The sequence below is a fragment of the Cotesia typhae genome, unplaced genomic scaffold (genome assembly GCF_013202065.1).
Source record: "Cotesia typhae breed Kobodo isofemale line unplaced genomic scaffold, CoteBio_Ctyphae contig_4, whole genome shotgun sequence".
NCBI lineage: Eukaryota > Metazoa > Arthropoda > Insecta > Hymenoptera > Braconidae > Cotesia > Cotesia typhae.
The window spans coordinates 395,770-539,948 of NW_027423748.1; the positions used below are offsets into that span (position 1 = coordinate 395,770).

A 144,179-nucleotide genomic window follows, 5' to 3' on the forward strand; every position below is an offset into this window, starting at 1 on the left:
CAAGTTGAGAAATAAATTGGATAATATTCAAAAATTCCGGAGTAAAAAAGAAGTAAAAAAAAAACTATAATTTTCATTAAATTTGTGAATAACGATCATTTTTTTAAAACGATTACTCTTTATTAATAATTAAATTTTTAACTTTTTAAATTTTTGTTAATATAATTTTAAAATTAATTATAGATTTTTTTTCAAACTTCGCTAGTCTTTGCATTGAGTTTTAAAAAGATTTTTATCATAAAATATATTCTTTTGACATTTGATGAAATAGTATAATTTTCAAGTTCACTTTATTATTCTAAAATCAGCAATTAATAAAATGTACTCAACAACAATTTGTTATCTAATTTTTTGAGTATCGTGAAATAAAGACGGAGATTAAAAATTGTTGACAAGTTATGATAAATAATTTACACTACAAGTCTTTCGGTCAATTTGCTTATAACTTTCCGTAGAAAGTTGATGACAAATTGATTTAAATATTTTGCAGAGTAAGACTTACCAATAACTTGCCTTCAATTGGCGGCAGTAGATTTCCATCAATTTACTATGCATCCTTCGCGTATATTTTGAGCAACATTGGACATGGCGAGACTTTCCGTCAACTTGACAGTAACTATACTGAAATTACTACACTGTAAGTAGTTGTACAGTAAGCCGTGGCTATCAGGGCAATCACATGATTATATGAAGTTCTAAATGATATCGGTAGTATTTTTTTTATATTACTAGACTTTGGCGTATAAACGAGTTTTTTTATTAAATGTGCCAATACAGGGACTGTTTTATTAAAAATAATACTAGCATTGCTGACACCCATTCCAAACTGTTCACTTAATCTTTCCAAAGTATCTTGGCGTCGTATTTTCATCAACGATACTTTTATATTAGTAATATCAATATTAGATATTACACTAATACGTTCTATCACCACATTCCATTCTTGACGAACACCAGTATACGCTTTTAAATGATCGTTAATTAAGTAATTTGTGACTTTCAAAATTTCAAATTATTTTACAGGAGATTGAAGGCTGCTAGAATCCATAGTACTTGAACCGGTATTTTCAGAAGGTTCATAAATATCTTTTGAACTATTTGAATTTGTAAAACTACTAGATGACAAACTTTTCTGAGTATCTTCCAATAAATTTGGATGTAATTTTTGACGCAATGGTTTTATTGGAGATGTTGCAGTACTTATGCTACCAGTTTTAATTGGTGAGCAGGATTCATCGATTCCGATTGATAAAATTTTACATTGAACTGATACGCTACGATACTTAGGACGACTATTTACTTGTACAGCAACAGTACGGTGGTTAATATTAGTTTGTGTTTCAACAGTGACCTTTTGGCCAGGTGTTACATTTGAAGGATCAAAGTCGATTCCAATGTTTTCAACAGTACTGGCTGATACGGCATCAATGTTTGGTTCTGGAGGATTACCAATTTCCATATTTTCTGAAGATTCATTTAAAATTTCTTGAATGATTTTTTGTCTCCGTCATTTTTCTGCAGCTGGTCTAAGAACCGTTGTAGCGCCTTGTCTTTTACGATTAGGTTGACAATCAAACCTGTGTGGTACCACATCAATTTTAATCTTTGCTTGACCATCGTTGTATAATAAATGTAATTTTCCATGTCATCTTTCAACTAAAAAAAAAAAAAAAAAAACAGAAATTAAAATAAGAATTATTTACATGTTATTATAACAACAGAAAAACCACCATAACATAAAATTTAAAAAATTTCATACTATAGTCAAATACATAACCTCGAACGTTATAAAATTATAAATATATCAAATTGAATCCCAATCATTAGATAAAGATACATAAATTTATTATTTAAGCACTTTAATATATCAATAAAAAATTTTTTTAATACTATGATTTTAAAGGTTATGATTTGGAGTCTAGTTAAAAAAATTTATTTACTAAACTTTACTTAAATATATAATAATTATTTGATTTGTATACTTAGATAAATAATAATTAATAAAAATGGTATTAAGAAATACTTACATCGAAATGATCTTCACAACAAAATAAATTCGATCTAATTTTACTAATATATAATCTTTCCATTTATCTAAAAAAAAATTTTTTTTCAAAAACCTAATTGGTTTTCCTTTTTGTCGTGTGTGTTGACGACGTTTCTTGTGTTAGCAATTTCTGCTGAGGTTGCAGGCTCCAGTTCTACGATGACGGGGTGTTCTGTTTCGCTGGGCTCTTCGCTTCTTCCCGTATCTTCTGGGCTGATTTCGCTGCTTGATCCTTCTTCGGGGTCATCGCTATTGTCTCTAAGAAACTCGTCGACATTAATTTCAGGTGTTGTGTCATCTAAGGAATCTTCTTCACTTCGCCAGAGTGGAGGCATTTTACTTAGTGATTGGCGGATATTTTTCGCAGTTTCGGAACTAGTTCTTTTCATTATTGCTAACTCTTGAGGGGTGTAATTAAATATTGCTTCTTCTAGACACATTTTCTCTAGAGCTTTTTCTTTGTAAGAATTTTCCGGTGGGGGTTGTCTTTTAATGATTTCGTCGAACATTTTGATTAGTTCCTGGGTTTTTCGTCTTTGTTTTTGAGGGATGATGTTTTCTTTATTTCCTTTGATCATATCGTCGTTTTCAGCTTCATCGTCCCCCTCTTGTCCCATATCTGGTTTATTAATCGTGGAGGGTCCAGGAGTTGAGGCTGGCAAGAAGACTTCATCGTCCCCCTGATCTTCGATTCCGGTTTTCTGCGACTCGGGATCTTCTATGGTTAAATCAAGGATGCTATTTTGAAGGTAATTTATTTTGGGTGGGACTCGTGTTTTTCTCATTTCCCTTTTTCTGAGACGAGAGGCGATTGTTTCTCTGATTTCGGGGGCGCTGCTGATTCTTGGTCTATTTTTGGATCCGAGAGGGCGACCAGGGCGCTTGACCGATTGAATCGCTTCTTCATCTGAGAGTATTTTATGAGGTTTTTTTGTTTTAGTATTATCCGTGATGGGTAGCGCTAAAAAGTTATTTTCGGTAATATTATTTAATACGTTTTCTAAGGGCTCGGGACGACCTTCGGGGTTGTATAAGAGTCCTTCAGCGTATTGTTCGGTGATTTTGTGACGGTCTACGACATTAAATTTATCTGTACTCAATTTAGACCGCCATTTTGCTTGCCTTTCGGTGATAGTCGTGCTGTCCCTTAGCCAGGTGACACAAGGGCTACTGGTTATTAAGGTAAAATGTTTTTAGAGATACGGTCGAAATTGTTGGATAGCGTAAACTACTGCAAGTCATTGTTTTTCAATGTCGGTGTATCGAGTTTCGGTGTCATGAAAGACGCGTGAGACACGACACTATTTTCTCTCCGTCTCTTTCTAAGTCATCGTCCCCTTCTGTTGTCTGCTGACTGAGAATTCCGGATATTCCTGAGTCTGACGCACTGACAGCTAGGATGAAGGGTTTATTTAAAATCTGGGTATTTAAGAAATGACTCTTCGCAGAGGGCATTTTTGATATAGTCGAATGCCCTTTGCGCTTCTTCTGTCCATATGAAGGGCTTAGTTTTTCGTGTAAGGTCTGTTATGGGTTTAGCCCTTTCAGCGAAATTTTGGATAAATCTTCGATAGTAATTTGCAAGTCCCATAAATTTCCTAGCTTCCCTATGATTTCTAGGTCTCGAGGCATTTTTAAGTGATGAAATCTTTTTCGGGTCTGGTTTTACGCCTTCTTTCGTTATTACGTGACCTAAATACTCTACTTCAGGACAGAGAAATTTACATTTTTCAGGTTGGAGGATGAGACCAGCTTCTCTCAGTCTATTGAATAGTCTTTGAACTCTCACCCCATGTTCTTGTAGGGTTTTACCATAGCTGACTAAATCATCGATATAAATAAATAATTCTGTCCCTTTTAATCCGCTTAAGGTGGAATCCATCATTCGTTGGAAGATAGATGGAGCGCATTCTAATCCAAAAGGCATGCAACAATATTCCCTGTGCCCATCTGGGGTAGAAAATGTCGTTTTTGGTGCGTCTGCGGGGTGCATTGGGATCTGGTGGAAATCCATGGCAAGATCAAAGACGCTGAAGAAATTAGCATTGCCTAATTAGTCTAAAATATCGATAATTAGGGGTAAAGGATAGGCATCCCCTCGAGTGATTTTATTTAGTTGCCTAAAGTGGATAACCATTCTATATTTTTTATAGAAGGGTCATTAGATTCTTTTGGTACAATCCACAAAGGTGAATTGTATGGAGAGTTAGATTTCCTAATTATCCCTTGTTTTTCGAGATTTTCGACCTGCCTGGCGATTTCTTCCCAATGTTCTGGGGGAAATCGATATTGTTTTATTCTCACCGGTTCGTTGGTGGTGGTTTCTATCCGGCAGGTGAAACTTTTAGAACGACCTAACTTATCTCCGGGGAGGTGAAAGACATCGTGATTGTTTTTAATGCGAGTATGAACTTGTTCTTTTTCCTCCTGATTGAGGTGATCTACTGGTATTTTCTGGAGTAGAATCTTTATACGTTCTTGTTTATCTATTATACAGTTGGGGTTTTCTGTAGAAGGGGCGTCGAATTCGTCCCCCTCTGAACTAGGATCATCAAATTCAAAATCCTCGAGTGTTTGAGGTCCTATGTCTATGTCTATCGGGTTTGAATTTAGGTTAATGATCATGCACATGGCGTACCCGTCGTCTACCTTGACAACTGCTTCTCCTCCGAGTACCCCTTTCGGAAGGTTCATTCGGGGGAGGTATCCCTCAACTTTTTCGAACTCTTAGATTGGTACTGATACTGATACTCTCATCCGAGGTGGCAAGGTGTAGCTGGAAGAAGGCTTTGTTTCGAGGCTAAATGGTGTCAGTTTCGAGGGGCAGGATAATAAAACTAGGGTTTGATTATCATAAGAAATTTCCGCTTTTTCAGCTTCGAAAAAGTTGTTTCACAAAATTCCCACTCCAGGGAATGGTAAATCTTTTAAACAAACTTGAAATTCTACGTCAATATTGAGGATTTTTAAGGTGGTTGTTCCTAACGTTTTGAAAGTGCTATCACTGAGTCCTCGGAATCTCCTAGCTTTTCCGGTGTCGATAGTTATTTCGGGTTTTAAAACGGATGCATTGATGAGGCATACATCCCCCCCGGTATCGATGAGGAAGCGCTGATAATTGCCTAGGAGTGAGTTACACGACACGTATATTTTTGGCCCAGTTCCTAGGGCGAGGACTTTTTGCTCTGGGAACTTTCTTGGGTTAATTATAGGGATGGGTTGTATTGGTTTATTTTTCGTTACTAAGGTGTTCCAGTAAAACGAGATGGTTACGCGTTCTTGAATAAAGAATTCATTTCCGAGAATGGCCTTATAACCTCCGGGTGGTTCCGGTACGAGATGGAAAGTAATTTTGACTCCGAATATTTTTAGATTTATGAAACCGGTTATGGGCATTGAGCTAGTAGCGATGCCTCCCACAACTCCTGTATTTTCAATGTTACACAGGACTTCGTCGCATAGTTCTTCGATGCAGAGTAAGTTGAGGTCGGAGCTCGGTCAGTGTCCAGGAGTGCGTTTACCCCTCCGTTACGAAGTGCTGGGCTTCGTATATGGACCGTGGGGTCTTTTTCGGTTGTTAGACATTTTGGTTCGTCCTTCCCCGGGCTCGTAATTCTCCTGCCGTCATTAATGGCGGGTTCTGCTGAGCTGATAGCGGTATTCCGTTGTTCTGATCGGGTTGTTGTTCCGATCTCGGGAGGGTTATCGTTTCGTTCGTAGTCGGTTGGTGTTCTAGGTCTTGCCTCTGGGTATTTTGGAGGATTGATCGGGGGTATTGATTTTGGAAACCCCGATATGGGCCCCTTTGGTACTGTTGGTAATTGTAGGGGTTCCTCGATGGTATAGTCGGAGACGGGACGGGCATACTCGCCATTGCCTCCGGATGACGAGCGCCCATCCCGTTTAAAGGATCGTAGGCGTCTCGACGTTCTCCCTTTGGGCAAAACGGACACTTGCAGACTATCGAAGGGTTCTTTTTGTGCCGTAATTTAGCTTCTTCGGAATCTTCGTCGTCTTCGATGCGAACCGCTCTCTTAGTGGGACCGTTTACTCCAGAATGATAACGATTTTGGTTAAAATTTTGAAAAGTTCGGGGTTGATAATAATTTTCATATCTAGGTGGATATTAGGGAGTTCGTTCGGTTCCGAACGCGAAAGTGGAACTTAACATCTGTTGTTCCCTCTGATAATTCGGAGCATAGTAATTTTCTTCGTAAGTGTCGGGATATGGGTCTTCGTAATAGTCAGTCGGGCGTATTGGTCCAGGAGTGATTGTCTCTGGGGCCTGTCTGTATTCTTGGTATGATAAAGTGCGAGGCAATTCACGATAATTACCTCGGTCGTCGTAGTCACAAGAAAATCTCGGCATCTATGGGTAATGTCTGTTACCGTCTTATTCAGTTCGTCTATGGTATTCTACCGAGGGTGGTAGAGATTCACCTGGTATAAGTCCGTCGTCTCTCATTGCACGTCTACGGTCTGGTCTTCTGTATGCGTCATTTTCAATGGCCTTGTACATGTCGTCTAAGGTTTCGGCTCTTCTTATTTTGCATAGGCATCGTAAAAAGTCGGGTAAGTATTCATATAAAGTAGTGGCCGCTGTTTTTTCAAAAGTTCGTTTTACTACGGCCCTATCATCTGCGGGAGCATTAAGTTCGATACGCCGGACCATTTCGCTTAACCGATAATAGAAATCTTCAATATTCTCGGATTCTTTCGGAGCCACAGCAGCTAGATTTTTCTGCCACGTGATATAGGGGTCACCCCTTTTTAATTTTCGCCCTGAGACTAGTAAAATATCCTCTACGGAAGCTAGTTCTACATGTTCGATTAATCTTTTGGCTCGTCCATATAATTTTTGGGCTATACGGCGAGCGAAAAAGCCCTGGTTATCAGCTGGGATGCTGGGTAACCAGTTTCTTACTATTCCATCGAATAATTCAAAGTCTCTTTCTGCGTTTGGACCTTCTCCGTTAAAATACGGGAGCGCGTCATGTAATTCTTTCGCAAGGGTCTGAATTTGAGTGTTGAGATTCTCCTCGTTTATAGAGGTATCAACGCGGAAGGTTCTTCTTTCCATGGCTCCAAACAGGAAACCGTTAGAGCAAGGCACTAAAAACGTTCCGGACCCGTCCTCGAACAGTTCCACGATTATTGTATGGTTAAATCGGCCTAAATTTAACTATTCTGTATAAGGTATGTTTTGAAGGAAGGGTTACAAGGGAGCTTTTGTTCACGGAATTCAAAAAGAGCAAAAGAAAAATTTCGATTTTTTTTTTTTTTTTTTTAAATCGCGATTTATTTTTATTCGGTCACTAGGTAAGTAGGTCAATAGCTGTAGAGTACAATAACACGAGAGAAAGATTAGTTATCGCGGGTGTATTGTGTTACGGAATGTCGCGTACGGTAGTGTAAGCAAGGAAGAGTCGGTAGGTGAATTTATAGTAAACAATTTCACGGTTGAAATAAGAGACGATTTAAATGCCTTTAATCAAACAGCAAAAATTATAACCGATTAAAATAATAAAAAAAAACTTTCTTTTATTATTAAATTTTATCGTGAATCACGTGTTACTCTGACTACTCAATGTTAGATAAAATTTTTGCTTAGTTAGCAGAGTAATTTAAGAAAGTCAAGAAAGAGTTTAAATGGAATTAATAGTAGCAGAATAATTTAAAAAAAAAAATTTTTTTTTTTATAAGGGTTTCCTTGAACTTTTACTTTGGTGTAATTCAGGAAGGTATTAAAGGTAGAAGGGATAAAGTTTAGATTTTTATTCTCTTTTTCAGGTAAATCTATTTGCAATGGGGGTTTAGAGTCGGTCGGATGGGTTTAAATGAGCCTTAATAGGGGTTTGGGTTTGTCGAAATTTCAGTATTCTTTCGTAAAGTTCCGGGATTGTTTTGACATTTTCCAGGACTTTCGGACCGCTAGCCTTATTGTCGACTACCTTATTCGCGGGTTCCCTATCTTCCTCCCAATATCTATCTTCGATAAGGGGGCGGTGGTATACTCTGCCGTTAATGAAATCTGAATGTATCTTTTTCAGATGGTATCGATAGCCCGACCGTCTACTTTTTCCCATCGGCCTTCTAGAATCTCAAGAAAAAAATTTATCTCGGTTTTAACTCAAAATAGTAGATTTATTTGAAAACTATGAATCGCGAAACTATAATTCGGTTGATCGACGATAGAGGGTTACAGTTTTCTTATATTTAATGTGAGTTAGTAATACAAATATACAAATATAAAAATTGTTTTATACCCCTGTGAATGTGTGGCCAAGAGAAGGTGCTAGATTCAAAGCACCCTTCCCAAGAGTTTGTGAGAGCTTCTTTCGTAAAAGAAAGTGCTAATTAAAGTACCTATCCAGAACTAGGAAACTTCTGTAAGAGTTTTGTCAGAGGAGGTGCTAGATTCACAGCACACTTCTCGTAAAATGTAGTGTAAATGTAAGAGATAAAAAAATTTTTTCAAAATTTCGAAATAATTAAAATTTAATGTTAATATTGCTCAGTTAGCGAGAAAAAAAATTTTGTATTTCTCAATACCGAGTTAAAATAAATTTTGCTGACAGGAGTTGAGATTGCAAATTCCGTTTGGTGTTAACCAACTCGGATATAGACGCGTCAGCGAATTCTTTTTGCGATATTTGATTATCTAAAGAGTGTACGCTAAGGTCAAAAACCGATTGCGAAACAATATTATTGGAGTTCTATAACCTTTTGAAAAAGAATTCCAGGCAAAGGAAATTTTTTGCAAAATATAAAATTTAAATGATGTCGAAATATAAGAGAAAATTTTCGTAAGACTCGAAATTCTTTCTCCAATAAAATTGAAATTATGTCAAGATTGAACAAAATTATAGCTTCAATTTACACAGTAAATTTACTTTACTTTACTTGATTAAAAAAATGAATAACGAACGAAAATTGTTAGATTTTTTTTTAATTTTTCTCAAACGGAAGTTAAATAATTTCGTACTCGAATCCCACCGCTGCCACCAGTGTTCTTTATGTTATGTCCAAGGGCGTTTTTAGAGTGGTAGCGTAAATGGTGGAGGATTGGACTAACGAATTAAAGAATACGCAACGGAGGTCTTAATTCCGTTGTTTTAATTATTTATGTGGGACGTTTTCGAGATACGAACTTACCACGCCTTCGTTTGAGACTGACGGATTTTTATGAGAGTAGATGTACTTACTGTTACAGGAACTTTATTGATGGTCAGATCCGTGGTTTCAGGGCAGCTGTTAGCGCCGGTTCCTTGATTGGGCTCTTTAGTTGTTTCTCGCAGCGGTTGGAGTTGGATGGATTTGGGCTGCTTATTTTAAGGGCTTCTTATCTTATGAAATTAACGAACTAAAATGGAATTTCACTTCTTTTTAGGATTTATTTTTATAAACATTAAAACTTACACTTTCACAAATTGATTTTTAATCGAAATTATATTAATGAATTTTATTTGGTTGAGCTAACGTCCTCCAGTCCCCCGAAGGGTAAAGTGCGAAAATTTAGCTTTTAAAGATATTTTATTTAAATTTATTGCCCGGATTCTCGCCTAAGTGCAGAGCAAATTAGAACTTTGAGATTCCGGTTCTCTAGGAATGTGTTTAATAGCTAATACGTGGCCTGCCGGTTGACCCGAGTCTGAACTCGTCTTAAGTGCAGCGCAAATTAAGATAAGAGACTTTTACAAGGCACGGGCCCGTCAACTAAACGCGGAAGTCGAATTAATTGAGCAAAGACAAGGCAATGGCTGTTGATCGCCTTTTTAAATACTCGCAGTGCTGAGATTGCAGAAGTCCCCGCTAGTCAACCAGCAGTCGCGTAGTTTATATTTTATTGTGGCTTTCGCGCATGGGGAAGTCTTCCATCTGCGCGAGTGATTTAAAGTTAAAGAAAAATTTTGGGGTGGACATAACACTATTTATCTCCAGGCTATCGATAAGGTTACGATTGAGTGCTTCACGGACGTCATTCTCCGTAGAGATTCCGTCCAAGTCAAGGATCTCGATCATTGTTTTGTTGCAAGCGTTTCAACTGTACCGATGTTAGTGTTTGCTGTTTTTATCGTAGCCGTGAAAGCAGCAGTGTCTTCAGTCTTGCGACCCATTTCTAAGGAACGCCCCGAGCTTCGCTTATTTGTTAGACTTTATGTCTATTCCAGTCTCTGTCGAGTTAACCTTGGCCCTGCTTTCCTGATGGAGATCAGCGTAAGTTCACCGTTCAGTTGGTTGGAGAAGAACAGCCTTTTCTTTTGTATTTTCCCTTCTCGGTATCTTTGAGCCACTCTTACTCGGCTGGTTTTGAACTTCAGTAGATCGTGCTACTGGCTCCTGTTTTCTTTCCTTCTTTTTCATTTGCCATGTCACTTTGATTCATGTGTCTTTTCGGGTAGTCTTCTTCTGTGCTGCATTGTTTACTGGTGACACGACAAAATCTCCCCGACAAAATCTCTCCGACAAAACAGCAACACGATTGTCCGCGTTTGTGTTGGTCTAATGTCGAATAACCACACACAAAAATCTTGTTAAAAGGGCGCAACACGAGTATCCGCATTTTTGTTGGTCTAATATCGAATAAACACACACAAAAATCTTGTTAAAAGGGCGCAACACGAGTATCCGCGTTTTTGTTGGTCTAATGTCGAATAAACCGACACAAAAACCAATTTAAAAGGGCGCAACACGGTCTCAAGCAAAGGTAATAAAATAATAATAAAGGATTTAAATTATACTAACTTTTTAAAATTAATTAAGAGAGATTTTCTCAGTGAGATTTTGTCTTGGGGAGATTTTGTCTTGGAGAGATTTTGTCGTGGGGAGATTATGTCGGGGAGATTTCGTGGTGGAACCATTGTCACTTCCTGAGGAAGGGCTGGGCGTGAAGAGCTGATTCTTCTTGTTGATGTGCTTCCTTTGCAGTGGCAGTTTCTCAGGAGTGACCAAAAGTGGCTGTGGTTTTGTAGTCATCCACAGAGATATCTGAGTGGTTGTCGCTGTCGTCGTTGGTGATTTGTTGGTCGTCCTATATGCCGTATCAATAGATGTCACCAATATTCTGACCTCATGATCGAGATTTTTCTTGTCTTTTATGAAGCCGGTTGATTTTCCGATCTTGCTACCAAGCCTCTCTATTAACGACTGTTAGCCGGTGGCGCTCGGTGCAAAATTAAGCCTTCTTCGGTAGGTTTGAATCGTGACGGGAGCAAAAGGTCCTCCACTTTTTGGAGGAACTATCATTGGCTGTCCATAATTCATAGCCTTATTCGTCATTAAAGATAAATTTGAGAACTGTGGGAATAAAGGATAAAGGGAGAGGAGTGACCTTACTCAGTAGAAATTTTTGGTAACCGAAAAAATAATTCGGAAAGTCTAGACCGGGACTCGAACCCAGATCGTTTGGTTACGTGCCAAAGGCTTGTTCCATCTTGTTTCATCTAGGCTGTGTTCGAGCTTCCTGTAGCATTCTAAGATAGCGGAGCCATGGGGTCCACCCCACTGTCCGAATAACGGTCGCTGGATAATGACAAATTTAGGCCCGTTTGCACGCCTTCTCTCGCTGGCACTGAGGTATCCATCCCCTGTATCGTAAACGATGTTTGGAATACTGACATTTCCATATTATCTTTTGCTAGGTTTTGGTTCACCCCGAATATTTTATTTCCTCGATATCTTACGCATCTGGCACGGAGACATGTCGGCCATTCCCCTAGCCGCTACCTGGGGAGGCGCCCGATGCGGGACCCAGCAAGTCCAACACGGTGTGGGTGTATGTGTGTGGGTGTATGTACGTATGTGTGTGTGTGTGTTTATGTGTTTGTGTTTGTAAGCCTCTCCTTACTTCTCAACGGCATAACTGATCCGAGCACAGTTGGTGTGATTCGAAAGAGTTTGATTGAACTTAGATTTAAATACAAGTTGGACGAATTCAGACCGATAGAAATTAAGAAATCTTAGAAAAACTGAGAAAAAAAATTTTTTTCAAACAGTGTTTTTTGGAATAACTTTTAAAGGGCTCGACTAATCAATTCCAAAAACTATCCGGCTATCAACATTACGAAACCACGTCGATTACTATCAAGGTGGTCAAATTCAGTTGATTCGTTCGTGAGTAGGCGTTGACGAAATAAATCGAATAGAAGGGTTTTTTTCGAATGACACTAAAATTTCTGGTCTGATCGATTTGTGTTTAGCATTATATTATAGAATTTGATTCTGAATTATAAAAACTGCGTCGAACGCCGCCAACAGCGTAGAAATCGGTTCATTCATTCAAAAGTCATTGCAGTTCGAAATTTCAAAAATGAGTGTTTCATTAAACTTCTATCAGACTTTTCAGCTGCGAGAGCTCAAGACTTGATGAAAATTATATTCTTGAGCTCGGAAAGCTCAAAAACGTCATAAGTGCAATTTTGAGCACTTTATGACGAAATTAGTGGGATGTTGCAGAAATGGTTTTCAGAGTCAACCGTTTTCCTAATATTTTTTTTCGTCCATTGTTAAATTTTTAATTTACTTTCACATACAAATAGGAAAATCAGTGAAATTGAATATATTGTAAATATCATAGTTTGATTTAGAGAATTGTCTTATCAAGCTACGGTACAAATTTATACTACAATATATTGGGGTGTTGAAATCGAAACTATTGTGTTTAAAGATTTAGAGTGACTTAAGATATCGTTTTACTTTCTAAATTCTTAATAAATGAGTTATGGCGATCTGGTCACAGACAGCTTACATCGTTTTTTTCACTGCTGCAGCGTGACAAATCGTCGGGTCCAGTAACCATCACAGGTATTGGTGTTGGTGGCGTCGATAAGGTCATATGCAACCCACTTATAGACGATTCTTCACTAGATGCGAGCGAGCTTGTGAACGAACTGTTCGAGTTTCTTGAAAAAAGTGGATTAGCAAATTGCCCATTATTGTATTCTGAAATGATGTCAAAAAGAATTTCGATTACGATTGATTACCTTTGCAACATGGGAGTACATTCAATTTAATTTAAGATAGAGAATAAAAATTAGTAGTAGAGAATAAAAATTATGTAAACTTTCAGGCCATCCATTGGGACATAGCAGTAGACAAGAGCGAGCGGGACAGTGAGACAGTAGAGAATTCAGGCTTAGGCCCGTGAGGCCCGGGCCTAGGGCGCCAAAATTTTTAATATGACTAGAATTAGAAATTGATAGAGTTATCTGTAAACTCTAAGATGAAATTTGAAAGTTTATTTTATTGCGCTCTTACTATCAAAACATAGTCCCATTTTAAGTGTAGAATTTCTTTGTTAAAATTATTTATCAGGCAAGTACTAAAATTTGGATTATCTAACAAAAAGATGAAAAACTTTTTTTTTAATGCTAGCATATTATTTATTTACGAATTTAGAATTTTTCCATATTTTTCAATCAAAATTGTAACATTTGTTTGTGTTTCATTAATTCATGATGATAAATTATACAAGTGTCTGTGGACTCGTAAAATATTTTTTTTTTTCAATTTTTTTTGTAAAAATTTTATAGTTTTTTAGTTTTACGTAATGAAATTCCTCTAATGATAAGCATAATTGATCATTTAAAATATCGCTGCATGAATTTGAAAAGTTACAAAATTGAATAGGAATATAATACTGTTACGTTCTCGTAAATTTTAAATTTATTTAAAGTTTTATAAATCTATTTTAAAAATTATTACATAATTATTTAAATCATTTAATTATTATACGAGATATTTCGTAACGGAAATACCTCGAGATAACACATTTATAGAACGTCAACGCAGCCTAGTAGACTAATCAGTCTACGTTGTGGGTTTTGGACTGCGTTGATGTTCTCATAGGGTAACCTGAGATGCAACGTTGCTTAAATTCATTATAAAACTCATTGTAATTATTATTGTATGATGCATTCTGTCTCCAGGCTTCCTCTGGAACAGTCAGTCCGAGGACTTAGCAGAGGAGGAATCTCTGCTGGTCCGATGCTGAACCTGCCAATTCCTTATTAATAAATACTTCTTTTTTAATTGTCAATCGATTAAGGGGTTATATCCACTTGTGATTATCAAAAAATCGATTTTTTTTTCCTTTTTTGAATGTACATATATTCAAGAATATTCTCTGAAAATTTCAAATCGATCCGACAATTAGTTTCAGAGATATGAGCGTATTAGTAAGAACGTCTCCGAGCGTTCGAAAGTAGGCGGAGCACGAGCCGGAGTAGTAGCTGTTTCTGGTAGCTTCTATCCTTTTGTTCTCGATTTATAGTGTTTGAGACACTAATATAATAATACAAAAGATCTACTTTATACCTGAAACTTATTTTGAGGAGTTTTAGGTTAAAAATATGTGAACTCATCAGTTAGAAGTGATCTTTCATGTGGACAAGTTGTGTTTTTGTTCAGTTTATATATTTCTCAGTGTGTATAGTTTAATTAATTAAAGTCAAAAATGCCTCGTAAAATTAGCAGAAAAACTCGTAGAAATTCCAATGAAATTTTGTCTTGAAGAAAGAAACGGAAGAACGTTTTTAATCCGAAAACCGTGGAATATGATGAGAGCAGTTTCAGCGCCTCAGCAAAAAAATTTAAAGCGCAAGAGGAAATATGTGTAACTCGCGATATGTCAGTTGAATATAGAATTTTAAATTTTATAACTGTGTTTACGGCTATTAGTGAATATGTATTGTGTAAAACTTGCCATGAGCCAGTAAAATTCGACTTAGTTTTAAAATTGTTATCTTAGGTGATAAATGTAGTCCTCGTAGTATAAACTCTTGTAACTTTGTCAAACACTCGTATGAAATAAATCGACGCTTTATATTTGTGATGAGAACCCTTGGGTTAGGTTTGAAAGGTGCTACTCAATTTTGTGGGCTAATGTACATGCCAGCTTTTTTGCTCCAAACTTCATATGATATGATCGTTAAAAATATCCACGAATGTGTGTCACACGAAATTTTCACACGACTTACTCAGATATATTTTTCAGGTAATGATCGAAGGAATAAGGTTTTGGACAATAATTTCGATTTTTTAAGCCACTTTTAAGTGAAAAATTTGCATGAAAAACTGAATTTTTTTTTGAACGGCCGCCATTTTGTCAAAAATCAAAATTTTGCCTAGACTTTCGATCATTACCTGTACTTATTTATTACAAAACTAAATATTTTTGGTTTTTGGTTTTCAGATAATTTGGACCAGAGAGATCTTGTTCACCGCCAAGCACCTTTTTTTGGAGGTCTCTCCGCAGATCATCTACAGGAGCTAGGGGATCCAATATTTTATTAAATAAACCACTGATTGTTAAAATACATTAAATTTTATTGAAGTACATTTTTTCCATTAATGTATAAAATAAAATGCCTCTTTGGAAAAAATTCACAAAAAAACGCGTTTTTTCTGCCTCGCAAGTGGATATAACCCCTTAAAATGGGTACTTATTAAAACCTACAACCAGGGTTGAGAGCGCTTATCAGCGTTCCACCCTGGTTCCTTTACCTCGAGCGCTAGCCAGCGTTCGGGTATCCTATCCAAAAATATCCTAACTATTAACTCCAGGGTAAGAGCGCTTATTAGCTGTTCTCACTCTGGTAAAATCGCCCAGAGCGCTAGTCAGCGTTCAGGCACTCTATCCATTATCTACCTGTAGGCAGGTAAAACAAAAGTAAAATATTAAAATATATTTTATTTATAAATTAAAAATCTGAATTATCAAAACTTATATGTAAAAAGTACTTCGCGGATATATCAGTTACATGACACACCTGGAGTCTATCAACTTCCTAACGAGGTCAAAATCTGGACATTTACATAAATTATTTGAATTTAAAAATAAATTAGACCCAAAATTTGGGAACGTAACAGTGGTGCTGTGATCAGGATGTCACGGTGAATTGGCGAAGTGACTGTTAAAAATTGACAAAAGTGACTTTCAATATAAATTTATTGAATTTTTCAAATTTCATGTTAATTAAAAAGTGTTGCTACGGACCATTATTCTGTAAAAATTAAATTGTTTCGCGTAATATCGTGTTTCAGTGATGTCATCGATGTTTGTGAACTTAAGTTTAACTTAATATAATAAAAACAGTGATGATACTACTTAAAAATATTTTCATTCTAAACTTCTAATAAATTACTGTGAATTATTAAATCAAAATAATTCAAACAAAGAGTTGCTACGGAATATTTTATTATTTCATATAATTAAATTGTGATTTTCATACTGCAGTTGATAAATTACTTCAATGAAGTTTTTGGAGTTAATTTAAACAGTAATGAAAATTTAAAAATTATCAGTATGTTGCTTAGGGTGGGTCAAAAAAATCAACTATTTTTTTTTACAATTAATACGGAAAAATGGGTTACTAGGCACCTTAAAAAAATTCTCACCAAATATGAACTCTTAATTTTAATAGGAAGATCCTCCGCGTCGCAGTTTTTCATTTTTTTCTCAGTCCAATAGAAAAAAATTCATTCCTCATCATTGGTCGTACAGAAAAAATTTTTTTAAGAATTTTGTAGGAAATTTAATGCTCTACAAAAAAGGTATCTTATGTTTTTTCCGTAAACCTCACCATTTCACTAATATTGAAGATTTAAGATTGATTATTTTAAGTCAAATGTCACTTTTGTTTATGAATTTTATAACTTGATAAGAAATGGCTATTATTGAATGGGCAATAGAAATTTTTGTAGCAAATTAACTGCTCTATAAAAATGGTATCTTATGTTTTGGCGATTAAATTAATCGTTCAAAAGATATTCATCATCAAACTTTCATGTATATCGATTTTAAGAGTTTTTGATTAAATAATCGAAAAATTTCAATTTAATCTATCAGTTTTGAGAAAATTTCATTTTTTGTCTTTAATGTAAGTATTATTTGAATTTTGTTTTCAAAATTTTTATTCAATAATTCCAAACTTTTTATTTTTCATCATTAGAAATCACGATCATGTTGTTTGTTTATAACATCTTCAAAACGTCTTAAAAATTTTTCCACTACAGCTGTATAATGTCCTTGGGAAAATTTTTTCTGTAGAGAATTTTTGTTTTGTATTCTATTTACTCTGTTTCCCTAGTGAACTAGCGCCACCTACATTTTTCTTTATAGTTATATTGTTTTTATTTGTTTACATTTTCTACAGCATTTATAGTGTTTCCACAAGTTATGATCTTGTATATGTGATAAAACGATTAAATATTTACAAATTTTGCGGTCACTACATAAATTTATATATTTATCGAAAATATGGATAAGGAAATTCATTTGATCGGAAAACCCATGCAAAAAATTTCAGGACGTAAGTTGCCAACACTGAAAGAGGTTATGAGTGTTTTTTTTTATCAGCTCAAAGTGTTAAAATGTTCTATCAAACAAAGTGCTAAAAATGCAACTGATCAAGTTATTGAACTATGGAAAAACAACCAGATTCCGACTAGTGGATCAACTAATGTAATACAAAAATTCTTCGCTATCATAACCGATGGTTGAAATTGCAAAAATCTTTTGTGCGAAAAAATCATCAGCCCAAAACAAAAATGTAATAATATTTCAGAATGAAATCAAAGCATTATTTGATATTGTAGATCATAAATCAATAAAACTGCTTGATAATGATATTCGTGAACTATATTCAAATCAAAAAAGTGATACCCGGAAAGAAATTCTTTCAAATAACCCAAATAAATTAAACAGTACTATGAATACGATGGAAATAGATGAAAGTCGTGAGTATTTACAACATTTAATTATTATAAATTTTAATCAGAATTGAAAATAAATTAAATTGATTATAAATTATGAATAATAAAGTATATTATTGTTTTTCTAATTAATTATATCATAAATGTCAATATGTTCGTAGATGATAAATAAAAAACTCTTTGTGTTCCTTATTTGATGTCAAAATGAATGAGTTCCATATTTTTGCTTCCATTAATTAAATAACAACGCTTATTTTAGATTTGAATCAACCCTCAACCAGCCATGAGATTGTTCGAAGTGAGGAATCAGAGTCATCTTCAACCCTTACATTAAGTCAAGCTACAAATTTCGGTTCCGATTTAGAGTATGTGCCTCAAATACCGACAACACGAGCAAAAATAAATATTCTAACTCCAGAGCTTATTTCAGCACTCGACAGAGCTAATGTTAGTAGTAGAAATGCGATGATCATTATTGCTCCGTTCTATCAAGTGTTGGTGTTAATGTAGAAGATACAACTCTTAGTTATCGAACAATTCAACGAACTCGCATGCTCTTACGAAAAGACATTGCTATAGGACTAAAAGATAACTTCAAAGCTCATGATAAATATGTCGTGCATTGGGATGGGAAAATACTGAATGACATTTCTGAATTGAAATTTGTGGATCGATTACCGATTATTTTGACTGCTTTTGGTACTGAGCAGTTACTTGGAGTTCCAAAAATGAATAGTGGATCGGCAGAAAATCGAACAGCAACCATCTTGTCAACGTTAAATCAATGGGGTATTAATGGTTACATCAAGGCGATGTGTTTTGACACGACTGCGGTTAATACGGGTAACTAATCAATGATAAAATATTTAAAAGAAAATTTTATTTTCATCGTTCTAGTTGAATTGTTTTCATACATTAATTAAATTTTCGACACGTGCCCATTAGTTATAATTCTTTATTTATTTATAGATTTTAAATATGCGTTACAATTTTTATTAAATACAGAACTTAAAGTGTAATTATCTATTTTTACTATACAGCAATCCATCATGGTACATGTAAAGAAATTGAAAAGGCCTTAGGAAAAGAATTAATTTGGTTACCATGTCGCCATCATATTTATGAGATCATTTTAAGGAGTGCATTCGAAGTCTATTGGCCAGTATCATCCGGACCAAATGTTCCAATATTTGGCAGATTCAAAAAATTTTGGGACACATTCGATAAAACGAAGTATAAATCTGGTGTTGAAGATAGTATTGTTGCTAATATTATTACGAATGACAAAATTAATCTATCTTCATTTATTAAGCGATACTTACAGGTATTATTTAAATACAATTTTAAGTGTAGAGGATAATTTTTGATTTTTACGAATAATTGATTACTTTTGGTAGTTATCGCAACCCCGAGATGACTATAAAGAAATATTGGAATTGTCATTAATTTTTCTGGGAGAAATGCCACGAGAGCAAGTTTTCTTCAAGCGTCCTGGTGCAGTTCATCATGCAAGATGGATGGCAAAGGCAATTTATTGCCTAAAAATGTTTATTTTTAGAGATGAATTTGACCTTTCTAAGAAAGAATTGGATGGTCTTCGACAATTTTGTATTTTCATAGTTATGGTGTATGTAAAAGCTTGGTTTTCATCAACTTCTGCGACTTCTGCTGCTAATCACGACTTAGAGTTTATGAAAAATTTAATTGAGTACAGTAAAATTAATTCTTTAATTTCCTTGGCTACATGTGAAAAAATGATTTCACATTTATGGTACTTAAGTGATGAACTTGCTATTTTATCACTTTTTGATGATACCGTTCCATTAAACATAAAGAAGAATATTGTCGAAGCTGTTAAGACTCGCGAAGGTACAGATTCTAAAGCAAGAATATTTATTATTGATAGAAAAAATTTACATTTAATTCTGCAAAAAAATATAAGTGACTTTGTTTCTAAGAAGTCATTAAAACTTTTTGAGATCTTTGATCTACCGTATGATTTTCTTGACAAAAATATTGATTTATGGTCTACTGATAAGAGTTATAATGAAAATAAAGAATTTTTCGCACAATTGAAAGTTGTTAATGATGTGGCTGAGCGAGGTGTCGCATTAGTAAGTGAATATAACCAATGCTTAACGAAAGACGAAGAGCAATTTCAATTTTTATTGCAAGTTGTGAAAGAGCATCGAAAAAACTACCCTACTTGCAACAAAAAATTGTTTGAAAATAAATAGCTCAGTTGAAAATTGAAATAAAAAAACTTTCTTATAACTAATTGGACATTTTTTTCTCTAAAACTGAAATCATAATATATTTATAATGAACACTTTGCTTTTTTTATTGATAAATGATTAACTGAGCGATAAATAATGTACAATTTATTTTTTTAAATGTAGATAAAAATACTTACACATAAAAAAAAGCTTGAAAAACATTTTGAAGTTTCTCAGTTGATGAAAAAAAATTTTTTTTCGTGTGAATTTTCTCAAAACTGATAGATTAAATTGAAATTTTTCGATTATTTAATCAAAAACTCTTAAAATCGATATACATGAAAGTTTGATGATGAATATCTTTTGAACGATTAATTTAATCGCCAAAACATAAGATACCATTTTTATAGAGCAGTTAATTTGCTACAAAAATTTCTATTGCCCATTCAATAATAGCCATTTCTTGTCGAGTTATAAAATTCATAAACAAAAGTGACTTTTGACTTAAAATAATCAATCTTAAATCTTCAATATTAGTGAAATGGTGAGGTTTACGGAAAAAACATAAGATACCTTTTTTGTAGAGCATTAAATTTCCTACAAAATTCTTAAAAAAATTTTTTCTGTACGACCAATTAATGATGAGGAATGAATTTTTGTCTATTGGACTGAGAAAAAAATGAAAAACTGCGACGCGGAGGATCTTCCTATTAAAATTAAGAGTTCATATTTAGTGAGAATTTTTTTAAGGTGCCTAGTAACCCATTTTTCCGTATTAATTGTAAAAAAAAAAAATAGTTGATTTTTTTGACCCACCCTAATGTTGCTACGGACTATCCACAGATTCGGTAGAATCTGGCGCCAAGTTCCGTTAAAAAATTCCGTTGTAAACGGAGCGCCAGACTACCGACTGTGTTTACTGTAATGTTATGTCCAGCGAGGTCACTAGATTGCTCGTAACGCCTCTTCTGGACTGAAGTGTGAGTTGTACAACCACTAGAGTGCAGTGGAATTATTTCTACATAAACTGTAGATTCAACGGGATAGCTCACTGAAGTTAGAATCCCAAATTTTTTTCTTTTAATCTTTGATTTTTTTTTCTATTACGTTTACAGCTTTTCGTTTGTTCTTTATTATTCACTCTCAACATTTGATCGTTCTCCATTTATTTTAAAAAGAATTTATTAATAATGTACCTTTAAGTTAGCCCCCCTGTCGCATTTTTTAATATTTTGGTAGCAATTTATTCCTACTTCACATTTTTTATTTGTTGTTTAATTAACATTTTTAATTAGCTGTATGTATGCATTCTAAATATTTGCACTGCGCATGCGTCAACTTTACGTATATAGACTTTTAGCGCGGTCTTTTGAAAATTATAGTGACAAGTACATCTCATGTGTGAAAAATTAAAAAATTTACGGGTGTAATTTTTTAGGAATTACTATTTAATTAATTCAAATAATTAAAAAAAAATTGTTAGACGTCAGCCAATATCAATGTCATTAAGTAAATAAATAAAAAACTAATAAATATTCAATTCATTCTAAATTTCTTAAAAAATATCGAGAGAATTGTTAATAAATGCATGTACATTTTTTTTTTATTTTCATGAATACTACGAACTATTTAAAAAAAAAAAAAAAAAGAAATCCATAACAATTAACAAAAAATTTCAATACTTAAAATAAAACTTATTATAAAATTATTAAAAACTACATGTTGCCCTTTTGTCCTGTGACCTCTATAATTGAAATTACAAGAAAAATACACTTACTCTATTCACTGTGCTGGTCAATATAATTTTCAAAAGTCCACGCTGAAAGTCTAAACGTAAAGTTGACGCATGCGCAGCGCAAATATTTAGAATACAAATATTCAGCTTATTAAAAATGTTAATTAAACAAGAAATAAACAATTTGAAGTTGGAACAAAGGTTTTTTGTACATGAACAATCATAAACAGAGGTTATTCCCATTGGATAGTGTACCATTCTATGATTTTGTGGTCGTTGCCGATAGGTTGCATTGTTATCCAATCAAGTGGATTTCAAATAATTTTAATCTTTAGGTGAAAAGTCTTACAATTATGCGCATGGTGTATTGTGTCATTTACTTACAACAATATCATAATAACAATAACACTAATAATAAAAATTATGAGACTGAAATTAATTATATCGGTAATACCAAATTGAGGTTAAAAATAGCATTATCATTATTATTACTGAATGAATTATTGTTATTATTAAATTAATGTGTATTAGAGTATTAAATCCAAATCCACAACATTTTTAATTCAAAAAAATGTTAAAATTTTTAGTGTATATAAATAAAAATGTAAAATCCCTATTAATAAGATAGTTAATCGCTTTTAACCGCGGAGTTTACGCGGATCAGTCACGTTAAGTTTTTTAATGCTACTAGCTACTATGAGAGAAACAGAATTTCAATTTTTTTATTAGGATTTGATTATCAAAATTAACGAATAAACAAGCTATCATATCAGAATAGCTTTGCCTGCATTAATTTATTCATTTATGAATTTTCAATTTTGCGCGGGAAAAATTTAATTTTGAAATTAAGAATGTTAAAATACTTTATAAATACAAAATTTCTAGAACAAACTATCAAACAACTTCATATATGGATGGTTTTCAAACCTATTCTTTCTATTGAATTTCGATTTCATATGTGGATAGTTTTCAAACCTAATCTTTCAATTGAATTTCGATTATTAACTAGACTAAATACACAACAGGCTAAAGATTGTTTGAATTTTACATTCTTCCTTCAGGCCAGCAGTTCAAGATTTAGGCAATTCTCATTGGATAGTGTACACATTCTACGACTTTGCAGTCGTTACCTGTAGGTGGCATTGTTATTCAATCGAGCGGATTTCAAATAATTGTAATTTTTAGGCCATAGGTATTACAATTATGCGTATGATGCATTGTCCCCTTTATTAACAATAATGTCATTGTAACAATAACAATAATAATCATTATAAAAATGAAATTTATTATATCGGTAATGATAAATTGATGTTAAAAGTATCATTATCATTGTTTATCATTACCAAAATAATTATTGTTATTGTTAAATTAATGTGTAGTAGAGTAGAGCATTAAATCTAGATTAACAACTTTTTTAATTCAAATAAATGTTAAACTTTAACTATATATACATAAAAAATTTTAAATTCCCATTGATAAGCTAGTTAATTGATTGAAACCGAAGAGTTTACACGGGTCAGTCACGTTAAGTTTTTTAATGCTACTAGCTACTATGAGAGAAACAGAATTTTAATTTTTTTGTTAGGATTTGATTTTCAAAATTAATGAACTAATAACCTTTTATATGACAATAGCTTTACCTGCATTAATTAATTTATTTACATATTTCTAATTTTGCGCGGGAAAAGTTCAATTTTAAAATTAAGAATGTATTAAGAGGTGTGCAAAAAATTACACTTAACAAAAAGATACGAAATCCGAACAAAAACAGTTTCACTGTTAAAAATTGCGCCAAGTCCACGTTCATAAAACTCATCTCAATAACATCTGCACTTTGCAAAAAAAATAAGACTCGTTACAATAATTTTCATTCTATACAAAAAAAAAGTTAAATACAAAAAAGTACCAAGAAACCGTCATAATGTTGAAAAAATTGAAAAAAATTTGTGGAAAATTTTAAAATTAAGAAAAAATTTTTTTATCGTACTTGGCGCGCGTCATTGCGTACCCCAAATTTTTTCGGACGAATTTCAACCCGAGAAAAAACGATTTCGCTTGAATTTATGTAATGTAAATATGTATAATTATATATATATATATATATAATATCTTATCAGCTCTAATTATATATGATTTCATACATTGTTATGTTTATAGATTCACATCAGTGAAGTATACTCAACGAATTAAAAACACTGCTTACTGGATTAATATCAGTTTCAGTAAAAAAATCCGTTTCGAAAATTTTTTTCAGATTTTTAGTGAAAATAACTGTCAATATGGTAGTCTGGTGAAGATATCTGAAATAACACAAAATTTTTTAATTCAATTTTTTTCAGTTCCGTCATTAAGCTTTCATGAAGAAACTTGATCATGCTTCGTTTAATTGTAATTAAAACATTTTGATTGGCAATCACACCGCATTTTCTCAATTTAGTCGGCCATACGTTTTATTTTTTAGTCAACTCAATTTTCGCAGTGATTCCACTACAGAGTCAACGTATGCAGGCGTATTCACTTGTAAGCAAATTGCATAACCAAACAGGAGAGGGCGTTTTATTGAAATCATAAACGATGTGCGGAGAATTTAAAAATTTCAAATACGTATGCCATGTTGATTTTACCTAACTTTTGTTAAACGTATCATATAATAATATTTCATTAATTAGATTTATGGATTTTATAGGTTGACTTACTTATAAATGTTGAAACATTAAAAGGTTGTTCATGTATCCTGAAAAAATTTGGGGTACTCAATGTCGCGCGCCAAGTACGATAAAAAAATTTTTTCTTAATTTTTAAATTTTCAACAAATTTTTTTCAATTTTTTCAACATTATGACGGTTTCTTGGTATTTTTTTTGTATTTAACTTTTTTTTGTATAGAATGAAAATTATTGTAACGAGTCTTATTTTTTTTGCAAAGTGCAGATGTTATTGAGATGAGTTTTATGAACATGGACTTGTCGCAATTTTTAACAGTGAAACTGTTTTTGTTCGGATTGATTTTACATAAATCAAGTTTTTTGTTTGATGTATGATACAGTGATGTTAATCAAATGTTTTTTTCTTGTGGAGTGATCATCATTATTATCCACCAAATCTACGTGCATATCGCCTCAAAAAAACTGGGAACTCACTGGACACAAATTAAAGTAAGATTATTCTAATTATATTTTCACGGAAGTAATTTTCTTAATGTCGGAAGATGGAGGTCCATTTTCGAAGATTGATTCCGGCAACGAACTTGAAAACTCTATCAATGAGAATCGTTACTACGAATTAAAAAAAAAAATTTTTTTAATCACGATTTTTCGTGTAATTTCGCGATTTTATGTGACATGAGAGTTTTAATTTTAATGTATAATTACTCCAAAATATTATAAAAATTATGTCATATTTCATGACAAATAATATTAAAATTATTGCTACGGATAATTATCACGCGGATTGTAAATCTTTAGTATGATATTATTTTGTCTGAATTGTAAATTATTAAATATTAATTATTAATATTTTTAATAGTTTAAATCGTTCAAAATAATTTTGAATTAGATTTTCTTAAATTAATCTTAACAGTAAATTCTTATAGAAATTATACTGTGATATAAAAATTTTAAATTTATTGAGTAATAAGTAAATAATTTGACTTAATTAATTTTCTGTTTTGATTCGTCGAATTATTATTTAACATGGAGAAAAATATTGTTCATAAATTGTTCATTGCACGTAAATCAGCGATGAAATTCTCTTACATTATAAAATTGTTACTTAAATTTCAAGTATCTAATTCAGTTTTTTTAAATTAATTTATAACGAATTATTTGCTTAAATAATTTCTAAACGTATAATCGATATCCTAGAATAGTCATTGTTATTAATAATGATCAGGAAACATGTTTGAATTCAGTGCTGATTGGAAAAACCTGTCTCAGTAGAATAATTCTTATGTGGCTAATCGGTAGAGGTTTGATATCCTAGAATAGCTATTAATACTTATAATAGTCAGGATACAAGCCTCAAATTCATTGTAAATCGATAAAAATATCTATCTCAATAAGATTAAAATTTTGAGACCCTAGAATAGTCATTATTATTGTTAATGATCAGGATCCATGTCTCATTTACATTGTAGGTGGCAAAAAGTGCCTATCTCAATAGATTAATCGAGTCAATAAAAGTTTATATTAAATTAAAAAAAAAAAAAATTTATAATTCAATTACGCCAGTATAATTATAAAATTTTACTGTTCCGAATATTTATTCTATAACTAATTAGTTGTGATTTTATACTTTTCAAAATTTTCTAATTATCTTTAATGTAATTGTTAATTTAAATTTGTTTTCATCAACATCATTTCGAAATTTTATAAAAGAAAAGGTAATTGAAAATTCAATGTTTAATTTAATAATGAAATTATTCTAACGTCAAGTTTAGAATCTCATAATATTTTCGAGTTAAGTACTTTCTGATAAAATAATCTATCAGAAATGAAATTTTGGGTTCAAAGTTCCCAATTTGAAATTTGGCGTTCATATTAACTAAAAATAATTAAAGTTTTTCAAATTTGTTCTAAATCTAATAAAAATTGAGTTACGTAATTTTGAATTGAAATATGATAAACAATAACAACTGTCAAGATTTCTTTAATAAATCTTAAAAATGTTTCACATTACTGGCTTAATCTGGTTGTTTTATAATTTAATCTGCGATTTTATTTTGTTTGCAATTGATTTTCTCAGGTGAGTAACTATTAAAGTTACTCATCCTGGAGAACTTAAATATTAAATTTTTGAGGAAGACTTTTGCCATTTTTCGAGATGGTTGTGACATCGACCTCAAATTTTTGGGCTACAACATCGAGTACGGTAGGTCCGGGCCACCATCTGCATAGATCCTCCCCTTCGAGGACAGCAGTAATGGGAAAATTATGTAATATTTTCACGGTTGAAATGGAAAGTCGTATTGCATCCATTTCATCGGCTACTCGTATGTCTCTAATTGTTGTACGTCTCTTATAATTTGAGGAAGATTCCAGCTATCGAGAAAAATGGCTAGAAGATCAACTTCAGTAACAAGCTGCAGTGCCCGTATTTGAGGTAGGATTGGACCACCATCTGCATAGATCCTCCCCTTCGAGGACAACAATAATGGTAAAATTAATCACCTCCTTGGGTGATAATTTTCAAGGTCGAAATGGAAAGTCGTTATGCATTCATTTCATCAGCTACCCAAATCGGTTTTTGCAAAATGTGTATGTTCATTTTTATTATTCTATTGCGGAAACGATAAATTGTTTACCGACGAAATAACACCAAATTCAGCCAGTAGAACATTACTAATTAAAATCATTTAATTTTTATAATTTGAAAATTTTATAAACGACTTAAGTCGGGAGGGCGTCAAATGTCAAATCAAAATTGTTTAATTTTAAGAGGCATTCTTAAGGACCTCTCATTTTTGTATTAATTATAAAAAATTTTATGTTAGCGTTACATCTCAGGTTTAGGATAAGTAATTTGTTGATTTAAAATTTACTATTTCTTTTGGTTTGTATCGAATCATTTTTTGGAGTCGTACCGCTTTGTGTAGCGCTGCGACTCACTTAAATCGGGAGGTGTTACGTTCTCGTAAATTTTAAATTTATTTAAAATTTTATAAATCTATTTTAAAAATCATTAAATAATTATTTAAATCATTTAATTACATAAATGTATTATCCGAGGTATTTTGTAACGGAAATACCTCGAGATAACAGATTTATAGAACGTCAACGCAGTCTAGTAGACTAAACAGTCTACGTTGTGGGTTTTGGACTGCGTTGATGTTCTCATAGGGTAACCTGAGATGCAACGTTGCTTAAATTCATTATAACACTCATTGTAATTATTATTGTATGATACATTCTGTCTCCAGACTTTCTCTGGAACAGTCAGTCCGAGGACTTAGCAGAGGAGGAATCTGCTTGTCCGAGGCTGAACCTGCCAATTCCTTATTAATAAATACTTCTTTTTTAATTGTCAATCGATTAAAATGGGTACTTATTGAAACCTTCACCCAGGGTTGAGAGCGCTTATCAGCGTTCCACCCTGGTTCCTTTACCTCGAGCGCTAGCCAGCGTTCGGGTATCCTGTCCAAAAATATCCTAACTATTACCCCCAGGGTAAGAGCGCTTATTAGCTGTCCTCACGCTGGTGAAATCGCCCAGAGCGCTAGCCAGCGTTCAGGCACTCCACCGATTACCTACCTATAGGCAGGTACAACAAAAGTAAAATATTAAAATATATTTTATTTATAAATTAAAAATCTGAATTATCAAAACTTATATGTAAAAAGTACTTCGCGGATAAATCAGTGACATGACCCCCACCTGGAGTCAATCGACTTCCTAACGAGGTTGTAACGGGTAAAATTGGGGTTATTTTTAAATAGAAAATTAAATAACTCTCAATCGGCGACCCCCCCTACTCAGATTTGTCACTCGCCGGAGTCCAGGATGAAAAGGGGTGGTCAGAACGTGTTTTTGGCACAATAAAATAATCACTCAACTATAATCAACTAATAAAACCTAAGAAATAATTAAATCAAGTGTCCAGATCAAAATGATTCAAACCAGGTTATGTGAGGAAACAAAATTAATAGTTTATTCATTAAATAAATTAGTAAATCAAAGAAAATAAATCCCAAGTGGGAAAATCCAAATACACAATAAGTCAAAATACCCGTCTTACAGCTTTAGGTTATGTTAGAACTATATCGACAAATGGTGTCGACCCAAAAAAAACACAAGATACAACAAGGTACAATTTACTAACTCAACAATGTCCATACGTCGGTACAATCTACGCTTATCTTTCGAAGATCACGAGGATCCGGTCAAAATTGGTCTTTACAATATATTATCACTCATACAACTCCCTTACGCTGTGAGTTCCCCCCAAGGCAAAACCACGAACTAAATTTTCAAAAACTAAATCCCACCTCCCGGGTAACTAGACGTTAGCCCGGGTCCTGAATCTCTACCCTGAGAGCGAATGGAGAGTATCCTTTTCGCCCCCACCTACACGGCGTTGGATCACCTACTGAATTTTGGCAGAAGGCCAAAATCCAGGGAGAATTGGAGTATTCGGAGGTGCCCCAAAAAGGTACTTACCACTGCTCCAGCCGAACCGAGGTAGGTCACTTCCGATAGTTGTAGATGGAAGAATTTTCCCAATACAAACTACACTTCCGAAGACTTCAATTTTCTGATCGCCAATTTTCGCTTTTAACAGTTTTTCAAAAAGTCACTTACAGCGAACCAGAATAATCGTTTTTGCCCTCTACACGTTGTTTACAAACTATCAATTTAATTGGCAATTCCCTCATTATCTATCCCTTCGCTGTGTCAAATTCTAAGTTTTAGTTTTCGATAGAAATTTGATTTATTATTTTAATCGGTCTTCTTTCATTCTCTAACCATTCCTTGCTTTTCCATACTAAAAATCACTCGGGACTTAAAATATTTTCGTTCACTTAAATTATTTCTTACATTACAAATTTTCTTCAACCTAAGTAATATTAAAATTATAAACAACGCAGTAACAATTTTAGTGGGCATAAGCTTTACCTTATAATAAAGAAAAATATTTTATCACAACCATAGAGTTAAGTACATCAGTCATGGAAAAATTATAAACCAAATAAACAAAATATAACAAAATTAAATAATAATATTCCAATAATTACTAATTATGGTCTGAGATCTCTTGGTTAAATAATATGAATTAAGTCCAATAACATATAATAATAATTCGATAAATAATAAACAAAATAATACTCGTTCGTAATAATAATAGTATAAATAATAATAGTTATAGTACTGAACGTGTAAATACTAATAAGATAAAGAAAAAAAGAATTATTAACACAATAAATTCCGCAAATTCGACCGGCCAACGTATTAAGAAACTATAACATTTGAAGAGTAGGTAGTCGCCGTCCTCTCCCTCCTCTTTCCGTCAGTCCCTTTGCTCTACTCCCGTCCCTCTTCCCTTTATTTGGAGTCACAAGGTCAAAATCTGGACATTTAAATAAATTATTTAAATTTAAAAATTAATTACACCCAAAATTTGGGAACGTAACAAATACAAATTACAAAAATATTTTCACTTTTGTAGTAGTGAGAACAAAACTAAGAGCAAAAATAATCTAATTTTTTTATATTTTTAAGATTTTTGAATTCTCTAGCATGAACTAAAAATTTTCCAGTCATCGTGTTTTTCAAAGAACAGGTTCAAAACGCACAAAATTCATGCGAGATTAAAGAGAAATGATCAATTTTTCATTTTTACCCTTACATATTGATCTTACCATATAAAAATATAAAGTTATTTTTTTTTATTGTGTTCAATAAATTTTGAGAATTTGATAATGCAAAAAAATTTTAAGCTCAAATTTATGAAAACTGATTAAATAAAACAAATGTTATAATTGTTCGTAATAACATTAAGAACAATCGTAACAACATTGCTCAAAATATTCTTAAATAACTTTTAGAATTTAATTATTTAATGAAGAAGTAGCAAAAAAAATTATTCCAAACCAATCAGTCACGTAATAGAAAGATGGATTTATGTATTCGTTTTAAAGGTAAATAAAGACTGTATAGTATTGTGTTAATTCTGTTAGCATCATTCTCTCCGTGTTAATCTCCATAGCTTGAGTTAGTTACGAGCATCATGTTTTATATAAATTTCTCAATTTTCAAGTTCATATAGTCCTATTGTTTATATGTTTATTTTTTGGAGGATACCGGACATCAAAACTCGAGACTAGAGCACAACAGCTCTCGTTTACAGGCATCGACTTGTTCAAGCAACGATGTGTTGTGTAATGTCTTCATTTAACGTTTTATTTATTGTTTTTTTTTTTTTTTACCGAATATTGAGCTACGATATTCTTCGTCTTTTTGACGTTCGTAGTGAGTGCAAATCTTGAAATAATATTGTGTTCTTTAATTTTATTCTATGCTATCCTTTTATTTAATTCTTATTGTCTTATTGAGAAAAAAGGAAAAAAACATCTTTTCGAAAAAAATCGAGTGGTGCTGAAAATCGTAAAAAAAAAGCAAAAGTATCAGCAGAAAGATATTATTCTCTGAAGAACATTTCCGAAATATCTACTTTCATGACTACTTCCTCTTAAAATATATCAAATTCTAATGAAAACGAAGTACAATTGCATGTTTGTCTGTAGTAAGGATCAAAAATCATTTCATGATAATTAACATCTTGGTATAAAAAAATTCTTAATTGCTCAATTATGTCCTAGCGTAATTTTAATTATTACTTAATTTCAATTCAGGTTTCATACATGTAGAATATAGATTTTTGAATTATATTTATTAAAAGAAATTACAGCACGAGGCAATATTTTTTAAAAGTATAATAATAGATTTATTGATAAGGGAAAATAATATACAACTGCTCATTAGCCTGGGTGGTATTAGACTAACTTACAAAACTATCCTTTAAAATTACTTGGGCCTCTTGGTCCCTTTTCACCCCCCATCTCTAAACAGCATACTTACATACTTTATACACTCCTGCTCATTCTCTTACTCGCACTCGAGCTACAATATGTTTAACCATCTTACAGAGTAACTATATTTTGACATCTGGCGACAGCATGTTAGAAATACTAGTTACTCATCTAATCCTTAAATTTACAACCACTTATCCTTGCAACTAAAAATAAAAAAACTTAAACCGAATACTTTTACTGAAGTAGAAGCATAGAAAATATTTACAACAAAATATTTTTCCTCCTCCTACATACAAAACCTCTAAATTGGGATCAGGAGGAGTTTGATTGGTTTTAATTAGTAAAATGAAAGGATGATAATTGAATTTCAGTACATATATTATAAATGTCAAACTTTACATAAATTGTTTACAGTCAATTACAATCGGATTTTAATTTAAGAGATGCGATACGCGACGAAACCATTAAACACTTTGAGATGGTACAAACAAAAAGTAAATACATAATACCTGGTTTTGTTTCGTTGCGTAATTTCGCTTGGATTTTATCTCAACTGAGAAAATGATTTTTCTTTATTGTATAATTTCACTTGAACTGATTTTAACTGAAAAATGACTTTATTTTATTATAAAATTTCTTTCGAGCTGATTTTAACTGAGAGTTGATTTTATTTTATTGTATAGTTTCAATTGAACTTATTTTAAATTTTGGAATTTTTGAATTCTACTACGCGGAGTGGGAAGGCCTGCACTAGCGGTGAGATGAAAATTACTTGACTAGATGAGTCGATGACTCATCAGACGATACTGCTGAGTCGGGCTCAGGACGAAAATTAAAAAATTAAAAAGTTGTAACTTTTAAAAGAACAAGTAGCTAAGAAGTGTCCAGTTCCATTTTGGGGGTCCTATGCCAGGGCCTTGAGAGAGGAGAAAAATTGTTGCCCAATCGGAAAAGGGCTTTTCGTTTCTAGATCTCTTCTCTCAGTGGAAATTTCTAGGGCCCGCCCTCATGTAACCAGAATGGGTATGCGCACCTACACATCCGCTTACATGCACAGCTGTTTGTTTAAAAATTTATTATTTAATTATTTATTAGGAATATTTCTTTATGTAAAATTTTTACTTTTGCGCGTTGATATTATGATAGATTTCACTTTTGTTAATTTGTGTCTTAGAAATTTTGTTGAGTAATATTGTTTAAGATTTTAAAATTTATTCCTAATAAATTAATCAAATAATATTTTCTTTATAAATTTGTCACACGAATTTTATTCTTGTGTGCGTCCATCTCTGCACCTAGTGTTGGCAACAGATCCACACTCAGTGTGTCTCTAGAGTTTGACTATCTTGTATTATTTTGACTAATTTATTTATTGTATTTAACTCTTTATCATTTATATTTCAGAATTTACATATTATTGTTATTAGTTCTTAAGTATTGATTTGACTTTTGTTTCAAAAAATTGTACTGAACTATTTGTAGTTTTATTATTTCATTATTTGTATATTTATTGCCGTAAATCTTTGCCATAATGTATTTAATCATATTATAAGCTTGTTTCAGCATTTAAGACCAAGGTCCAACGATGGGTATCGGGACAGGTAATAAAGAAAATGCAAAAGCATAATATTGATTATTGGTAATAGATCATAACCCTTACTCGCATGGGTAATGCCCTACAATATTGGTCGCGAGTAGAGGGACTTGTAAATTTTCAGTAAATTGCTGGAGAGGCCCTCGTGATCGGACACGAGGCCTCATAGTTTTTCGTAAATATAAAATTGGCAGACACGCGGGAGCCTGCATAGTGTGAGGAGTGTGGATCTAGCGCCTTGATTTTAGTCCCTTTTCTTTTTGGTGAGTACTCACAAGTTGAGCTAATTTATTATCCGTACATCGTGTTGTCTCCTGGCTCAAATAATTTGTATTAAAAGTTATTATTAATTGTCGAGTCGATCCCGTCGATAGTAAGGGGGTTTGTAGTCGAATACCTGTCTCCAAAACCACGCGTTTGGGTCCTCGTATCGGCCAGTACTAATTTAGAATTTATAATTGTATTTTTGAGATAACCTGACTGAAGAGTTCGGGTGTATCGTAGTTCAAGATTATTGCGTAGATAAAATTTCTATTGTATAGTTAACGCCGTCGTAAAATAACCAAATAGTCTATCGAGAATCTAGACAAATTATTAATAATTATACGTGACATTGTCATTATTATTTTGATTATGCAATCCATCCGGCTATGGAATTCGGTTCTGGACTTAATTTTAAGTAATTTGTTTGAATAAATATCTGTTTATATTATTGTTGATTTTTCGTAATATACAAAATTATTGTTTCTCCTTTTTCCTAACACCTTATATTATTTATTTCCCTGGAATACCTGCAGATCGGCCCTGGATATACAGGGTTTGTTATTTTTCCCTGTTAAAAAAAAAGAATAACTGGCGTCCAAACGTGCACTAACCCAGCTTGGGTGGCTGCTGCGGTGTTGCTTAGGAGGTGAAGAGCATCTCCTAAGCTTCCTATTCGGTTCTGTTTATTTTATTTGGGCGACCTGGACAAAATTTCTACTTTACTCGACGTATCCACCGTCAAGTGGTGTATAGAAATAGTAAAATTTTGTTACAAATTTTATTGTTACTACTTGAAATTATTTTATTTTATGCTATTGGCTAGACTGCTTATTTGAAAATTATTCTCTTTTTTTTTTGTTCGATTACTTATTTAAGGTTACTTTACTATTTGAAATTATATAAGTTATTTCATGCGAAATTATTATTAATATTTATCATTCAAGGTAACTATTTTATGTTACTTATTTTTCTGTTTAAAATTTATTTAGTTTGTCTTATTCTTTAAAATTATTTTATCTTATTTGTTTCGTTGTTGAATAGTTCTACTATATTATTTAAAAATTATCTTAATCCTAGTCGTAAATCATTTTTCTGTTTCCAGAAAAATACTTGAAATTTTATTATAGGCTCTTAAAAGAAGTTTCTCCTTAAGCCCCTATGCCGAATTTTTACTTAGTCTAAGTAAACTCGAAGTACACGTGCAGTCAAGGATATTTTTCCGTTTTCTCTATTTGTTTAGGCCTTCAGGGCCCATTACCCAGGTTTTTATGGTTCTGTTTTAAACTACTAAAAATTTTTAATTTTATCTTCTAAATATATTTCAGGAAAAATATTCTCTGCATGACTATACTCTATCGACTCAGGCGTCATTGAGGCAAGACGAGTGTACAATTTTTTTATTATCCCATTCTATAATTCACATGGACAATATCCAAAAATATATCACACAAACTATTCATAAGCTGATTGGTTGAAATTGAACTATAGTATACAAACGACAGAAAAATATACACAAAACGACACGATAATATGTTATCCGAACAAAAACAGTTTCACTGTAAAAAAACGCGCCAAGTTATTATAAGAATGTAAACAGTATACTATGCCGTGGAATTACGCAGTAGAGACTTCTTAATTTTTTTTTCGTTAATAATTATCTAACTCCACTTATATAGGGACTTTATACACTTGTATAGTCTTCCTATACCCATTATTTTGCTACACCCAATTTACATCTTCGCATGCTACCGGCGTTCTTTCCCTACTGGACTTTAAACCAAGGAGACGTCAATTATTATTTTGTTGCAACCTAATGTTGAAAATATTAAAATTAAAATGGCTGTCCGTAGACAAGCTTTAGTCGACTCATTTACGTTTGATGAAGAGATTGATAACTGGGTTCCAAATGACCATACTGTGTAATTATTTCCTAATAAATATTTAATTAAATAACAATAATTTTTTAATCATTTAGCTAAATGGATGGTTATAAGCGAATTGCATTTACAATTTTTTTTCCTTTGCTACATGTGCAAAATGTTTTAAGAATTCGTTTATAACTATTCAATTATCAAAACGATTTGAAAAAAATTATCATTCTTCGGCTAAATATTTTTTTGATAAAACATGTATTAATAATTGAATTAATCCATGTATTATACAATTACTTCGTCATTTTTCATTTATATGTACTGATTTCAGAGAATTAATTGGATTTGTCGAAAAAATTGAGGGCACTAAAAGAGTGCCGGCATCAAAAAGCAGTATAGTACCAAAAGTAACAAGACCGTTGTACAAAGTTATCATCAGTAGCGGCAGTTCTAGCAAAGCGCGCATGAGTCAAAAAAATAAAAATTATTATTAAAGAAAAATTACAAACATTATTAAAAAAAAAAAAATTACAATGATATTGAAAAAACAATGAAAATTATTCAAGAAAAAAAATTAAAACTATGATTAGGGAAAAAAAATTAAAATTATTATTGAGAAAAAAAAATTTTAATTAAAAATAAAAATTAACATTATTATTGAAAAGATTAAATTAAAATGACTATGAGAAAAAAAATTAAAATTAGTATAAAAAAAAAAAATTACAAATATTATAGAGAAAAAAAAATAATGTAGGTTTCAGTTATGATTTTCAATCAAAAAACCTTTTCAACAATCTATAAACTCACTGGCTATAGTTCCATGTACATATACATTTTTAATTGCTCCTATATGCATATGATTTCTTGACATTACAGATCATTAAAATTGTCCGTGGAAAAACAAATACACGTAATAACACTTTCAACAACCCGTTTAAATCTATTAGACCCTTAGAACTATCTGTGAATGATTCATCTATTATTAAAATGGGAGATATATTCGTTGAAATTGTCGACGATGGTGAGGTCGAAACAGTATCTCTTATAAATACACCGAATCACAAGAAGAAGATGTGTCAGTTTTTACTTGATTGATGTTATGATTCTATCATTTCTATGAATGTTAGTAATTTCATTCTCTTTATGTTTTTTTATTTGTCTTTGGATGGCTTAAACTTTCATCTCGCCCGATTATGTTATACGGCAGTATATAAGGTAGCGGCGTTATAATCAGTGGAAATAATAGGCTGAGAGTCCAAGTCGCAAATTATGTAGAGGATCCATTGCTGGTCAAAGGAACTTACATCAGAGTACTGTGTGAAAGCTTTGTTGATTCAAGTGTTTATTAATTATTTTATATAATTTTTTTTCTGATTACAAATTCTGATGAAAAAAAATTGAAAGTATTGTTAAAAAAAATTATTATTAAAAAAAAAGTTGAATTATTATAAAAAAAATAACATTAAAATTATTGTTATTAAAAAATTAAAATTATTATTGGAAAAAAACTGACACGTATTGTGAAAAGAAATTATTATTGAAAAAAAATTAATGTTATAAAAAAAATTACATTATTATGATTATTAATGAATTAAAATTATTATTAAAAAAAAAAAATTAAAATTATTATAAAAAAAAATTAAAAAAAAAAAGAGTTAAAATTATTATAAAAAAATTAGGAAAACGGTTGACCCTGACGGCCATCCCTGCAACTTCCCGCTGTATTCGTAATTAAACGGTCGATATAGCACTTATTGAGTTTTTGAGCTCTTCGAGCTCAAAAATCGAATTTTCGTGTAGTATTCAGCTCTCCGAGCTCAAAAGTTTGATAGGAGTTTATTAAATCAATATTTTTGGAATTTTCAAATCATGATAACTTTCGAATGGATCAACCGATTTCCACGCGGTTGGCGGCATTCGACGCAGTTTCATCATCCTCATGAGTAATTTCCACGTTTAAGTTGATCGAACCGAAAATTTCAGAGTAACCCCAAAAAACACCTTTTTTCGGTTTTCTTTCGTTCACGATAACTCACGAACGAACCAATCAATTTTGACCGGACTGGCAGCAATCGACGTGGTTTTTTAGTGTTAAAAGCTGATGAGTTTTTGGAATTGATTAGTAGAGCCGTTTTAAAGTTATTCCAAAAAAACCACTATTAAAAAAATTTTTTTTTGTAGTTTTTTTTTAATTTCTCAAAATCTACTTTTGAGTCCGAATCGGTTCAAATTTTCAGAAGATGTAATTTTGGTCAAGCCCTTTTGAATAGCACCAACTGCGATAATATCGGTCAAGCCGATCAAAAGTTATAAAAGGGTTACACACACACACACACACACCCGCGCGCGCGCACGCACGCACGCACGCACGCACGCCATATAGACACCATCGCGGAAATAGTCGGGGAAGCTTCCTAGGACCTCAAAACGTCAAGATCTGATGAGAACTCGATTTTCGAAAAACGGGGTGAAACCAATAACTTCCCGATTATTAAAAATTCTCAATTTTCTTAGCGGGAAGTTAAAAATTACATTAAAATTAGAATTAGTCAAGAAAAAAAAATTTAACTATTATTATGGAAAAACAAATCCAAATTATTATTTAGAAAAAAAAAATTTATCAAACAAAAAAATTGAAATTATCACCTTCCTGCTAAGAAAATCGAAGATTTTCAAAAATCGGGAAGTTATTGGTTTTACCCCGTTTTGAAAAAATCGCGTTTTCATCAGATATCGACGTTTTGAGGTCCTAGGATGCTTCCCTGACTACTCCCGCGATGTTGTCACTGTGTGTGTGTGTGTGTGTTTAACTTTCGAACGACTAAACCGATCGGAACGAGCTAAACAGCGTTCTGACGACTTTTCTCAAACTTAGATTTCCTGAGAATTTGAACCGATTCGGACCGATAGATTTTTAAAAATCTTGAAAAATCTCAAAAAAAATAAGAAAAAAATAATTTTGGAAAGTGGTTTTTTTGGAATATCTTTTAAACGGCTTTATCGATCAACTTTAAAAACTAATCCGCCCTTGAGTTTAAAAAAACAACGCCAATCGTCGCTTATCCGATCAAAATCGGTTGATTCGTTCAAGAGATATCGCGAACGAAAGAAAACCGAAAAAAGTGTTTTTTTTGACATAACTTCGTCATTTCTTCTCGGATCGTTTTTGATGATGTAGAATAATTTCATAGCTTAAGAAACCACGGCGATCGCCGCTAAAAACGTGGAAATTGGTTGATTTGTTCGAGAGATATTCTCGATAAAATATTTGGAAACAAGTGTTTTTTTTTTACATAACTCCGACATTTTTTGGAATAACTTTTAAACGGCTGCACTGATTGATTTTAAAAACTAATCAGCTATTAGCATGAAAAAATTACGTCGATCGCCGTCAAGCCAGTCAAAATTGGATAATTCGTTCAAGAAATATCATGAACAAAAAATAACCAAAAAAAGTGTTTTTTTGGAATTACTCCAAATTTCTTAGTTTTATCAAGTTCAAACTTAAAGATTCATCATGAAACTAAAAAAATTGCGTCAAATACTGCCAACCGCGTGAAAATCAGTTGATTTACTTAAAAGTTAGTGCGGTTTGAAAATTTAAAGAATATTGTTCTATGATACTTCTATAAGACTTTTAACCTCGAAGAGCTGAAAATAACACATAAATTGTATTCTTGAGCTCGAAGAGCTTAAAAACATCAGTGCAGTTTTATACACCTAGGTATGGAATTAACGGGAAGTCGCACGGATGGCCTTCAGGGTCTACCGTATTACTAATTATTATCAAAAAAATTGAAGTGAAATTATTATTAAAACAAAATTACAAATATTATTAAGAAAAAAAAATTCGAATTATTATTGAAAAAATTAAATCAAAATTATTATTGAAACATAATTAAACTATTGTTATGTAAAAATTATTTAATTCATGATAATTAATTAATTTTACATTTGAAGTGATTAACAGTATTTGGTCCTAGCGTGTTAGTCTAATAGACCGGGAAATTCCGAGTTTTAATTTATTGAGAATGATAGGTTTGATTGAATAAATAGTTCGTTAGGTAAATTTAATAAGTATATTATTTAAATTAAAAATTGGTTAAATTATAAATTCATTACAAATAATACAAAAAGGTGAAATCTAATATTTTCTTTCATACAATGCGGTTTCAAAATGTTAAAATTTACAAATTAATAATTTTAAATTTTACCTGGTACAATTGGTGAATCTTGTTCTTTTACTTTTCGTTAATTTAATTCACTTCACTACTTTACTTTATTTTACAATTGGTTGTATAAAAAAAACAGAATTAGTCGTAATCTATTGATGATGTTAACACTAGATAGGTCAAAACACGAAGAGAGCGAACACCCAGCAGCTTCCCGGGTCCGAGATTTTCACGGGCCCTCCGTTGTCAATTGGAGGGAGAATTGAATACCTTCTCTTCGGATGTGTCAGAAAAATGCTGCGGTGGCGGTTTCCCCGTATTTTGATGTACAAGTATAGATCACAAGTTATCTATTATACTTGTATGCTTTTACCTCCTACACATTGTACAACGATACTCTTACTGGTACACTTATGTTAATGTATAGGCGCATCTATACACACACAAATGCACACGGAGATCTTAATGTTACTTGTTGTTTAACATATGAAAATTTTTGAATATTAACATTTCTTAAATTAATTTAATATTTAAACAATTTCTTCGAACGATTTTATCAATAATCGGATGATTTCTTTTTTGTGATCGATAAAAATTTTAATAAACAATTAGTCAATTCTTTTTAATAATTAATTTGTAACTTTTAATTTATTTGCTTTTAGTTTTTAACATTTACTAATTGTTCAATTTGAAATTCTTATTTATTATTTTTACCTTAAATTATTTATTATTCTCAAGACATTATCTAACTAAATTTATTGTAAAAGATTGTTTAAGAAATTTTGTTTATTATCATAAAATTATTATTTCTTTTGACTCATACTATATTATCTTCTATGCCTAAGATAGGACAGTAATGAGAGTATAATGATAAACATTTCCCAGTCTGAGTTCGAGTGCCGCAATGTATTTAAGAAATACCTTTGGACTCTGTGGATATTTTTTCTAATGTTTAAACTCCATTTATTTGTTTGTTCCGGTTTTGTAATCTTAAATGCATTGAGGTCTCAGACTGAGCATCTAAATAAGGGACATGAACTCTAGTTATTTTCTTATCTGGTCTACGAACAACGAAAAATTATGACGGTCTTCAATATTATATAGAAAAGATAAACGTCATAAAAAAAATGTTTTACATAACACTATTATTAAGGAAAAACAAATTAAAATTATTATTAAAAAAAATTAATTAAAAAATAAAATTGAAATTATTATTATAAAATCATTAAATTAAAATTATTATTAAAAAAAAAATTACAAATATTATTAAGAAAAAAAAATTGAATTGAAATTATTAAAAAAATTAAATTAAAATTATTATTGAAAAAAAAAAAAAATGAAAAGTATTGTTGAAAATAACGAATTTGTTTTTTTTTCTAATTACAGAAGGAATATCTTTTCTAATGTCCTGCTACAGCAGTGATGTAACTGTCGAACCAGGTACAGTTACCACGATTGATGCCGATCCTCGACGAGCTGGATTTGTTACACCCAAAAGAAGCTCGTAAGATGAACTAGAAAGAGTCGAAAAACGAATGTTTCTACCTTTCCAGTAATACATAATTTGAGTTTGTATGTTTCATTTACCTGTCTTAAAAATGAAACTTAAGTCATACATATGATCTATAATTATATTAATTGGTAGGCTGCGAAGCAAATTCTATCCTTTCTTAATTTTTATTACCTATTTTAATTTTCTATTGGTGGGTTAAATCTCAATATCTTACTCATTACAAACATTTGCGTTTTTCACGTTTTTTAATTATGCATGCTGCACTTAAAGTGTCGTGTTTCATTGTTATGTTTCATATTCTTTATAATAATTCTATAAGATTTTTCATTAATGATCAGACTTGCCAATTTTCTTAAAATCCAAGTTTCTAAAATCTTCTATTCATCACAACAAAAACTCTTAAAATCTATTTAATTTATGTAAAGGTGATATATAAGTGTAACTAAGAAGTTTTGACTAATTATAAATGTTCAAAGTTCCTAAGCATTGGACCCCTCAGAAGGCGCGGACCATAAAGAGAGCACCTGACAGGGGCATGAATTCGCGCGGACCCTAGCGAGCGACTGTTTCATAAGGCTCACTACAGCGACTGCGCGAGAGCCGCTAGTCCAGAGTAGTGGGGCGAAGTTTAAGCCTTCTCATTGGTTCGCAGCGTGGATACCCCCTCTAGGTGACTGAAAGTTTTCGAAACACAGACGAAGCATATATAAAGAGCTGCTCTCAAGCTGACGGCATTCAGTTTTTCTTAAACTTTGGCATAATTAAGAAGTCTTTTGAAAGAGAACGTTTAAGCAGCTACAGTCTTTTTCAAAGCGTCTAATCTCAGCCTTTTTCAAGGCTCCATACGTAATCTTAACAGTATTTATCAAGACTAAATCGCCTTTTTCAAGGCTCCGTATGAAACTTTAACAGTCTTTCTTAAGACTAATATTACAGACTAGCCTTTTTCAAAGCTAACATCGTCAAGTTCTTCATCCCATCGTCGTCTCAAGTCACCATCAGTCAACTTCAAGATTCGCTCAAGTCAATTTGGTCATCTCAGTCTACAGCCAGCTCTACATTACCAAATTTTTTTTAAGATCATCGACTACCAAGCCATCTCAACAGCGTCTCTTAACTATTGAAGTCATTGTAGCCTAGCAAGAACCCACTTTACAAGTGGGTTTGTCATTCCGGTACGCTGAAGGCCCATATAAGTCGCCATCTCCGTTAACATTGATCCCTCGAGCCGGATCCTCGGTGGATACGATTGGTCAAGGTAGAGTCTTGACGGCTTGTACTTTTGCGCATTGCTGAGCACCTGGGACGTGGTGCTGCGGAATCGTATTTGTTCTGATAGACCTCTCTTTGCATCAATCTCAAAATGGCAGCTGGGCGCATCTCTTTACAACTGAGTCGATTTAACTACACCATGTCGGTAGCCAACGAGGTCGACGAAGACTCACTAGCTATCGCTAACGTTCACACAGCCAAAACCAAGCTAGATACGCTACAAGGTAATTGGACCAAATTCGAGGCAGATCACCAAAAATTAAGTTCTTCGAAGTCCGATGTGTCACCAGATCACGACTACTTCAAGAAGAAATGTTATGAGCAGTCAATGCAGGCATACGTTGAAGCCCTCCAAGAGGACAAGACTTAGCGGATCGCAGTTTTCAGGGAGAACATTCTCTTCGAACAGCCTTGCCGGATATCTTACTTCCAGAGTTTTCGGGAAAGTTTTCGGAATGGAGACACTTTCAAGATCTTTTTGTCTCACTGGTTGGTACAAATCCAAATGTTACCGCCGAAGAAAAGATACACTACTTGTGCTCCAGTCTGGAAGGAGATGCAGCCAAACTTATTTCCAATTTGAAGATTTCTGCAGACTCATTTTCATCAGCCTGGGACATACTAACAGATTTAAGAATAAGAGACTACTCAAGACTGCTCACCTTCACAAGCTAAGATCAATCAAGATGTTTGAACGACGCAGTGCTAAGGAGCTTAATCGTCTGCTAGTCACTTCATCCGAGTGCTTAAATGCCCTTAAGTCTCTCGGCTCCCCAGTTGAGCATTGGGATGAGATTCTGGTTCACGGCATGGTTCAGGTACTAGATCCTAAAACTCGGGAGAATTGGGAGATTCATCTTGGGGCATCAACAGAGTACTCTACCTATGAAAAGCTCAGAGAATTTCTACTTGGAAGCGCTCGAGCCTTAGAAAGTATTGAAGAACAAGAATCATCTCCGCCAAAGACAAGTCCTCCTACATCAAACTACAAGTCATTTATCAAGCCAGCTAGATCCCTACTAGCAACGTCTACTCCCATAAATCTACTATCGGGAAATCAGCCTACTCTTCGTAATCTCCACAATTATTGCTGTTACTGCAAGAAAGATCACTACTTCGTCTTTTGTTCAGACTTCAGAGAACTTGATCCAAAAGACCACTTCAAAGTCATAGTAGATGAACGACTGTGTTACAATTGTTTGGGAAGGCACAACCTGCGCAATTGTAAATTAACTCAAGGATGCAAAAAATGTCAAGGTCGACATCATACTTTACTTCATGACGTAGCAGAACAACTGTTGGAGCACTCAAGGTCTTTAACCTTCTCTCAGCCTTCTGACACCAAACAGCTTGACCAGGATGCATCATCAACTGATCCTCCTCCAGGTACATCATCGGCATAGCAATTACGGCGGCTCAGATCCGCGTTGCGCTGTTTCCAGCATAAGACATCTCAACAACCAGAAAGACTTCTCAAATCATCAATAACCAGAGCTTGGTCAAGACATCTCTCAAGGCTTCTCAACAAGTTCAGATTCAGGCTTTTCATTCAACTAATCGACACCCGGTCTTAATAGCTACTCTTCAGAATCCCGTTCTACTTGCTACAGTAAGCGCAGTCATCACTGACAAAGGGGTTTCTCAAAAAGTACGAGCACTAATAGACCCAGGATCAGAAGTCTCACTCATCGCGTATAATAAGGTCAAAGCATGCAGTCTCATACCGTCAGTTGAAGCTATCCCAATTTAAGGAATTGGACAAGCAAGCCCTGAGCATACACTTGGTAGAGTGTCCGTCACATTGCGGTCAGCTCACTCAGTTGCAAACATAGACCTCTCAGCTTATGTGCTTCCCATAATTTTGGCAACTGTGCCATCAGCCGTAACTCCGGATCCAGGATGGTCACACTTTGAAGGCTTAGCCTTGGCAGATCCCAACTACTTATAGTCCATTGAAAAGTTACATTTGGGGTTGCATTTTTTAGAGGACGTAATTTTATTTTTTTTATGTGTAGGGGGGGGGGGGTCAGTGTAAAGCTAAAACCAAGTTTTTGGGGTTGCCACCCTTGTCCCACGGCCGCCATCTTGAAAATAGGGGTTGGAATGGTTTTTACGATATATCTCTTAAACTATTTATTTGATAAAAAAATTTGTTCACATTTCTTGTTGCAAATTGAATTTTCTACAACTTTAGTCCAGTAACTTTTTGTCGTAGAACTATAAAAAAAAAAGTAATAAGCGAAAATATTCAGAAATTCGAGAAAAAAAATTCTATTTTTTGAAATAACTTTTTTTTTATCATTTTTTGTTATGAATTCAGGATAACTGGTGATAATAAACCTTACATCATACCAGGCCTTGGCCGACTGCTTTAGTCCATAAATACTTTTGTACAGTCTGCATTCAAATTCTTCGAATCCCTTTTTCACGAATCCAGGTGGTTGTTTCATATATATTACTTCCTTAATTTTTCCGTTAAGAAAAGCGGTTTTAACATCTAAATGTTTGACATAATATTTTTGTTTTCCTGCAACAGATAATACAGTTCGAATGAAGGTGGATTTGGCAACTGGAGCAAAAACTTCGCAATAGTCGACACCAAATTTTTGTGAAAAACCTTGGGCAACCAGCCTGGCTTTGAATCTATCGATAGTATCATCTGCGGTTGTTTTAATTTTAAAAACCCATTTGCAACCAATTGCTGTTTTATTTCTCGGTATTGGTTCAAGGTCTCAGGTTTCATTCCGCTCTAATGATTCGAGTTCCTCCGCCATTGCTTTATTCCATTGCTCAGCGTAGGGTCCCCTCAGAGCTTCCTCAACTGACTTTGGTTCTTTGTCATCGTAAATATTTTCCATTGGTGCAGGGTTATCATCAGGATCTATCAGTGGATCTTGGAGTTGGTTCATTGGAACAGGTAGTCGTTGTATCAAAGGTACATTTTCGGCATCATCTGAAGTTGGTTCTTCTCGAGCTTCCCCTAACTGGCACGGTACTTTGTTAAATGAATGTTCATCCAGAATATCAGTGGGGATGTATACAATTTCTGCTAGCTTCTCTGGTGTCAGTGTTTTATGTTCTAAACAAAATTCAGTCTCAACTACATCCTTTTCTTCAGTACGGGAATTTTCAATAAATTTAACGTCTCGACTGACGATAATTTTGCCCGATGATTTCTCTAGTAATCTATAGCCTTTTTGATTCTGAGGATAACCTATAAAAATACAGTCTTTAGCTTTAGTGCTTAGTTTATTTCTTAATTTCTTTGGAATGTGTACCAAAGCTCGGCAACCAAATTCCTTGAGGTGTTGTACGTCAGGCTTTTTCCGAAAAAATAATTCATACGGTGTTATGAGTTTCTGTCCTGTTAACGTGCGATTTTGTAAATATACTGCAGTGGCTGCCGCTTCTCCCCAATATTTGTTTGGTAATCGTGCATCAATTAGCATTGTTCTAATAGCTTCTACGATGTATCGATTTTTGCGCTCAGCTGTGCCATTTTGCTCAAGTGTGTACGGCATAGTATGCTGAATTTCAATTCCATTTTGCTGGAGATAATTTTTTTAAATCGGAGTTGACATATTCTCTACCAAGGTCGGATCTGAATGCCTTTGGTTTGCTGTTAAATTGAGTGAGACAGAATTGTATAAAATCTTTTAGTACTTGAGTTACTTGAGATTTTTGCCTGAACAAGAATATATATGTATAATGGCTGTAATCATCTATTAAAGTCATTAAATACCTTCTTCCTCCTGGAGTTTCGGTTGGCATCGGCCCACAAAGATCAGTGTGAAAAAGTTCTAACGGTTGAATGGTGCTCGCTGCTGATTGCTTTGAAAAGGGTTTTCTGGTTAGCTTCCCCTTGATACAGGACTCGCAAACCTCTTTGACTGGACAGTTTTCAATTTTTAAACCATTTACGGAATTGCTATTAAACATTTTTGAGATTATTTTTGGGTCTCGATGGCCGAATCGAGAGTGCCAATGGTGAATACAATTTTCAGAGTGATGTGAAGTAACAGCAAATGCAAATTCAGGTATCCGTAATTTATAAACTTGGCCTAAACTATCACCAATTGCTACTTCTGCATTGTTGTTGTTAAAGATTAACATGCGATTATTTTTGATTTGTAATATAAATCCTAATTTGTCAAGCGCGCCGATAGAGATTAGATTACAATCGAAGTCCGGTATGAATAATACATTATACAGTGTTAGTGTATTGCATTCTCCTACGTTTGTGAGGCATTTAATTTTTCCTTTTCCTATGCCATAAACTTTGCACGAATTGCCATTTGCTACACGTCGACTAGATGAGTATGATCTGTCGATAGCGTCGAAAAAATTCAGATCATTAGTTATATGGCTACTTGCTGCAAAATCCAGGAACCAACTTGTTTTGGTGTGTTTTTTAGTTGCAATGTAAGCTTGATCAAGAACTGTTTCCGTACTGCTAAGAACATCATCATTTTCACTGTCTGAACTGTCTTGTAACACCGCTCTGGCTTTCTCTCTCTTCTTTTCTTCTTTTTGTTTCCTTTTTAATTTCATTTTCCAGTCAAGATACTTAGGACATTCTTGCTTTACGTGCCCGTATTCATGACAGAAGAAACATTCAATGTATGTGTTGTTGTTTCTTTTATTTGGAATTACTTTTAATGCAGTATTAAAATCTTCAGTATTTGATAAACATTTTCATCTTTTATACTCACTGATTAGTGTGGCTTTCACTACATCCATAGTGAGTTCATCTTCAGATCTACAAGCTATCACTGAAATGAGGGTGTGGTAAGACGCCGGCATACTGTGTAGAAGAATCCATGGGCCAAACTCTACAGCACTTTTATTTCCGAGTGACGCCAAATTATCTGATAATTCCTGGGCTTTAGCAATATGTTTTTCAAGGTCATCATCCTCTTGGCATCTCAGTTGTAAAAGCTCAACAATCAGGGTAAACTTATTAATCCCACTGGCCTTTTCATGGTAACTTTTTAGAGCGTCCCACGCACCTTTTGCCGTGGCCTTGTCTCTCATATGAGAGATTTGGGCATCTTCAACGAGAAAACAAATTGTTCCCAAAGCTTTATCGTTGTTTGTATCCCAAGCATCGATTTCAGTTTCGTTTGCAGTAGGCCTAGCTTTTGAAATCGCTCGCCATGTTCCTTCCCGTTTCAATAATCGCTCGACCTTGAATTTCCAAACTTGATAATTGTTGTTATTTAATTTACTTATGCCAAAAGCCGTCGTGCTGCTTTCAGCCATCTTTAACACTCGTCAAAAAAAACTTTACTTAATTAACTTAACTTTACTTCGCTAACTTCACTTTCGACTTAACGTTAAACTTTACTTTAAACCTTATATTATTTATCATCAGTTCCTGGGCCCATAACCTGTTAGGAATTCAGGATAACTGGTGATAATAAACCTTACGCAGAGTTATAATGACACGTCCGAATGAATCGGTTTATTGTACATAACTAAATAGGAAAATAGAGAGTAAGTATATTTAATAGAAATTATATGTGATATTGTATATAAGAACTATAGAGTAATACGACAATGAGTCATTGACTTCAACATTTTTCGAAAAAATTATCTCCGATCATTTTTGTAGATCGTTTCTTAAGGAACAACTTTTATAGGCAACATTTTTTCATTAAGGCAATAGCTAAGGTTTTACAGCGCTCCGAAGTGAGTAATATTTTTCAGTACTTTTAACTATACCTATATTATACAATGTTTTTCAATGATTCGTACCGGTCAAGAATTTTCCGGAAAATGAAAACATTAAAATTTGGGCAACTCTAAATAAAGAAATCACTAAATAAAAAATTTGGATAAATAATATATTGGAAATAATAAAAAAAATTATTTGTTTAAGAAAAAGATAATTTAAAATTTCGATAATAAAAGACGTAGTAATGTAAAAATTCAGTTACCAAAAGAAATGAAATTATTTCAAAAAAGATAAGCATAAAATTAGAAAATTTAAAAACAAGATATCCGTGTAATTAGACAAACCATAAAACAAACACGTAAAATGACAAAGATTTAAAAAAATGCAAAATAATAAATTTAAACAAGTCAATAAAAAGTCAATTGAAAAATTTAGAAATTTAGAAAAATAGACAGTTCTAATTATTTGTAAACTTAATGAAATGGACATCTCTAAACATAGACAAGTAAATTTAGATATCTTTACTTTTGGACATCTCTAAATATTTACAAATATAAATTCTTACAATTTATAACAATGATGATTAAAAACGTAGTAATCATATGAAATAAGCGCTAAGAAATTTGAAATACAAAAGATAACTAAAAATTAGTTAATTTTCTTGTAACTGCTGCTCGCAGAAGCTTACAGTTATTTTTGATCGATTGTCTTTTAATTATAAAAACACACCAAGATTTTGCTTTTAATCGTGGTAAAAAATATTTTTGTAGACCAGGAACTACCAACAGCTTCTGTGACCGCTGCTCCGGGAAGTTGTATCGTTATTTTTGACCAATTGTCCTGTAAAATATATACCTAGATTGAAAGCAAAATTTCTGTAGGTTTTTGAAATGAAAGGACAATCGATCGCAAAGAATTGTACAACTTCCTGGAGCAGTGGTCGCAAGAGCTGTTGGTAGTTCCGGGTCTTCGAAAATATTTTTTATCAAGATTAAATCAAAATTTCTGTGGGTTTTTAAAATTAAAGGACAATCGATTAAAATAACTGCACATCTTTATGGAGCAGCGGTTACAGGATCTGTTAGCAGTTCTGGGTGCTTGAAAATATTTTTTACCAAAATTAAAAGCAAAACCTTGGTGTGTTTTTAAAATTAAAAGACAATCGATCAAAAATAACTGTACAACTTCCTGGAGCAGCGGTCATAGGAAAATTAATTAATTTTTAGTTATCTTTTGTATTTTAAATTTCTTAGCACTTATTTTGTATGATTACTACATTTTTAATCGTCTTTGTTCTAAGTTGTAAGAATTTATATTTGTAAATATTAAGAGATGTCTAAAATCAATGATATCTTATTTTACTGGTCTATGTTTAGAGATGTCTTTAGTGATTTCTTAACTGAAAGTTTCCCAAATTGTAATGTTTCTATTTTTCGTGAGTTTCTTGATCAGTACAAATCATTGAAAAGCATTGTACGTATGTACCAATAATGTGTCATCAGTTATTGTTTTTTTTTTTTTTTTTAATTTTGTTATTATAATTTTTTAATTATAAATTTAATAATATTGCAAAATTTATAATTAAAAAAATTATAATAACAAAATAAAAAAAAAAAGAACAATAACTGATGACACATTATTAGTTCACACGTATAACATAGGTATAGTTAAGAGCACTGAAAAGTAGTACTCACTACGGAGCGCTGTAAAACCTTAGCTATTGCCTTAATAAAAAAATGTTGCTTATAAAAGTTGTTCCTCAAGAAACGATCTACAAAAATGGTCTGATTTAATTTTTTCGAAAAATGATAAAAAAAATGTTATTTCGAAAAATATAAATTTTTTGTCGAATTTTTGAATATTTTCACTTATAACTTTGTTATTTATAGTTCTACGACAAAAAGTTACGAAAACAAAGTTGTAGAGAATTTAATTTGCAACAAAAAATGTAAACAAATTTTTTTCATTAAATAAATAGTTTAAAAGATATATCGTAAAAACCATTTCAACCCCTATTTTCAAGATGGCGGCCGTGGGACAAGGGTGGCGACCCCACAAACTTGGTTTTAGCTTTACATTGACCCCCCCTACATATCAAAAAAATAAAATTGCGTCCTCTAAAAAATGCAAGGTTAGGCCTAAAAAATGTAACATTTCAATGGACTATTAAAACCAGGCAAAATCGACGTTCTCATAGGAGCCGATAATTTCACGAAAATATTATCTTCAACTAACCTAATCAAAGGAGACCAATCATCACCACTAGCAATTCACACTGTATTTGGATTGGCAATACTCGGAAATACTTTAGCCACTCCGTCTGAGAGTTGTGCACAATCGTTCTGTGTCACAAACTCTCATGAACTTCTCACCAAATTCTGGGTATAAGAAGACTTGCCTACTGATGAACATGCAACATTTAGTCAGGTCGACATTAAATGTGAAGACCATTTCAAGTCCACTCACATGCGAGATGAATCAGGTCCATACATCGTCAGACTACCATTCAAGTCAGACTTGTCAACACTAGGAGAATCCAAGTCCACGGCTCATCGGTCTTTTCAACGTCTGATCAAGCGGCTTTCTCAAAATCCCGCTCTTAAAGAAAATTATTTTTAATTTATAAAAGATTACGAAGACTTGGGTCATATGCAACTAGGACCTGAAGAAGCCTCAGAGCCAAAAGACGTGTAATACTTGCATCACCATAGAGTTTAGCGCGAACAAAGTACGTCTACGAAGCCGAGAGTCGTTTTCGATGGATCTAGTAAATCTTGAACACAGATCTCCTCCAACGATGTTCTCCACACTAGACCTAAACCTCAAGCAGACATTTTAGATGTACTTCTCTGGATTCGACGACACAAATACGTCTTCATCACAGATATTGTAAAGATGTTTAGACAAATCGTAGTACATCCTGATGACTGGGATAAGCAAAGAATTTTGCGTATTAATATGCAAGAGCATATCAGAGCATTTCAACTAAAAACAGTTACTTATGGTATCAGGCCGGCTCCTTATCTAGCTTGTAAAGTCCTTCTTCAACTAGTCGAGGATGAAGGAACGAAATTCCCTCTTGCTGTTGACCCTATTCTCAAAGGATATGTGGATGATATCTCTGGTGGAGCTGAGACTTTAAATGAGCTTGTAGAAGTCGCTAATCAACTTCAATCACTTTGCTCATCAGCTGGTCTGCCTTTAGACAAATGGAAGAGCAATCATCCTGACTTCCACCTTCAAGACTTATCATCAACCAGTGATGACACGTCGCATACATTCGAGAAAGCTTTAACAAAAGTCTTATGCGTTTCCTGGTATTGTCAACAAGATGTCTTCTCGTTCCAAGTCGCAGCCAGGTTCAATGAGAAAGTGACTAAAAGATCAATTTTGTCAGAAATTGCTAAACTTTTCGACCCTCTGGGATTCATTTCTCCAGTAGTAGTTAAAGCCCAGATCCTGATGCAACTACTTTGGTTAGAGAAACTCGGCTGGGATGAACCACTCACGCCTGAATTTGTTTAAACTCGGTCAGACTTCAGATCAGATCTTTCTCAACTGACTACTCTGAGGATTCCAAGGTGGCTTCACCTCAGCTCCGCTGCAGAGACCATTCAAATTCATGGATTCTCTGACGCTTCACAACAGGCAATGTCTGCCGTAATCTACCTTCGAGTTTTCACCCTATCCTCAAAGTCAGATGTGACACTTGTCTGCTCTTAATCTAAGGTAGCTCCTCTCAAAAGGATGACCATTCCAAGACTAGAACTTTCAGCAGCCGTATTCTTAGCAAAATTAGTCAAACATATACAAGATACACTGAATCTATCAACAATACCAACTTTTCTCTGGACGGACTCGTTAGTCACGCTCGTATGGGTCAAAAGCAATCCGATGCGTTGGAAGAAATTTGTAGGAAATCGAGTATCAGTTATTCAGGAGAATGTTCCGCACGCTCAATCGAGATTCACTTCAGGAAAACTTAACCCAGCTGACTGTGCTTCTCGAGGTCTCAGCTCAGCACAGTTAATCAATCACGAACTCTGGTGGACTGGTCCACCTAGGCTATCTTAATCTCCAGAATGCTGGCTAAGTTCTGCACCCTTGTACGGGGGAAAAGATTTAGAAGAGCGGTCAAAGGTTTCACTAGTAACTACAACCCCTCAGCCAGAAATTTGGGACCTCATCAACTTGCCACAAGTCAATACACTTCACAAGGGTCTATCAAAGTTGCTTAGAATCACTGCCATTTGCAAACAAGCCATCTCTTGCTTCTTATTTTACTTCAGAAATTACTACTGTTCAATCTGGTAAAAGTCTCCATAAATCACACGCCTTGAGCAAGCTGACTGCTATAGTGGACCATGCTGATATTCTCAGAGTCGGAGGTCAACTCCAAAACGCTCAACTCTGCATATCTAATTTAAATAATTTAAAGTCACAAAGTATTGATGACATTGTGCAAAATATCGCAACACCTGAAAATACATGCAATTCCTTAAATTCTACTGCTTACGATATTTTAAACAATATTTTGAAAGTTCCATCAACATTAGGAGGTGCATCAACATCCAGAATCACAGAATTTGAAAGTTGTAATCCTCACTATATGTCTTCTTCTGTTTTACTTTCGGTTTCTTCCGTCACTGAAGCTTCTTCTACAATAACTAATTCCTTAATATCATTACACTCCGATCATAATTATTGTTATTCATCATCTCCAGACTGTTTTACGACTGATAGTTATTTTCAAAGTGATGATGCATCATCTTTTAGGTTTTCGGAATCTCAAAATCGATCTATTGACCGTGATTATTGTCGTTCAGTGTTTATAGAATCCACGATCCCGCAACATCATTTTGAACATGAAAATTCGAGAACAAACAATGGAAATCTTTCCAGTAATTTATCAGATGACGAGAATTTTAATCATAACGTACCTGCAGATCGAATAAATGTGCATGACGTTGACAACATAAATATAGTTCCAGAACATTCCAAAGGTGAAATGATTGTGAAATGTAGGCATTGTTTTGCAAAACATTTTACTGATGAAAACGTCGCTAATAAATATAATTCTTTCAATGACTGTTGTCGACATGGTGAAGTTAACTTAGGCCCTCAACAAGATCTTTCCGAATTATTAAAATCTTTATTTTACGGAACGCATGAGAAATCTAAAAATTTTTTTGAATGTGTTACGTTCTCGTAAATTTTAAATTTATTTAAAGTTTTATAAATCTGTTTTAAAAATCATTAAATAATTATTTAAATCATTTAATTATTATCCGAGGTATTTCGTAACGGAAATACCTCGAGATAACAGATTTATAGAACGTCAACGCAGTCTAGTAGACTAAACAGTCTACGTTGTGGGTTTTGGACTGCGTTGATGTTCTCATAGGGTAACCTGAGATGCAACGTTGCTTAAATTCATTATAAAACTCATTGTAATTATTATTGTATGATACATTCTGTCTCCAGACTTCCTCTGGAACAGTCAGTCCGAGGACTTAGCAGAGGAGGAATCTCTGCTGGTCCGAGGCTGAACCTGCCAATTCCTTATTAATAAATACTTCTTTTTTAATTGTCAATCGATTAAAATGGGTACTTATTAAAACCTTCAACCAGGGTTGAGAGCGCTTATCAGCGTTTCACCCTGGTTCCTTTACCTCGAGCGCTAGCCAGCGTTCGGGTATCCTATCCAAAAATATCCTAACTATTACCCCCAGGGTAAGAGCGCTTATTAGCTGTTCTCACCCTGGTGAAATTGCCCAGAGCGCTAGCCAGCGTTCAGGCACTCTACCCATTCCCCTTCATTATCTACCTGTAGGCAGGTAAAACAAAAGTAAAATATTAAAATATATTTTATTTATAAATTAAAAATGAGAATTATTAAATTATGTATATTTAAAAAGTACTTCGCGGATAAATCAGTGACATGACCCACCTGGAGTCTATCGACTTCCTAACGAGGTCAAAATCTGGACATTTAAATAAATTATTTAAATTTAAAAATTAATTACACCCAAAATTTGGGAACGTAACAGAATGCATTCGAAATTTTAATAGTTGGTACTCTTTTGCTATATTTAATGCTAATTTAACTAATCTGTCATCTCAAATACTTGGTCCGTACTGTGATCCTACGATCTCAGAATATTAATGATGATGCAAATTCAAATGTCGGGAAAATCATTATTTTGTCAAGTTTTCATGGATCACCACAAAATATGATACAACATTATCAAGATGCAATGTCAATTGTTCGTCAGTTTGGAAAACCTGATGTATTTGTTACTATGACATGCAATCCAAAGTGGCGTGAAATTACAGAAAATTCAATATCAGGACAAACAGCATCCAATAGACCAGATTTAGTTGCACGTATTTTCAATATTAAAAAAGATGTTTTGATTAATATGATTGTAAAACAGCATATTTTTGGTCAAGTAGCTGCTCACAATTGGATCATAGAATTTAAAAAACGTGGTTTGCCACATTTGCATATGTTAATAACACTAAAATGTAAGTCTAAAATAACAACAACTGAACAAGTTGATAGATTAATCTCTGCAGAAATTCCTAATCTTATTGGTGATCCAATTTTATTTGATATAGTTACAAAAAGTATGCTACATGGTCCTTATGGAGATTGGTGTTTAATCAATAATATTTGTTCAAAGAAAGTTTCCAAATATTTTCGAAATGAAACGACGATGGATAATAATGGATATTATTATTACCGTCGTCGAAATGAAGGAATTATGTTTTCACGAAACAATTTCGTTTTTGATAATCAGTATGTTGTACCATACAATACTACCTTATTAAAAACTTTCTATTGCCATATTAATGTAGAAGTTGTATCCTCAATCGGGGCTGTTAAATATTTATACAAGTACGTTTACAAAAACCATGATAAAGCAGGAATAACAATAAATGGAAGTATACCGAATACTAGAGTCCAATCAAGAGAAGAGGAAATTCATGCATCCCCTAATTCTCATGATGATTCTAATAATTTGGGCAACACTCATGATCATGACGAAGTACGTAATTTCGTTGATGCTCACTATGTTGGTCCAGTAGAAGCTGTCTGGCGCATTTTATCAAAAAATCTACAGAATAAAAGTCATGCCATAATCCGCTTATCAGTACATTTACCAAATGAACAGAAATTCACTATTAATGATGATTGTACCAATGACGAACTCCAAGAAGCCTTACAAAAAGGATCTAAGTTGATAGATTATTTTAAATTAAATGAACGCGATTCAAATGCTTGCCAATTTACTTACAGTGATATACCATATCATTATGTCTTCAAACGAAATGAAGTGACTAAAATTATGAGTTGGCAACCATGAAAAAAAAAAAAAAGGTGTGTGTGCGATTCACACACGATAGAAGTAAACTTTAGTAAATCGACAAAAGAATGAGATGAATATTTATAACAAGAGTAGAATAATTACAAAGTTAAATTCTAAAAAAAATAAAAGTATTTTGATTAATTTTAACACGTGGTAACATGTGTTGCGCAATAAAATATCTTCAACTATGTTATAATTCTCAACTATTACACTTGATAATTGTTCATCTTCAACACGTGGTGATATTAAATCTAACTAAAACTAAAATTGATCACAAACGGAACACTTATGACCAAACATATTGTTTAAAACTTGTGGTTAAATTCTTTATGAGCAAACTTATCTCGACGAAACCGTGAGTATGGAATTTCTGGCTGTACATCTACTGGAAAGTTATCTGAAAAAAAAAAACAATTCAAAGTATGTAACGAGTTATCTATCGATTGTTTATTGAGAATCAATTCCTTAAAAAACAAAAATTTTTTACATCGTAAATTCGAAAAATGTATATAAAATTAATTTTAAAAACTTAGCTTAAGATGATGACTATTTTTAAATATAGTTTTTGAATTATATGTACAATTTAAAAATTATCTACCGTTTAAATTAAAATTAGATTATTACTTTTTTTTAATATCATTTTAATTTTGAATTTTTAGACAATTTATTTTACAATTCAAAAATATTCATCCGTCTTAAAATTGTTTTTTGTTTTTTCCTATAAATCTAAATATTAAATCATTTTGTTAATGTAAAAATTATTAAATCTAAATTTAAATTGAATTAAACTTTTTTTAATATTTTGAATCATGAATTGTAAATTAAGTATATGTTTTTAAATTTAATTTTCAAGTTTTTTCATTTAAATTATTATTAAATTGAAAAATTTCTTTAAATTATTTAAAATTAAATGATGCAAGTTAGTATTAATTATTGGTACTTACAGTTATTATTCACTCAATTATATCCCGTTGGGACACTATTTTGTTGCTGAGAGTGGTCTAAAACGAAAAAAAATAAATAAGGTTATACACGTGGTATATTGAGGTAATATATATATATATATATATATATATATATATATATATATATATATATATATATAATCCATGATCAGTATAAAATAAAAATCAAATTTATTGATCGAAAAACATTGAAATATTAGTTTATACTTAAAACAGACTAAAAAATATTTACTCTTACCATTTATTATATCAGTCACATTAACACTTGTATTTTAACATCTATTTTGATTGTTCAATAATTGTTTTTTACGTGCACGGAACTCGCGACTACGTTCTCTTGAACTTTTTCCTAGATTTTTTTTCATTTTAATTTTATTTTCATTTTTTTTGCGTCGACATCGACGACTCATTTTGGCATTAGTTTTCGGCATCTTATAAAATTTATTATTTCGCACAACAAGATATAAAAATACTCACAAACACACAGTCAAATCATAACACACCACGCTGACATCTTACTAAAAAGTTGTAATACGCACCCGCATACAGTGTACAGTAGCTCACGTAGTTTTCACATGCACTAAGGCGCGTTAAATGCTCAAATACATGCACGTATTAAACAGTGTGCAATATACATGCACACCGAGATCTGCTCTCTCGCTCTGGCTCACATATTACAGGCGACTATGTTTAGGAGACGGGAGTGGGGACACTACGAAGTATGGGACAAAGAGGAGAGACCGATAATATAAAATAGTATGGATATTTCTGTCTCATTTTTTTCTGACTTCTTCCTACACATTTTCGTATTTGCGTCTCTTACCTGTCGTTTTTTCCGTTGCATCCGGTTTGAAATCACAACGATTCTAATGAAGTTTCACTTCAAAAATCTTAACGTTATAGACCGTATGTATTCAATAAGTCCTGCTCAAGTTGAATTATTTCATCTTAGATTATTATTAGTTTACATAAAAGGTGCTAAAACTTTTGATGATCTCAAAACAATAAATCAAATATTTTGTGATACTTTCACATCTGCGTGTTTAGCAGCAGGGCTCATAGAAGACAATCAAGAATGGAGAAAAACTTTAAATGAAGCAATAATATAGATGATGCCACGACAATTACGTTGTTTATTTGTTCTTATGTTAATTCATTGTCAACTACCACGACCAGAAGAGTTATGGAATGAATTTAAAGGATCTATGTCGGAAGATTATACCATGCGTTACGGAGTAAAGGTCGGGGAACAAAAAGCATACATATACATTAATTCTATGCTTATTCGTGAATGTTATAGTCTATCTGAATTTCCCAGTATGATTCAAATTACTGAAATTGATGAAAGATTACCAGATAACGTTTTATTGCAAACCAACGACCAGCATGATCTACGAACGCTTTATGATAAACTTAATGTCCGTCAAAAAGAAATAGTTGATTTGATTCTAAATTCTATTAATGGCGAAAGTCTTTCTAATCATCTAATTGCATATACATAGACGGACCCGGTGGATCTCGAAAAACTTTTATCTATACAACGCTTTGTCAAATTTTAAGAGGAGAAAAAAAATCGTATGTACAATGGCTTACACAGACATTACAACAACTCTGTTACCTAACGGAAAAACTGTTCATAAAACATTTGGGTTGCCTGTACCAATCTTCGCCGATTCTTCTTCACGTACTAAACCAAATTCTAAACATGGAGAATATTTAAAAAGTTTCAACGTTTTTATCTTAGATGAAGCTCCAATGGCGCCTAGACAAGCTTTAGAAATAATAGACCGTACCTTACGTCACATTATAAACAACGAAATTCCATCTGGAGGAAAATTAATGATTTTAGGCGGTGATTTTCGCCAATTACTTCCAGTTCAACCAAATGTGATTTGAAGTGAAACTGTTAATCTCTCTATTAAATTTAGTTCATCATGAAATAATTTCTGTCAATTTTCATTGACACAGAATATGCGAGCATTACCGGAAGATATTGGAGTTGTGAACTTCTTGCTAAATATCGGTGATGGAACCATTAATAATTTGAATAATGAAATAAGTCTTCCTGACTCGTGTATTATAACACATAATAATGATATTGTTGAAAATGTATATGGCACGATAATCAGAGACAAGCGTTATAATCAACTTACTTGGACTGTCATTCTATCAGCCAGAAATTTAGATGTAGATGAAATCAATAAAAGAGTGGTTGAAATCTTGGATCCATCTACTGAGAAAACTTTTACAGCTGTTGATAGCACAGAGAATTGTGACAACGGGAACATGGATGACGCAGTTTTACCAGAATACTTAAATATTTTAAACCCACCTTATTTTCCTTCATATGCACTTCAATTACGACAATACTCTATAGTAATGTTAATTAGGAATTTGAACTTAAGCGAAGGACTCTGCGATGCAACAAGATTAATGATTTTGGAATTGGGAGTTAATGTCTTAAGGTGTAAAATTTTAACAGGTGACAAATCTGGAGAGATTGTTTTTATAAATCGATTGACATTATATTGCGAATATACATATCCTTTTACTTTTAAAAGATGGCAATTTCGTGTTAAAATAGCATTTTGCATGACCATTTACAAGGCCCAAGGTCAAGCTTTTGAGAAAATCGGAGTTGACCTTATTAAAGATGTTTTTAATCATGGACAGCTTTACGTTGCTTTTTCAAGAGTACGGCCTTGGTCAGCATTACAAGTCTCTTTAGCTCATGATAAAAACCATACAGTAGTCAAAAACATAGTTCATAAATAAATTTTCTCATAAGCTTAAATTCTCGTGAATTTTACAGCAACATTACACGTATTACTCAATAACGTCTCTTGCACGATTTAATGATAGTGTTAAAAATGAGAAAAAAAATTATATACGTTGATGCCAAAAAACTACAATAATCGTCTTATTGAAGACATTTTAATACAAAATTACTACTATTTATACTGTCACTAAGACTAAAAATTTTAATTACATGTTATTCGCGCGAAATCTTAACTTAACCGATGAAATCCGCACATTCAAAACCCATGTTAAAATCGCCCTGTTGTATTTTTGCGATTGTTGTGCCCCGCTTATTTTTAAAGTGATGTTCAAATAATTTTATGAATGTACATAAACTTTAAAAAATGGATCAACTTCGAATTAAAATCATCACAATACTAATCGTATAATATTCCAAGCAATTCGTATTTAATTCAATGAATTGATGCTTTATAATGCTTAACAAAGTTTTATAAATTTGAATTGAATCTATATTTTTTAGAAAGTTAACTCTTTCTCCGAATACTTAATTTTTTTTTTCATTCTTACTAAATAGATTTTATTTGAAAGTGTCAATACACTTGCCAAAATCCATGAATAATAGTTATTAAACTCTGATTTTTATTCATAATAATATACTTTTGATAATACTTTATATTTTCATACTCATTTTATTTATCCTAGACGATTTAAATGTACAATCGAGCGATTCAAGAAAAAAATGAAAAATTAATTTTGCGTTAATGAATGCAGATCTATAAAGCTATAAACCAAAAAACATCATATTTAATTATTGTATAACGTTATGGGTAATTCGGAAAGGTTCAACATCACGCGCGCGCCACATAATCTAGTTATGTGATGTATTTTTAATCACCACATGAAAAAAACTATGTACATTTATCGATGACTTGCATTTCCTGAGTATAACGAATTTACTTATTAAATTGATCGCGACGTAATAGCTCAATGAAGTATAATTCAGCTAATAATCATTTTTATACTTATCAAATGAATTATTTTTAGTTAATAGTTAAATTATTTTGTCATTACTATGCATTTCTAGTTAATAATTGAAATTTTAAATTTTAAATTTTAAATGTAAGTAATATTTATATGTATATGTAGACACATGTTATTGATTTTGACAGGTATTAGAAGAGACTGTACAACAAGATACTCAAGCAATTCAATCTGATTCCCCATCAACAAATTAATTAAGTAGCGACTTAACTAGATCTAAAAATAATACAATAAGCACAGATCCATATTAATGGGAACTAAGTGAAGTAACACGACATTTTATAGCTGTTAATGGTACCCCAAAAGAAATTAATGCTAATTTTATGAATTCAAGGAATATTCATCTCGATAAAACACGGATTTTTTCAATGAAATTATCTAAACGGATTATGAACAAAGGTTAAGTTCAACCTCGCGGGGTAATAATTTATTCAGAACCTAAAGGATCGGTATTTTGTGCTCCGTGTCTTTTATTTGGCGATAATAATGAGACAAATGCTTTCACTGGTGAAGGTTTTCGTGATTACGAAAATTCAAAAGCCCGCGTTAAAGGTCATGAAAATTTTAGTTTTCATAAAACTTGTGTGAGTCAATTAAAAACTTAAGAGGAACAGAGTACGAGTCGATTTGTTGCACAACAACTCAATGAAAAAATTTTGTATTGGAAACAAATTTTACACTGGGTAGTTGCGATCGTCAAATCGCTTCCAATGAGAAGACTGCCACTCCGAGGACAGTTGGAACAATTGGGAAATCCTTATAATGGCAATTTTTTAGGAACAGTGGAGCTTCTGGCTGAAGTTGATCCATTTCTAGCTCATCACCTGAAATCATTTGGGCATCGAGGAAGAGGTAATACATCTTATTTATCAAATTCAATCTACGAAGAAATTATATTGTTGACACATCATCAAGTATTGAAACAAATTTCTACTGAAGTGCGAAATAATGAATACTTTGGAATTATTGTAGATTCTACGCCTGACATCACCCACAACGATCAGCTTATAATTATTTTTAGATATGTACTTAACAATGGTGAAATAGTAGAGCGATCTTTAGGATTTGTACTAAATGCAGGTCATAAAACTTAAGATATTGAGTATGATATCTTAAATGTTTTGTCGCAGAACTATATCGACGTAATAAACTGTCGGAAGGAAGTTAGATTTTGTTATTGGTCTAAAAATGCAAATTTGGCAAAACGTGGACAGAACGCGGACAGTGTGCTCATTTCTTAATCGAGGTGTTGTCAGAGTGATTGTCGAAATTTATAAAGTGCAAGCGCTGTTCTTTCCGTCGAGAAAGAGAAACCCTGTGTGTTATATGAGGCAACGCCGGATATAACAGAATACACGTTCTGAAGCTAGTGGGCTGCAAAAAAAATTAAGACGTTCAGAAACAGCGATTCTAGTCATTGTTTGGAATACGATTTTAGAACGTTTTAATGCTTTTAATAAGAAACTCCAACGACCGCAAATTGATTTATCAACCTTTGTCGAGCTTCATGATTCACTTGCTTCGTTTTTTTAAGATAAGAGAAATAAACAATTTTCTGACTATGAAGAAAGAGCAAAATTGCTTTTAGGAGTTGAAACTTACTATGCACATGATACGCGACGTAAAAAGAATTCGAAAGCTCCAATCAGACGATTCAAGAGTAAATGGAAGAGAACCTTACTCTGGCTATGAAAATTTTCGCACCAATATTTATTATCGCATTCTTGATATTTTAAGTGTAGAACTAACTAAGCGTAAAGGAGCATACAAACAGCTTCACGGTAATTTCAGTTTCTTCGATAATTTACCTGATGTTACGTTTTCAGAATTTTGCCTAAAATTATTTTTTTTATTATTTTATGAATATTATATTTTAAATAAATATATTTAATTGAATTCTCCGAATGCACATTAAGAGATAGCCGTTGCTTAGTTCGTGGTTTTATCAGCAACTGAGTAACGGAAATCTCGCGATACGGCATCAGCGGGGAGTCGCCGTGGCCGCGGATAGTCCAAACACCTTACGTCAGCATGGGACCCGGGCCTCGATGACCTTCTCAGGGAGTAACCTGAGCTGCAAACATGGCTGAAAAACTGTTTGTAAAAACTAATCTGGAGCTAATTCAAGTCAGTAGATCTTGAGACTCTCTAGTGCAGAGTGCTCCGTCTCCCGATTTGAATCTCTCCAGATCCTATACACAAATAAATCCAACGATACTGAAATATCGGCCCTTAACTTTGATTATAGGTGCGAGCGCTTAACAGCCGTTCTATTCACAAAAACCCGTTAGCGAGAGCGCTAGCCAGCGTTCAGCCAGCCTAACCTTCCTTCAGGGCGAGCGCTTTACAGCGTTCCCCAGGTTCCTAATTCTTCGGCGAGAGCACTAGCCAGTGTACCGCCAAAAGTAAATTACTTCTATCGATTCATGTCTCGAGGACGATGTTCACGCCGATCAGGTCGTTTGGTCCAAAAGGGCCGCCGTCGCTTAGCTCAACCTGTTAATATATTCGTAGAATCACGGGCAGAAGTAGTGCGGGCGACCAAACCGTCATTACACGACGAAATTCTTATTGAACCTCGAGTGACGGTAGTGCGGGTGGCTAAACCGCCGGTGCGCGTTGTCGACGACGAAATCCTCCTTGAATCACGGGTGCGAGTAGTGAGGAACACCGAGAGGGACTCTCCTAAATCACCTTCCACGTCGTACCAGAGTCCAGAGAGTCAGTCCATCATCGTAAATAACAACCGGCCTGCCTACTGGACGGATAGTACCCGGAGCTGGACGGTAGTCCCAGTAGAGGTTCCTGAGGTTCAACCTCCTGGAGGCTTCATCCCGATCAACGACCCCAGATACGGTGATTACTCCGAGGAGTATTTTCGTAAGACGGGGTACGATACCTACCCGCCCTTTGAAGCAAAACAGCTAGAAGCCAGTGGGGTTATCTCGGCCGATTTATGGGGCCCATATTGGTGAGTCGATAAACCCAATTAAAAATAAAGTAATCTCATCTGTGACCGGCACGCCGGAAGTCAGTAGATCACCAAATGATGACAAACCTGAATTTATCTCAATTCTTAATGGTTATTCCGCCACTGATAATTCAAGGGCGTATTAAAATTAACTTCCAAAAATCGAGAACGTAACAGTGGTGCTGTAGCCAGGATCAAAGATAAGCTTACTTACTTTTATAAGGAAACTGTGAAGTGACTAAAAGTGTTGGCAGTGTTGCATTAGTGGAAATTTCAACTGAAATATGGGCAATTTTAGTGAAGTGATTCGTGAATCATTGAGTTTTTTCTCTTTAATTTTTATCCAGGTGTTCATGGGATCAGAAAGGAAATTTTATTCTATCCACGATCAGTTTGCATGGCTTACAATTTTAAAAAATTCATTTTTTTTGTATTATGATGATTCGCCAATATTTTTATGACGAATTAAAATTCACATATTTTTAAATGAAGATGGGTGCTACATAAAAAAAAACTTATACATTTTATGCAAAATCTTTGAATTTATACATTTAATAAAAAACTTTTCTATAAAAAATTGAATTTATATCCGAAATATTTTGTTATAAAATGGATTTATGTATTTTTTATACGAAATTTTTTGTTGTAAAGGACAATTTATATTTCTTATACGGAATATTTTGTTTTATACGGAATACTTTGTTTTATACGAAATATTTTGTTATAATATATATATATATATATATATATATATATATATATATATATATATATATACAGGGTGTCTCTGAAGTGGCGGGAGTAATTGTTGGGGTCGATAGAGAAAAAAATACTGAATCGAAAGTTCCTGAGCCAAAAATTTTTTTGGGCCATAGAATTTGAGTTATGAATTAAAAACGATAGCCAATCAGAAGCGCGCTATTCGAGAAATGAAAATGAGCGGGGAAGTAGAGGAGACGCGAGAGTGAGATGCTGCAATAGCAGCTTACTCGCTCACACAAAGCCGAGCATGAGAGGGGATTGTGACGCTATGAGCCGAGTACGTAAGTGTGAATGAGTGGATGTATGAGGTCGCAAGCGGACGGCTTAATGTATGAGTGTGTGTCCGTGTATCGCAGCATTATTGGAGGCGTTGTAACGCTGAATTAAAGCTAACCGGGTACTCTAAGACAGAGGAAAAAATTTTAATTTTTATTTTTATTCGAAAAAAATTTAAAAAAAAAATAAAAAGGCCCAAGATTTAACCAGACCCACAGAAACGGAGAGTAAATTTTTAATTCTCATTTATTTTGCTGGGGATTATTTTCAAATACAAAAAAAAAAAAGGCTAAGATTCAACTGGAATCCAAAAAGAGATGGATGAAAAAATTTTATTTTTTATTTTTAATCAGCAAAATTATTTTTCTTTAAAAAAGAGCCCAATCTCGACTGGAGCAAGAAAAAATGATTGAAAAATTTTATTATTAATTTTCAATCAACAAAATTATTATAAAAAAATAAATGGGCCCAAGTCTCAACCGGACCCAAACAAACGGATAAAAATTTTTATTACTTACTTAATTTGGTGGAAATTATTTTTAAAAACGAAGAAAATTCCCAAGACTCGATCGGACCCAAAAAAATAATTAAAAGAATTTTTCCTTATTTTCAATCACCAAAATCATGTTTCTTCAAAAAAAGGCCCAATCTCAACCGGACTAGAAGAAACTGATTGAAAAATTTTATTTTTTATTATTAATCGAGAAAATTATTTTGAAAAAAAAAATAGGGCCCAGAATCAACCGGACAAACAATGGACTTGAGTTCAATTTTTTTCTTAATTTATAATTTGACATTCTACCTGTTAATTCACCGATAGATAATTCTAATAAAAATATCAAAATTATTCGGACTTGAGTTCAATTTTTTCTTAATTTATAATTTGACACTCTACCTGTTAATTCACTGATAGATAATTCTAATAAAAATATCAAAATTATTCGGACTTGAGTTCAATTTTTTCTTAATTTATAATTTGACATTCTACCTGTTAATTCACTGATAGATAATTCTATTAAAAATATCAAAATTATTCGGACTTGAGTTCAATTTTTTTTTAATTTATCATTTGACATTTCGCTTGTTGATTAAGTGATTAATAATTTTAATAATAATATCAAAATTATCAGGACTCGAGAGCGATTTTTTTAGTATATTTTTTTACATTTTACCTGTCAATTAACTGATAAATAATTTCAATTAAAATATCAAAATTATTGGTACTTGAGTTCAATGTTTGTTTTAATTTATTTTTTGACATTTTACCTGACGATTAATTGAAAAATTATTTTACAGAATAATTCCCAGCAAAATAAATGAGAAATGAAAGTTTTCCATCCGTTTGGTTGGGTCCGGTTGAGTCTTGGGCAATTCCTTCTGTTTTCAAAAATTATTCCGAGCATAAGAAATAAGTAATAAAAATTTTCTATCTGTTCGTTTTGGTCCGGTTGAGTCTGGGGCCTATTTTCTTTTTTGAAATAATTTTGTCAATTAATAATTGATAATAAATTTTTTCAATCAGTTTTTTATCGTCTTGTCAAGATTAGGCTGATTTTTGTTCAATAAATTTTTGTTTGTTATTGAAAAGAGAAAATAAATTTTTTTGCATTCTTCTATTCTTGGCTCTGGTCGAGTCTTGGGCATTTTTTCGTTTTTAAAAATAATTCCTAGCAAAATGAATGGGAAATAAAAGTTTTCGATCCGTTTGTTTGGGTCCGATTGAGTCTGGGGCCTATTAATTTTTTTTTAAGAATAATGTTGTTAATTAATAATTGATAATAAAATTTTTCAATCAGTTATTCGAAGTCTGTTTGAGATTGGGCCTTTCTTTTCAAGGAAAATTAATCTTGGTGATCAAGTAATAAAAAATTTCTATCCGTTTATTTGGGTCCTGCTGCGTCTTGGGTCTATTTTTTTTTCTTAATAATTTAGTTAATTAATATTTAGAAATAAAATTTTTCGATTTATCTTTTTCGGGTCCGGTCGAGTCTTGGGCAATTTTTTTGTTTCGAAAAATAATTCCCAACAAAAAAACAGGAATAAAAGTTTTCTTTCCGTTTGTTTGGGTCCAGTTAAGTCTGGGGCCTATTTTCTTTTTTTTAAAAAATTTTGTTGATTAAAAATTCATTATAAAACTTTTCAATTATTTTTTCTTGCTCCAGTCGAGATCAGGCCCTTTTTCAAAGGAAAATAATTTTGCTGATTAAAAATAGAAAAACAAAGATTTTCAATTTATTTTATTTCGGGTCTGGTCGAGTCTAGGGCATTTTTATCGTTTTCAAAAATAATTTCCTGCAAAATAAATAAGTAATAAAAATTATTTATCCGTTTGTTTGGGTCCAGTTGAGTCTAGGGCCTCATTTGTTTTTTTAATTAGTTTTGATGATCAACAATAAAAAATAAAATTTTTGGATCATTTTTTCTGGGTCCAGCAAATTTCCAGCAAATTAAGTAAGTAATAAAAATTTTCTATCCGTTTGTTTAAGTCCGGTTAAGTCTGTGGCTTATTTTCTTTTTTTAAATAATATTTGATTAATAATAAAAAATAAAATTTTTTAATTAGTTTCTCTTAGTCTGTTTGAGATTGGGCCTTGTTTCGAAAAGAAATTAATTTGGCTGATTGAAAATGAAAACAAAATTTTTCAATTTATTTTTTTTTTTTGGGTCCGGTCGAGTCTTGGGCGATTTTCTTCGTTTTTTAAAATAATTCCCATCAAAATAAATAAGTAATTAAAACTATCTATCTGTTTGTTTGGGTCCGGTTGAGTCTGCGGACTATTTTTTTTTTTAAATAATTTTGTTGATTGAAAATTAATAATAAAATTTTTAATCATTTTTTTGCTCCAGTCGAGATTGGGCCTTTTTTAAAAGAAACAATTTTGCTGATTGAAAATAAGGAAAAAATTTTTGTACTGTTATTTTTTTGGATCCGATCGAGTCTTGGGCATTTTTTCGTTTTTAAAGATAATTTCCAGCAAATTAAGTAAGTAATAAAAATTTTTATCCGTTTGTTTGGGTCCGGTTGAGACTTGGGCCCATTTATTTTTTTATAATAATTTTGTTGATTGAAAATTAATAATAAAATTTTTCAATCATTTTTTCTTGCTCCAGTCGAGATTGGGCTCTTTTTTAAAGAAAAATAATTTTGCTGATTAAAAATAAAAATAAAAATTTTTTCATCCATCTCTTTTTGGATTCCAGTTGAATCTTAGCCTTTTTTTTTTTTTTGTATTTGAAAATAATCCCCAGCAAAATAAATGAGAATTAAAAATTTACTCTCCGTTTCTGTGGGTCTGGTTAAATCTTGGGCCTTTTTATTTTTTTATTAAATTTTTTCGAATAAAAATAAAAATTAAAATTTTTCCTCTGTCTTAGAGTACCCGGTTAGCTTTAATTCAGCGTTACAACGCCTCCAATAATGCTGCGATACACGGACACACACTCATACATTAAGCCGTCCGCTTGCGACCTCATACATCCACTCATTCACACTTACGTACTCGGCTCATAGCGTCACAATCCCCTCTCATGCTCGGCTTTGTGTGAGCGAGTAAGCTGCTATTGCAGCATCTCACTCTCGCGTCTCCTCTACTTCCCCGCTCATTTTCATTTCTCGAATAGCGCGCTTCTGATTGGCTATCGTTTTTAATTCATAACTCAAATTCTATGGCCCAAAAAAATTTTTGGCTCAGGAACTTTCGATTCAGTATTTTTTTCTCTATCGACCCCAACAATTACTCCCGCCACTTCAGAGACACCCTGTATATATATATATATATATATATATATATATATATATATATATATATATATATTATGATGGCTTTTTCACGGCACTGGCGTCGACAGCGCCGAAGAGGTCCACCTAAAGTTTAGCTTACCTGGTTCGTAGATTGTTGGGCGCCAGGAACTTCCGTTCCACGGTTCGGTGGTTCACGTTCGATCGTCGTTGGGCGGCGGGTCGACGCCGAAGAGATTCAAAAGTTTATACGGAGCGAGCAAGGAAATTGGTTCGGAATAATAATTAAATAAAATAAAAATAAAGAGAGAGAAAAAAAAATGCGCACGGACGATTACGAGTCACTTTATTTATTTAATAATTAAAGAGGTCGAATAACAATCGCAAGTTCAATTTAAAAAAAATAACAAAAAGAACGAATAAGATCAATACGAAAAAAAAAAATCTTTATAAATAATTCATTGTTGAATAATTTCGTGAAATCGCCAAAATAACAAAGCCAATCGGAATTGGGACCGCAGTCAATCGCAAACAAGGAAGCAAAAATTAATTTTCTTGCACGCCAGACAATAAACCAAATCGACAATAGTTTGGCAGACAAAGAAATAAAAAAAATTCCTTAGTGAAAAGCAACAACAAAAATTATGTTTATCCGTTCTTCTCTTAACAACAAATTTGCGTAGGTCTCTAAAAAAATTTTAATCGTTCGCCCTTCTTGTCTTAACAACAATTCGTGAATTTATTAACAAAACAAAATAAAAATAAAAAAAAATAATTGTTTCGCTTGTCTTGTCGTAGCTACAAATTAGAGGTTTATTAATAATAATAAAGGAATTATTTGTTCGCCTTATTCGTATTAACAACAATTTACAAATTTATCAATAATAAAAAAATTATTTTTTTCGCCGTGTTCGTCTTAACAACAAATCATGAATTTCTTATCCACAATGATAACAAAACGAATAGTACCAAATGAATTTATCAATGGGATCGCTCTGCAATAAATCGATTATCGATCGTACAATGTCCCTCAGTTACCCTTCGCGGCGGATAACAGGACCGTCGGTAACAGTTGTTACCCGTCGGGCAATACGCGGGAACAAAGCTCGAGGTATAGTGCCTAGTGTCGCTCTCAGATGGCCATCTCGTCGAGCTAATTTTTTTTTTACGGCAGGTAATCTCATACTTTACCACACAAATCGACAACGGTACACAATATTCATTAACAACGTATTACAAAAAAAGATTTGGCACCGGGCACCTGGTTGACGTCACCTCGAAACCGGAATTCAACAGCAATCGTTGTGTGAGAGGGAAAACTGAACTTCCCATGGTCGTTATCGACCACTTTATTGACGCCACGATAAATGAGGGTTTTCCCTTACGGTACGATTTTTGACAAGTAGTTCAGACTTGTCACCGGGCGTGCAAATCGAAAGTCCCCACTGCTGTTCCCAAAAACAAAGCGGGGTTGACAATAGGAAAGTTCGAGAACTCGGAGTCAAGGGTTATAAAAGATCCGACAAAAGAAACATCGAGGCTTTTTGAGTCAGGCCCTGGAGCAAGTAACGCTTTTTGAGCCAGCCCTTGGAACAAGTAACACCTTTTGAGCCAGGCTTTTGAGCCAGTGACGCTTTGAGACAGTGAGGCTTTTGGCAAAACAGTAAGTGTAGTGCTGTGTAATAAATTCTGTCATTGAGATTCAGGACCATCAAGAAGGAAGTCAATCTACGATCCGGAATTGGGAACCCATTACTTGGAGCCGGAAAGTTTATTCGAGACGAGAGAGAGACCAACCAGCCGCTGATTTCGCCCGTTTCCACCAGGACTTCACTCAACGTTTGGAGAGTTGTAAAAGTTAAGTCAGGTATTATTATTACGATTATTTCAGGCCAAGCTTGAATTTGAAAATTGAGAGGCCGAATTAACTGTAATAAAATTTGTCAATTAATGATCGCTATTGTCTCAGATGTCACTTTTAATTTAGTAGATTCTTTTATAAGTAAATTATTCATAATTGTCAATTAATTAGTTTGTTACAAGCCTTTCGGTTATGAGAAATTATTTAGTTAAAATTATTTGATTAAGTTGAAATAGTAGAAGCATTTGTGTAATTTAGATAGTCAAGGTCACTTTGGAATATATGTAATTTGAATATTTAATGAGGCTTGTTAAATTTGTAGAATTTGAAATTTGAAATTTTGTAAAATTAATTCTAGGCCGTTGGGCTAAATTTAATTAATTTAGTAAATCTAGTAAATTAGTTTATTGAGAAAATAGTTTATGAATTTAATTGAATAATTTTGATTGATAAAATTTGGTAATGAATTAAATTAGTGAATTTGGTATTTTGTATTAAAGAAATGTTAAGCGTAAAATTTCAGGAATTTAGAGAATTAGTAATTCGGATCAAGTGTGTATTGAGTTAGAGTCCGGTGGACGATTTTGTATGGAATTAGGGAGTTATTTAGAAACGTTGTATAGACGCCCGAGTCGGGGGTACAACGGATTAAGTTAGGAAACCGCTGCGTAGACGCCCGAGTCGGGGGCGCAGTCGGGAATAGGTTTTAACTGGTATTCCGTCAGGTTGACGAGGTAATTAATTGGTATTTTATGGTATTCCGTCAGGTTGACGAGGGAAAATTTAGGTTTTAAGGTATTCCGTCGGAGTGACGAGGTTTGAATAAATTGGCAAGGGCCAACGTAGGTGAGAGGTTCTCACAATTAAGTTAGTTATAATAAAATTGTTAAGTTTGTAAATTGATTGAATAAATCACTTTGATTGTTATAAATAATTTTTTTCTCAGTTTTAGTTACAGCCTTTCTCGGACTTCTCACGACCCTGTCTTTTCCCTCTCATGCTTCCCCGGTTTCTGGGACACCGTGTCTAAAATCCCAGTGGCGCCCTTTCTAAAGAGGAAAGGGGTAGCTAACTGGACCTGAGCAAAACCCCACGGTTAAAGTTGAATGTCGGTACACAGTTAACTTCGAACTTAATTCCGAATCGTAATTAATTACTAATTCAACAACAAAAAAAAATTACGTTAGCACTTATCGCTTAGAATTCGGATTAATCGCGGATCGCGGTGAAGTCACCCAGGTACACTAACAAACTGCGACCGCACTTACCCCGTTCAGTCGACTTCTCCGCACGGTGTGAAAAAATCTAGGAAGTCGGTATCGGCTGTGCTGACGGCGGCAAAGGTCCTCGGCGATGGCGTTCCCCACGGAATTGGCGTTGTCGGAAGACCAAAAAAAAAACAACTTTTGATGTCGTCCTTGACTGTCTGGTGTACGGCAATGACACAATACAATTAACTTCGGCGGGATCGATACTCTCACTTTACAAAAATAATTAAATTTAACAACAAAGCGGCTTAATTTGCAATGTAATGAGTATATCCAGATTTCGATTAGCAACAAAAATTTTTTTCAGCGTATCAAAGGGGCTTGAACGAGATCCAGATCAGAATTACATTCCTTTCTCTTTCGTTTTCCAGCAACATGTGGTTTTTCTCTAGCGCAGCAAAAAAATAACTGCGCGTCCAATCAGCCGTTGTCGGATAAATTTCCATGGTCGATGGTTGGTCGATTTCCCACTTTAGTCCTTCCTTCGGCGTTCAGGTGGATTCTCGATGTGCTCCCGTCACTTCAACGTCCAGTCGTTCGTAAATTCCGATTCCGGGTTTCCCTCGTTGATCACTATCAGTCCCAGATGTCTCCCTGGACGTTGATTGCGAACTGAACTGCGGGCTCACCCGGTCGCTTTTCTCATTCATTCTCTCTCTCTCTCTCACACTATTAAATATATCGTAAATTCTTTCGGACGCATCCATCCATACTTAGTATAATTCATTTGGCGCGGTTCGGCTTAATTTTTACCTTGAGCTTCGCATTCTGATCGGAAACCACTTGGGGCGACACAGGCGCGTCGAATCTCAGCATTCCATCAGCTTAGCCAACACTCAAGACTAAATAATACTCAAAAAAAAAAATAATCTCTATTTTGAAATCTAGATGGGAAATTTTCCCATGTCACAATATATATATGTATATATATATATATATTAGACTGGTTCGAAAAAAGAGACTACTTTGTTTTTTTCGAAACAATTCCATTTATATCTTCGAGGAGGTGTAGAAAGATGCCTGTTGAAAGAAGAGCTCTTAATATTAATATTTAGAGGTCGCTCATTGAGATTTCTATTTTCCTTTGAAATAACATTGGAAAAAAAATTTTTGAACTTTGGAATTTTATATTTCGGTCTAGAAGCAAAGTGTCGGATGATCGATACATACTTTCATACAAAATTAGTTGCTCTACAAAAAACGTGTCTTATCATTTTTCAAGAATCTCACTCCTTCAAAAGTTATTTAAGGTTAAAGTTAAATTTAGAGTAAATTTAAGTTTTTTTAATTGATTTTTGACAAAATGTTAAAATTTATCACTTGAAATCATACAATCATTCATGAAAATTTTATTCATGTTCTCAAATGTAACGTCTACGTTTTCTCATTTAAATAAACTAATTAAGCCCCCAGCTCGAAATTCGTTCGCCGGAGTCCAGGGTCATTAACGGGGATTGCATCAAAAATAACAAAATATATAAAAAACGCTTTAATCATGTCAAACAACAATCTAAACAATATAAGCAAATTAGACAGTTTAAGGAATACATTAGAACACTCTGTTTACACATATATCCGCTATTTAAAATCAATAAATGATATCAACAATACAATTACTATAGCTAATACAATAGAACATTCTATCCGAACAAACACGAATGTATTCGTGGCTTAAATTTCAAAAACACGGTCTACAAAACACAAACTAGTTTCCCAATACTACGGTCCCTCAGGGCGACTAGCCGTCAACCCTGAGGATCCTAAACTCTACCCCGAGAACGAGTATAGAAACTCCTTCTCACTCCCACCTATACGGCTTATGATCACCTACCGTACCTCAGCTGAGGGTCTCAGTACGGGGAGTCGCACTTTCATTTGTTCAAGCAACGATACTTACCTGGGCCTTGGTCAGACTCCAGGTAGAGTATCATCCTCTTATGATTTCTTGGTGAAGATTAGTCAACCGAGTTATGCTCCTGACAAAGAATTGTGTTGAAAAAACCCTCAAGATCTTTATTCGGTACTAACAATCGCACGGACCATGAATAGAGAGCTAGTCATGGTACTAACAATCGCAAGGACCATGACTAGAGAGCTAGTCATGGTCAAGATCTTCATTCGGTACTAACAATCGTACTGATCATGACTAGAGAGCCAATCATAGTTAAGATCTTCATCAGGTACTAACAAACGCACGGACCATGACGAGAGAGCCAGTCATAGTGGGAAAGTATTCCAAGTTGTAATTGAGCCGCTACCTTCGATACCCCCACTCAGTCCATCGGAGCTAGCGAGCCAATGCATTCATACAATTCAATCCCCTCTCAAATCACCAGACCGTTTAAAAGAGGCAGCGAGGAGAGCTACTAACACAGTCCACTTTTATCCATCGAACTGCGAGGATTAAGAAAAGGAAGAATTTAAGCAGTCTACAGCAAGCGAGCAAGGCTTGCATATAAGAAGAAGTAAATTCATCAAAGTCAAGCGAGCAAGGCTTACCTTGTAGTGTATCGTTACAATATTTCGTATCCGAGTTACCACAATTCATCAAGGTCAAGCGACCAAGGCTTACCTTTTATTGTATCTTCTCAATAGTTCTAATCCGAGTTACCTCCAAAGAGCTCTTTTCTGAGCTCTTATCATCACGGTCAAGTGTGCAAGGTTAACTTGCATTGTTTCATCTCAATAGCTCTTTTCAGAGCTCACAACTCAAGAAAACGGTCTTTTTCAAGGCCACCAACTAATATCATTAGTAAGAAAACCTACCCAAGTTTGAGGGAAAGTACCGGCATTTATACCAAAACAAATTGCTTCATCTAAATTGAATTTTAAAATGGAACTTAGTATATTTTTAAACTATTACTACGAACGAGAAATCTTCTTTCTCTGTCCAGGCTCGCGCAAGCTCATCGATCGTCGAAAATCTCTAAATTTTTATTTTCAACAAAATAATTTCGTCCAAACACTGATATTTATTTTCTATTTTAATCTCCATTCTTCCATTTTCTACCATTTTTGTCAGCCCTATCGTAAATATTTATTCTTTAAAATTAATTTTTTTCAAAATTATTTCTTCTTCATACTTAACAGAAAAATATTACGCTTCCTGACATCCGTTGGCAATCAACGATATTACGTTTTTGAATTGGGAGCAACTAACTGCTTTAACGACACTGTTATGTCCAAGGGCGTTTTTAGAGTGGTAGCGTAAATGGTGGAGGTCTGGACTAACGAATTGAAGAATACGCAACGGAGGTTTTAATTCCGTTGTTTTAATTATTTATGTAGAAAGTGTTCGAGGTACGAACTTACCACGCCTTCGTTTGAGACTGACGGATTTTTATGTAGATAGATGTACTTACTACTTGTATTAGTACTAATCGCTGGATCCGTGATTCCAGGGGCTGCTCTCAGCGCCGTCCCTTTTGATTCGGCCCTTCGGTCGTTCCTTGCAGCGGATCAAGTAGGATGGATTGGGCCGCTTATCTTAAGGGCTTCTTATTTTATAAATGAAAGTAGTTGCTTTTTCGCTTCGTTTTTTTGTTTATTTGTTATCACTAAAACTTACATTTTCACAATTGTAATTTCAATATTAATTTATATGAATGGATTTTTGTAATTTGAGCTAACGTCCTCCAGTCCCCCGTAGGGTAAAGTGCGCAAATTTAGCTTTTAGAGATATTTTAATCAAACTTATTGGCCGGATTCTCGCCTAAGTGCAGAACAAATTAGAACCTTGAGAATACGACTTACTATGGTTATTTTTATAAGTAATACATGGCCTGCCGGTAGAACCGAGTCTGAACTCGTCTTAAGTGCAGCGTAAATTAAGATAAAGGACTTTCACAAGGCACGGGCCCGTCAACTAAACGCGGAAGTAGAATTAATTAACAACGACAAGGCGTTGGCTCATGCTTGCCTTTTTGAAGTTTCGCGGTGCTGAGATTGTAGAAGTCCCCGCTAGTCATCCAGTAGTCGCGTATTTTATATTTTATTGTGGCTCTCGCACATGGAGAAGTCTTCCATCTGTGCAAGTGATTTGAGTTTAAGCAAAGAAATTTTTGGTCGGACATGACAACACAATAACACTAAAGCTATTCCAGCAAATGGCGTTGTTGAGCAACCCGAAGCCAATGAGTGTTTGCTTTAAGGTTAGACCAAGAAAATGAATTAATTATTTAAATTATTTGTTTCCTTTTTTACTCACATTGTAACGGGTTGATTCCGGCTCTTGGTCACCCCGTTATTCAAGTTTGAAATTTACGGGCGCCACTGGAATTTTTATCATGGTTTCCAGAACCGGTCCAAGAAAGAGAGATATCACAGGGCCGAGAGAAATTATCAGAAGATTGACACAAATAACAACAATTAAATTTAACATGAATAATAAATTTATTCTCTTAATCTTTACAACAATTTAATCTTACTTTAATCACTCACACACACTCACATACCATACAAAAGTTCACTTATTACTAACAGTACCCTCTGAAGGAGCGTCTATACTGTAGTTTCTATCAAAGTTTCCCTATTCCTAACAATACCTTTATATGGAGCGTCTATATTTTAGTTTCTATCAAAGTTGCCTATACCTAACAATACCCTCATATGGAGCGTCTATATTGTAGTTTCTAATTAAGTCGCGCTGTCCACAGGAACCTCACGATCTAAGACTCTAGATTTGACCCTGGGTAGTGTTAGGACCTACGTAACTTCCCTCTGATATTACTTAATATCAACGTAATTTGCACAAGAAAATTGCCAAAAGGTTAAATGAAATTACGATAAATAGTATTTCGAAAAAGTATAGCAAGTCGACTGTCAATTGTCGACCTTATTCCTCTCATTCTAGCAGCGTCAGGAATTGAGGCCAAGTAAACTTATTTCTAACAAGTGAGAGTGAGACAGATGATTACTACAGGAATAATCTAACTATAGTCTTATGCACAGAACATGCGTACCCGCATGAGACTCCCTGTCGTTTTACTACTACACTTGCGACCATAACTTAAAACGAAAAGAGGCTCGTGCGATATAACTTACACCCTCGTTAGAAGTTATTTTCTGTTCTATTAACCTTCAACATATTTTTCTGATTTTTTTTACTCCTCTGTACGCTGGAAAATAACAATTTTTAGAATATCTCGAAGTATTGAAGTATCCCAGATTTAACCGACAAATAAAAAAGAATGTAACGACATCGTAAATTATATAAAAAAAGACGGCAAAACAGCACCAACCTCCTTAAAAAAGGAATGTCTGACATCGGAGTCATAAAATTATTGAAGCGCATGTAGAGAGTTCTAATTTCGAAAAAGGGATAATCCCTCAATAAAATATCTATTTAATTAGTATTTCAAATCTCCCTGAATTAAGGGGTTATATCCACTTGCGAGGCAGAAAAAACGCGTTTTTTTGTAAATTTTTTCCAAAGAGGCATTTTATTTTATACATTAATGGAAAAAATGTACTTCAATAAAATTTAATGTATTTTAACAATCAGTGGTTTATTTAAAAAAATATTGGATCCCCTAGCTCTTGTAGATGATCTGCGGAGAGACCTCCAAAAAAAGGTGCTTGGCGGTGAACAAGATATCTCTGGTCCAAATTATCTGAAAACCAAAAACCAAAAATATTTAGTTTTGTAATAAATAAGTACAGGTAATGATCGAAAGTCTAGTCAAAATTTTGATTTTTGACAAAATGGCGGCCGTTCAAAAAAAAAATTCAGTTTTTCATGCAAATTTTTCACTTAAAAGTGGCTTAAAATATCGAAATTATTGTCCAAAACCTTATTTCTTCGATCATTACCTGAAAAATATATCTGAGTAAGTCGTGTGAAAATTTCAAACCGATCGGTTTAGCGGTTTCGGAGAAATTTTGTTCACCGACTCTGAAAACACGGTTTTGAGATAAACCCGTTTAAAGTTTCGGGAACGATTTACACTAAATTAAAAATTTTTTTTTTCAACTTACATCGTGTCATCTATTCCAGCACCATAAGAGGAACCCTCTGCTTCATCGTTTGCCTCCAAAATGTTTAACTGTTGTGTCTACGAGCCATTCTTCCCTCGCGCGTCGACCCTTGCGCTCTTGCGTCCGAAATTGAGATGCGCTCTGCGTCCTCTTTACTCACGTAGGAATGAGCATTGGGTCCAAGTGATAATCCCATAGCACTCATATAATAAAGCAGAGATGTTTTACCTTCATTAAAGACCCCGGCTGCAATGTTTGCAGCTATTTCCACAATTTTAGAGCCAGCTGGAATAATTTTTGGAGTTATTTTCCATATCAGCTGATTATAACTTTCATTATTGTTCTGGGTAAAACCACCAACGCATCGTTCCAATAATTTTTTGTTACTTAGATCTTCGTAAGTTGGAAAAATAGCTGTTGCAACATCAGGTGGTAAGGCCTCATAATTATGTTTATAGCTGAGCAAAGTTCCCGAGGCTCGCGCTTTTTGCCACGAACACCACGAGTTTTCTCCTATAGGACAATTATCATCCTGAGGGTTTTCATCTGTAGAGCAGTTATGGAAATAAGATGCCCAAATGGCTTTATACATATTGTCAACAGAATCACAGTGTCTTCTAATCGCTAAACCATAGTAAACAGTTAATTTATCAATAACTTTCCCAGTCAATTTACCTTTGCCACCAAGTAACTTTTTTTTTTTTTCCATTCTTATCTTTCATTTCTTCTACTGTATTATTAACTATGTCTCTTAGCCGTTTGCCCATTCTTTTTTGAACATGCCCAATACATTCTTTCTTCGTTACTTCTGTCTCACCATAAGGAGCAGCCTTCACAATCCCCGAATAGGTTTTAGAGTCACCATCATCGATGTAGTTTCTAAAACGAATTTGATACTTTTCCAATGAACGTTTGAACATGGTAATTACAGCATCAACTTCCATTTTTCCTGATGACCCATCGTGGTTAGCTGAGCATACGTCTTTGTGCTCTGCCCACCATTTCTGATATTCAGCAGTATCCTTGTGAGATTTCCAAGGCTCGCATTGCTTACAGTAAGAGCTTTTAACTAAAAGATCAATTATTTTTCCACTGTAGTATCCAATTAGAGATGTAACTCCAAATAGAGAAGAAAATCCATTTTTTTTCCAAGTCCCATCTCCCGAGACTGTTAAATCACTCTTATGTTCATCACCCTGCTGTTCAGACGTGGCATCCATTTCCTCAACACAAGCTTTTTTTAAAAGTTTATCTGTAACTACTGACACACATTCGTGGATATTTTTAACGATCATATCATATGAAGTTTGGAGCAAAAAAGCTGGCATGTACATTAGCCCACAAAATTGAGTAGCACCTTTCAAACCTAACCCAAGGGTTCTCATCACAAATATAAAGCGTCGATTTATTTCATACGAGTGTTTGACAAAGTTACAAGAGTTTATACTACGAGGACTACATTTATCACCTAAGATAACAATTTTAAAACTAAGTCGAATTTTACTGGCTCATGGCAAGTTTTACACAATACATATTCACTAATAGCCGTAAACACAGTTATAAAATTTAAAATTCTATATTCAACTGACGTATCGCGAGTTACACATATTTCCTCTTGCGCTTTAAATTTTTTTGCTGAGGCGCTGAAACTGCTTTCATCATATTCCACGGTTTTCGGATTAAAAACGTTCTTCCGTTTCTTTCTTCAAGACAAAATTTCATTGGAATTTCTACGAGTTTTTCTGCTAATTTTACGAGGCATTTTTGACTTTAATTAATTAAACTATACACACTGAGAAATATATAAACTGAACACAAACACAACTTGTCCACGTGAAAGATCACTTCCAACTGATGAGTTCACATATTTTTAACCTAAAATTCCTCAACATAAGTTTCAGGTATAAAGTAGATCTTTTGTATTATTATATTAGTGTCTCAAACACAATATAAATCGAGAACAAAAGGATAGAAGCTACCAGAAACAGCTGCTACTCCGGCTCGTGCTCCACCTACTTTCGAACGCTCGGAGACGTTCTTACTAATACGCTCATATCTCCGAAACTAATTGTCGGATCGATTTGAAATTTTCAGAGAATATTCTTGAATATATGTACATTCAAAAAATTAAAAAAATCGATTTTTTTAAAATCACAAGTGGATATAACCCCTTAAGTATTAATTTAATTACCCAGGAAGTTATTAAATTCCTTGTAAATTTTATTTTTATTTCACGAGTTAAACCTTCGAAGCAATCCACTCATCCTTAGCGACCTTCAACTTCTTTAGTAAAACTGTGATGTACGTGCACGTTTATACCACTACTCACAAGCAGTTCCCCTCATTGCCATTTTGGTTGCGCAAGCAGGTCGCTTAATCCCCTACACTATGTGCTCCTACTGTCCGCTGATGATCTCATCAGCCGTCACCCGGGTAACGCAATGAAGATCCCGCAACTCCTTGTGAGGTGCTCCTTGTTACTCTCACATAATTTCATCCGTCACCACTCCAGTAGAACAAGCGAAGTATGTGATCCTTTCCGCGATACTCCTTTTGTAAAAGGAGAGGTACAGACTTGCATTTCAACTTGAAGATTCCTCTTATTAGCTATTCTGGTTCCTCACGCGCTGTGCTTTACGACCCCCCAGATAATACTTTTTTCCAAAAAAGGAGCATACATGTGTGCCCTAGTTATGCGGGACAAAGGATTTGTGCGATATAAAAGGCGTGAACTTGCTACTGTAAGCGGGTTCTTTCTAACATCCTAGCTTTCGGTACGGACGTGTCATGTTCATTTCACGATTAAATTAACCGGAATAGTTTTACTTAATTCGCGAGTATCACGTAATTAAACAAAAACTTCGGGAGTAAAATTTAGTTGTCATTATTATTATTTACGAATCACGGCAGTACGAATTGTTAAATTCTATTTTTCTCATAAATTACCTTCGGTAATACCTCTCTCAGGTAGAAGAAATTACGAGAATAAAAACCAAATACGACCATTCAAATAAACTAAATAATTCTGAATAAGTATAAATTCAGCTCTGCGGGTTTAAATAAATATTAAGTTAATAGAACGCACAAGTAAATAACATTAATCTTGCGATTGAAATAAATTAATTCTAAAATTAAAAAAATATTACAATGAATATAAACTCAAATCCATTTTATAGAGATATTTACGAAAACATCGCGAACCATCATTTATCCCGCGAAAGGTGCTGTAATTCGATCTATCAAAATTAATTTCTTTATTAAATTATTTTTAAGACATTCTTTTTAGTAAAAGAAAAATTAATAAATAATTATTAAATAAATCTATATCGTACGGAATAAAAATTGTCGATCCAGGCTATTCACGACCACGCCTAAATTTTATAAATATATCCCACCGAACGTATATTTCAAAAACAGTTGTAAAAATCTCGAATTCCAATAAAGATTGTCAACGCGTGCAGAAAGACAGGTCATTGTGAATTATTGCGATAATTAACTTCTCAGGTAAAGAAAATTTAGTGAACGTAATCTCAATGAGTAAAAATAAATTCAGTCAGTTGAAATAACTCATTATTTTCTTGTAACATTACAAATATATGTATTGAAAATTTAAAGAACGGACGTGGTAATAATTACCAAAAAAAAAACGAAATTATAATTAATTCAATTTAAAATAACTCAGGAACAAAAAAATTATTTTAACGTCCGTTGTTCTCGAATTTCGTCACATCTAAGCTACAGTCTAAGCAGCTCCTCCCTCCGTGGTATACGCTTTATGTGTGCTTACTCATCCTGCTCTCTTTTTCTAACGCGTTACCTTTATCATTACTTATTTTTATATTGCGGGAAAATCAAGTAGTCTAGTACCAATCTATTTGAGTGGAAAAATTCGGAAGAGGGGAAAATAAGTCCGTTTGTCTATAACGCTGCGACACTTCCAGCTAACTCATCAGTACTTTTTGTATCCGAGACCTTCACCAATCGACAAGTGACAGTTTCCGGTGCTTACAGTACATTTTTAGTTGCATTTAATGATTTTCTTATTGGTATTTAACCGAACATAAAATCTAAAATCGCGTTCTCTCCAGTCAGTTAAAAATTATTTCCTTATAATAATAATTAAACGTAAAAATTGAATAAAAGCAATTAACCAACGAATCGTTGAATTAACTATTATTTGCATCCGCACTATCCTTTTTACCTGCATCGAACAAGCACGAGCCAGTGGTTAATCATCACTACAGCACGCTTTCCTATCTTTAAAATCCAGGTATACAGTATTATTGTCATTTACTTCTTTTCCTTTTCTTTCTTGTTAATTAATGTACGTGGTTGATCTGAATGACAATAATGAACGGTGAATTTCCCAATATTAAATAATATTAAACAAGTCTTAACTACTCATTTAAAATCACTTCATCCTTCTTACTCGTTGAAATACCTATTACGCGCGGTTCCCGTCTCCCTGAACGAAGGCTTTGAGTAGCTCGATCTAAAAATCGGAATCTAACAATTAATTTATTGTGTTCATGTCACTTTGGACGTAACAGTGGTCGCCCGGACCCCTGCCCAAGGTTCAAACCGTCCTTAGCACTTTTGCTGTCATCCGAACCCTTACTACGGGACTACAGAACCTGAAGTCGACTAGAACAGAGGAGCATACTATGACACTAGTCGACAACTTGCTAATACTAACCTCCTCGACAGCCCGTGAACGAGGAGTATATAATGTAAATTTATTTTCACACACAATTTAATAAAACAATTTCATCCTAATAACACACTTAACTCTTATTTACATTGACTTTTAAAATTTGTAATACTCTTCATAACATGACTTCCTGGGAATCAAATTTTCCCGGTCCCTAATTTTGACTTCGATGAATAATTCTATTTAATTTTGGTTGCTTAGTTATTAATATCACAGCAGCTTTTTTTTTCAACTAAAAATTAGGATTAATTAAATTTTACTCGAATTCAAATTGCCAGAATAATCGGCTTATGTCTATTTTGTATTCCAGTAAGGATTTGAGACTTAGTTGATAACTTGGCTAAATTGTTCCAAGGCTAAAATTTTATGTTAATTATCTCTGAAATTATCTCTGAAATTTTAATAGTTTAATTTACTGGTTGAAAATTTACTTTCTCGGAGATTTATTTCAATTATCATGTTTATTTTAAAATTTTGATAATTTTCCAAAGATTAATTTTAATTATTAATTACTGTTTCAACTTTTAATTGATTTTAATTATTGACTTTATTAATTAATTTTAACCTAACTTGAAGAACGATTTATTTCGTTTTATTGTTAATTTCTAAGCTGCACTAATTTTGATTGACATAATTTTCTTTTGGACAATAATGTAATTTAGTTCAATCTTAACGCTACTAAAATTTCTGAATTCATAAATTTTATTTTAATTTTATTTAATATTTTAATTGTAATATTAATTATAATTTTACACTCTTACGTTTTAATTTCGAATAATTTGGACTTTCTAAATTTTACTATTACGCTCAAATTTTATTTAGACTATTTTTGACTTCCACTTGTAAATTTGATATTTAATTAAATTTAGGTAATTACTCAATTAATCAGTAGGGTGATTGGAAGACGGAACCTTGCCTGTGGCTAGAGTTTCCTGGTGTTATGTCCACCCCAAAATTTTTCTTTTAAATTTAAATCACCCGCGCACAAAACAAACATAACCAAACGAATCAAAGAATTAGCCCGAACTTCAGCGTCTCTACAACAATCAATAAATAACCAAGTAACCGACATACAAAGGACCCAATTATTCTCGATGATTGGAGATGAAAACATTCACCGGATGTCTAACCACTTAAGAACTTTTAATAATGCAGAAAAAGCCATAGAGGAAGCAAAATGGGGCAAACTGACCTATCTAACAGTGTCAGCTAAACAGCTAAACCAAGCGACCGCGGACATGATCAGAAAACATCCGACTATAAATTCATTCCAACCTCTAAACCACATGGACATTAACACACTGGCAAAAGTATCAACGATAGAAACAGGAAAAACGAACAGTCACTTCCTGATAATAATAACCGTACCACTCTTCGATCAGACGCCATGGCTAGCATATGAACTAAAATCACTTCCCAAGGCCCAGAAAATTTGAGACCAAATATCAACATTGACGATTCAACCTACATCAAAATACCTCCTGACGGAACCAGCATTCGAAGAATACTTTCTCGCCGAACAAGACTACGTCGACAACTGCAAGCCAATTGGATCAGATATGGCCTGCCCAACCGACATCCCAACAAAAATCACTAAACTAGAAAATGCAGTAGATTGCGAAATTGAGTTACTCATTAACCCGAAAACCGAAAATATCAGAGAATGTAACGTAAGAATAATCGGAAAATGTAAACTAACCTGGATAAAAATGAACGAGAAAAACAGGTGGGCATACTCAACGTGTAAAGAGGAAAACATCCAGTGGAAATGCCCAGTGACAACCGGAAACATCATAATTAACGGAACCGGACTAGTACACCTCCAACAAGGATGCCAAGCAAATTGCAACGAATATAAAATCCGAGGAACAGCAAGAGAATCAACAAAAATAGAAATAATTGCACCGAGCTTCAACCTATCTCTTGAAACGTTAAACTCGAGCATTAAATTTAACAGCGAAACTTCCAATCTACTAACGAAATTCTTAGACCCAGCCACAATCATCGACGAATTTGAACCTTGGGGTCAAGGGTTAGAAGAAAACGAAGAAAAAATGTTACTTATAGCACTAGACTACCAAAAAGAAGAAACCAATAAGAAAATAACTATCGGATCGGTATCAACAATTGGAATATTATCGATCATTACAAGTGGGTTTGCCATACAAAAACTCATTCATCGATGCCTACTAAAACCGCAACAAAACAGCAAAATCAACGAAAAGCCCGTCGTAATTGAACTGAAAACAGTCGAAGAAAAGACGTCATCACCGTCGGAAGTCAACGAATCACTTCCAGAGAAATTTGAAACCAACGAAGAAGGAAGTCCGCCGAGTAAGCAAACAACGACTGAAGATGCGCCCGAGACCGTCGAAAAATTAAAGAAGTTGAAAACATTCCGACTAAGAGACTACAAATCACCGATCTAGAGGACAATCCGAACATTAACATCGTAGAAAATAAGATCAATATTAAAGAATTGTTAATCATAAACCGATGGCTCATTTGCGGTACACCGAAAATCAATAACTTAAAATATTAATAATAAAAATCTCCCAATGAAATTTCGCCTTACGAAATTTAAAATAACCAAAAACGAGCCAACGGTTTCTATTAATATCTTCAATGAAGAGAGATAGTAAAATGTAAGGCATACATTTATTTAATTTACGACATTTTTACTTATGGAGGTATTCTAGTTTAAAAAGTTGAAAAAATCGAAAATTTTTTTTATTCATATTTCGATAGTATAGTTATTCAAAAATATCTTCCTCAACGGATTTTTCAAAATTCAAATTATTTTCGAAGTTACAGCTGACTTTGTGTCGTGGCAACTAGACCGGGTGAGCGTACAACTTTAACAATAGACGCTCGGAGAGGCCCGGGCTACCTGAGTCTGAATAACTCTCTCTTTTTTTTCTAAAGTACATCCAGTATACTAAATCTATTGTTCGAAGGTCATTGTAACGTATTTTACGAAAATCGTTATTCAATTTGCTTTTAGTTTGAGTTAGTCCCATGCTAACCTCGGAGCAATAAAGACGTACAGTCAAGTTAGAAATTTTCTGTGCTCTTATAAATTTTAGTGAATATTTTATTCGGGTTTGTACAATGGATCAAAAAAGTCACAGAAAAGGTATTTATCGTCCATCTAGATCAAAAAAACGGAGGTTCTGCGGCAATCAACATACTGTAGAAGATGATACATCTTTTACTAGTGCCTCAGCAGCAAAGTTAAAGAGTTCAAGTGATGATGAAGTTCTTGTAAATTATAGTTTCGGTTATTGTATATTAGAATTTTGCTCTGTATTTTCATCTCTTGCATTGTTGGTAATATGTGCTACTTGTAAACAAAAAATCTCCTTTTCTCGGACAGTTACTCGGGGACTAGGATTTAGAATTGGAGTAAAATGTGGCTGCAATGACATCCGTTATATTCAGTCGTGCCCGCTTATAAATAAAGCACATTAAGTAAATCGACGAATTGTTACAGCTATGAGGCTCATTGGAGTTGGGAGAGTAGGTATCAATATATTTTGTAGTATTATGGATATTGGTCATGGTTTGGCTATTGGTACATACTATTCCTGTCTAGATAATTTACTTTTGGTTGCATCGACTGTTTATAAGCTGGTTATTTCTAAAGCTGTAAAAGAAGAGAAAGAATTAATTTTAGCCTCAGATCCGAATGCAAACTCTACACATATCACAGTTTCCGGTGACGGCACGTGGAAGAAGAGAGGATTTAATTCACTTTTTGGAGTCACTACACTTGTAGGTAAATTCAGTAAGAAAGTAATAGACACTGTTGTGAAGTCGAGTTTTTGCCAAGGATGCAATACTTGGAAGAATAAAAAAAATAATGACATCAGTGCTTACGAAGACTGGTATGAAGAACATCAAAATACTTGCTTAATAAACCACAAAGGAAGTGCTGGAAAAATGGAAGTTGACTCAGTAGTTGAAATGTTCTGTCGATCTGAAGAAATGCATGGAGTAAAATATGTCGAGTATATCGGAGATGGCGACTCAAAGACTTTCAAAGGCATCCTTACAAATGACCGTTGTCATCCTAATTCCGTAGAAGATATGAAACGTGAAATTTGGGTAACTTACTTTCATAAAAGCTCTACTGATAAAAATCCTCAGCACATGAATTGTCCACCTGGAGCAGACAGTTGGTGCAAGTGGCAGAAAGCAGCGGCCGAAGGAACTTTGGATGATTTTTCTCACGAGGACCCACCTCTAACCGATAAGGTTTTAGAAGTTTTAAAGCCTATTTACGAAAGCTTATCGGATGATTCTTTACTAGAACGTTGATTGGGTAGTGAAACTCAAAATAACAACGAGTCCCTGAATTCTTTAATATGGACATTTGCATCCAAACATATTCATGCTGGATCACAGACAATCGATATTGCTAATTATTTAGCAGTTTGTATTTTTAATGATGGCTTTTATCCTATTTTAAATATGATGACACTAATGGGAATAACAATTGGTTTGGAATGTCATGGGTTTGCTGTCAGGCGCAACGCTGAAAGAATTCGACGATCTGAGGTTCGAGCTTCAAGTGCTTCAAAAGAAGAAAGAACTGCTCGCTATCAAGAGATAAATGCTCAAATCAGTCAGTATGAAGTAGAGGAAGGCCCAATGTATCAAGCTGGGATGGCTGATTAAGAAAATGTAAGTTATATAGACTATTCTATCAGTTACGCTGCCTGAAACTTAACGTAAAACTTTAAACGCGTTTTTCTCGAAACTACTTTTTTCGGTGTGGTATCCATGATATCTCAAGTTCTAATCAGCCGATTTACTTGAAATTTGGCATAAATATTCTTTAAACATCTCTCTATCCAATGAAGCAGCATAAAAGAAAAATTCCAATTTTAAATATTTTTAAAAAATTCGAAAAAGTTGAAAAACTAGGGAAAAAATCGAACTTGTTTTTTAAGCGGCCGCCATTTTATGAAAAAAATTTATTTTTTAGTAATCCTGCTTCATCAGATACCGACACTAATACTAATCAAGAATCAACCAATTTTTTATTTTTCAGATGCACACGAGGGTTGAAATCGTGGATACGAGGACTATGTCTTTTTTTCCCCCCCTCTCCTTCAAGAAGTCATAACTTTGTGAAAAAAAATTTTTTTCATATTTTGTATATTTTTATGTATTCTTAAAATATGAATAAAAAACATATAAAAAAATCGATAGTAAAAATATCAAAGACTTTTTTTTTATTAATTATCAAAAAACGCCCGAAAATCCGGCTTCTAGACTAGAATACCCCCTTAAGTGACAAATTTTTTTTTGCGACCGTAGGACTCACAAGACCGAAAATAAGATTATCTCCGGCCATGGGGGACGAGTGAGAGTAGCACAAAACCTCATACAATTAAAATTTGTCTCTTAAAACATAAAAATATCTTTTCTTTAATTATATTTATGTATCAAATATATATTATATATATTATTAGATTATATTTTATTATCATATTTTATTATCATATTATCATATTATTATCACTTAATTGGGTTTTTGAAAAAAATTCTTTTTTGTGATAAATGGAAAGATTATATATTAGTTTTATAACAAAACTATTTTTTTTTTCGCAATAATTCAAAAGTTATTTCAAAATAAAAAAAAATTTTTGAACCCAGTACCGAAGACACGCCGACAACTCCTGAACAAACCCGAGCGCGTGTGACGTCATAATGTTAGTTTTCACTCATTGCAGTTGATAGAAAAATAATAAATACAGTGTTTTGATCTATTTAATTTTGTTGTCATTATTAAATATTTAAATTTATATTAAAAATGACGAACCTCAAAAGTTATCGTTCTTGTTTTGTACAATTATGTACGAATACTACAAAGGCAACTCCTGATAAAATGTTTTTAAATGTTCCCCAAGATGACAAACGTCGAAATAAATGGTTTCAAGCAGTGCACCGTGATAATCCCCAAACAAGATCGAATTTTTTTTTGTTGTGAAGATCATTTCGATGTAAGTATTTCTTAATACCATTTTTAGTAATTATTATTTATCTAAGTATACAAATCAAATAATTATTATATATTTAAGTAAAGTTCAGTAAATAAATTTTTTTAACTGGACTCCAAATAATAACCTTTAAAATCATAGTATTAAAAAAATTTTTTATTGATAAATTAAAGTGCTTAAATAATAAATTTATGTATCTTTATCTAATGATTGGGATTCAATTTGATATATTTATAATTTTATAACGTTCGAGGTTATGTATTTGACTATAGTATGAAATTTTTTAAATTTTATGTTATGGTGGTTTTTCTGTTGTTATAATAACATATAAATAATTCTTATTTTAATTTCTGTTTTTTTTTTTTTTTTTTTAGTTGAAAGATGACATGGAAAATTACATTTATTATACAACGATGGGAGGTAAAGCAAAGATTAAAATTGATGTGGTACCACACAAGTTTGACTGTCAACCTAATCGTAAAAGACAAGGCACTACAACGGTTCTTAGATCAGCTGCAGAAAAACGACGGAGACAACAAATCATGCATGAAAATTTAAATGAATCTTCAGAAAATATGGAAATTGGTAATCCTCCAGAACCAAACATTGATGCCGTATCAGCCAGTACTGTTGAAAACATTGGAATAGACTTTGATCCTTCAAATGTAACACCTGGCCAAAAGGTCACTGTTGAAACACAAACTAATATTAACCACTGTACTGTTGCTGTACAAGTAAATAGTCGTCCTAAGTATCGTAGCGTATCAGTTCAATGTAAAATTTTATCAATCGGAATCGATGAATCCTGCTCACTAATTAAAACTGGTAGCATAAGTACTGCAACATCTCCAATAAAACCATTGCGTCAAAAATTACATCCAAATTTATTGGAAGACACTCAGAAAAGTTTGTCATTTAGTAGTTTTACAAATTCAAATAGTTTACAAGATATTTATGAACCTTCTGAAAATACCGGTTCAAGTACTATGGATTCTAGCAGCCTTCAATCTCCTGTAAAAAAATTTGAAATTTTGAAAGTCACAAATTACTTAATTAACGATCATGTAAAAGCATATACTGGTGTTCCTCAAGAATGGAATGTGGTGCTAGAACGTATTAGTGTAATATTAATAATAATAATAATATAACGTATATCTAATATTGATATTACTAATATAAAATTATCGTTGATAAAAATACGACGCCAAGATACTTTGGAAAGATTAAGTGAACAGTTTGGAATGAGTGTCAGCAATGCTAGTATTATTTTTAATAAAACAGTCCCTGTATTGGCACATTTATTAAAAAAACTCGTTTATATGCCAAAGTCTAGTAATATAAAAAAAATACTACCGATATCATTTAGAACTTCATATAATCATGTGATTGCTATTATTGATGCATTTGAGATACAAATTGAAAAACCAAGTGATCCAGAGTACCAATCTTTAACTTGGTCAGTAGGGTGATTCAAAAAAAAAGAATATTTTTTTTTTCGTTTGGTACTCTGAAAAATAGGTTCCTAGACACCTCTAAGAAAGCCTCTCCAAGCATGAGTTCTTAATTGTAACGGGAAGGTCCTCCTTCTTACAGTTTTCTATTTTTTCTTATTATCAGATAGAAAAATTTATATCTCGCTTCCAACTACTTGAAAAAATATCTTGTTCCTTAGATTTTGTAGGAAATTGAATGCTCTACAAAAAGGTCTCTTACGATTTTTTTCGTAAACCCAACCGTTTAAAAGATATTAACGGTTAAAGTTTGATTATTTTTGGGAAAATTTTTTATTTCTTATGAATTTTATAACTCAATGAAAAAAATCATTATGAATGATGAAACTCATAGTTTTGTAGGAAATTTACTGCTCTATAAAAATGGTCTCTTATGATTTTTCGATCAAGTTGAGCGTTTACGAGATATTCATCGTCAAACATCAATGCATATCAATTTTTCTAGTTTTTGATCAATAATTCGAAAAATTTCAATTTATTCTGTGAGTTTCAAGGAAATTTAGACAAATTTGAGTTTCTATGAATAGAAATATGTTATGAACTATTTTTTTAATTAGTTTTTTTAGTCTTGGACATGTTTGATTACATTAAAAAAAAAAATTAGTGCATTTTTAAATATATAATTCAATTTAGTGTGTTTCACATGTGTTTCACTTTTTTATCGAAGAATTTATTTATTTAATTATCAACTGCCATATAATTTTCAATATTTTCAACATAACGGTACACTTTTACTGTAAATAATTTCCTCTATTGCAGTTTGGGTAGTTTTTTCGATGTTCTTTGATAATTTGCAATAAGTATTGGAATTGCTCTTCATTTTTTGTCAAGCATTGATTATACTCACTAACTAATGCAACAGCTCGTTCTGCTGAATCATTAACAACTTTCAATTGGTTAAAGTATTCTTTATTTTCAATGTAACTGTCATTAGTAGGCCACGATTCAATATCTTTATCAAGGAAGTCATATGGTAAATCAAAGATTTTAAAGAGATTTAAAGACTTTTTAGAAACAAAGTCACTCAGACTTTTTGCGTTAATGAATTCAAATCGTTTTTATCAATTATAAATTTTTAGCTTTAGAATCTGTACCGTTACGAGTATTAACAGCTCCAACAATATTTTTTTACTTCCAATGAAACGGTATCGTCAAATAATGATAATATGGCAAGTTCATCACTTAAATACCATAAATGCAAAATCATTTTTTCACAAGTTGCTGAAGAAATCAATGAATTGATATTTTTGTACTCGAATAAATTTTTCAAAAACTGCAAGTCATGATTAGCAGCAGTTGTTGCAGAAGTTGATGAAAACCAAGCTTTTAAATACAGTGTAACTATAAATATACAAATTTGCCGAAGACCGTCCAATTCTTTATTAGAAAGTTTAAATTCATTTCTGAATAGAAACATTTTTAAACTGTAAATTGCCTTCGCCATCCACCTAGCATGATGAATTGCACCAGGACGTTTGAAAAAAATTTCTTCTTGAGGCATTTCTCCAAGGAAAATCAACGACAATTCCAACAATTCTTTATAGTCATCTCGGGGTTGTAGTAACTATGAAAAACAATTAAAAATTTGTCAGAAACAAGAAATTTTTTTTTCTTAAAATCGCAGTTAAATCATACCTGTAAGGATTGTGCAATTAAACTAGATATTTCATTTTTTTTATCCAAAATGATATCAGCAACAACAGTATCTTCAATTCCAGATTTATAATTAGTTTTATTTATTTCATCCCATGATTTTTGAAATCTTCCGAACATTGGTACGTTTAGCCCAGATGACACAGGCCAATATACTTCAAATGCACTTCTCAATATGATCTCAAAAATGTGGTGACGACATGGTAACCAGATTAACTCTCTTCCCAAAGTCTTTTCAATTGCCTTACATGTACCGTTATGAATTCCTGTATAAAGAAAATAGATTACTATCGTTAAATTTAATATTTTCAACAAATTGTAGATTATATTTAAAATCCAAATGAGTAAATAATTCTCAATAATTTCAAAAGTGAAATTCAGTAAGCAATAAAAATTAAACTAGAACGTTAATAATTAAATATTTTTTAGATTAAATTATCATTGATAAGTTACCTGTATTAACTGCCGTCGTGTCAAAACACATCGCCTTAACATAATTAGTAATACCCCATTCACTCAATGTCGATAAAATGGCTGATGTTTGATTGTCTGCCGTCCCAGAATTCATTTTTGGAACCCCAAGTAATTGTTCGGTACCAAATGCAGTTAAAATAACTGGTAGCCGTTCCACAGATTTTGATCCAACAAGGTCATTCAGCATTTTTCCGTCCCAATGCACAACCTATTTATCGTGTGTCTTAAAGTTGTCATTAAGTCCTTTAGCAATGTCTTGTCTTTGAAGCATACGAGCTCGTTGAATTGAACTATAACTGGGCATTGTATCTTCAATTTTAATACCTACTGCTAGTAAAACCGGAGCAATAATAAACATCGCATTTCTACTGCTGACATTAGCTCGGTCGAGTCCAAAAATGACTTCAGGAGTTAAGACATCAAGTTTTGCTCGTTTTGTCGGAATTGGAGGTTCATACTCTGAATCAGATCCAAAATTTGTAACTCCACTTAATGTATACGTAGAGAACGACTCTGATTTTTCACTTGGAACAATCGCATGACTGGTAGACGGTTGATCTAAGTCTGGAATAAGATCTGTTTTATAAATTAAACGAAGAAAATGTATAGAATTTATTCATTTTGATGACAAATAATTAAGAAAGGACTCCAAAATTGTCTAGTCAAATGTCATCTAGTCATCTATGAAAAGTTACACTACTACCTGACTTTATAATAATTAAATATCTCAGATACTTACTACTCTCATCTATTCCCATCATAGTTGTGGTTAAGTTTGATACAGGTACATTATTAGAAAGAATCTCTTTATGGGTACCGAATTTTTGATCCAAATACAACTTTCTAATATTATCATCGAGCACTTTTAAGGATTTTTCGCTCACAATGTCGAATAATTGTTCAAGATCAGTCTGAAATTTCATTTCCTTTTGGTTTTGCGCTGAATTCTTTTTATCGAAATTTTTTTGTAATTTTAACCATTGACTGTGATAGCGAAGAAATTTTTGACTGCATTAGGAGCTCCACTAGTTGGAATCTGATTTTTTCTCAACAGTTCAATAACTTGGTCAACTGAATTTTTAGCACTTTGTTTGATTGAATACTTTAAAATTTTAAGTTGGTAGAAAAACACACGCATAACCTCTTTCACTTTTGGTAACTTACGTTCCGAAATTCTTTGTAGAGGTATTCCGATAAAACGTATTTCTTTATTCATTGTAGGTTAATTGATGATAAATAAATTTATGTGATGATTATAAGACTTATTTTAAATGAATTATTTTATTACGTATTCAAGATGATCAGTTTTAGGAACACTGAAAATACGATATTAAATGGGTAGATACTGAAGATAGTTGAGAGTAAAAAACATAGATGGCGTTAGTTTCAGAAGACAAACAGAAGAAGAAATGGAATTCAAAACAAAAATCCCCTCGAACGAAAATTTTATGTATATTTTGTGAAAAACAATTTAAAAATACGCACTGAACAAATTTCATAATAATAAATGACAACGCGATTAAGATTTTAAATTATTAAAGATAAAATTAAAAAAATATTATTAGAATAAAAACTTTCAAATGAATTTTTGAACAGAAAACATCTATAGGAGTTGCTTTTATAATAAAAACTCAAATTTGTCTAAATTTCCTTGAAACTCACAGAATAAATTGAAATTTTTCGAATTATTGATCAAAAACTAGAAAAATTGATATGCATTGATGTTTGACGATGAATATCTCGTAAACGCTCAACTTGATCGAAAAATCATAAGAGACCATTTTTATAGAGCAGTAAATTTCCTACAAAACTATGAGTTTCATCATTCATAATGATTTTTTTCATTGAGTTATAAAATTCATAAGAAATAAAAAATTTTCCCAAAAATAATCAAACTTTAACCGTTAATATCTTTTAAACGGTTGGGTTTACGAAAAAAATCGTAAGAGACCTTTTTGTAGAGCATTCAATTTCCTACAAAATCTAAGGAACAAGATATTTTTTCAAGTAGTTGGAAGCGAGATATAAATTTTTCTATCTGATAATAAGAAAAAATAGAAAACTGTAAGAAGGAGGACCTTCCCGTTACAATTAAGAACTCATGCTTGGAGAGGCTTTCTTAGAGGTGTCTAGGAACCTATTTTTCAGAGTACCAAACGAAAAAAAAAATATTCTTTTTTTTTGAATCACCCTATTGGTCAGAGTATAAAAAATGTAATACTTTGAAATATTTAATATCTTGTACACCAGATGGCTTTATAAACTTTATATCAAAAGGATTTGGAGGTCGAATTTCAGATGAACTATTATTCCAAGAAAGCGGATTATTGGAAGAGCTACCCGAGGCTTGTGCTGTCATGGCCGATCGAGGATTCAAAAACATTGTTCAACTTCTTGACGATAAAAATATTGAATTAATTCGACCACCTTCAGTTAATTCGGGAGTAAAATTATCATAATCTGACGTGTTACAAGGCAAACGAATCGCTGCTTTACGTATTCATATAGAACGCGTTATTGGAAGAATAAGAGAGTTTGATTTTCTAAAACCTCATGCGGTTGTTAATCATAATATGTTACATTTAACAGATAATATTGTTGCAAATGCTGCAGCACTTGTAAATTTACAAGCGCCTATAATTTCTACTTAAGTTTAAGAGTATTTGTATTATAAAATAAATTACTGCGTCTGTTCTATTTAAGCTAATATATTTATTATTTAAGCTAATATATTTATTGCAAAAATACATCAAAATATAATAAATAACATTTATTAACTTTGTACCGATTTTAATAATTTTGGAAATATATTTTTGGACCAAAATACTTGACTATTTTTAATTAGAGCTTGTGTATGTGCATAATCATATTTTAATTTTTTAATGTAAATAGTTTTATTTTCTTCAAAATGTGGATCAGCAACACAAAAGATACCTTCTTTTTTACCAGTCAATAACATTTGTAGTTGCATTTGGGCATTACACTTCAAGCTGACTTTACCTGTTGGTAGAAAAATATCCAATGATTTATGACTGGTGGGACATTTTACTTCAACAATGGCATTGCTTGTCATTCCATCAGGAGATGCTGCAAAAATCGGATAACTAGGTACAAGATACATCCCCGGACGCGTTATTTTTACTCTTAATTCTTTCTCAAGAACTTCGATTACATCTTTTTCTAACTCTTTTCCTCGTGTCATAGCGCTTGTCTCATGAACTTTACTTGCGCCAATGATTTGTTGAACTAGTGAACCATTATTACTTTTACAATGAGCAGCTTCATAAAATTTTGATGCAGTAATGCGTCCATAACGAAGTTCATGCCAAATTGCACATTCACTTTGCTGCTCGGTTAGCTATTCAGCTTCTTCACACACATCTTCTGCCATTTCAGTTTTAGCGATTTCCAAAAATTTCTCTACTCGCAAATCAATATTTTAATTAAAATCCAAAATTAATCGATGTAACGATAAATTGTAAGATTTTTTGAATTCTAAATCAAAATTTAATTGCCCAATTTGAGAATTTATTTGTTGATTTTTGGCAAATTCAAAAACTTCTTGTAAAAATGTACTATTATCCGGAAAATTTTCAACAGGAGTAGTAGAGGCTTTTTTTGTCAGTTTTTCTCCTTCAATATATTTTATAACTGTACCAATGCCTGATAATCGAGATTTTTTCCAATAGCAAGCGACTTCTGTTGGTGTCGGATCTTCACTTCTACGATGGGTCCACATAAGTAATGCTAATGCATGTTTGCAACCACCTGTAAACACAATATAAAAGATTATTATTGCTTACAACATCAAAAAACTTAAATTTAATAAGAGTATAAATTACCTGCTGAAGCTGCACAGTCATGGCATTGAACATCCTGAATTTTTTTTGACTTTTAATTAATAGTTAAAGTAACTGAATAAGCCTTACTCCGAATTCGGTGTTCTGGACATACCCGTCCTTTCACAATACAAATATTATTTTTACGACTTAGTTGAACATAACCTATAGCCTTGTCGCTGTAACTCTCACGCGATGCTCTGCAATTTATGAAATAAATAATTATATTTAATGTAATGGAGAATAAATAATTAAATATTTTCATTTATTATATTATTTTTTAACAAACTTACCTTGATGGTAACTATGGTGACCAATCATGGCGCGTTTATAGTCACGTGATTTTTATTTAAATTTCATCAATTTTTATTGTTTATAATTAATTGAAAAAAATTTTTTTTGAAGTTTTTTGCATTAAATATCAATATTATTAATAATAAAGTTTTAAAATACATAAAAAAAATCAATAATTTTTTTTTTTTTCGAAAACCCAATTGTCACTACTTTTACATTTATTACTACTGTTACTATAATTTATGATAATCATTATATTTTATCAGATTATATTACAAAATTCTTTCTTTCCTATAAAAATATACAATTACAATGATTATATCTCAATTATTAAATAATAATCATAAATAATAACCAACAAGCCATAATTTGAGCTAACGTCACCTTATAAAAAAAAATTTTTTTTTTCGAACTATAAAATCCTTCTATAATTTAAACAAATTATTTTAAATACCAATATTTGATAATTATGAATAAAGTAAGAAAGAGAACAAGGAGAGTCATCTAACAGCAATTATAACAAAGCTGCTAAGTCAGTAGCTAAGTCGGTAACACCCGCGGAGCAACTTACCAACGCCCACGCAAGTGTCATCCGGTAAATCACGCTCACTACAGACTCATGCCGTCGTCAATGCAGATCTACGCCTACTCGTCAACCAAGAGTACACGTGGATCCGCACTTATGGCCGCAATTACACGCCCCTTTCCCCTCTGCCTCTCGAGGTCGCACGTACGCCCCCTTCCCCTTATCTTAGTCTACATTAAACCAAATTAAAATACAAATGAACTTAATCCTACTTATCTCGAAAGTTGTATTTCATTCCCTCCCTGAAACAAAGGGGAAGAAAAGGAAAAAGAAACAAAATTTCGTTTCAAAAAATAAAGTTTTTTATTTTGTTCATTTAAAAAAAAAAAAAGGAAAATTTTTTTCTCAATAAAATATTTCATATTTTATATTTTATTTCATTCTATGTATACTATTATATCCTACTATTATATCCATATCTCCAAACACGACTGGAAGAAAGAGTCTCTGACATCACCGCATTCCACCTGACACCTTACACGGCTAAAACAAAAGAGGAGAGAACAGAAGATTGAAAAGATATTACAATAGAAATTTTTTTATAAAAAAAAAAATCTTACAAAATTTCTAAAATTTTCAAAAAAAAAAGGGAGAGAGAGAAGGCAGTTAAACAATGACCTTACCCTTAAGCTCCGGTGACCAAATGAAAAAATACCGCCTCTACCAAAGCGGTTGCCAAACGCTCCAAGTCATCAGCGTTGGGAGCCATCACCTCCTCGAGGGCCCACGGCCCTCCAACGCCCTCAAGGCCCTCCATGCAAAAGAAGGACGCCGCCTCGGTCACCTCCGGAGGAAGCCGGCCGAAGACATCCACCAGGTGGGATGCCGCCCGGAGCGCCCGGACCGGGGTAATCGGCCGCGTCAGCCTCCTCAAGAGCCGAACTCCCTTCTCCACATCCTATAAGAAAAAAAAAATATATATATATATACATATATACATATATACATAAAAAAAAAAGAAAATTTTTTTTGATTCTCTTTGTATTCACCTTCTTTCCGTACACGGAAACTGCATACTGGTACCAAGTACCATACCGCTCTAAAAACGCCCTTGGAAATAACACTGGTACAACGCAAATTTTACCGAGGTTAAATTTTTGTGTACCTGAAATTTTTTTTGACGATTCTTAATTAACTCTCGTTGTCGCACCTTGTGGCCTTCTGTCTAGGCAAATATTCTTTGACAACTCCACTGCTCTATCAGGTACTCGGATCTGATTCAATTGCGTTGCGGCTCGGGATTTGATTAGCGGTACAATAAATCTGGAATTTCAGGATATTAGAATAACTATCAACGGATATTTAAGCCAGCTAAATACCTAGCAATTAATATCTATTATTGATATTAAAATAATCGCTCTGAAGGTTCTACAGAAAACACAGAGGAAAATAAATAGTTACCTGGAATTTCAGAATTTCGTGCTGGTGTACTTGGGCTCCGGCTTCACAATGCTTTTTTTCGGTGCACCAATTTCACTTGCCCCTAGTGTGGAATAATGCCTACCCTCGGAACACTTACTTTCTAGGCCCTGGAACTTATGCTAATTTTATAGTGACTGCGCGGGCATCCTAGACCACAGCGCCCTGTGATCCGTCGATAACTAACCGCGGCTAGGGTGAGGACCTTCAACGGGTAATGAAGGAACCCCGTGACAACATGTTCACTTAAAAATGCCTAAACAATCTTTGAAAAAATATTATTTAGGCGCTTATACGCTTATACACAACCTAACTTTACGAAGTCACAACTCGTCTCAAGAACACATCAAAGAACATCGTCATCAAACTGGTCAAGTTTCTGAAACTTTACACAGGGAAGACTCATTTCAAGAATATCTTCATAAAAAAAATCAGGTTTCTGCTGCTAAAGTAATCTGCTTGCAAAACATGACTAACATTACACGAGTAGAAAGGTCTTATGACTTAGGTGTTTCACAAGAGCGTACGGCACAACGTGTGGCTAATGAATATAACGGACAATGAGAATGACGTCTCCGAGATTTGCGGCAGCATGCAGGCCAACACGTAGCTACTCAAAATAACGAACAACGAGAGCGACGTCTGCGGGTTTTGCGACAGCATGCGACACAACGTGTAGCTACTGAAAATGATGAACAGCGAGAATACCGATTAGAAAAACAGAGACCGTTTTCGGAAGAATTTCATAGAAAAATAAGATAGATAAACGCATCTTTTGCCCTATCATCATTCAATGTAGAAGATGACAGAACTATGAACAGCGATGGCATTTATAGTTTCATTGTTTGCGGAAAAATATATCATAAAATAGATATGGCAGCACACCCGACCCAAAATGATGTTGGTGTCTTTGAGCGACCACAGTACGGGCAACTTTACTTTTTAGACATTGATGAAGCCACCAATGAACGAGTTAACCATCCATTTAATTCTGGAATTACTACCTCAATGATAAAGTTATAGGAGTTTATCATTCGAGCGCAAAATCGTTATTCACAGGGATATATAATGATGTGAGAAGTAGAAGATAAAATGAATCTGTTAACTTCTGCCCAAGGGTTACCTCCGCCATACGTAAAGCTCTTATTTATACTTCCAGATCGAGCTGATCGCAGAAAGTTCAATATACTGGTGTGTAATGAGGTTTGTACAGTTTATACACTAAATGCTGATTATAGCTTTCCAGAAAATAAAATGATTGTTCACCAGCACAACATAAACATTGTCTCCTTGAAAAATGTTGATAAGCAAGTTGAGCCATTTACTTACCCATTATTTTTCCCAGACGGCACAGATTGTTTCAGCCCAGATTTACAGTTACAAACGCCGTATGCCAGCCGCAGTCGTTAAACTCTGCTATTGTTCGGAGGCTTGGATCACCTGATTTCTTTATCACCATGACATCGAATCCTAACTGGCTGGGAATCAAACAGGCATTGCACATAAATTTAAAAAATAGAACAATTTTGCAACAGCTTCCACAGGATCCTTTTGATATCGTAGCCAGAGTTGCTAAGTTAAAATTTGACCCAATAATAGAAGATTTAGATAAAAAACGCGTCTTTTCAAAGTCATCGGCTTTTGTAAAAACTATAGAATTTCAGAAACGAGGATTACCACGTATCTTTCTGCTTGTAATTATGATAACTGATGACAAGATTCATTAACCAGTAGAGCTCGGTGACTTGATTTTATCCAAAATACCCGGAAATGATGACTGAGAGTTAGAGAATTAGGGCTTCAATGAATGATTCACAACCTATGTGGCGATTTAAATCTCAATGCAACGTGTATGGTTCATCAAAACGGAAGAACAAGATGTCGACTCGACTTTCTAAATTCGTACCAGGCAGATACGTATTTAGTAGATTTTGGTAAACCGAATTACCGACGACGCTACAATTCGCAGTTTGACCTTCATAGTCGCCAATCTTCACACGAACATGCAGCTTATCGCAAAGTCATAAACGGTCGTCGTATGACACGATATAATCGTCATGCAGCACTTACAACGCCTATTTATTGAAATGATTCAATTGTCATCTAAACGTTGAGTACGTAGGGAGTATTTTGGCTGTGGAGTATCTTTATGAATACATTTATAACGATAACAACTGTGCATCGATCAAAGTTGTCGAAGAACAACGGACACTAATTTATAATGAAGCAAATACATACATCGAAGGACGTTATGTCAGGCCACCAGAAGCATGCTGGCAATTACTTGCTTCTGAAATTCGAAAACAAGGTCAAAGTGTCCAACAACTGGATATTCACTTACCAGGACAATATCGGATTGCAAGCCTGGACCAAACCCATGGAGATTTAGCCGGCATTGGTAAAAGAGGGTCTACTCTGGAGGCTTGTTTTAAGCACAATGCAGAAATTGAAAGACATAATCAGTCATGCGGTGCGTTACACGTCAATATCATTTTTATTGATAAATGCCTGAAATTTTAAACTGATTGGAAAATTTTGCAAATGAGAGCCAAACGTTCGCCATTTGTAAGTAATTGGTAGGATTCATTATGTGATAGAAGGATTACGAGAATCTACATTATTTAAAATGCCTGTGGCGATGAAGAGCGTTTTTGTTTAAATTGTAATTAACAGATCTCCTGAGGATCCAAAGCGTTAGTGGGAAACATTTAAAAAAAATTTTATACATGCATCCCGGCAAAATAAACAGCCTATAAAAATGCAATCAATTTAGGTTACAGAATTATTGCTAAAAAATTAAACACTGAAGAAACAGAAGGCCGAAATTTCCAATACCGGGTACAAACTTTTGACTTTGACGACATTTATAATTATGATCTCTAAGATAATTGAGATAATTTCAACACGGATGAATTAGCAGTATTAGGAGAGCAAATGTACCAGTTAATAAAAGGAAAGCAGATAGAAGTGTGTTATGTAAAAATTAATTTATATTCACAGATAATTTACTAATTTGAATAGGTCATTTTAGTTTATAGTCCTAGCGTGTTAAGCTAATAGACTAGAAACTCCGAGTTTTATTTTTATTGAGAATAGGTTTTTTTGAATAAATTGTTTACTGTTTAAATTTGATACATATATTTTTTAAATGAAAAATTGGTTAATTAACAAATTATTACAATCGTTACAAATATTACACGTGGTTAAAATTTAATATTTTCATTTATATAATGCGGTTTCTATATTCTTAAAATTCACAAATTAGTAATTCAAAATGTACCTGATAAACATTGATAATTCCTGTTCATTTAACTTCTCTTAATTAATTTCACTTTACTTTTACTAAATTTTCGAACTGGTTAATTTTGATAAAACAGAATTACGCGTGTCTATTGTGATTAACTTAAAATGTGTACGATATTACTAACTAGGTCAAAACACGAAGAGAGCGAACACCCAGCAGTTCTCCGGGTTCGAGATTTTTACGGGCCCTTGGTTGTCAAACTCTTACCTTTTCTTCGGGTGTGTCGGAAAAATTCTGTGGTGGCGGTTTACCCTGTATATTGAAGTACAAGTATAGATCACAAGTTACGTACTATACTCGTACGCTTTTGAACTCATACACTGTACAACGATACATTGCACAACTATACACCGTATAATTATACACTGTACATTTATACACCGTACAGCTACACACTGTACACCTATACAGTTACTTGTAAACTTATGATAATGTATAGGTGTATCTATACACACACATAAATGCACACAGAGTTCTTAATGTTACTTGTTCTTTAGGATATGAAAATTTTAGATATTAACATTCCTTAAATTAATTAATACTTATACAATTTCTTTGAACTACTTTATCAATAATCATATAATTTACTTGACGATCGATTAAAATTTCAATAAACATTTATTCAATTCCTTTTAATAGTTGATTTGGAACTTTTAATTCCTTTATGTATGTGTTTTAACATTTGAACTCTATTTAATACCACAGTTTATTTACTAACTATTCAATTTGAGTCATTATTTATTATTTTTAATTTGAATTATTTATCATTCTTGTTATGTCCACCCGTAAAAATTTTTTTCTTTTAAATTTAAATCACCCGCGCAGATGGAAGACTTCTCCATGCGCAAAAGCCACAATAAAATATAAGCTACGTGACTGCTGATTGACTAGTGGGAACTTCTGCAAACTCAGCACCGCGAGCATTTAATAACGAGAAACTGAGACCGCTCCCGGTCTTTGTTAATTAATTCGACTTCCGCGTTTAGTTGACGGGCCCGTAAAAGTTCCTTATCTTAATTTGCGCCGCACTTAAGACGAGTTCAGACTCAGGTCAACCGGCAGGCCACGTATTAGTTATTAAATACAACCATAGAGAACCGGAATCTCAAAGTTCTAATTTGCTCTGCACTTAGGCGAGAATCCGGCCAATAAGTTTGATTGAAATATCTCTAAAAGCTAAATTTGCATACTTTACCCTCCGGGGGACTGGAGGACGTTAGCTCAAATTACAAACATTCATTCATATAAATTACTATTGAAATTACAATTATGAAAATGTAAGTTTTAGTGATAACAAATAAATTTAAAACGAAGAGAAAAAGCAACTACTTTCATTTATAAAATAAGAAGCCCTGAAGATAAGCGGCCCAATCCATCCTACTTCATCCACTGCAAGGAACGACCGAAGGGCCCAATCAAAAGGAAAGGCGCTGAGAGCAGCCCCTGGAATCACGGATCCAGCGATTAGTAATAATACAACAAGTAGTAAGTACATCTATCTACATAAATATCCGTCAGTCTCAAACGAAGGCGTAGTAGGTTCGTACCTCGAAAACGTCCCACATAAATAATTAAAACAACGGAATTAAAACCTCCGTTGCGTATTCTTTAATTCGTTAGTCCAAACCTCCACCGTTTACGCTACCGCTCTAAAAACGCCCTTGAACATAACATTCTCAACACGTTGTTAAACTAAATTTATTTTGATGAGTTGTTTAAAAAGTTTTACTTATTATTGTAAAATTATTACTTTTGAGACTCAAAGTAATTTATCTTTTTTGACTAATATTTAAACAGTAAGAAGAAAAAATATTTTGTTCAATGAGTATGTAATGATAAAAATTTCCAAGTCCGGGTTCAAGTGCCGCAATGTATTCTAAAAATATCTTCGAAAATTTTTGGGTATTTTTTCTAACCCTAGCGGTTTCACCGCCATGGTTATAATATGGCCAATTCACGGACAATCATCAGTCAAACATTAGTCTGTGTGAAGCAATTTGACGGTGTTTATCAGGTGTCATTGTCCATAATTTTGACTGTTGATTGATCGATTGAAGATCCGAGAAATACCTTATTCTGCGGGTGAACTTACGGTGGTTTTACAGACATTTGACCATTAATTCACCCGCATAGAACTAGCGAAAAACTAGCGTAAAACTAGCTCACTACGGTAAATTCACCGTTTCATTATAGTTATCCTTATAATAATAATCCTTCCATTATAAATCAATTATAAACAATGGGTCTCTACTCCACGAGTAACTTTTCAAACGACAATCAAGAACACAAATAATTTTGTTGATGATTTCGGTGAAAAAGTGGAGGCTCTTTTACCGAACAATTTTATCGCCAAAGAGCAAGCAGCAAACTCAACACAAGTGGAAGAATGTTTGAAAGAAGACGAATTCATAGTTATAGTTGACTGCCGAAAACTATTCGTTTGTGGTTCAAGATGATACTCCAGGATTTTACTGGAATAACGACCAAGCGACGGTTTATACTGTGGTTATTTATTATATAGAAAACAATGAACTTACGGATCAGAGTATAGCAATCATTTTTGATTGCTCCAATCATGATGCAATTGCTGTTCATTTGTACTTTGGAGTCATTATCGATTTTATAAAATCTTTGTCATATGGAGTTCGTGAAATTCTTTTCTTCTCGGATGGCGCGCGACAACAGAATAAAAATTTCAAACATTTTGTTAATTTATCGCATTACAATGAAGAATTCGGAATAAACATAGAGTGTAATTTTTTGCTATGGCACATGGCAAAGGTCCATGTGATAGGTGGTACTTTGAACCGAATAGCCGCACGTGCTAGTCTACAATTGCCACCTCATCTACAAATCCTAACATCATCAAAATTATTCGAGTGGGCTTTGAAAGATTAACCGGATATTAATATTAGATTTTTGAAGCTGAAGAATACAATTCCATGAAAGAAAAATTAGAGAATCGCTTCAAAAACTCTGAACTGATACCAGCAACACAAGAAATTCATCAACTTACTTGTAAGATAATTGTCTTAACATTAAATATTTATTTGCCGGGACTAGGTGTTAAAAGATGGAGGAGCCACATTCGTGGTTATAATAGTATTTATTCTAAAATTAATCACAGGCGTAGTTTTGGTTGTACAGAGTTTGAGTAGTTCACAAATATTGAGCACTTTGAACACTTATTATGATCTTGAATTATTACATTAATTCATGAGTACGCGTTGTTGAGTTTAATTGAGTTGTATTAATTAATGCATATTAATTAGACTGAGCATGAGTTGTAGAAATTTGATCTTCAATCGAACTGTTAATTAGTTTACAATATAATTAACACTAGCAATTATGAGCGATAAATATGAGTAATGTTTAGTTGGGTGAGCTGTATAATTTGGAGTCATTGGATCACTATTCAATTAACAATATAATTAACTTTCACAGTGTGAGCGAATGAGCCTTAACAATAATGAGCTTAATTGATTACGTGGGTCTCGGGATGCGAGATGGAGCCCAGGTTGTTGAACACAGACTGGCCGACAGGCCCAAGAGCAGGTAGCAGTCACCCCCAATCCCCACCAAGCAACATCTGCAATGCGGCATTTGATTTTGCCGCAGGATGACGAATTTCTATTAACAATTGTAACACGTGATTGTTGCTAGGTGGAAAGTGTAGGTGGCTGCTATACATATGTATGAGAAAGAGCGATACATGGGTAGCCATGTAACAATGAGTAAGAGAGAGAGGGAACATGAGAGTATAGGTTGTGATAAAGTGATCTCAGATGATTTACAATAAATACATAATTGTACCTGAGTTGCCAATGATTGCTGGTGAATAAAGATGAGTAGCGATGCTGTAGTTGGCTTCAGTAAAGTTGAGTGGATGAGCTTGATGATTTTGTAAATACACAAAGAAATGCACTGGTCACGGTAAATGCGTGTGTACGCTGTACAATTAGCACGTGTTATGAGGAGTATGGCTGCTTGCCGGTGAGCCAGTTGAGTTGAGGTAGGACACCCGAGGGCGCTTGTGCAGCGGCGCCTCGGTGCTACCAGTTTGTTGCGGGAAGGTTTAAATGATTCCGCAACATTACTCCATTATTGAATTTTGTTGTAATAGTTAAGTCTTGTTTTTCCGTCGGAACAATCCACACAACACAGTGCAGTTCAGAAACCAAGAAAACCATCGTTAAATCGAGGAAAAAAATTTTAATATTTAAATTTTTAACATTGTGACAACGATTCTTTAATTCCCGTAAATATACTTTACGACTGTTTTCGTACAATTTTTTTTCAACTTCTGAAATTTGAAAAACAATCCAAAAAAATTTTAACGCAAAGTTATGTAAAATCAACTAATTTTATAATATTTCCTTTTTCAATCAAAAAAAAAAAATAAAAAGAAAAGTTGGCACAAAATTGTCATAGGAGGGTTAAATACTATTTTTGTTGAAATTTTATTTAGGACACAAAAATTAAAAATCAAAGGTTCTGAACTTCAAAAAAATGACGGTTTTATTGGAAAAACGAAAATATTTCATATCTCCTGACTTTTCACAATTTTTTTTTTTCTGAAAACTACAATTTAAAATGAAATTAAAAAAAAAGTGTTAAAAGGTCAGTTTGTGTCAAAGTTATAGCAATTTGAAGAACAAAGAGCGTTTTTTTCTATGATATACTTTCGAACACAAATTGATTAAACCGGAAATTTTGGTGCAATTCGAAAAAAACACTTTTTGTCGATTTTTTTTGTCAACGATAACTCACAAACGAACCAACCGATTTTGACCGGCTTGATGACGATCGACGTGGTGTTTCGATGTTAAGAGTTGATTAGTTTTTGGAATTGATCGGACAAGCCGTTTGAAAGTTATTAGAAAGAAACCACATTTGAAAAAATTCTTTTTCGTAGTTTTTTTGAGATTTCTGAAAATCTATTGGTCTGAATCGGTCCAAATAGTATTCATAATCTGAGTTCAGTCAAGCCCTTTCGATTAACGTGAACCGCAATGGAATTGGTCAAGCCGTTCAAAAAGTTATGAGAGGTTTACATACATCCACACACACACACACACACACACACACACACACACTGATTGTTGCCTCGTGTGATGCCTCAATGCCACGGCTGAAAAAGCAAGGCTTCCATAGGCCGGCATACTGGTGGTCACAAGAGATAGCAGAGCTTCGAAAAACATGCTACAAGCTACGTCGACGAGCAACGAGAGCTGTGAAGCATTCTCTCGACCAAAATGAATATTCGATGGAGTACAAGCAGGCCAAAAAGGCTTTGAATACAGCTATTAAAGCCAGTAAAGCGATATTGTTGAAAGAGATCTGCAACGACCTCAACAATGACCTCTGGGGCAAGGTCTACCAAATTGTTACTAAACGAGTTAGAAAGGCTTCGCCAGAAGCACCAAAATATCCAGCCTTGATGAACAGCATCGTAACGGAGCTGTTTCCCAGACACCCGCTCCAGGAGAAAAAACAATATGCGAAAAATGGCAAAACAACACCCTTTACCACCAAGGAACTACAGCACGCGGCAAAGACTATCAAGACAGGAAAAGCACCTGGTCCTGACGGCATACCGGCATCTGTCATCAAGATTGTAGCCCTGGAGTACCCAGACATACTCTTAAGCGCCTACAATGCCTGTCTGACAACCGGCACGTTCCCTAAGATCTGGAAGCGGCAGAGATTGGTCCTTTTGGACAAGGGGAGGGGAGCCCCTATAACACCTTCGTTGGTTAGACCATTCTGCATGCTTGGAAAGCTGCTCGAGAAGCTCATTCAAGGGGGGCTACGCAATGACATCGATCATGCTGGAAGTTTTGCCTTTAACCAACATGGCTTCCGGAAAGGACGATCAATAATCGGTGCAATTCAGAAGGTCACGGAGATAGCAAGAGAAGCATGGTCTGGTAGTCTCAAAGCTCGCAAGGTCTGTCTTCTCCTAACATTCGACGTGAAAAACGCTTTCAACAGCACGAATTGGGGGGATATTTCAGACGCCGTGGAACACAAATTTGACGTGGAGCCAAAAAATCTGGAAATGATCGACGATTACCTTGATGAGAGAAAGCTGATAGTAGAAACAACAGAGGGCTATCAAGAGCATGACGTAACGGCTGGCGTGCCCCAAGGCTCAATTATGGGGGCCGACCTATGGAACGCTGACTACGACGAGCTCCTGTGAATTCTGCTGCTGAAGCAAGTGGAACTCACGGGCTTCGCGGATGATGTCGCGGCTACGATTGTAGTAGACAGTACCAAGGAGGCAGAACTGCTAGTTCGAGACACCACTGATGCTATCGAAGCCTGGCTTGAGAAACACCACCTAAAACTCGCCAAACAAAAAACAGAGATGGTTGTCCTGACTCGTAAAAAATGATTTCCAAAACCGTTTACAGTAGACATGGGAGGTACAACATTAACCTCAACACGGGCTCTGCGCTATGTAGGGGTAATGATAGACGAGAAACTGTCCTACCGCGAACACCTAGATAATGTATGCAAGAAAGCCAGCAAGACCGTATCCAACCTATCAAGGATCTTTTCTATAAAAATAAGCATCGTGATGTCGTTATAAAAGCATACGATATATCTCTTTTATGAATAATTAATTTTTGAAGCAAAAAATAATTCAAAATTCAATTAATGAATGTTGAATGTTTTTTTTTTCTTTTTCAATTTTAATCGTTTACTGATTTTATGTTCTTGTTAGACATTATATGACCACTTCTCAAATTCTTTCATGCTATTGCGTCATATTTTTCATAAACTAATGGATTAATCAGATATTTTTGAATAATTTTTTTTTGTCATATTTTTAGTGTAAGAAAATAATTATTTTTAAAAAAATCAATTTTTTTTTAAGCGTTATCTTATCGTTTATGATTGGTTTTTTTCGTAATTTGATTATTAAAATGACTTATTAAAAGATCGTATTTTCTTTCAAATTATAATTAGCATTTCTCAATAAAATGACAAAAAATATTTTCTTGTCTACAATTTATTAATTTATTTACTTAACAATCTGTTCGAAAAGATTTTTTCTTATTCTAATTTTTTTATAGAACATATGAAAATTACAACAACAGCAACCTGCAACAATAGTACGAAAAACACTTTATTTTTAAATTCCTTAAAAACAAAAGCCTTTTTCTAGGAATAAATGATTCTTCACTTATTCAACTTGATTTTCGTGAATGATACTTTATTTACTTTTTTAATGTTTCCTTATGCTCACTACTGTAGATTATCGTTATTCTCTGCCGATACTAAATATCTATTGCAACGTGGCCAGTTGGCTCACTATAGGTAAATGCCAATTTACCACCTGATACGGATCGTTGGCAGATAACATGTAAGTCCAATTAGAAATTAGGGATACTCACTAATAGTACGAAAATCGTTTGAGAATGGCACTAGAACATCTCCCGACTTTTCAATAATAATTTAATTCCGCGGAAGCCGTGTGCATCCAGTCTTTGTTACACCTTTATGATTCACACATCTGTAATTTATATTTCCGTTGAAATATAATTAAATATTTTTCACCGTGTTACAATGTAATCTTCTGTATTTCATTAATAATGTTAATTTATCATCAGTTGACATGCTCGACCAGCTTTTAGGTAAGTCACTTGGATTTGCAGTATCAAGTGAGGTAACTGATTCATTAGTATTTGACATTAAAGACTGGGTATTAACAATAGTAATTATTGTGTTGGAAGTCGGAGAGAAAAAGACTGAATCATTTGAAAGGGACAAAAGCGATGTTAGAGTAACTGGAGACTGAATACTTGACTTGATCAACTTTGATGTAGATCTATGACTTGATACAGTTTCTGAATTTGATGATCTGGTTGTAGACTATGTAGACTTAAAGCTGGATATCGATGAATTGTTAGAGGTGATCGATCTTGTAGACGTTGAACGACTCTTTATGACTGAACAGTTTGAATTTAGAAGTCGTAGTAGATGAGCAAACTTTACTCTAGAGCAGTATGATAGATCTTTGTTTTTAATACAATCACGTGTGCAACTTGGGTGAAATACCTTATTTCAATTATTACAAGTCACAGGTACTTTTATGGCTTGTTTTAATCTGAAGCAAATATCAGATAGTGATGACATACCAGCTTAGCTTGTAAACAAAATACTTCAGAAGGTTGTGAGGTAATGTGTAAGTATTTGATCACCCACACACACTAGCATACAAACTCCGATATAGACGTCATTGACCCAAACTTATACTGATGAAGACATTACTCATCACACTTAAGCACATTACAGCTATCTATGAATTCAACACATATACACCAAGTAAGCACAAACTAGGTGCGCAATAATTCCAATGCTTAACTTATTTGTAAAATTTTTAATACACGAGTAAAGATTCAAGTTAATAAATTATTACACAACAACACAATTTTATTTTAAACACCATTAAATAGCTCTCAATTTCCTGAAGTAGATGACATCAAAATGTAAATTAACTGATGGCTAGAATTTATATTGATAATCGCAGAAAGCAGAGCAAAATCTTAGCGTGTTGCCAGATCTACAGTCTACTGACTACTTATAGATTGTGTTAAGTGAACCGGCCCAGCTGCGATGAATTCGCCCCTGGGGGACACCTAAAATAGTGAACCGCACCTGATAACCGCTCGTTCCCACAATTATTAGCCAAACAGAAAATTGCGCTTTGAATTTTCTGACGCTTGCGCAAACCGAGTTACTCTGACGTCATTAACACGCTAGATCTAATGAATTTTCTTATTAGATCCAGATCCACAATTTTCCCGCTTTTGTACATTTTACAGGTTGATAGGTCCGTTTCAATAAATTGATCTACTTGAATAATTTCAATACTTTCAATGTTTAAATTAAAACTGAACGTCACTAGTTAAATAACAATTATTACACAATGATTAAAAGTTAACTCTTTATTTTATATAACAAGTTTTACTACTACTAAAATCACAAATATTAAAAATTTAAGTTGAATCTGATTTGTTGATATTTTTCGTTGGTTTGTTTGAATTCATTCTTTATGTAACTTGAATTCAGTATTCAGAACAATTCAATCTTCTTCCTACACGTGGTTTCAAAACTTTAGACGAGTAAAACTTTAGACGATGTTTAACACTAGAACGTCCAGGAAAACGAGAAAGATTCTCGGTCAAAATCGGTGAAACAATATCTCATTATTTGTCTTTTTCTTGGGGGCCTTATCCTCTCTCAAGTTTGTCTTCAATGTTACATGAGTCCTTGCTACTAGGTTCAAAGTGTATTAAAATTTTCTCACTTCCTCCTATGTTCTATTATTCATCTACACTACTGGAAAAAATTAAGGGATCAAAAAAAAATTCCAAATTTTTCGGTAGTTTTCAACAGGCCGTAACTTTGAGAGAAATGGTCGTACAGGAAAAAAAAAAGGAAATTGTAGCTCCAAGTGTCTAGTTTTTGGATTAGAACTTCAAAATTTTGTAGCCTCCGCGGTTTCTGAGTAATCGTAGAAAAACCAGCAACAAAAAAATTCTCAAAATTTTTTTAGTTTTTTTTTTTTTGGTCTACGGGCGTGGAAAAAATTTTTTTAGCTTAACCACCATAAGGATCGGATACTTTGTTCATTTAGCTTTAATTTCTTTTTTTAAACACCCTGATACGTCCACTCCTCGCTGAGATATCGGTCTTCAAATGGAAAAGGATCTTTTTGTCTTTGATTATCGATATCTCAGCAACCAATGATCGCACAGAAAGTTAAAGGTGGGTTTCAAGAACTTGAATGAATTCCCTTAACGACTGTCCATTGTTTTCTCGAAAAAAATTTTTCTTTCCGTCACATGAATTTGAAAATGCAACAAAAAAAGGGCTTTTAGTGGTTTTTTGGAAAATCAAGCGCTGGATCGAAAATATTGAGGAAACCACTAATGTTAAGTGTGCCTTTTACAGTTCAATATGTCCACAAAAACCCTACAAAGAATCAAATTAATCCAGCAAGCCGTTTTTTTGTTTCACTTGATCGAATTTTTGAAAAAATTAAAGCATCACGTTTTTTGCTCTGAAAAGCTCATAATTTTTAAAAATGAGAAAAAAAAATTGTTTTTTCGAGCTTTTTCCACATTTTTGTTCCAGAAAGTGCTTAAATTGAAAAAAAAAAAAAAATTAAAAAAAAAAATTTTTTTTGAAATTTTTTCTCTTGAAAAGTTTAAGAAAACAATTACCGCCGGCATTAGCGTTATCCAAAGCGTACCACATGGAGGTCGCGCGGTCGGATTTACGCTCTCTCTCTCTCTCTGTGTGTGTGTGTGTGTGTGTGTGTGTGTGTGTGTGTGTGTGTGTGTGTGTGTGTGTGTGTGTGTGTGTGTGTGTGTGTGTGTGTGTGTGTGTGTGTGTGTGTGTGTGTGTGTGTGTGTGTGTGTGTGTGTGTGTGTGTGTGTGTGTGTGAGGTATTTCAGGAGAATTGAGACCCGGTGGCTCGTCAGTTCCACCGTATTTAATGACTCCAAACTCATTCTCTGAAGGTTTTTGTTGGTTCAATACCGGGTATTACCACCCCTGTTTTCAATAACGGCTCTCAAATGTTCAGCCATGTTTATGCAGACGGTAATTTAAGGCTGCGGAATGGTATTCCAAATGTGCTGAAGCGCGCGCTTCAAAGCAGCTAAGTTCTGCAAATTTGGATACTCTCTGCGCAACCGACGGCCCATTATGTCCCAAACGTGCTCTATGGGGTTGAGATCTGGACTCATTTCTGGGTGTCGCAACAATGTTATGTCATGCCGCTCAAAGAAGCGCCGGGTAATGTTGGCTGTGTGTGGACGTGCATTATCTTGCATCAATATGAACGAGCTCAGATGTTGTCGTCTGCGCAGAACAATGGGCCTTAAAATTTGGTCGATGTAACGTCTAGCTGTCAAATTTTCGCGTACAATTACCAAAGGTGTTCTCCAATTTCGTGATACGCCCCCCCACACCATAACTGATCCACCGCCGTAGGCAACGACTGGAAGGACAAAGTTCTGGCGAAAACGTTCTCCACGACGGCGCCAAACGAGAGGACGTCGATCGTTGCCATACAGATTAAAACGAGACTCATCAGTGAATAAAACATTTGTCCATTCCCTCAAGTTCCAATTTCGATGATCGTAAGCATACGCTAAACGAGCTCGACGATGTCTTGCTGTCAACAGGGGTACACGATTAGGATGTCGTGCGTGTAACCCAGTTTCACGAAGACGGTTGATGATTGTTCGAGAGCAAATGTTTCGCACTTGATGCCGTCGTCGCTGTTGCTGTTGTTGTTGCTGTTGTCTGCGATTGGGAAAGTTTCGAGCGACAATATTCGCATTGATGAAAGGTTGTCGTCGAACTTCTCTAACAATTGTTCGATCATCGCGGGCATTAGTGACTCGATGGCGACCTTGTCCGGGGCGACGATGATATTGATTCGTTTCTTGGTATCTGGTATAAGCTCGAGATACGACAGATTGACTTACACCCATCCGGATAGCAACTGCATGTTGAGTGTAACCTTCGTCGATAAGAGTCACTAACCGAGCGACTTCCACCTCCGATAAATGTCGTCTAACCATGATTAAGAATCAAAAGTCAGAAATTTTCAATTTTGACCAAAAAATTAAAAAAAATTTTTTTTAGCGCAGAGGGATTAGTTTTGAAAAAAACTGTTGAATGAAGCGATTTGCTAAGGATTCACAAAAAGAAAAGAAAAAAAAACTCCGAAAAGCGTATGAAAAAATCGAAATTCGATTGGGGGTATTAACTTTTTTATTAATTTAATTAAAAGGAGATCAGTAGAATCAAGGAATGCAGCGGTGGAAAGGTGATAAAAATCATTGGGCGATGGTTTTTGAGTTCCCTTAACTTGTTAAAAAAAAATTTTTTTAAATTTTTTTCGAAAAAATTTTTTTTTTTTTGAAAATTTTTTTTTTTTTGAATTTTTTTTTTTGAAAATTTAAGCACTTTTGGAACGAAAATGTGGAAAAAGCTCGAAAAAACAATTTTTTTCTCATTTTTAAAAATTATGAGCTTTTCAAAGCAAAAAACGTGATCCTTTAATTTTTTCAAAAATTCGATCAAGTGAAACAAAAAAACGGCTGGCTGGATTAATTTGATTCTTTGTAGGGTTTTTGTGGACATATTGAACTGTAAAAGGCACACTTAACATTAGTGGTTTCCTCAATATTTTCGATCCAGCGCTTGATTTTCCAAAAACCACTAAAAGCCCTTTTTTGTTGCATTTTCAAATTCATGTGACGGAAAGAAAAATTTTTTTCGAATAAACAATGGACAGTCGTTAAGGGGAATTCATTCAAGTTCTTGAAACCCACCTTTAACTTTCTGTGCGATCATTGGTTGCTGAGATATCGATAATCAAAGACAAAAAGATCCTTTTCCATTTGAAGACCGATATCTCAGCGAGGAGTGGACGTATCAGGGTGTTTAAAAAAGAAATTAAAGCTAATGAACAAAGTATCCGATCCTTATGGTGGTTAAGCTAAAAAAATTTTTTCCACGCCCGTAGACCAAAAAAAAAAAAACTAAAAAAATTTTGAGAATTTTTTTGTTGCTGGTTTTTCTACGATTACTCAGAAACCGCGGAGGCTACAAAATTTTGAAGTTATAATCCAAAAACTAGACACTTGGAGCTACAATTTCCTTTTTTTTTATTTCCTGTAGGACCATTTCTCTCAAAGTTACGGCCTGTTGAAAACTACCGAAAAATTTGGAATTTTTTTTTGATCCCTTAATTTTTCCCAGTAGTGTATGTTGTAACGTAGATTTTTCTAGCAGTAGATCTTAATAGCAAACTATACTTCGCTACGTTACACTTTGTCCATCTCAGCCATCTGTCGATCCTCCATTAACCCCGACAGGCGCCAGCCAACTTTTGTTTCACCGGTATCGACAACCGAGATACGATAAACTTAAATTGTATGTTCCCAGAAGACCAAGAATGGCCTTGACGGTAACGAAATACCTCGGTGTCGCTCAGTTAGGCTGGTTATGGGTAGAGGGTTGTGATTCGGTCTCAGAAGAATTAATTTCCATACAAAACGAGACTAAACGACAGCTAGTACACAAATCGGTACTCCCAAACTAATACTCAACCTTTTTAATCGGAAAATAAATTAAATCGATAAATAAAATATCGCGGAAGCAGTCCTAAACGACACGAAACAAAGACAATGGCTTGGGCCATTGGTCTACGGTAACAGCATGTGTGAGGCACGCCAGCTTCGATACGAGAGACTCACTCGACTCTCAACGCGATGCTCACTCAACGAGAGCTCGCAATCGACTTCTTCTCCGATACACATTTCGTGCTGCATAGCAACGACGGTACGTCCGTCTTCTATGAGGACCTCCACCAGACTCTCTTTCATAATCTGGTCTCAAGCTGGACTTCCACACCAAACAATCCTTACTCGTTGACCATTCTAGTCAGACTGCTACAAAAGCACCCCTTTCTCATCCACGACTCTGGCCAGACTGCCTCTCACCGTACCCCTACTACATTCATGCCACCTGCTACATGCTTTCAACTCACCCGCACGCTACTCTCAGATACGCATACCCTTACATTCACTTCTACACTCACACAACTAGAGTCCCAGACCTATCAGTGGTTCCGCTCCTCTAGAAGCTCAGACAGAACTCGCGACTACCCTCGAGCATCCAGCAATCGAGGCCTGTCAACCGCAAGCTACCGCATGTGACTGCCACAACTCCCGTATGTTGGGGCGACGTCATTTCAGTCGCTCCTCTACAGCAACCACCTCGCTCCAAGAGCCTGAACTGAGTTCAGTCGTCGGTAACTGACCAGGAGACACATTACATCGGTCACTTTTCCGCAGTGCAGCTCGACATCCTCAAGACAACTCACTTACTCACACACACTCACGATACTACTTAATACCCACACAACATAAACTCACAATATTCCTCAAATATACTACTACTGGAACGCCAGATAAAATGTAACGGTACAATGTATTTGAGCATTGATAAGCACACTTACATATAGACAAAGAACTACTATTAAACTTTTTAACATTAATCTATTTATTTAGATCTAGCATCTCTTACATTTGTTAGATTCAATTATTTATCCATAAAAACATTTCTGTTTTTTTCATATTTTTCATTTGTTGTATCATATTATGATTTCATGGCTTATTATTTGTTTATTTTTAATTTCTTAATATTCAAATTCTATTTTTCAATCGCTTCATATGCGTCAAGTTTATGTCTCAGTTAATATTTAATTTAATTATCTAAAAAATTATTTTAAAAGAGCTGTGGGGGTCATATTTTCCACCCACTCCTGGGTAATTTACTTATCATTATTTATAATTATTTAATTATTGATTATTATTATTTCTAATTATTATTTATAACACCGGCACACAAAAAAAAAAGTGGAATGTACTTTGGACCGGACCTACCTACCGACATGTTTTTCGACCTGCTGAATCCGAATTTCAAGTCTGTTCGGTCCGGTCACCCTCCAGTTTTGAGTAACATGCGAAAATTCTCAAAAAAAGGACCAAACTTGCAAAAAACTGCAGTCACAGCAATGAAAAAATTTCTGTGGACGCGGATCACGTATGATTTTGGTGTACTTCAAATAAATGAATCTAAATCAAAAAGTCCATTGGCTCCGTAAGCCGTCTAAATTAAATAAAAAAACGAAAAATCCCAAAAAATTGTATTAAATCACGAAAAATTGAAGTTTTTGAAATAAAAATTTTTTTCGACCCAGGTTGAGTATGATTTTTATGTATTTTATTTCGCTGAGTTTGAATCTAAAGTTTTCTTGCCCCGTTAACATTTTAAAATTAAAAAAAACCTCAAAAAATCGAGAAAATTACAATCAAAAATATGAAAAAAAAATCTATAGAACATGGTTAAATACTTTTCTTATATTTTTTCACGCAGGAATAAAATAAATCAAATATTATAAATTAAAACTAGATCTTAACTATACTAAATTTTCTATTTTGCTCGGGAGGTGCCGCCGCCTGGCAGAGCCCCCGACACCAATGTGCTCAAGTTCGGCGGAAAATGCCATAGTGAATAAACACTGTGACAAAGACGCTGTCAAAATTGCACCATGAATCAAACACTTCAAATGGTATTTTTACAAAATCAGCTTTGGGGTGGAATTATTGAATATGAACCTCCTCAAAACTGTCTGCCCAAATAGTTGTATTTTTATAATTACTTAAGTTTTCAATTACTAATTGTTGGCTGTTGAATCAAGCACTTTTTTTGGGTCATATTTTTTTACACCTTGTTAGGATGCGCACTACCTGGTGTCCCAAGGTGGGTCAAGCCAACACAGGTATATCTGCTTTTCAATCCAATAGATTTTAAATGAAAAAATTTCAAGGTGCATCAAACACTTCATGAAACGCGCGTTACTAGCTCTTCGATTATTACTGTTGGTGGTCTGATTAATGGACATTTTTTTTCAACTACAAAATTTTCTATGTGTTTGAAGCCTCTATCAGCCAGTACAGCAGCGCCTGATTTCAAACAATCCAAATATCCAAATTGAGAAACTATTTCAGCATCCGATGTTTTACCACCGAATCCAGGTGAAATAAAATTAACTTTGCCACCAGGTATACAAGAAATTAAATATTTGACCATATTACATTTTTTGTATTCAGACCAGGTTTGACTTACGTCAAAATGATCTTCACAACAATAAAGCCGAGTTGATAATGAATAATTAGTTTTATTTCCACACGCATCTAACCAATTTTTCCGTTTAACAGAATTTGATGGAACATTGATAAAAATTTTTTCTGGTGTCGATTTACCAGTATTTCTACACGTTGGAACTATACACCAACAAAACTCATTTTTTGACATTTCGAGTAATTAAATAATTTTATTTTATTATAAACAACACTACCAGATCTTTTTTTAATCAATCACAATTCAACACAACAATTGTTTACACCTGCCATGTATTTACAAGAGGTTGGCGCTTAAAATTTCAAATGAAATAAGCACTGTGACGTCACATACACGAGATGGAGCAACTTATTCATTGAAATATCTGCTTTTTTTATTTATTAAATTATTAAAATTTTTAAGAACAACATCGAAAAATTTTTTTTCCAAAAATTTAAAAAAATTATATAGAATGTAAAAATATCAAAAGTTTATGAATATCAAAATCATGCAAATACCCAATTGCTCACTGACACCTTTTAAAATTGAGCTCAAAATTCTGCCTTGCAGGGAAATTTTGATCTCGGTATTGAGGTTCATTTTAACCTATAAATTTGGTAGGTTAATTTTTTTGGCTCACCCGTATGTTCTGTTTGCTGATCAGATAACCAATGACTTAATCTTTCATTGCGGGATTGCGGTAATGTCACAATTTCGTTAATGCATTATCCATTTACTTGGTATATGAAATTAAAATTCGACTACTATTTCTGTAAGAATCGGTGAATAAACTATCTCCTTGAATCGTCATGATACATGTTGAAAACATTCTTCATTTTTTAAGTTCAACTCATGAATCAAATTTGTTGATATTTAACCATGTTCCTTTGAAGTAATTTTTCCATGAAAAAGTTTATGGGTAGAAATAAAATCAATTCATGACTTTTTAAATGTGATTTGATATAAAATCTAGATTCTCATATTTGGTTACGGATTTTCTGATAAATTTTTCCTCTACTATCAAATAATTAGATGTGCTATAAGATCATTTTTTTTTGGTAAAGGTAATAAATCGTGAAATTTACAGTAAGTGTATGTATTTCATTTAACATAAAAATCTAATTAGATTGCGAATACAATCATTAACTGCTCTCAAAAAAATAATATTTTTGTGTATTTCAGTAATGAGTGTGTGAGAACTTTTTACGTATGTAGTACAGGTAAATGCTATAGTAATTAATAATATTTATAAAACTAAGAACATCATGGGCCCTCCCGATAGATAATTGTTAACTCTACGTTCAAATTGGAAATACTTTTCAAAATTTTTTTCAGTACAGTATTGTCGGAGGATAATAGCAGTTAAATAAAAAAAAGTTGGACATTGTGATCATCTCGAAAGATCGAATGCCACTTTATGAGAAGTAGATAACAATAATTGAATGAAACTAACCTTGGTTATTGTCGTTATTTTCTCTGACTTCAATTAATTGAGCTGCAGAACATAGAGGTGTGTCAACTTCATATGTATTATTAAAAAGCATGTAATCAACTTCATATTCTCCAGTTTCTTTTCTGAATGATATCATGTGTTCGAATCGATGACCCCATAAAATTTCGGATGGAAGATATGAACTTCTTGCTTGTGTTGTCATACCAGTAGATTCGATCACCCCTTTTAGTACGATTGATAAGATTACAAATCGAACTGAATGGATAGAAAATTCCAATAGTACGAACCTTCCAGCATAACTATGATTTCGAATCGTTCTCTCAGCATATCACTTGCTGAGAGATAATACAGTGGAGAAAATTGATCAATTTTATGAATGATCGTTGTTGGCCAAATAAAGAAAATTTTGTCTTCTTCACCATCACCGCCAACTTTCAATTCAGTTTGAAAAAAGGGAAGTGATTCTCCTTCTCTAGTTACCTGAAATATAGTGAAACAAAATCAAATATTAAGATTTCTCTCACAACTTTATTTGTCGTAAAATACCGCTGACATGTTGTGGAGATCATACCTTTTTCTTAATCATTTGAGCACGGATATGAGCTTCAATGATATGACTTTTTCTCATGTCTCCTACTCGGAACATTAGACATGGTAGTCCATCTCTCTGGCATATAACTGCGTTTCGAGAAAATAGGAGAGTTTGTGTCCGTTTCTTAGGCCGGGATAGTTTTGCAAACACAATCCCTACCATGAATGCTTGAAGGATAACTCCGGTCATGGATTGGATACACATCACAAAAATAGCTTCTGGGCATTCTTCTGTTGTATGCTTCGAGCCATATCTGACATGAAAATGAATAAAAATTGCAATTATTAGCAATAAGTTTGATCATGTGTTAATTTAATGGAAAAATTGAAGTATATTAACCCGATAGTATGTTGAGTTTCAACGGAAAAAAGAAAACAGCTTGTGAAGCTATGAATGTCCTCAACACAGGGTGTCAATGTTTTATTCGCTGCAGAAAAGTCATCATTGTTAAAATCACCATGGCTGTATACTATTAACCACCAAACAATAGCAAAACCAAGCCAAGATAGTAAAAAATTCATGGAAAATACGAGCAAAGTCCAGCGCCACTGAGCATCTACTAATGTTGTGAAAATATCCTGTAACAGGAATCATATTACTTAAAAAATTTATAATAACATGCTACTACTCATATTAAAATAGAAGTGAAGATTTATTTGCAAAAAATTTAATCTACGAGTGACAAGAACTATAGTTATAAAACATCAAAGATCTAAAAATGATCATTGTCGGTTGCTACGCTGTTGGTACCATGGTAGCAGTATTTTGTCCAGACTAGGCTATGCTTGGAATTATATGAATTATGTGAGGGCGTGCGCAGGACTCTTCAGTCTACTGACTGGTTGCCGTTGTTAGATCCAGTAAATTATACAAGAATTAAAAATTATTTCGATATTGAATATAGGTTGAACTTTTGTCTGTTTCTTCTTTAATCCATGCACATGTTTGAGAAATTTTTGTTTTACTCAAACAACTGAAAAAGAGAAACTCTCATTAAATTTTCGTTATCTTTGAAAGCATTTAAAAATTTGTAATTACAGTTTTCGGATAACTCCAAAATTTATGAACATTTGCAGTGAATGCATCAGGATCACAAATCTTGTCCTGGATAGTTTTACTTAGCGTGGGTCGAAAAGAGACGGTCATAAAATGCATTATTATGGTAGTAGAAATTTGTGAGAAAGTTACTTTTAAATAAAAACTAATACAATAGGGCTAAGTAAATATGACAGTTTTTAATAATCAATAAAAGGGAACGAATAAAATTTTAAAACGCAACAACAAATAAATTTAGAGATATAGATAGTGTTACGTCGAAAACGCAACTAAAATTTAATTATTTTTATCCTAGCCGTTAGGCTAATAGATAAGGATCTGAAGCTTTATGGGAAGGGGTTGAAGTTATAATATAAGAAAATGAATTCAATTTAATAAATATATTATAAAATTATCATACAAAGATTTGAATTATTAAAACAAACATAAAAATCTCAATTAAGAACTTACTTAAATGTCATTGTTACCGTTTCTTTACATAATTGAAATTTACTTTACTAACAATTGTTTTTTTTTTAATCTGACGCGTGGTTTCATTAAAACTTATAAAAACTTTTTCGATGTTAACACTAGGACGTCAGGACAACGAGAGATATTTTTGTTGAAAAATCGTAAAGGTGTCGAATTTTAGGGCGTTACTTATTTTTACTAGATGGGAGAAATAATGTCCAATTATTTTTCTATTTCCTTGAGCCCTTGCCCTCTCTCTTAGATTTTTCTATAATGTTGCATGAGTCCCCTCTACTTGGGTCAGAGTACAATATCGCTTCTCCTTTACTCTAATGCTCTATTATACATCTATGTGTTTGTGTATACGTAAGCGCATTTATGCATAGACAAAGACATACATGTGTACTATTTTACATTAAATTATTTACTGTGACCAAATTTTTATATTAAATTAGTTAGATAAAAATTAGTTTGTGCATAGATTACAAATTGTCATTAGTTTTTTAGATGTAAATTTTTCTTTTTATTTAAGTCGTTATTTTATTCGAAAATAAAAGAAAACATTTATTTATTATTTTTTTTTGTTTAAACTTACATTATAGTTATTAAATTTTGTTCCTTAAATTATCAACATATATATATTTTTTTTTCTTCTGTTGATACTAGAATTATCATAACATTCCTTTTTATTTTTTTCTTTTATCATTATTTACTTTTATTTTATTTAAACTATTGTTTATATATACATTTATTTTGTTATCGAAAACTTCTATTTCGGATCTCGACAAAGTTTAAAATTCTATTAGGGTATTTGTTCAGGCTCAAATCCTTTAGTATGGTCAGGCCCAACTAAAACTAAATTTTTCAAATAAGTTTCTTTCGAAAATGCTATTGATAAATTTGAAGATAACAAAATTTTAAAAATAAAATAAATTATGTAATTAGTTGTAAGAACATAAAATTATTTATAAATAATTAAATTCTATTTGTTATAAAATAAAAATGTCGGACGTTGAGTCCGACATAACAATAGAATTGATATAAAAAAATATCGAGTTGACATTTGAGTATTTAGCTCAATGCTTAGAAATCGATAAATATCAATGTTAAATAAATGAATAGAAATTGAATTTTCGAAATTATTTATTGAAGTCAGCTGCAGACTTTATGAATAAATTAATGAAACGTTACGGTTTAACAACTTTGAATAACAAACTTCAACAATGAAAAGAACAAAACAATTCAAAACATGATGTCACTTTCTCTTTTGTCACACCTATTATTTATTTTAAGGCGCCACTGAGATTTTAGTCACAGTACCCAGAACTGGACCAGAACATGGAGTAATACTACTGGGTCGTGAGATATTGCTAAAAGGAACCAAAATTTGAATACAGAAATTCGCTTGACAACATTATTTATTATCCAATCCTTCTAACAATTAAAATGTGGCTGGTACAAAAATTTATAAAAATTATTATAACAATTTTACACGCATTCAATTCTCATTCGATACAGTTACAATGTACAGTATAAGGTGACAGACGTGTTGTTGATCGCTCTTACTTTCATTAATTAAATTGGTGTCTTAAGGCTGTCTTTAATCTGGCCTATGGTTGTAACTGGTGGTTAAAGAAGTTCTGGAAGTAAGAGTCTTATAATTTTAACAGAGTGCTGTGTTTTAATTGAGTTTAACTTTTAATTTGTTACAGGCCGCTTTGAACGCCACCTGTTAAGATTCAATCATGGTAACTCAATGCAGGTAAATTTCGACGTAATAAATTACCGTTTAAATGTTCTTTGGTAGGATTCGCCGCAACTGAGTCGCCCTTGCACGGTATGAAACTGAACGAAGCTCGATTGAAACCCCAAATTGAATCGCGATTTTAGTTTTAAGTCGGTAGTTTAAGTTAATTTAAGCTAGTGTAAGACTATTACAATAAATAATTGGCACGAAAAGACGAGAGCTACTTACCCGAGAACTGTAGATCAACGAGGATCATCGACGGAAGTAGCTGTTCAAAACGACGAAACGGCGGACCGATTGGGAATTGGGTTTGAGTAAGCGGCGCAGACGTGGAAAGCTTGAAAACGGTTGTCGAGCGCGCCAATGCTCTAGCCAATAAATCATTTGGAACGTCGATATTGACTAATTGGACAAGTGCTGCCACCTCGTGGGTCACGGCGACAACGTAAGGAAAAAGAAAGAAAGAAATGAGAACATAAAAAATTTCTCCTTCTTCCACGTTGTTCTTTGGGCCGATACGGACGTGGTTGTGCTGCCATTATTTTTTTTTGTTATTTTTCTGTTGATTGAAATCAGAATTGAAATTAATAATTTTATTATTAAAAATAAAAAAAAATGCGGGAATATTGACTGTGGTCAATATTTGTTTTCTTTTGTTAACAATAACGACGTGGTGTATGAAACAAATACACAAGTCAACGCAACTCGCCGGAATAATGACTGTTGTTAGTCTTTGTTAATTTCTTGTTAAAAATTACGACGTGATGTAACCAAGAAAATGAAATCCATAAGTTCGACGTGCCGACAAAAATCGAGTTCAATTCTCTTTCACGTGGAAGCTGAGAGCTATTTGCACGAGCAAAGCACCCTTAGGTCGTGGGGAATCCGAATTCTGCGACCAGGGTGAGTGGTTCCGTCATAAATTGAGAAATTAACTCGCGGAATTATACGTTTTTTTTGTTCAGGGAATAAACTTAACGAGTTGAAAAATTTATTTATTTTTCAACTTGACGCCGGCGACGGGCGTGAGTGATTGCCAAGGGATTTGATAAGCCCGTGTTAAAAATTCCCAATTCTAATCTAACGAGGTATTTTTGGGTACCGCCATTTTGTTTGTTGTTGTTCACTGTGTGTATCGATTTTTTTTTTACAGCTGATTTTTAGTAGATTTCATAGAAATCTAGCTATTGTATTGGTCCTCATGATAGAACTTTTAAAAAATTTTGCTATATTTCGACTACACTCATCGAGCTGAGTCGGAAAATGCATATGGTTCAAAAGTTTATCTATGTGTATATATATACATATATAAACTTTCGAACCATATGTATTTTCTGACTCAGTTCGTTAAGTTAGGTCAAAATATAACAAAATTTATGGAAATTTACGTCATAAAGACAAATACAATGGTTAGATTTTTATGAAATCTACTAAAAAGGGGTGACCCATATATTACCTGGCAGAAATGTTTAGCTGTTGCGGCCCCAAAAGACTCAGAAAACATTGAAAACTTTTACTATCGGTTAAGCGAGATTGTTTGTCGTATTGAACTTAATGCTCCTGGGGAAGAAGACAGGCCTGTAGTAAAACGGACATTCGAAAAAACTGCAGCCACTACACTGTACGAATAGTTGCCGGACTTCTTAAGATGCCTATGCAAAATGAGAAGAGCCGAAACTCTAGACGATATGTACAAAGCCTTCGATAATGACGCATACAGAAAACCTGATCGTAGACGATCTATGAGAGACGATAGACTTATACCAGGTGAATCTCTACCGCCCTCGGTAAAATTTCACAGACGATCAGGACAAGACGGCAACAGACATTATCCGCAAATGCCGAGATCTTCTCGAGATTACGACGATCGAGGTAATTATCGCGAACTACCCCGCACTCTATCGTACCAAGAGTACAATCAAGCTCCTAGGACGAGTGCCCCTGGACCTCAACATCCTACAGACTATTATGAGGATCCATTTCACGACAGTTACGAAGACAATTATTACAGTCCGAATCATCGACCGGAACAACAATTGATGGGTTCCGCTTTTGCGTTCGGAACTGAACGGAACCCTCAATTTATCTCCAGAACTCAAAATTATTACCATCCGCAGACTTTTCAAAATTATAACCAAAACCGTTACCATCCGAGAGTATTAAGTCCAACAAAAAAGGCTGTACACATCGAAGAAGATAAAGATTCGGAAGAGGCTAAATTACGGCATAAGACTGACCCTACGATAATCTGCAATTGTCCATTTTGCCCAAAAGGAGAACGTCGAGACGCGTACAATTCTTTAAACGGGTCGGGCGCTCGTCAACCAGATGCAATGGCGAGTATGCCCGTCCAGTCTCCGCCTACTTCAACGAGGGGTCCCAACAGCTATCAAACAAATCAAAGAGGCCTATATCGGAGTGTCCCGAATTAATACACCCGATCAATATTACAAAATCCCCAGAAACAAGTCCTAGAACATCAAGCGACTATGACAGAACCAATGCCTCTCCCAAGACCAAAACAACAACCAATTTCGAACAACTCGAGATCACCACCGGGACCAATAGGCCGACAACTGATGACCGCAGCAGAGCTACGAGCACAGTCAAGGACGAACCAAAATGTTAAACCATAGGAAGAGGCCCCACAGTCCACCTACGAAGTCGAGCACTTCGAAATGGGGGAGTAAACGCCCTCAATACCGGTTTCGATTTCAACCTGCTCTGCATCGACGAATTACGCGACGAGGCCCTTTGCAACATCGAAACCACATGAGTAGTAGGAGGTATTGCTTCGAGCTCAATGCCCATAACCGGTTCTATAAATCTTAAAATATTCGGAGTCAAAATCACGTTCCATCTCGTACCAGAACCACCTGGCGGTTATAAGGCCATTCTCGGAACCGAATTTTTTATCTAAGAACGCGTAACCATCTTGTTTTACTGGAACAGCTTAGTAACAGAAAATAAACCTATTCAACCTATTCCGATAATTAACCCAAGAAAGTTCCCAGAGTAAAAGGTCCTCGCTCTAGGAACTGGGCTAAAAATTTACGTATCGTGTAACTTCCTCCTAGGCAATTATCAGCGATTCCTCATCGATATCGGGGGGGATGTATGCCTCATCAATGCATCCGCTTTAAAACCCAAAGCATTTATCGACATCGGAATGGCTAGGAGATTCCGAGGGCTCAGTGATCGTACCTTCTAGACCCTAGGAGCAACTAAATTAAAAATCATCAATATCGAAGTCGAATTCCAAGTTTGTCAAGAAGGTTTACCATTCCCCGGAGAGGGAATCCTAGGAAACAACTTATTCGAAGCCGTAAAAGTGGAAACCTCCTATGATAATCAAACCTTAGTTTTATTATCTTGTCCTTTAAAACCGACACCTTTTAGCTTTGAAACAAAACCATCTTCAAGTTACACATTACTACCTCGTATGAAAGTAGCAATATCAGTACCTGTCCGAGACTTCGAGAAGAAAGAGGGATACCTCCCCCGAATGAACCTTCCGAACGGAGTACTTGGAGGAGAAGCTGTTGTCAAGGTAGATAACGGGTACGCCACGGGCATGATCATTAACCTCAATTCAAACCCGGTAGACATAGACATAGGACCCCAGGCCCACGAAGAGTTCGAGTTTAACAATCCTATTTCAGAAGGAGACGAATCTGACGCCCATTCTATAGAAAATTCCAACCGAATTACTGACACGCAAGAACGTATTGAGACTACTCCAGAAAATACCGTTAGATCATCTCAATCAGGAAGAATAAGAGCAAGTTTAGATTCTTATGAAAAGCAGTCAAGACGTCTTCCATCTCCCTAGAGATAAGACAGCTCGCTCGAAAAATTTTACCTGCCGGATCGAAACTACCACAAACGAATCGGTGAGAATAAAACAATATCGATTTCCCCCACAGCACCGGGAAGAAATCGCCAGGCAGGTCGAAAATCTTGAAAAACAGGGAATAATAAGGAAATCTAACTCTCCGGACGATTCATCCTTGTGGATTGTACTAGAAAAATCTAACGACCCTTCTATAAAAAAAATATAGAATGATCATTGACTTTAGACAATTAAATAAAATAACTAGAGGAGGCGTTTATCCGTTACCATTAATTATCGACATCATAGACCAGCTAGGTGACGCAAACTTCTTCAGCGTCTTCGACCTCGCCATGGGCTTTCACCAAATCCCAATGCACCCTGCAAACACACCAAAAACCGCAATTTCTACCCCAAATGGCCACTGGGAATATTGTTGTATGCCATTTGGCTTAGAATGCGCTCCATTTATCTTCTAACGGATGATGGATTCCACCTTGAGCGGGCTAAAAGGCACGGAATTATTCATTTACATCGATGATTTAGTTAGTTATGGTAAAACCCTAGAAGAACACGGAGTGTGAGTCCAAGACTATTTAATAGATTACGAGAAGCAGGTCTTACTCTGCAACCCGAAAAATGTAAATTTCTCTGTCCAGAAGTAGATAATTTAGGTTACGTAATTACAAAAGAAGGCATAAGACCATACCCGAAGAAGGTTCTTTTACTAAAAAATGCCTCACGACCTCGAAATCATACGGAGACCAGGAAATTTATGGAAGTTGTAAATTATTACCGACGATTCATACAAAACTTCGCAAAAATGGCTAAACCCATCACGGATCTCACGCAAAAAACTAAATCCTTCATATGGACCGAGGAAGCACAAAGGGCATTTAATGATATCAAAGATGCTCACTGTAAAGACTCTTTCCTAAAATATCCCGACTTTAATAAACCCTTCACCCTAGCAGTCAGCGCGTCAGACTCAGGAATATCCGGGATTCTCAGTCAAGCAACGACAGAGGGGGACGATCCGAAAGGGGACGGAGAAAAGATAGTCTCATGCGTCTCAAGAGTGTTTCATGACACAGAAACCCGATCCACAGACATAGAAAAACAATGCCTCGCGGTAGTCTATGCAATTTAACAATTCAGACTGTATCTCCAAAAGCATTTCACTCTAATTACCAGCAGCCCTTGTGTCACCTGGTTGAGGGACAGCGCGACTGTCACCGAAAGACAAGCTAAATGGCGGTCTAAATTGAGTAGATATGAATTTAATGTCGTAGTCCGCCATAAAATTACCGAACGATATGCTGAAGGACTTTTATAGAACCCAGACGAGAAAATCAAATCTTATAATGACTATTTAGCTGACCTAATTAGCCGAATATCCGAAATCTAAAGAATATCCGCGGAAAATTTAACGAAAGCTCAACACGAATCAAAAATCTGATTCGACAAGCATTTACACCCGGCAAAATTTAACGTAGGTGACTTTATATATGCGCTGAAAGAACCTAGAAAAAATAAATTAGATCTTTACTATACCGGCCCTTGCGAAATAGTAGGAATAAACGAAATCGGAAACCTCATAATAGAAAATGATGCGTAAATACCAAATGTTCGCGCCAGAACACTTGGTAAATCCGCACTCTACTGCCTCAGTGGTGCTGCGACTGACGCGCATCCTGATAGTCAACTCCCCGAGGCACGTAGACGGTTACGCGCCAACCGGCATAATTATTCTACACGCGGTGGCCAGCTACACGTGCTCAGTATATATACTACTAAGTGCATCTCGTGCAATTCGACATATATTCAATTGAATTTGGATTTCATCATCAACAAACTCGGTAGAGTTTGGCGCCAAGTTCCGTTCTCAATCTCAAACCAGACTACCGAGTGTGTATTTACCGTAAGCAGAACGGTATTTTGAGGTTGCAAATTTTTTTTTAAATTTATTTCGATTTCTTATTTATATGATGTTTTGTAATAGTAGTATATGCTCTTTTTTACACGTATTAATTGATGACTTTTTATTATCTTGATGATTTCTGTTTAAAATTATTAAAAATAATCAGCCCAAACTATAGCGACCCAGATTTTTAGATTTTAACTTTTTTTTCATGTAAAAAGCGGATGGCCAGAGAATAAATAATATCAGAATGCATGTTAATCTCATGATAGATGGGATAATACAGTGAAAACCAGATATTCACAGCTTGTGTTCATATTCGCCAGGGTGCGTCAGAATAACTTTTACATAAACTGTAGATAAGAATTAGGTTTGTTGGTCACAGTTCTCAGCGTGTGGTGGCGTCGAGGCGTTTTAAGTTGCGGGTCTGCCGTCAGAGGCGTGACCGAATCAACAGTACCACCACATTACACGAAAATTTAAATAGATTGATTATTTGAATTGAGCGAGAAGTCGAATGAATACTTCACTAGAAAAAGATAATGATTATTATTTGTTTATTAAATACGATAATTTGTTTTATTATTTATCGTGAATAACAACAATAATAGTAATAATAACAATATTAATGATAATAACGACAATACTAACAATAACAATAAAGATAAAACTTGAATTAATCACAATAGTAACAATAAATTGATGGTGAAAATAATAGTAATAAAATTTTTATTATTATTATTATTATTATTATTATTATTATTATTATTATTATTATTATTATCAAATTATTGAGCATTGAAATGTTAAATTTAAATTTACAATTATCTCTTAATTACTAAAAATGTTAAAAATTTTTTAAAAATGTATCTGAATTTAACAGCTTTCAATTGATAATTAAGTTTATTAATATTCCAAAGAGTATACGCGGCTTTTTTATATAAAATTTCATTAATTCTACTTGATACTGTACGAAAAATAAAACTGTAATTTATCTATATCTATATAATTTTATTGTTATTTAATTTCTGCGGAAAAAGGCCATGTTTAGAATTAGAAATTTTTTTCATTACAAAAAATGATAAAATTTCTTTTTGAATATAAAATCTCTAAAATCAACTACCAAATAACTTTTCATATGTATTTTTTCTTAAAGGTCATTTCAGAGGTCAATTACTTGGGCCATATCATCAGCAGGGAAGGTTTGAAACCTGATCGTGCTAAGTTAACGGCTGTAAAAGACTTTCCAGTTCCTAAAACACAGAGGAACGTGCGAGAATTTTTAGGGTTGACAGGCTATTATCGCAGATTTATAGAAAAATACTCGCACATCGCTAAACCATTAACCAAACTACTCGAAAAAATTTTTGAATTCAAATGGTCGGATGTAGCTCAGAAGGCATTTAATATATTAAAAGAAAAACTATGTACAGCCCCGGTCTTACAGTACCCCGATTTCTCAAGACCTTTCATTATCACTACCGATGCATCTGGGTATGCTATCGGAGCGGTACTGTCCCAGGGGGAAATCGGTAAAGACCGGCCGGTGGCATATTATTCTCGAGTCCTGAGAGGACCCGAGCTTAATTACGACACGTATGAGAAGGAAGCTCTGGCTATAGTTCAGGCCGTGAAACACTTCCGCCCGTATGTGTATTTACGTTCGTTTACCATCGTCACCGACCACCAACCTCTTGTTTGGTTTAAATCGGCTACAGAAGGAAATACTCGCGTCCTTAAATGGCGCCTCCGTCTGGCTGATTTCGACTACAAGGTGGTCTATAAACCTGGCAAGGTAAACACAAACGCCGATGCTGTGTCTCGTAACGTTCCTGAATCCGTCAATGTCACTACACGAGCACTAAACAAGCTCAATTAGATTCTAAGTTAAACCTCAGTGAAGAACCTTTCACTGAATACACGAACAATAGGACAAACCTCGACGCAGGCCTTCCCGTCGAGATGAACAATTCAATCCCACCAAGTAACCCGGTAGTCCCGAGAAAAAGGGGCAGGCCGCGGAAGTGTCCGGAGGAACCGATCGAGGAAAGGTTGAATCTAGAGGATTCGACACCTCGGTTAGGCCCTGATACGTTGTCTAATTTATCGGAGAATTCTAATGAGTCAGAAACTCCGAATAGACCCAAGGTGGATGGTAACCATAAGTTCACTTCTAATTTAATCCCACAAAGAGGTCCGGCGGTCCCGAGAAAAAGGGGCAGGCCACGGAAAAGCCAGAGGAACCTGACCAAAGAAGGAGTGGATCCAGTAGATCCAGCACTTCGATTGGGTCCTGACGCATCGTCCTCGGAGGATTCTGATGAGTCGGAATCCTCGGACGACTCCGATGTGGAAGATAGTAATTTTAAGCAAAACGAAACAACCGGTGCAGGCCTTCCCACCAAGAAATCTAATAGTAACATAATTCGCGTAAAAGACGCTCTCGAGTACCGAAATGACAATTTGGTATGCTTTTTGAATGGAACTGGAGATCCCTGTGATGAAGGATCTCGAGCCCTTCAAAAACTCCAAAAATTGCCTAAGGTTGGGATGATGGACACTGGTCAAGTGTTTTGGACTCGACGAGGAAATAAAAATCATTTCGGTTTGATAATTCGTAGTAACGGCGAGTCCTCTCTAATAATCAAAAGTAACATCGCGAAATGTCTGGTTAAACTAAAAGGAATACTACGAGATAAAGCTTTGAAAACTTTCTCGATAGCTTATTCAGAGTTTGTAGAAAATATCCCGTGGACGGAAATTCTCTCTATAATCCACGACATTTACGACAATACACCGATAAAGGTAATAATTTGTTTAAACACGTTGCGCTACGTTTCCCCGGAAGACCGTGACCGCGTTTTCTTCGAAGCCCATAAGTCCCCACTTGGAGGACATAAGGGGGTTTCAAAAACGTATAATCGTATACGAACACATCACTTTTGGGAAAATTTGAAACAGGACATACAGGTCCGTATCCAACAGTGTCTGGAGTGCCAGCTAAGGAAGTTGGTCCGGGTAAAGACCAGGCAACCTATGTTAATAACCGATACCCCAGGCACAGTCTTCGAGAAGATCGCAATGGACATTGTAGGTCCATTGCCTCGCACTGAGGACGGAAACGAGTATGTCCTTACTATCCAAGACGTATTTTCAAAATTCTGTGTAGCAATTCCTCTTCCAAATATGTTAGCCTCAACAGTCGCTGACGCGTTCATCAAACGCTACGTGAGTACATTTGGTGCACCCAAAGCGCTGTTGACTGACCAAGGTCGTAATTTCGTCAGTACGTTTATGCAGCGTATCTGCAAACGTTTCAAAATCAAAAAAATTCAAACCACAGCATTCAGGCCCCAATCTAACGGGTCTCTTGAACGCTCACATCATGTGTTGGGCGAGTATTTAAAACAATACATCAACAAAGAGACTGAGTGGGATGATTGGCTGGAACTCGCTATGTTCTCATACAATACGTGTGTTCATGAAGGAACACGTTATACTCCGTTTGAGCTAGTCTTTGGTAAGATAGCGCGGGTACCCTCGAGTGAACCGTTGTATGATTTGGATAAACTTCCTACCTATAATGATTACATTATCAAATTAGTGGAACGTTTGACTCAAATCCGACAATTAGCTCGAGACAACCTGATAGGCGCGCGAAGCTTAAATCGAAAGAAATCTACGATAAGAAGGTAAAACCCTTAGAGATAAACATTGGAGATAATGTTTTCCTCCAGAAGGGGCCTAAACCTCACAAGTTTGGCGACCATTACGATGGACCCCATGAGATGATCGAACTTCTTCCTGATGGTAACGCGCGCATCAAAGTCGGGAAACAAACAAAAATTGTACACCCGAATAGATTAAAAAAGACATCAATTCAGGTCTCAAACCCAATCAAAAGCAAAAGGTTTAAAGTCGGAGACCTAGTCCCCGATTTTAGACCATAAATGTTCTTTCTTTTCTTTTTCAGAATGAGAACTGTTCAATACTTCCTTTTTGTACTCATGTCTTACTGGGGACTGGCGGACGCCATAATCGGCTACGATTGCGGTAACCAGGTCCTCAACATGACAACGCTATCACTCGTGGACATAGACGAGTGTGAACTGAAAGAAGAAAGATTGGAGACGACACTGCCAAACATTGCGTTGCTTCAATTAAACGAATATGAGCATCTATCAGTAGTACAATGTAAAATAAAGATTCACCGGGTTATCCAGCACTGCGGCTGGCAGTCCTATAATTCCCTTGTTAGCAACGGAATTATGGACTACGTCTATCCTATAACCCGCGAAATGTGCCAGGTTGCGCACGACCATGGCACATTGCGCATTGGTAATACTTTTATAGATGGAATAACCCCTAATGTTACCATAACTAAAAGTATCACTCTCGCGGGAGGCGTGAATAACAACGCGGATTGTACCAACGTCCAATATAGCGATGCGTATGGTAGTTGGGACAGTGTTTTCGTGACCGGCACTGCCGCCATCACAATCCGCACCCAACAAGCTCGCGTTAAAGTCACTGACGACAAGATACACTTGCCATCAGGGACTTCATGTAAATTAAGCAAAGGTAAGTGCATCGATCCAGAGGATGGATACACTTACTGGCAATCACTACCCCGCAAATACTGTACCACTGAAACGTACACTGTTTTGTACCGCGGCGCAGCCACTCGCCTTAGGTCTAAGTCGGAAACCGTATACTCACTCAATGTAAGAGATACGAGTTTCTCATTAAGCACGAATGGAGTTGAAACCTCATGTGGTGTCTCAATCACTAGGACTGAGCATCCAAAATTATACATTATTGACCAAAAGGATTTAGAAACTCTTGAGAAAGGGAGCATTGCAATCTCTCATCCAGATAATTTAGATATTTTTCTTTACGTGAATGCCAAGTTCATTTACGTAGAGAGGTACATGAGGTCTCAGGTCCAGTCGCTGTATCTAGATGTAATTAAAAAGCGATGTCTCTTGGAGAAGGAAGTCTTGAAGAATACTCTTTCGATAGCGTCAACCCAACCAGATGAGTTCGCCTATCGTTACATGGAGGGACCGGGATACATGGCCGTTGTTGCAGGTGAGGTAGTACATATCGTACAGTGTGTGGCAGTCGAGGTGAAAATTCAACACGCCGAGAAATGTTATAACAGGATGCCTGTCCAACGGGCCAATCGAACGTTGTTCCTCACTCCCCGAACACACATCCTTACCGATTATGCAGCGGAGCTGCCCTGTAACTCTCCGTTGTTGCAGTCCTACAAGGTGGGTTCAATATGGTATAAATTTCTGCCCAAACCTGTTGAAACACTTCCTCCGAAGACATTGAAGCCCAGTACCAAAATGACCTGGAAGTACCAAAACCAGGTCAACCTAGCAACTGGAGGTATTTACTCCAAAGAGGACCTGGACGCGATGAGGGGTAGGATCATGTTCACTATAGAACAGAGCGCTACCCTCGACACTCTGGCCCAGCAGTTCACTAATTACTCAGGAGGGAATCCATCCATCACCAACTTTCTCAACGAACAAGTATTGGAACATTTGGCAGAAAGTGCTTGGTCACGGACTTGGGGACGATTCACCGGCTTTGGCACGTACTGGGCTGGAATAATAGGCGTTGTAATCTGTCTGCGACTCGTCAAGATGGTTGCAGATACGATCATCCACGGATATGCACTACATACTGTCTATGGATGGTCCTTATGTCTCATCGGAGCTTTTTGGGACTCAATGACGAACTTACTATTACATCTTGGAAAACGTCGAGATCATACTACGCCGCCTCCATCATCCGGGCCTGCAATTAAGGATATCGAGTTGGGAGAAATACCACCTTCCAACGCCCAGGAGCTTTATCCACTACTGTCCGCACACGCTACACCTCAACCTACAGCACCGAAATATGTCTCATCTCAGTCGCCTACACCTCAATCTACCGTATCTCAGTCCGCTATGACCCAATCATCATCATCAACACCAACAACTGCAGCCCCAGCTCCAAGAACATTCATTCAAAATTAAGTAATTAAATATAGGTATACAAGACTCGTTGAACATAACTATGTGTCGTACTCGATGGATTGCCTTCCCAATCCGCTCGTGCCTCCGTCTAACGGTGGGGGTGTTACGTCGCGATGACTTTAGTAATTAAGTTCGTTGTATTTGGGAGATGCAAGTCATCGGTAAACGTGCATAGCTCTGTTCATGCGGCCATTAAAAATACATTAAATAATAACAATATAAAAAAAAAATATATTATTGTACACTCGTCTTGCCTCAATGATGCCTGAGTCATTAGAGTATAGACGTACAGAAGATATTTTTCCCGAAATATATTTAGAAGATAAGATAAGACTTTTAGTTGTTCAAATAAAAAATTAGGAAGACCTAAACAAATATAGAAAACGGAAAAATATCTTCGACTGCACGTGTACTTAGACTGCATAGAGACTAAAAGAGAAACTTCTTTTAGAACCCATAATAAAATAAGTTACGACTAGGATTAAGATAATTTTTAAATAATATACTAGAATTTTTCAACAACCGAGCAAATAAGATAAAATAATTTTTAAATGATAAAATAAAACTTTCAAAAATAAAATAAAATAAATTTTAAATAGTAAAATAAAAATTTTTAAAAAGCAAATAATAATTATTAACAATAAAATAATCAAACAAATAACAATAAAATAACAATCTTGAAAACATAATTTCGAATAATTTTAAAATAAATAATCGAACAACAAAATAAAATAATGTTAAACAAGCAACCGAACCAGTAATAACAAAAACAAATCTCTAAACAAAAGATAAGAAAATATCAAAAGCAACTAATTTAGAATAAGTTCTAGGAATTTAAATAATATTAATAAACAAAATTTTAATGCACAAATTAATAAAAATAACCTCTAACAGAATTCCAATTTACAAAAATAAAAACTTATATGAATAAATAATTTTAGTAAATAATCAAATAATAAAGTTTAAACAAATAGCCGCGCATGTAGATGGATGCGTAGGTGCGCATACCCATCCAGCTGCATAAGGGCGTGCCCTAAGTATTTTTCGTTGAGAAAAGGGATCAAAGAAGGAAAAGTCCTTTTCCTATTGGACGACGATTTTTCCTCCCCACCTAAGGCCCTATCACAGGACCCCGAAAACGAAACTGGATACTACTTGGTTTTTCCTTTTTTTAAAAAAAAAAAGTTAGTTCTCATCCTGAGCCAGACTCAGAGGTACCGACTCTTATAGTCAAGCAAATTTCAATTTTTTTTTTCTTTTCAAATTTCATACACCGCTAGTGTAGGCCTCCCCATTCAGCGCAGTGTATTAAATACAAAAAAAAAAAAAAACAAAAAAAAAATTATTTCTTTAAATTCAAAATACAAATAAATTCACAATTTAAAACGAGTTACACTTTAAAACAAATTTGAAAGTAATTTCCAAGTGCAAGGAGAATTTAAACTTAGTTCAAGTGAAATCATACACCAGAATTTAAACCAGGTACTGTACATTTTCGTTTACCATTCCATCTCAAAGATTTTATTGGTTCCGTAGCGTATCGAAATTTTTTTTTTTTGTTAAACGATTAATTGTAGACAATTTGCTGTAAAATTTTGGCAGTTTTGCAATATATGTATTAAATACAACTATCAACTTATCATTTCAATATAAACCAATTAAACTTCTCCAGATCCCAATCTATAGGTTTTGTAAGAAACTTGGATTAAAAACAAATTAATAATTACTACGTTAGGACGTAACAATTAATTAGTATCAATACCTAAAAGAGCTAAAATTGTTTGTGTTTGCATTCTTCGTGAAAGTAAGTCAGCTGATTAAGGTCGAAGTAATTCTGTTCGAGCGATGTACAGATGTTACGATATCTTAGTGATCGTTTCCTGTAGGTAGCACTTCAACCGAATTGAGCGGAAATTTTAAACGACGACATTCTTTACATAATACTTCCATTAATTATGAGTTTGGCGAATAGTGTTATTTACTAACATTAATATGATAATAACGATAAATAATAATAAAAATAATAATAATTATAATAATGACAATATTAACAACAACTATAAATATAATACTGAAAATAATTATAATGGTAAAAATAAATTGATGATAAAAATAATAGTAACAAGTATGTTTATCATTATTGGTATTGTTATTATTATTATTTTTTACATTATTTAGCATTGAATTATTAAATTTAAATTAAATTTACAATTACCTAAATTACTGAAAATGTTAAAAATCTAAATTACTGAAAATTTAAAAAATTTTTTTAAAATTTATCTGAAATTAAAAGCTTTCAATTGACAATTTAGTTCATCAATATAAACTATTCTTCATTTCATACTGATATCATTTCGTGAAATAAGTTTATATTTTATTATGGATGGTAAGTATTCTTCTTATCACAGAAATAAAAAATCAAAAATAAGAAATTATCTTTTTATTACAAAAATATAAAATTTAAAAACTTAAATTCAACTTTTCATTTTTTAATAGCAAAAGTGCTAGGGAAAAATTTTGTTATGAAAAAATGATTTTATTTTATAAATCAGAATTATTTCGGTTCAGACAACGTTGAATATAACTGTTTAAATTTAATTTTTTTATTCAAAAATATCTGCATAGAAACACTTCTTAACTAGAAACCTAATTCCCAATGTTTCATATTTTTGGACTACACTTAAAAATCAGTATGTTATTTTTAGTCGCTTTCAGATGTCACTACCTACGTTGTCAAATCATTTACTCGACAGCCGCTACATTGGTTAAACCAGGGCCGTACATTTTATGTTTATGCGTTTATGAATTATTATAATTTCGTTTTTATTTTCACTGTAATTCTAATTTTTTCATTTAATCTTTTATTGATCCGTTATAATATTTAGCCAGAAAAATAGTGGTTGCATAATTTAATTTTTATGCAAATATCGAAATAAGTTTATAGAAATAATTTAGTACGAAATTTATAGCAATTAAATCCATACCATTTTCGGTAAATAATTATATAAATAATAAAATATGATGTGACTTTTTGTATTTTTATTTAGAAATAAAATAAAACACTGTAAGTAACATTTATTCGAAAACTTCATCATATGTCGATGACACAAAAGTTATCCAACATTTTTAATTTTTTGATTTTATTTGTAATCATGTTGTTAGTACTAAAAAATAATTTTAAAAAATAGCACGTGTAAGTTTTCAAATTTTTTACAGGTATAATTTTTTTTATGGTAATTTTTTTAGTAGAAAAAATTATGAAATCTTTCAGCTGTTGGTTAACTTAATTGTCATCATTTATCGTGTATTCTCAATTCAAATAACGCGGTAATCGCGTACGCCCGGATGGGAAAAAAATATATTCTTAATTAAAAAAATTAATTAGCAGAAACTATAGCGGCCCAGATTTTTCGATATTGAACTTTTTTCGATGCCTAATCCAACCGCCATAGAAAAAGTAATAACACGACAGCTTATAGAAATTTCGCCAGTAGATGAATTACTCGACTTATAAATCATTATATATAAATGTCTTTCTTTATGTCCACTAATTAGCGTCGCAGTACTTCTACATTTAAATATCGTCTTACTGCACAGTTGCAGTCATTAATGACTGTTACACACTAAATAATAAAATATGATAGTTTTTATTACTAATTGCTCATAGATAAGAAAATAATAAAAATATGCCGATGGCTACTTCGTCATTAAAGAATAAACTTATACTAGGAATTCAAATTGCTCGCGTACGCGCGCGCTTTAATCCTAACCAATAAGAAATCAGGGTCCATGTTTTCGATACTAAGCTAACTTCATTCTACCATTAATTTCAGTATATAGGATATTTTTTTTAATCTTATTTTTTAAATTTACTCCAGCATCAAATGAAATGTGAATAGGGTGCCAAGAAACACTTCTTAGCCGAACACTTTGTATACAAAGTGTCAAATTGTCTCTATATCTAGCCTGAATCAAGATAATTGAAAAACCGCTTACTGAAACCCAGCGATGCAAAATGACCGCTGGTAAAATGACTTCTGGCAAAATAAGAAATAAATGTCTAACACAAAATTTTTTGACGCAATGACGCAAAATATTTTACTGTGTATTTCTTGAGTAAAATAATAATTAAAATAAATTTTATGAAATCATATGAATTATCATTTATTTTTATTTAAGACAAAAGAAAAAACTCGCAGTTGTGCATAAAGCCGCAACAAAATAATCGACCAAAATGTTGCGGGTTTTTCGATAAGTGACGACGGAGAGATAACGAGCGCTGCTAACACTCAATCAGGCTTGCAATTGTAAATGGTTTTGTTTTATAATAATCGTAATCGCAATATAATTATCGTTCTGTAGTTATTATTATTTATCGTAAAGTTTTTTATGCACAATTTTTTTGTTTAAATTATGAAAATCACGTTTTAATCAAAAACATGATTTTCAGGCGAGAGTAGAGCATACCTGCGCACTTCGCGCTCGAGGCATGCAATAATAATAATAATAATAATAATAATAATAATAATAATAATAATAATAATAAAAATAATAATAAGCGGTGCTTGTTACGTGGCCTCCTAGTGGCGCACCGCGGGAAACGCAGACCGCAACATCTGGTCTGTAGGCTAACAACGTAACCGGAGCAACGGGCCAACTACCCGTTGCACCGTAATATCTGAGTTCCAAAACAGTATAATCTCAGAAGTGCTCCCCACAACCGGTCCTCTTCGGATGAGGACCAGTCATCAGGTGGGAGGAGCACACCGGACCTGATGACTTATGACGACCCCGGCGCTTATAGGATTAAGTTTAAGTGGACGGAGGAGCTTCGCGCCGATCTCTTGGTGTGCTGGCAGAACAGCGAGCCGGAGGTATCAGGGTATATGGCCCGGATGCACACACTTTGGTGTGGCATGCATCCGGAGCACAGACATTTTACGCCCAAACACCTGCGTAATTACGCCTCATACCTTCGGCATAATCGACGATCGCTGCTGCCAAATAGAAGGCAGTCTAATCGGCCTTCATTTCCAGCACCGCTACATCAAGAACGGCACCGTTTCTCCGAGGACAACGACAACCTCTTTACAGGTCGACAAGTGAGCATCTCCAAAAAGATGACTCACTCAAAACAACAGCTCGACACGGTGAACGAAGATCTCCCCACACAGCTTCAAGAGGACTCCACTCTGCTCACTGTCAACCAAGTTGTCTACGGTGCCGCGGCTTCGCTTCTGCCGATAGAGAGAAGACATTCTCTCTCCTTCGAGGCGAAGTTGAAGCTGCGCATCGCTCAACTTGGACACAAAATTGACATTTCTCGGAAACAAGTCTCCCGCATTCAGTGTGTGATAGAGTATGTTAGTACTCAAAGACCGTACACGCTAAAGTTCGTCGCCTGGCGGCAGAACTTCGAAGGCGACATCACACACTGAACAAGAGTACTCTTCTTGTCATCAAAGAAGAGTCTCTTAACAGGTTGCGGGCTCTGGTGGCTTCCAAAAAGTCACTAGAGAAAAGGCTGAAGCGGTTGATCGACAACTCTTTGTTTCGATCCAACCCTTCACGCTTTCTGTCACCTAAGACCGCTGTTCCCGAGAATTATCCATCATCTGAGCGAGTGGAAGCCTTTTGGAGTGAATTGTACGGAGATCAACCAAACGTCAACCCGGATACTCCAGCTCTGCACGACTTCGAGGCATTCTGTCGAGAACACCGACGGCAGGATATCGCCGAAGAGAGCCCTGCAGTCAGTGTGCAAGAGGTTCGTAAAGCCCTGAATGGCAGCAAGAACTGGGCTGCCCCGGGTCCAGATGGCATAAACATCTTCTGGTGGAAGAAATTTTCTTCTACACATGCTCATCTGGCCCGGATTTTTACATCATACATTCAGGGCGACGAACCAATTCCAGACTGGCTGGTAGAAGGGCGAACCGTACTCATCCCTAAAAAGGGTGACTTGTCCGACCCAAAGAACTACAGGCCTATCACTTGCTTGAATGCGGTTTACAAGATTTTGACAAAAATCTTAAATAACCGTATCTTGCAGGAGATAGAGCCTGTGTGGCAACAGATATACGAACAACGTGGCAGTAAACAGGGCGTGTCAGGTTGCAAGATCAACTTGTTGGTAGATAGATGCGTCATTCAAGACGCAATCTACTACCAACGCAACCTATCTATGGCCTGGATTGACTACCGTAAGGCATTTGACTCAACTTCACATGAGTTGATTCTCTATCTGCTCAAATGCCTCGGAATCAATCGCCAAACAGTGGGATGCATACAACGTACGATGCAGCTCTGGCGAACGCGTTTTCACATAGGAAGTGGAAATGCATTGCACGTAACCGGAACTGTTCAGTACAAGAGAGGCGTCTTTCAGGGAGATTCTCTGAGCCCTCTGTTGTTTTGCATCTCACTGCTGCCAATATCTGTTGCCCTCCGACAAACTCGTGGGTACTCTGCGGGGCTACCGAGTGATCGAGTATACTCGATCACTCACCAACTGTTTATGGATGATCTAAAGATATACAGTGCCAACAAAGATCATCTACAAACGGCCATCAACATCGTAGCAGAGTACACACGAGATGTCGGAATGTCTTTTGGGTTGGACAAGTGTGCGGTCGTACACCTGGCGAAGGGTAAGTGCTCTGATACGGGTGGAGATGTCGAATTAGTGGATGGGAGCGTCTTAAGAGAATTAGACGCCGGAGAGTTGTACAGATATCTAGGGATTGAAGAGCGGCAAATGCATGCCGTCTCTGAAGTCCGAACAACTCTTCGCAGTGAGTATGTTAGGAGACTCCGGAAGATCTGGTCATCAGAACTTTCCGGCAAGAACAAAGTCTCAGCTACTAACATGCTCGCTGTCCCGGTCCTACTTTACTCTTTTGGGATCCTGAAATGGCCTCGAAATGAGTTGAAAGATCTCGACATCAAAACCCGTAAAGTCATCAATATGAATCAGAGCATGCACCCTAACTCATCAGTCGCCAGGATGTACCTCTCCCGGAACATCGGAGGGAGAGGATTGCAGAGCTTGGAGCGGCTTCACGATCGTTTGGTTCTGGGTTTAACATACGAGGTTGCCAATTTCACAGCAGACGAGGACGACTTCCTGATGCAATTTGTTCATAGTCATGAAAATGCGCGGAAGGGGTCGTTCTTGTATAAGGCAGCAATCTACGCGGCAAATACCTTAGGTCTCGGAGAAATAAACGCTCTCATTGAACTCCCGAAAAAGGAGTTCAAGAGCGTCGTCAGGATAGCCAAGGAAAAAAACTCCTCGGTGAACACATGGACAAGTCCATGCACAGCGTGTATTTCAAACACGTCCGTGACCATGGCTTGTCCACCCAGCTGACATTCTCCTTCTTGAAGTCAGCTGGCCTGATGTCCGAGACCGAAGGGTTTATATTTGCCTGCCAAGATGGTGTTATCAACACTCTCGAATACCGTAGCAAGGTGCTCCAGGCGCAGCTTCCGGACACGTCCTGTCGGACGTATAAACAACATCCGGAGACGCTGATGCACCTTTTGTCGGCATGTCCTGTGCTGGCAAGAGGTGCCTACATCAACAGCGTCACAATGCTGCCTTGCGAGTACTCTATTATCATCTCAGATATAGCTGCGGTATCGATGAGACACCAGTGCTGCCTTATCTGCCAGGAGATATTCCGCAGGTTGTTGAGAATGACAGTTCCAAAATTTATTGGAACATACCATTCGCAACAACCCGGCGGATTGACCACAACAAACCTGATATTGTGCTCTTTGACAATGCTACTCGTGACATTTATGTCATTGAGTTTTCGGCCCCAGCCGAATACAATATCTCGGCCAAAGAAGAGCACAAACACCAGATATATCAGGATCTCCTGTTTGAAATTGGCAAACTGTACCCAGGTTACCGTGTCAAGCTCGTCGTTTTGGTTGTCGGCGTCCTTGGAGGGATGAAACAGTCTTTTGTGTCTTCACTTGCGAAGATACCGGCTTGCAGTTCAGCAGCCGTGTCTCTAGCAGTGCGGATGCAAAAGGCTGTCATTTTGGGATCCCTGCGTCTACTTAGGCAAATGAATTTGGCCTGCTGCACTCACTAATCGCCTTGTTGTGTGGAGTGGTGCAGCAGTAATGGATGGCGCTCAGGCTGGGCCCTCGGAGAGTCGGACTCCGGGGAAAACCCCCCTGAGCAATTAATAACAAATAATAATAATAAATATTATTATTGTTATTACTATTATTGTTATATAGAGTAAGGTTTAAACAGACCACGCAATGAATAAAAATATCGCGCATGCGCAGTAAGAACCTTTTTGAAAATCACATATGTGTGTGCAGTTATAGTAAAAAAGAAATTCAAAAAATTATAAAAGAAAATTCGAGCAAAAAAACGTTTTCTCGTAATTGAACAAAGAATATTCATTAAAGATTGAAGAAAAAATCCCGTAGATATTATTATATTAAGAGCCACGTCTGTTCAAAATTTTAAAACTATTTTTTAAGAACAAACAACGAACAAACGATAAATTTGCCGTGTCTTTCACGACCAAATGCAGATCAAATGATTTAACAAAAAAGAGTTTAAAAATGTATTCATTTCTACTAACTTAAAGAGCTCTCTGCTGTATTATTACTTAAAAAACCAATCTCAGCCCCCGAAAGATTTAGTGCATAATGACGTCATCCAATGTGAAATGATTAACTGTCAGTCACATTTTTTTTAATAATGACATAATGACAACAGGTGCCGCGGTCAACAGATTATGATTATGACATTTTTTCTCAGTGACGCCTTTGTTTTTATTATTATTTCTTGTCATTTAATATATTGGCGGATTGCAGTAACATGTAAGTACTTTTTATTTACGTAATTAATCTTAATAATATAATTTAAATATTTTTACTAACAATATAATAATAAAAAAAAATAGATAAATTAGTTCCATATATCAAATAATTAAATTTTAATAGTGGAACTTATTCCTGTTTGTTTTCGATTACTTTACATTACGGTTAGGTTTTTATTTTCAATTATTATGTGTACGTAAAATTATTGAGTTTCTCAAATTTCATTCACGTTATAAATAGAATAATAATGTGTGATTTTCCTTCTATTACAGCTTAATAACCAATACAATGGCCAGTGACAGAGGTAAATAAGCAAAAAAAAAAATAAAAAAAAGTAAAATGATGAAAATCATATATTAATTTAATTAAATTTATTTATTTCAGAAGAATTCAATCGAAATCTCGAGGAGGCGAGAGAAGCAGCGCAGCGTGCTGCTGATCATTATTATTTATTGGTCCAACAGATGAGCGGTCAACGTTCATCTGTTGGACGAATAAATAATGTCAATCAGCAGCCACTGGTGCCGGAAATGCAGCTGATTCGGCTACCACCGCCGCCACCACCAGCTGGAGAACACCAGCCGCAACAACAACATCAGCCGCAACAACAACAACAGCCGCAACAACAACAACAGCCGCAACAACAACAGCTGCCGCAACAACAACACAGCCGCAACAACAGCCGCAACAACAACAACAGCCGCAACAACAACAACAGCCGCAACAACAACAACAGCCGCAACAACAACAACAGCCGCAACAACAACAACAGCCGCAACAACAACAGCAGCAACAACAACAGCAGCTGCCACTGTTGCCGGAAATGCCGCAACAGCCGCCCCAAACTACTCGTATGTTTTTTTTATTAAGAATTCACATTGAACATTATTAAATTAAATTTTTCAATGCAAACATAAATAATAATTAATTTCTATCTTTACAGCTCGCCATCTTTCAGCTGGAAAACAGCGCGAGCTAAAGCATGGGGGAGGCAGGAAAGGGCGTGGCTGGGCAAATCGGCGGGGACAAGGGCGTGGTCAGGGTCGACCATACCCCAGGGGAAGGGGAAACCGTCCGGTTATTAATTATAATTATTATTAAAAGTAATTATATTTATTAATATAATAATTATTAATAATATTTATATTTTTGCCCTCCGGGCGAAAAGTGGCAACTTTCATCCCGCTGCGCTAAACAAAGTTGCCGCTTTCTGCCTTCGTCGGACAAAATTAGTATATTACACCCCTTGGGAAGGAAAATAAGAAAAGCCTCAGATCACATGTAATTGTTGGCCGAGGCGAAGCCGAGGTCAACAAACATGTGATCTGAGGTTTTCTTTTTTACTTCCTAAGGGCTGAATACTATTTTTTTGTCCAACGAAGGCGGAAAGCGGCAACTTTGTTTAGCGCAGCGGGACGAAAGTTGCCACTTTCCGCCCGGAGGGCAAAAATAGTATATTACACCCCTCGGGAAGAAAAATAAGAAAAGTCTCAGATCACATGTAATTGTCAGCCGAGGCGAAGCCGAGGTCAACAAACATGTGATCTGAGGTTTTCTTTTTTACTTCCTAAGGGCTGTATACTATTTTTTTGTCCAACGAAGGCGGAAAGTGGCAACTTTTTTTACCGCAGTGGGATGAAAGTTGTCACTTTCCGCCAGGAGGGCAAAAAAATAGTATACAGCCCTTAAGAAGTAAAAAAGAAAACCTCAGATCACATATTTGTTGATCTCGGCTCCGCCTCGGCCAACAACACATGTGTTCTATGGCTTTTCTTATTTTCCTCACCAAGGAGTGTAATATACTATTATAAATATAATTATTATTGATGATAATTATATAATAAATTTAATCATTACTACTACTATTATTATTATAATTATTATTATTATCATTATTATTATCATTATCATTATGATTATCATTATTATTATTAATATAACTATCATTTGTATTATTATTATTATTATAACATAATATATAATATATAATTAATCAAATTTGTTTCTTAATTTATTTTACCCGGACTTTAAATTTCTAAGGATGTGGCTACAGGCACCGCAAATAAACGATACGGCTCCTTATACGTGTGGTATTTTTTAAATAAAATACGAATTTCCCG

At 34.3% G+C, this 144,179-nt stretch overlaps 2 protein-coding genes and 2 long non-coding RNA genes across 4 annotated transcripts; all 4 read right to left on the reverse strand.

The window, feature by feature from the left end:
* Positions 1–12,564: 12,564 nt before the first annotated feature.
* LOC141527150 (ATP-sensitive inward rectifier potassium channel 12-like) lies at positions 12,565–118,737 on the reverse strand. Its single transcript, XM_074242469.1, has 5 exons — positions 118,502–118,737; positions 118,142–118,415; positions 117,858–118,050; positions 117,571–117,792; positions 12,565–12,988 (listed from the first exon to the last, which is right to left on the reverse strand). Exons 1-5 carry the CDS (start codon positions 118,681–118,683, stop codon positions 12,780–12,782), a joined length of 1,080 nt encoding a protein of 359 aa, XP_074098570.1. The 5' UTR covers positions 118,684–118,737; the 3' UTR covers positions 12,565–12,779.
* LOC141527151 (uncharacterized) lies at positions 55,201–56,469 on the reverse strand. Its single transcript, XR_012479150.1, has 3 exons — positions 56,177–56,469; positions 55,918–55,974; positions 55,201–55,370 (listed from the first exon to the last, which is right to left on the reverse strand). It is a non-coding gene; the product is annotated as an uncharacterized LOC141527151 (long non-coding RNA).
* On the reverse strand, positions 89,928–91,214 carry LOC141527319 (uncharacterized). The gene is made up of 3 exons (XM_074242740.1): positions 90,929–91,214; positions 90,458–90,741; positions 89,928–90,386 (listed from the first exon to the last, which is right to left on the reverse strand). The coding sequence occupies exons 1-3, from the start codon at positions 91,134–91,136 to the stop codon at positions 89,928–89,930; spliced, it is 951 nt and encodes a 316-aa protein (XP_074098841.1). The 5' UTR covers positions 91,137–91,214.
* Positions 96,090–97,298, reverse strand: LOC141527152 (uncharacterized). Its single transcript, XR_012479151.1, has 3 exons — positions 96,658–97,298; positions 96,292–96,566; positions 96,090–96,151 (listed from the first exon to the last, which is right to left on the reverse strand). It is a non-coding gene; the product is annotated as an uncharacterized LOC141527152 (long non-coding RNA).
* Positions 118,738–144,179: the final 25,442 nt, after the last annotated feature.

What these genes read in the sequence shown, in the direction of transcription:
- LOC141527319 (XM_074242740.1), bottom strand. Translation starts at nt 91,136, where the DNA reads ATGCTGAATGACCTTGTTGGATCAAAATCTGTGGAACGGCTACCAGTT. An exon ending in CACGACGGCAGTTAATACAG is followed by an intron (nt 90,742 to 90,928) that starts GTAACTTATCAA and finishes TTCTTTATACAG; the next exon opens with GAATTCATAACGGTACATGT. An exon ending in TAATTGCACAATCCTTACAG is followed by an intron (nt 90,387 to 90,457) that starts GTATGATTTAAC and finishes TGTTTTTCATAG; the next exon opens with TTACTACAACCCCGAGATGA.
- LOC141527150 (XM_074242469.1), bottom strand. Translation starts at nt 118,683, where the DNA reads ATGAATTTTTTACTATCTTGGCTTGGTTTTGCTATTGTTTGGTGGTTA. An exon ending in AATCATAGTTATGCTGGAAG is followed by an intron (nt 117,793 to 117,857) that starts GTTCGTACTATT and finishes TCGTACTAAAAG; the next exon opens with GGGTGATCGAATCTACTGGT. An exon ending in AAATAACGACAATAACCAAG is followed by an intron (nt 12,989 to 117,570) that starts GTTAGTTTCATT and finishes ACATCATTTCAG; the next exon opens with AATACAATAATGGGCAATTT.